Source organism: Astatotilapia calliptera, chromosome 10, assembly GCF_964374335.1.
Source record: "Astatotilapia calliptera chromosome 10, fAstCal68.1, whole genome shotgun sequence".
Classification (NCBI taxonomy): Eukaryota; Metazoa; Chordata; class Actinopteri; order Cichliformes; family Cichlidae; genus Astatotilapia; species Astatotilapia calliptera.
In genome coordinates this window covers 18,949,324-19,060,561 of record NC_137431.1, presented here as the reverse complement: position 1 = coordinate 19,060,561, position 111,238 = coordinate 18,949,324, and the positions used below count along the sequence as shown (strand labels likewise).

At 43.3% G+C, this 111,238-nt stretch overlaps 8 protein-coding genes, 1 long non-coding RNA gene and 1 pseudogene across 9 annotated transcripts; 2 read left to right on the top strand and 8 right to left on the bottom strand.

Moving 5' to 3' along the window:
• Positions 1–22,081: 22,081 nt before the first annotated feature.
• LOC113031094 (olfactory receptor 1500-like) lies at positions 22,082–23,053 on the bottom strand. Its single transcript, XM_080307621.1, has one exon. It carries the CDS (start codon positions 23,051–23,053, stop codon positions 22,082–22,084), a length of 972 nt encoding a protein of 323 aa, XP_080163747.1.
• A 4,520-nt stretch (positions 23,054–27,573) lies between these two features.
• On the bottom strand, positions 27,574–28,665 carry LOC113030950 (olfactory receptor 1500-like). The gene has a single exon (XM_026182761.2). The coding sequence runs from the start codon at positions 28,549–28,551 to the stop codon at positions 27,574–27,576; it is 978 nt and encodes a 325-aa protein (XP_026038546.2). The 5' UTR covers positions 28,552–28,665.
• A 5,895-nt stretch (positions 28,666–34,560) lies between these two features.
• LOC145431573 (uncharacterized) lies at positions 34,561–39,397 on the top strand. Its single transcript, XR_013911921.1, has 2 exons — positions 34,561–36,033; positions 37,806–39,397. It is a non-coding gene; the product is annotated as an uncharacterized LOC145431573 (long non-coding RNA).
• Positions 39,398–45,371: 5,974 nt separating this feature from the next.
• On the bottom strand, positions 45,372–46,463 carry LOC145431592 (olfactory receptor 1500-like). The gene has a single exon (XM_080307619.1). The coding sequence runs from the start codon at positions 46,347–46,349 to the stop codon at positions 45,372–45,374; it is 978 nt and encodes a 325-aa protein (XP_080163745.1). The 5' UTR covers positions 46,350–46,463.
• Positions 46,464–54,409: 7,946 nt separating this feature from the next.
• On the bottom strand, positions 54,410–55,501 carry LOC145431591 (olfactory receptor 1500-like). The gene has a single exon (XM_080307618.1). It carries the CDS (start codon positions 55,385–55,387, stop codon positions 54,410–54,412), a length of 978 nt encoding a protein of 325 aa, XP_080163744.1. The 5' UTR covers positions 55,388–55,501.
• Positions 55,502–63,443: 7,942 nt separating this feature from the next.
• LOC113030949 (olfactory receptor 1500-like) lies at positions 63,444–64,514 on the bottom strand. Its single transcript, XM_026182760.2, has one exon. The coding sequence runs from the start codon at positions 64,419–64,421 to the stop codon at positions 63,444–63,446; it is 978 nt and encodes a 325-aa protein (XP_026038545.1). The 5' UTR covers positions 64,422–64,514.
• Positions 64,515–69,726: 5,212 nt separating this feature from the next.
• On the bottom strand, positions 69,727–73,447 carry LOC113030945 (olfactory receptor 1500-like). Its single transcript, XM_026182748.2, has 3 exons — positions 72,511–73,447; positions 70,014–70,051; positions 69,727–69,855 (listed from the first exon to the last, which is right to left on the bottom strand). The coding sequence occupies exons 1-3, from the start codon at positions 73,445–73,447 to the stop codon at positions 69,727–69,729; spliced, it is 1,104 nt and encodes a 367-aa protein (XP_026038533.2).
• A 12,919-nt stretch (positions 73,448–86,366) lies between these two features.
• On the bottom strand, positions 86,367–88,039 carry LOC113030944 (olfactory receptor 1E16-like). The gene has a single exon (XM_026182747.2). The coding sequence runs from the start codon at positions 88,037–88,039 to the stop codon at positions 87,068–87,070; it is 972 nt and encodes a 323-aa protein (XP_026038532.1). The 3' UTR covers positions 86,367–87,067.
• Positions 88,040–89,969: 1,930 nt separating this feature from the next.
• On the bottom strand, positions 89,970–90,899 carry LOC113030942 (olfactory receptor 1468-like; annotated as a pseudogene).
• A 15,960-nt stretch (positions 90,900–106,859) lies between these two features.
• LOC113030941 (olfactory receptor 1500-like) lies at positions 106,860–107,849 on the top strand. The gene has a single exon (XM_026182746.2). It carries the CDS (start codon positions 106,869–106,871, stop codon positions 107,847–107,849), a length of 981 nt encoding a protein of 326 aa, XP_026038531.1. The 5' UTR covers positions 106,860–106,868.
• The last annotated feature ends 3,389 nt before the right edge of the window (positions 107,850–111,238 follow it).

Genomic DNA, 111,238 nt, shown 5'->3' with positions numbered 1-111,238 from the left:
AACATAATATATAAGTCACTTAGACAACCTAAAAATGTTATTGTTTGGCTTTTTTCAGTGTTTTATTTGTTCGTGAGTAAATCGGTTTGGCTGAGATTAAAGTTATTAGATTAGATTAGATAAAATAAAAGTTTATTAATCCCCCGGGTGGGTTCCTCCTTGGTTTTTACACAGCTGAATAAACATCAAACAGAAAACTGATTAAACAGAAGTATGAGACGGTCGAGAATTTACGCCAGTGTGCTGTTATATTTTAGATAGCAAGGAGCAGACGGCTGAGTTTATTAAACTCCACCGAGACAGCGGTGACGCTAATCAGAAGACTAGACCGTCCAATTTCACAGCCGTTTACTCCCGCCGTACCCGACCTTCTGAGGACCCGGCCCACGTAGACCATGAAGGCTGGGTCCTCAGGAGGATGCAGCCCATGAATTTGGACACGACCCGTGTGTCGGGTAATCTCGGGGGCGTTTTTGTGAAGCGCGTATCGAGGCTTGCTTTGATTACGTATGCAGTGACGTTCGAGGCCTCGCGGGCAGTCCGTACCACGTGACTGATTCAGGGACTGGTTCACCGATTCGCGCCAGATTCGAAATAAAATGGGCAGAAAAACACAGCTGATTTTCCCATCACACTGTGTTGTGGAATTGGATTACATACGTGTTACAGCAATATTTGAACACAATGAACACACCTGGCGTCATTCATTACACACAACGACTCAAAATTGAAGACACCTGTTGCTAATGCTGTGACCACATGTATAAAAGCAAGTTCAGAGTGCACAGTATGCTGAAGATTCCAGACAAACACAATGGATGTAGGTAGAGTCAGGGGAAGAGGAATTCGATGCAGAGGAGGGAGAAGAGCTGGTCCTGGAAGAAGAGGAGCAGGCCAACGAGGAAGAGGAGTTCAAATGAGAGTAGGAAGAGAAGCAGGCCAGTAGCACTCACTCCCATCATCACTAAGTGCTTAGAGCAGCTGGTCCTAGCACACTTCAAATCCTGTCTCACCCCCACCCTGGACCCCCACCAATTCGCATACCGCCAGAACAGGAGCACAGAGGATGCAGTCTCCATCGCACGGCACTCTGTCCTCTCACACCTGGACAACAACAATACCTACGCCAGAATGCTGTTTATAGACTTCAGTTCAGCGTTCAATACAATCCACCCCTCACAACTGATCAGGAAACTGACAGACCTGGGCATCAGTTCCCTCATCTGCAAATGGTTACTGGACTTCCTGACCAACCGCCCCCAACATGTCCGGCTGGATAACCACTGCTCATCTACCATCACAATGAACACCGGTGTACCACAAGGCTGTGTGATGAGCCCTTTCCTCTACTCCCTCTTCACCCACGACTGCAGACCTGCTGATGGTTCCAACACCATCATTAAGTTTGCAGATGACACCACGGTGATTGGCCTCATCAGTGACAACGATGAGGCCGCCTACAGGGAGGAGGTGGATCGTCTGGCTGAGTGGTGCGACACAAACAACCTGCTGCTTAACACCGAGAAGACCAATGAACTTATTGTGGACTACAGGAGGAATGCTGACCCACATCCACCCATCCACATTAAGGGGACGGCTGTGGAGCATGTGAGCAGCTTCAAGTTCCTGGGAGTCCACATCTCCGAGGATCTCACCTGGACGACCAACTGCTCCAAGCTGGTCAAGAAGGCTCACCAGCGCCTCTTCTTCTTGAGGACTCTGAGGAAGAATCACCTGTCCTCAGACATCCTGGTGAACTTCTATCGCTGCACCATCGAGAGCATCCTGACCAACTGTATAACAGTCTGGTACGGGAACTGCTCTGCCTCGGACCGGAAGGCGTTACAGAGGGTCGTGAAAACTGCCCAGCGCATCGCCGGAGCACCACTTCCTGCCACAAAAGACATCTACAGGAAGCGGTGTCTGAAAAGGGCTGGGAAAATCATCAGAGACCCCAGTCACCCATCACATGGACTCTTCACCCTCCTGCCCTCTGGGAGGCGCTACAGGAGCCACCGGACTAAGACCACCAGGTACTGGAACAGCTTCTTCCCCACAGCTGTCAGACTCCTGAACTCTGCCTCCTGACATCTGACCCACGTTAAACTCATGGACTGAACATACACACACCCACAATGGACAACTGTACCCTCAAACACACAATAATAACATGGACTGAACCACCACTCACAACCACTAGCACTTTATATAGCCTCTGTAGAAATTATCCACACCCTCACTTATCTTAACTGCACTACTGTATAGCTCTGTGTAAATAATCATTCTGTACATACGATAATTTTTAACCCTATGATAGGTTTGTAGCTTGTACCTATCCGCTGGAACGTTAAAGACAATATAATTACACTGCAAAGCAAGACACAAGTAGGCAAAGTTCTTCATGTTACTCGTGCACGGGAGAGAACCGGACAAACGCCGTTCCTTCGTCTGACCCCAGTTGCTCTCGTCCGTCCTCCCGTACCACTGTCCTTTTATTGAGGTTACATGAATATGCATAGGTTCATTAACATATGACATCTACATACAAACAAAGAGTACCTTGCCTGTGTGTGTGTGTGTGTGGGGTGGATGTGTTTGTGTGTGTGGGGTGTGTGTGTGTGTGTGTGTGTGTGTGTGTGTGTGTGTGTGTGTGTGGTGGGTGTGTGTGTGTGTGTGGTGTGTGTGTGTGTGTGTGTGTGTGTGTGTGTGTGTGTGTGTGTGTGTGTGTGTGTGTGTGTGTGTTGCTGATCAAAGGGTCAAACATCCTTGGTCAGGAAGAGGGTAGACTAGACCCCCCCCCCCCCCCCCCCCCCCGGTGAGGAAGTCCAGCAGTTCATCTAAACAGAAAAGCACTTAGACTAGAACAGACGTAGCTACGTTAATCCTACCATAAAACAATTAAGACAAGATGCAACCTCTTCCCATACTCCCAGGATGTAGGTGTGCATTCTATTTATGGAATACACACCAAGCCTCTGTAGCCTGTTAAAGATCACACAACTTATCACTACACAATTGATTATACACCTCTAAGCATCTATGGTTAAATATTTCTAAGCATAAATAACAATCAACAATACAAACTCTAACACCCTACAACTGTTTACAACTTGCATAGTTCCCATTTCTGTATAACTGTATATCTCAGATTTCTGTAAAGTTATTTATTTCATATTCTGTATAGTTTTTCATATTTATATCCTGTTCATAGCTTGTACTCACTACAGCCTGTACATACGTATAGTTATAGAATATTCACAACATACTTCATACCATGTACATTATAACATACCATAATAGACCCATTTCTGTAATATACTTACATATCTATATTATTGCTAATATATATTGTAATATATCTGTTACAGGAAAAATGATTCTATGTTTCTTTACCTTCTTTTAAATGTACAAAGATGCCCTTTGTCTATGGTTAGATTAGTTTAGAATTATCCTTTTAGACTTTCCCAGCAGACATATTGTTTTGGGACATATTGTTTTAGATTGTTTTATCTCTCACAGCTTTCTCCCAGCTCTCTGCTGACGAGAGCTGGGAGTTGTTTATTTTATCTGTTTATTATTTTCTTATCCTGTTCTCACTGTCTCTCCTATAAAAAGTGCCAAGCCTCTGTTCATGGTGTGAGTTGTTCTCAGCAGCTCACCCGTGTTCACGTTAAAGCATAAAAAGTAACCTTGTCTCATTGTGTCTTTATTTCTCCTGGGTTTTTTACAGAGTTTTCCCCCAACAATATCTATATCACTAAAGCACTTCTGGATGGATGCAAACTGCATTTCGTTGCCCTGTACCTGTGCTTGTGCAATGACAATAAAGTTGAATTCTATTCTATTCTATTCTATTCAATGAGGAAGAGGAGTTCAAATGAGAGGAGGAAGAGGAGCAGGCCAACGAGGAAGAGGAGGCCAACATGGGAGAGGAGAAGGTCCAGGAGGGAGAGCAAGACAACCTCGCACCATCATTACGGACGAGATGCGAGCAACAGTCATTGACCATGTCATTGTCCATGGCATGACAATGGCTGAAGCAGGACTAAGAGTCCGTCCAAACCTGAGTAGGTTCACCGTGGCCACCATTATCAGGGCATTCAGACAACACAACAGGTATTGTACTCGATTGCTTTCTTTGTCACAAAACAGTTTTACAAACCTGTGAAAGTAGTCTATTGGTTTCAAATCAGTTGTGACTGTATTGTAACACATGTCAATTGACAACACATGTTTCTTTCTTTAGAGTTGAAAGAATGCCACATAGAGGTGGGAGGGTTGCCATATTTACAGCAGCACAAGAAACCCTCATTGTGGATATGGTTTGTGGGAACAACCTCATCAGACTCCCTGACATCAGAGACAAAGTCATTGCCGATAATGTCAACTTTGAGAGCATTGACGATGTCAGCTTGGCCACAATAGACCGAGTTCTCCGGTGCAAAAAGACGCGGATGAAACAGGTCTATAGGGTTCCCTTTAAGCGCAACACTGCGCGACACAAAGACCTATGTTACGAGTATGTGCAAGTAAGTATACATCCATGGTCACAGTGCAGTTAGTGGACATACTGTGTTGCTCAGTGGCCTACATTACTTCTGGACAATACTGTGCTACCTGATTGACTGTTGTTCTGAACACCTGTGCACTTTCACATTTTCACAGAGGATATTACAGTTGGATGCGATGACCAGACCTCATGAGTACCTCTTCCTGGATGAGGCTGGCTTCAACCTGCAGAAACGAAGGCAAAGAGGCCATAACATCATTGGCCAAAGAGCCATCACTGAGGTCCCTGGCCAATGGGGGGGTAATATTACCCTTTGTGCGGCCATGGGTTCGGAGGGGCTTGTCCACCGGTATGCTGTCCTTGGGTCTTACAACATCAAACGTCTCCTTACCTTCCTAGAGGAGCTAAAAGGCATCCTCCTGGACTGCCAACAACACCATCCTGGGCCCGCACATCACATTTATGTGATCATTTGGGACAATGTCCGCTTCCACAGAACAAACCAAATCAGAGAGGTTCACCACCAACAGTGACCACTTTTTAAACGTCTGTCTGCCACCCTACTCCCCTTTCCTGAACCCTATAGAGGAGTTCTTCTCATCGTGGAGATGGAAGGTTTATGACAGACAACCATACACAAGAGAGAACCTCCTAAGGACAAGGGAGCTGGCCTGTGTTGACATCCCAGCGGAGGCCTTCCAAGGATGGATTCGCCATTCCAGGGCGTTTTTCCCGCGGTGCCTGGCAAGAGACAATATAGCCTGCGATGTGGCCCGATGCAGCTCAGCGACATGATGCCACACAGTGATTGTGGTGTGTGTGTGGTGTGAATAACGTAAATAAAAAAAACTTCACACCCTGATCATGTTTTCACGAGTGCTGTTGTGTGCAATAGATTCTGTTTTTGCATTGGGTACATACATGCAGGATTTTCTATAGATTTATACTCTTCATATGAAACTCACAAAAAGATCTACGACGATCCGTTACTGTATGGTTTCTAAAAATATGCATTCACAGTTATGAAACAAAGAACTTTCTCACAAATTGAGCATTGTGTTTTCAATTGTTTTGCTGTAGTGTTTAATGATGTGTATAGTGTTTACATTTTTGAAAGCTTCGAGCTGCTCTTTTGGTGTGAAAGTTTGAGTTTTGCAGTGGGAAGGTGTGGTTGTGTTTATGTAGCTTTATAAAAGGGTGTTGTGTTTAGACATAGGGGAACATGGTGGAAACGTTTGTGAAATGTGTTTTAGCATTTGAGAAAAACTGTAACTTCTAGTGCATTGTTTAGGTCCCACTCGCAAATGCACAGTTCAGATGGTCCAAACAGTCCTATATCAAAGAAAAAAAGAAACCAGAAACTGCACCATGTTTAGTCAAAGTGAGAACTGAACAAGAAATAACCTAATGATTTTTAACTCATTGTAAACTATAAAGCTTGACAACCCATTCACATGAAACATATACAAATACATCTTCATTTGGAGGCACATAGAAGCGTACATCATAGTATTCTACCTAAAATCACTGGCTTATTCCAAATGCCTTGTGTGGCCCCCTGCTTGGTCTGACTGAGCAGAACAAAAGAACTTCCTGTTTGCCGTCCAAAGCAAATAAAGCAAATATAGTTCCCTTACAGATCTTTCATGGTATCACAGTCCTGGGTCCGTGACCCAGTGTTTATGTATTCAGACAGTTTGAATCTGGTTTAAGTAATATTCTTTGTGGTTTTCTGTTTTATGATATATTTGCACTTTCTGGTCTTTAGGTTGTTTCCATGACTCCCCTGTGTTCCACGTTCCATGTTTGCCAGCCTTGTGTGTTTAAGTCTCGTCTTCTCATTCAGTGTTCCCTTTCTGTGGCCCAATCAGTTGTGTTCCCATGTCTGTTTCTCCCCCAGTCCCAGTGTCAAGCCTGCATGTCTTAATCTTTGTCTCCATGGTTATCGTACGTCCTGTTTTATTTTGACAGTCTCTCATCCACTGTTTAGTATGTTCAGCTTTGCTTCGACCCCGTCTTGTTATGTCTGATTAGTTCCAGCTGTGTTCCCTCCTGTTTCCCATACTCTCATTACCCTGTGCTTATTTTAGCCCTTTGTCTTGCTCTGCTTGTTGTCCGTGTTGCTGTGTGTTTCCCTGTGCTCCTCATGTTCCTGGCTGCTCCTAGTCCTCTGTTCTCATTTCTTAATTCCATGTTTCTAGTTTAGGTTTTGTTTTCTTGTTTGTAGCGTTCAAGTTTTTTGTACAGCAATAAAGCTGCCTCTTGTACTTTATCCCTTCGATTTTTGAGTCTTGCATTCGGCTCCTACTCCTGCCTGCCACACAGCTATCCATGACAGAACGACACGACCACAACATGAACTCAGCGGACTCAAATCACCCCGGGAGGGACAGAGATCTGGTCCACTTCTAGAGTCTTGTGAGGCACATTGCCCACACCTCGGGGCATTCATGGACTGTCAGTTGGCATCTTCTGGAAGAACCCTCATCTGCGGCAGGTTAAATTACTCTGGACCACCGAAGGTATCCTTTCCTGCATCTACTGGGAGCTCAGCCGAGCCGTCTCAGATTTCTGTGTCAGCTGGGAGCTCAGCTGAGCCGACCCAGCCTATTGCAGACTCCACACTGTCGCCTGAGCCTGCAGGTTTCCATCTGCCTGAGCCTGAGGAACACCCATCATCTGTTCACAAATTTAAACTCTAGGGTCCCTGTTTGCCCGAATCTGGGAAGCATCTGGAAGAGGCTGTGTGCCACGTGCAGCCCCCTGTGCCCCTGCACTGCCCCAGCCAGCTAAGTCTCCACAACAATTGGTACTGTTTCCACAAAAGGTCTCTACACCATACTGTCCTGCTCCACCAGAGCCAGAGGTCTGCACTCTGCCCGGTGCTCACTGCATTACCAGGTCCTGAGTAGGGATGGGTATCGTTTAGGTTTTATCCGATACCGGTGCCAAACCGGTACTTTTGAAACGGTGCCGGTGCTTAAACGGTGCTCGAACCGGTGCTTAAAGAATGGAAAACATAAACTTTGTCCTAAAACCTCTTATGTTTAGCTGGGGGGGGGGGGGGGGGGGGGGGGGGGGTTTGTAAAAAGATAAAGTTAGCCTTTTCTGCAGCTATAGGGCACATATGGTATCACTCTATCAAACAAGAAGACATCCGCATGTAACTATGACGATGTTTGCTAGTTCACCTTACATGCATTAATTTAATAACATGGTTAGCCTACTCAACATAAATTACACACGAACAACATTAAGCTACTCATCCAGAGAAGACCGTCTGCTGCTGCCTTTATCATCCGTCATCATTTCTGCTACACTGGCAGGGCTTGGGCCAGGACTCTCTTCTTCGGATTCTTGGGCGATGTTGCTAACTCCGGGTCCGATAACAGGCACCACTCCCGCAGTAGATGTGCCTGGTGCTCGGTCTTGCAGCAAGCTATCAAATGCAGTGCATTTCTCGGCTTTTAAAAAACGCTATGCATCGCCAGGTGTTTCATCAGATTCGAGGTGTTACCTCATTTGCACAGAATCACCTTAAAGCACTTGTTGCAGGCTGCTGAGTTTGCATCTTTTGCTGTGAGGTACAGCCAGACTTTTGACCGCTTCGCCTTGGGCATTTTTAATCTGTTTTGCTGCTCTAAAAGAACGTACATACCTGGGCCCGCCTACTATCCTTGGAAAGGTAAAATGATTGGCTAGAATCCAAACAATCCAAAGAATCGAAATGTGCGCTGCTTTTCGGTCTAGTTACTACCGTTTATGTCATAATGGCACCGGATACTGGTACCCATCCCTAGTCCTGACCCAGAGGTCTGGGCTCCACCCGAGTCGGTAGCCAATGCACTGCCAAGTCCTGCTTCGCCAAAACCCAGTCCTGCTCAATCAAGGGTCTCCATCCTCATCGATGTCAGCCTCCAGCAAAGCCACCTAAGGGTCTCTGTCAATGGCCATCTGCCAGGCCACAACAGTGCAGGCCATCTTCCAAGCCACCTTATAGTTTCCGTCTCTGTCTTCTCCATTGTCAGCCTCCGGTCCCGTGAGCTGAGGATCTTCGCCATCATTGTCAGCCTCCAGATCTGCTCCGTCTTCATCACTGGCCTCTCAGTCGGCCTCCCGGTGAGCCTCCTGATGTGCTCCATCTTTGTCACTGGCCTCCCGTTCAACCCCCTGAACTTTTTCATCTCTGCAGCTGGCCACACGGCCATGAATTGGTAGTGAATGTGTGGTGTGTTGGGTTCTGCGTACTAGTCATGACCAAAAGATTTTAGTCAGATTTCCTTCTGATTCTGCTTTAGTGCCACATATAGGACTCAATTATTGCGGACAAGTTGCTCTTTTAGTTGCAAGAAAATTCAGAGTCCTCGTTAATTGCAGTAGATAGTCAGACCCAATTTAGTCAGCAGGTCACAGCCCAGTAGGTTGAGTGGGCAATCTGGTGCATACAGAAACTGATGTTCAAATTTTGATCTCCACAAGTCACATCAAATGGTTTTGTGAAATACTGATATTGTGGTTCCCCTGAGTATCCAACTTTCAGTGAAGCTGTTGTGGGTCAGTCGTTTCATTGAGTTGATGGAGAAATGGCTGTCCCTGTGTCAGCTATCAACACAAGTGTCTCATTATCTATTGTGTAGTTCACCACTGGCTGGGGGTGGGTGGTATGGGCAGAAATCTGTGCCATCAGAAACTGAATTTGAATAAGTTAAATTTGAATTTGAATTGCTCAGATTGAATCTGAATTGTAACTTGAATAAATGCTTTTGAAAACTGAATTTGAATTAGTCTAATTTGAAATTGAATTTCTGGTTTGAAAATGATCATCACTAAATTGAAATTGCATTTTATATTTTGAAAATGAATTGATTTGCTTTGAAACGGCATTTTATCCTTTAAAAAGTCAGCTCTCGAATAATTTCAGTTTCACTTCTCACCATTCAGTTTCAGTTCTACAATTCAATTTCAGTTCCAAAATTCAGTTTTTTGGAACTTACATCCGGTTCCGGTTCAAGCGCAGATTAATAGAACTACGTTTTACTAGCGGACCGAAAGTGTTACTGACGGGAATCTACAGCGTCTTGAGCTGAATTAAGACTTCAGAAGTCATTCGTCATGTCGAATGACCAGCGGATAAATTCTCAGGTTGGTAATAAATGTATTACATGTATAAGAACAAGCGTCATGTTAACAAATGATAGCCGTAAGGTAACTTTTATGCTTATTGTAGCTGCTAGCTCAAAACGCTAATTTAGTGTAGTTTGCCCTGAATTCAGCTTTGACAAACAAATATGATCGACTGTTTCTAGAATTCCAAAGTTGTCATCTTGGACCCTCTCAGAGTACCCCCTCTGTATGCTTGCAGAGACCCCTACAGTAGGGAAACATGCAAAACGGTGCCCAAACCTTTGTATTTTAGCTTTATTTATGTCTTACACAGCATCCCAACTCTTTAGCTGACTTAATAACTTTAGCTAAAGTGAATAGTTAGTCTAATTCATTAGTGCAGCATTACTGGATCATCTCTGTTTGAATCAATCAGAATCAGAATACTTTATTGATCCCTGGGGGAAATTATTTTTTGTTACAGTGCTCCATTATAACCAACATTAAGACAAGACAGACAATACACTAACTAAGAATAGTACAATATATACATATATATACATACATACATAAGTCACTCATAAATAAATAGCTGGAAAAGAAACATGTGTAGTTGTAGCAGTAAACAGTGTGTTAAGTGGATGCGTTGTACAGGGAGATGGCCACAGGCAGGAAAGATTTCCTGTGTCGTTCAGTGGTTCTTTTGGGTAATCTCAGTCTCTCACTGAACGTGCTCCTGTGACTGACCAGCATGTCATGGAGTGGGTGGGAGGTGTTATCCAACATTGTCTTTATCTTGGACAGAATCCGCCTCTCCGACACCACCTTGAGGGAGTCCAGCTCCATCCCCACAACATTGCTGGCCTTACGGATCAGTTTATTGAGTCTGTTGGCATCTGCGACCCTCAGCCTGCTCCCCCAGCATGCAACAGCATAGAGGATCGCACTGGCCACAACAGACTCATAGAAAATCCTCAGCATTTTCTGGCATATGTTGAAGGACCTCAGTCGCCTCAAAAAATAGAGACGACTCTGGCCCTTCCTGTAAAGTGCTGTGGTGTTTTTAGCCCAGTCCAGTTTATTGTCAATGTGTACTCCAAAGTATTTATAGTCCTCCACAATGTCAACACTGACCCCCTGGATTGAAACAGGGGTCAAGTGTTTCCTGGTCTTCCTGAAGTCCACAATCAGTTCCTTGGTCTTTGCCACGTTGAGCTGCAGATGATTCTGCTCACACCACGTGACAAAGGAGTCGACCACAGCCCGGTACTCTGTCTCATCATCCCTGCTGATGCATCCAACCACCGCAGAGTCATCAGAAAACTTCTGAAGATGGCAGGTCTCTGTGCAGTGGCTGAAGTCTGTGGTGTAGAGGGTGAAGAGGAAGGGGGAGAGGACAGTCCCCTGTGGTGCCCCTGTGTTGCTGATCACCTTGTCAGACACACACTGTGGGAGACGTACATATTGTGGTCTTCCTGTCAGGTAATCAACAATCCAGGACACCAGAGAAGCATCCACCTGCATCACTGCTAACTTATCACCCAGGAGGGTCGGCCTGATGGTGTTGAAAGCACTGGAAAAGTCAAAAAACATGACCCTCACAGTGCTTGCCGGCTGGTCCAGATGGGTGTAGACACGATTGAGCAGGTAGATGATGGCGTCCTCAGTTCCGAGACGAGGCTGATAAGCGAACTGAAGGGGATCCAGATGTGGTCTTACTATGGGTCGCAGCTGGTCCAGGATGAGCCTTTCCAGGGTCTTCATGATGTGGGAGGTCAGTGCCACGGGCCTGTAATCCTGGGGGCCACTGGGACGTGGCGTCTTTGGTACAGGGACGAGGCATGATGTCTTCCACATCACCGGGACCCTCTGCAGACTCAGACTCAGCATAAACAGTTTATGAAAGACTCCACATAGCTGGGGGGCACAGGTCTTGGTTTGGGCACCGTTTTGCATGTTTCCCTACTGTAGGGGTCTCTGCAAGCATACAGAGGGGGTACTCTGAGAGGGTCCAAGATGACAACTTTGGAATTCTAGAAACAGTCGATCATATTTGTTTGTCAAAGCTGAATTCAGGGCAAACTACGCTAAATTAGCGTTTTGAGCTAGCAGCTACAATAAGCATAAAAGTTACCTTACGGCTATCATTTGTTAACATGACGCTTGTTCTTATACATGTAATACATTTATTACCAACCTGAGAATTTATCCGCTGGTCATTCGACATGACGAATGACTTCTGAAGTCTTAATTCAGCTCAAGACGCTGTAGATTCCCGTCAGTAACACTTTCGGTCCGCTAGTAAAACGTAGTTCTATTAATCTGCGCTTGAACCGGAACCGGATGTAAGTTCCAAAAAACTGAATTTTGGAACTGAAATTGAATTGTAGAACTGAAACTGAATGGTGAGAAGTGAAACTGAAATTATTCGAGAGCTGAATTTTTAAAGGATAAAATGCCGTTTCAAAGCAAATCAATTCATTTTCAAAATATAAAATGCAATTTCAATTTAGTGATGATCATTTTCAAACCAGAAATTCAATTTCAAATTAGACTAATTCAAATTCAGTTTTCAAAAGCATTTATTCAAGTTACAATTCAGATTCAATCTGAGCAATTCAAATTCAAATTTAACTTATTCAAATTCAGTTTCTGATGGCACAGATTTCTGCCCATATGGGTGGTGTCATTTGGCCTGCACTGAATTGGTTCTTGCACTCTCACAAGAACCGATAATACTGTTAACACAACTTCAACTCTTCATAGCTCTGCAAAGCTAGCATGCTAACGCTAAGCTAGCCAAGAACCCGGAGTGACGTTAAAGTGAAGTAAATGCTTACCCCAGCCCAACACAGTGCTAAAGTGGGCCGTCATTTGGGATAAAGTCAGCTGCTGATGAACTTCAACAGGTAAGAAAATGTTGAGAAGTCAGGCTGCAGTCCATTTCTACCCGTTCATGTTTCTACAGTAGAATCATTGTGGTGATCACTTTAAAGTCTGTTTGTGCTGGTGTACAACTTTGATTTTGGTGCTGTTGACTTTGTGTTCATAACTAAACACTGTAACGATTGTTAAAGGTTATTTTACTGTGACAGGTTAACTATCTCTGTGGACTGTTGTTGTTTCTTTAAGAGACATGTTTGGTTGTGCTGCAGAAAAAGTGAGTGACTGTGTGCAGGAAGGGGACGGGGTTCTTGCTGTTGTTATTGTTTGGAGCTGGAGAGTGAGGACGCTCCTCGGGGTTAATGGCTTGTTTTCCTTTACCTATACAATAAATCGTGGTGAGATCAAAACCTCTGGTGCTTGAGAGCATATGTGAATGGTAAATGGTAAATGGCCTGTATTTGTATAGCGCTTTACTAGTCCCTAAGGACCCCAAAGCGCTTTACACATCCAGTCATCCACCCATCCACACACACATTCACACACTAGTGATGGCAAGCTACATTGTAGCCTCAGCCACCCTGGGGCGCACTGACAGTGGCGAGGCTGCCGGACACTGGCGCCACCGGGCCCTCTGACCACCACCAGTACGCAACGGGTCAAGGGTCTTGCCCAAGGACACAACGACCGAGACTGTTGGTCTCGAACCGGCAACCTTCCGATTACAAGACAAACTGCCAACTGTTGAGCCACGATCACCCCTAATGTTAGAATACTAAGAGAAAGATCACGTCTGTCCTAATTAGGATAGATATTTTTTGCTGGTGTGTGGGGCTGTAGCCTGTAGGTTTATATTGTTAAATAGTAATTACGAGACAGTGTGTTTCAGATCATTTAACAGAGTAACATGAGAGCAATGTAACAAGAAATATAATGAATCTCTTTCTTCTGGGTGTAATTAAGTAGCGTACTTCATTGCTTTTAAGAAAAGTGTTCTGTGTAATATTTGCAATAATTACTTTTTTGAGTAATGACCCTTAGTAACACTGATCACAACAAAGAGGGGAAAGACCTCCAACATGCCCAAACATTTGGCTACGCAGCACATAATTAACTTGCATGTACTTGAATGTAATGTCTTTGATATGCTGATATGCCCTCAAAGTGCTTTACAATTCCACTATTCATTCACTCTCACATTCATACACTGATGGAGGCAAGCTACAGTTGTAGCCACAGCTGCCCTGGGGAAGACTGACAGAAGCGAGGCTGCCATATCGCGCCATCGGCCCCTCTGGCCATCACCAGTTGGCTGTAAGTGAAGTGTCTTGCCCAAGGACACAACGACCGAGACTGTTTATTGATAGCATACTGTGGTATGGAGACGACTGTTTATAATATTTGTAGTTATACTCAAAAGGTCTCACCAAGTCCTGATTTAATTCAATTTATGCTATGTTATCAGTGTTTGCAATGATAGAATGGCTCTGGTGTCATATCAATGTATTTTCTCAGTGTTTGCTGATATCAAACTGTGGTATGAGGACCACTGTTGGTAATCTTTGAAGTGATATTCAGAAGGTCTATCTTATAAAGAGACACACACAACAGCTCTGAGCCACCCACAAACCTCTAAAGAGCGTTCCTGCCTTTTTAAAAGTTTTCTTAATAAATGGAGCTTGCCTCCAAAATAAACTAACCTCTCTTTATTCTCTTAAATAATTGGTCTTCACTATGTTCCTATATAGTAGTATATTTTTTCATTAGTATAATATGAAATAAATTCTACATGTGTCAAGTTGTGTGCCAATATTTGCTGTGTAGTAGAACCGAGACATTAGTCATTAGAAAAATTTATTTGAAATAATATTAAAATTCTCAAACAGAAAAAGATTAAACATAAATATATAAAATATAACTATTTACAGAGAGACCGGAATAAAAAGGACCTAGATTAAAGTGGAAGAGCCTCAGGGAGAAGGATGAGAAAAATAAGAACATTGTTTCTGCCCTGGAGAGCCTGCTGCCTCATCAGAAAACTACTGATTGCTAGGGTCCAATGTTTCCAAATTTTAACACAGCTGTGCTGTTTTCAAAAACTAATTTATAAATTTGAAATTTCACTAATATAATGTGCGGAGGGCGGTGAAAGAGGCGAAGCAGCGCTACGGGAGGAAACTAGAGTCACAACTCCAACAGAGTGACTCTAGGAGCCTGTGGCGGGGACTAAGGACAATAACGGACTATAAAGCACCAACAACCGGTATGACGAACGCGGCCGTGACTCTGGCAGACGAGCTGAACACTTTCTATGCTCGCTGCGAGGCTGCAGCTAAGGTCTCCAACAATGCTAGTGTTAGCGGCGCTAACGGCTGCAGACAGGAAGATACTGCCAGCACCGGAAACGTGCTCGTCATCTCCGAGCATGAAGTAAGGAGAGCCTTCAAGAGAGTGAACACCAGGAAAGCAGCAGGACCAGACGGCATCCCAGGTCGTATCCTAAGAGACTGCGCATACCAGCTAGCTCCTGTGTTCACTGAGATATTCAACATCTCTTTATCTCAGTCGGTGATCCCCACATGCTTCAAAGAGTCCATCATTGTTCCTGTCCCGAAGAAACCCCACCCTGCTTCTCTCAATGACTATCGCCCTGTAGCCCTCACCTCAGTAGTGATGAAGTGCTTTGAACGCCTGGTCAGAGACTTCATCATTTCTTCACTACCAGACACACTGGACCCACTACAGTTCGCTTACCGTCCAAATCGTTCCACAGACGATGCCATCTCTCATCTCCTCCACACATCACTCACTCACTTGGACACTAGAAGGGGGAATTATGTTAAAATGCTCTTCATAGACTACAGCTCTGCATTTAACACCATAATTCCCTCCACACTCACCACCAAGCTGGAGCATCTGGGACTCAGCTCATCTATGTGTCAGTGGATCTCCAACTTCCTAACTGGCAGACCACAGGCAGTAAGGATGGGCGGACATGTCTCAGCCTCCACCACTCTCAGCACTGGAGCCCCCCAGGGGTGTGTTCTGAGCCCCCTGCTGTACTCTTTGTACACATATGACTGTGTGGCCACTACCAGCTCCACCACCATCATCAAGTTTGCTGACGACACCGTCGTGGTGGGCCTGATCTCTGATAACAACGAGACGGCCTACCTGAAGGAGATTAGGAATCTGGAGAACTGGTGCCAGAGGAACAACCTCCTTCTAAACGTCAGTAAGACAAAGGAGCTGATAGTGGACTTCAGCACTAAGCAGGAGAGGAACTACCAGACCCCTGTCATCAACGAGTGCCCAGTGGAGAGAGTGGACAGCTTCAAATACCTCGGAGTTCACATCACGCAGGACCTGTCATGGTCCTGTCACATCAACACCGTGGTGAAAAAGGCCCGACAGCGTCTCTACCACCTCAGACGCTTGAGAGACTTCCAACTGCCCTCCAAGGTGCTCAGGAACTTTTACTCGTGCACCATAGAGAGCATCCTGGCGGGAAACATCTTAACCTGGTTCGGGAACAGCACCATGCAGGACAGACGAGCTCTACAGAGGGTTGTGCGGTCAGCTGAGCGCACCATCCGCTCCGAGCTCCCTGACCTGCACTCAATCTACAGCAGGCGGTGCTGGACCAAGGCCAGGAAGATCGTGAAGGACCTCAGCCATCCCAACAACAGACTGTTCTCTCTGTTGAGGTCAGGAAAGCGATTCCGCTCCCTGAAGACCAACACAGAGAGACTGAGGAGGAGCTTCTTCCCGCAGGCGATACGGTCTCTCAATCACACCACCACACAGTACTGACCCACACATACAGTTCTTACACACACTGGACTTTCTGGACTTTGGTTTTGCACAACACTGGTCACTATATTCTTCATTTCCGGTTAATACTTGTACAGCTGCTGTTATTGTGTATATATTTATTTATATTTAGATTTCTTCATACATTCTTATATAGTTCTATATTGTGTATTGTGTATTTTGTTGTACAGTTATTTTATTTTCAACTTTAATTTATATATTTATCTTTATCTTATTCTTCCCAGTTAAATTTACCCTTCATTCTAATTTGTGTTGTACAGTTATTTCATTTTTAACCTTAATTTATATTCTATTCCTTCCTAGTTAAATTTACCCTTTTTAATTTTTCATATTTATTTCCTATCTTATTCATAGCCTTTTCCATTTTTGTTTTCTTTAGGTCACGAGCAGTTGTCCAAGCATTTCACTACATATCGTACTGTGTATGACTGTGTACGTGACAAATAAAATTTGAATTTGAATTTGAATTTAATACTCTCGTCTGAGGCGGCATTGCTCTCCAGAGCAGGAACAAGGTTGAGGAGGAAATACTCTGTTGGAGACTGGCGTGGCCTCTTCAGGGACTCCAGGATGGCCAGCTCCACCACTGATGGACCGTCCTGGGATCCGTCCCTTGTCCACCTCGGAGCTGTCCTCCTCTGTGGGCCTGTAAAACAAAGCACAAAACAACACAAAGAAATGAGAAGGCTGCTACTAGATTTTCATTTTCAACATTGAAAAAAAAACAGGATATAATCAGATTGGTTGTAGATATTTAGTAAAGGTAATCAAAAGGGAATCCAACTGAGTAAAAAGCTATCAGTGCTGTACATCTGTTGCTACAATTACATACCTGTGAGTGCAGCAGCAGGAGCAGAGGGACCAGGGACTGGGGAGCCAGGAGAAGCAACAGGGGATGGCTCTGTTGCAGAATCCGTTGGCTCTGTCAAGACAATATTAAATGTTAACAGGTTGAAAATAATAGATAGAGAAATAGAGAAAATATATACAGTGGTCCCTCATTTATTGCAGCAGGGGTTCTCAGAATAACTAGCCCCTCGCCACTCACTTTATATACTTTTTTTCACACACATGAACATTACTCACAGTTCTCACAAGTTGATTCTCAAAGTACAAACCTTTGTAGATTTCAAAATGTAAAAGTAAAATGGTAAATGGCCTGTATTTGTATAGCACTTTACTAGTCCCTAAGGACCCCAAAGCACTTTACACATCCAGTCATCCACCCATTCACACACTGGTGATGGCAAGCTACATTGTAGCCACAGCCACCCTGGGGCGCACTGACAGAGGCGAGGCTGTCAGACACTGGCGCCACCACCAGGGCTCGAACTGGCAACCTTCCGATTACGAGGCAAACTCCCAACTCTTGAGCCACGATCACCGCATTTTATCTTCGTCTGCGTGCCACTTTTGTGCGCCTTTTCCCCTCCCAGTGCAGGTGTCTATTTCCAAATCAGGGTTATGAGTTATGGGTGTTTTTGTGCTGTTTTTTCTATTGGACTTGATGGTTATCAAAACCAAACATGATAAATTTGGCAAGCACAGGAGAAACGACACGGAGGAGATTTGTCAATCAGGCTGGAGAATAGGGATGGGTATTGATAAGATTTTCACGATCCTGATTCCATTTTCGATTCTGTTTAACGATTCGATTCTTTATCGATTCTCTTATCGATTCTTTTTTTAAAAAGGAGAACACTAAGGTCGATTAGCTTAGAACTTTGTTTTATATGTTCTCCTTGAACAAGAGAGAAATTTAGGAGTAACATGGCCTTACAAACCCAGCAGTGAGATCTTAAGAGATCCAGCCTACGGCTCTTCAATGGGGTGTCAGAGGGTCCCCAGGAAAAATTTCCTAATTTTTCCAGCAATTTCCTAATGTTGTAAACCTGCTCAACATTTGGCAATAAAACCCTTTCTGATTCTGATTCTGAAAAAAAATTGTAAATGTAAAATAATAAAATGAATATTCTTCTGTAGCAATAACAAAGTATAACATAAATTATTCTGTAGCAATTACACAGGAATATCCAGTAATGTCCCTGCCTACAATTAAACACATTCACTTACCGAAAATTGGGGGCATCTGCTGTGGCAAATGGGTGCAAGCCTTTTACCACAAACTTAGTGACTGCTCGGTGACATTCGTCTATCCTGGCCTGAAAGGAGACGCTACCGGTAGACTGTAGAGCTGGGCGATATGAGATTTTTTCATATCACGATATGTTTTTTTCATTTCAGGCGATAACGATATCTATCACGATATAAGCCAAATAACTATATTTGTAAGATTTAAATGTGCCGTTGCTCACAAGTAAAATGTGAAATAATCAGCAGCTTGTTTTTATTTAAATATTTATTTCCCATAATAAGTTCAACAGGGTAGATGTACTTAAGGAACATGAGACTTTTTCAGATAAATAAAGGCAAATATTGCAAACTACACAAAAGGCAGCCGCTAAAGCGTTTAAGTTTCAAAATGGAACAAACGAAACAGACTAAATTGTCAATTCCACTTAGAAACAAAATATTAATTCTAAAAATAAATCTTAGTTTGTTTTACAGAAGAACAGACAAAACTGACTAACTTTTGTCAATATCAAATAAACTGAGAACTAAAAGGAAATTCTCAATCTCTCCTTGTTGTATAGCTGAGCTTTTCAAACAGTTTTAACAGTTACTTTAGTCTGACAAAAGCCGAATGACGAATTAGCGCTTCCAGTCAGAGACTGAGGCTACGTCCACACAGACACGGGTATTTTTGAAAACGGAGATTTTCCGTTTTCGTTTTAAAAAATAATCCCGTCCACACATAAAGGCAGAAATGAAGGAAAACGCTGCTATGAACATGCCAAAGCAGCAGGTGGAGCTAGATTCCTAACCGTGCAGAAATGTTGGCCAATCAGAAGTCTAGAAGCCTCGTGGGAAAAAGTAAACAAAGCTGGGGCATAGAAGCAGAACCGAGTCGTATGTGTGGAGGGACAGTAACTGTGTGTATATGTAAGCATTTAAACACTGCAGAGAGTAGAATTAACAGTAACAGTATTGTAGAAATTCATTTCACCGAAACAATAACGTGGCGCACAGTGTGACGCATGCACCAGTTTATTGTATTTCCAGACTTGCTTTCGGCACAATTTACAGTGCACGCTACTCTGTTTTTTGTCAGACTTGAAATAGCCGAAATACCTTCACACTACGGAACTTCTATGGCTCTTCCGTTCGACATTGGAACCATCATCTGTTTTCTCTTCGGTCACGCTCGGTTGATTTTTCTAGTCGGCACACTCATTTCCTCCATTACGCGCTGGCTCCATTACCCGCTGGCTGCTTCCCAAACAAACACACGTGCGGCTTGGCACTTGTGCTGTACGTAACAAGTCACGCGACGTGACGCTGCGGCTGTGATTGGTTCGGCTCTGCGCTACTGAATTTGGATTGGCTGACCTTTTTTTTTTTTTTTTTTTTTTTAAGAGGACAAGAGCGGCGAGGTCTATCGCGATAGCTTAATTTCTCTATCGAGTAAAAGTTATATCGCGATACATATCGTTATCGTTTTATCGCCCAGCTCTAGTAGACTGCAGCGAGAACTGGCAGCATCTGAGCCAGCCAGACTCTGTCTGTCTCTCTCATCATGGTCACCTAAATGCACAGTAATAGCAGGTTTTGTAATAAGGCAGATCGCGCTAACATAATATGCACTGTTAGTTGATTATTTACCTGCCGAATTAACGGGAGAAGACGTGCAAACGTTACCGCTGCTGCTGGGTTGAGATTCACGAGTCTGGAGCGGAATTAAAAACATGACATTCATTTAAGGTCATCGTGTGTTTTGTGAGCAAATGCTTTTGCATATTCGTAGTGTTTCCTCCCTTAAATGAAATATCTACTTTGCAAGTATTGCAAGTTGCCCTGTTGTCATCCGTTCTGGTAAAGTATAACCAAACTTTTGAGCGTTTGAGCCGCCATGTTTCCTGCCAGGTAAATGACGCTCCGCAACGTGGTGACGTCATTCGGGGAAACTGGAATCGATAAGGGAATTGTTTGCAAAAATGTCAAACAATTCCAAGGAACTGAAACAGTGGGAACTGGTTCTCAACAAGAACCAGTTTTCGATACCCATCCCTACTGCAGGATGCAATACGCATTGTTGAAAGTTGTACAGTACAATAACAAAATCTGCGAAAAAGCGAGGCAGTGAAGGATGAACAGTGGGACCACTGTATACTGTTTATTAATAAACAATAACATATATTTCTATATGACAACATGCATAAATTAACTGCCTACATTAATTCATTGTAAACATACCTTCTGACTGGGTCTCCCCTGCTGCCTCTTCGGGCTGTCCCTGATCCTCGGGGGGGGAAGTTCTCCGCGGTCCCCACCATATTGCTGCTAGTCTCCCGCGGGGTGAGGAAGGAGTCCAGAAACCCCATGACCGCAAAAAACTTCCATCTCCTCCCCGATCCTGCTGCAGACCCACTCCTCTTCTTTCTCCTGCGGGTTTCCTCTAATTAAACACATTATCTTGTTACCGGAAAGGTATTTGTACATCAGTGGGAAAATAGCAGGACAGTAGGTGGGCTTGCTAGCTTTTGTGCGGCTTCCCTGGGTCAGTCAAAAATTTCAAAAGAGAAATGAATGAACTTACCAGGTTGCCCGATCTCTTCACATATCTTCCACCAAGCTCGGTCCTTTTTATTCCTGTCTCGGTACAGAAAGCAGCTGGTGTCGTACAGCTCCGGGTGGTTTGCTATGGCGTTGATTAGCCTTTCCTCCATATTGAATGAAGAATGAAGGGCTTTGGCTGGATCTGCCCCTCTGAACTAGGTCAGAGCATCACGTCACCAGGCTCCTGATTGGTTGTTGCGGCGCGACTTGACGCTGGAGTTCAGATTTTTCCAACTCGAGCGGTTGACGCGATACGCGCGAATGCACAAAATGCACCACACAAACTGACGTGCATATTTTTATTCGCGCGTCACTCGCGCTACTTGGACGCGCAACTGATGCGTTTTCGTGACGCAAATCTGCTTCTGAATTTTCGCGGGACCCCCAGTCGCGCGGCATCGCGCTTCTCGATTGACTTTACATGTAAACCTGACACTCTGGTCGCGTCTACCGCGTTCGGTGTGAACACACCGCAAGAAATCAAATTGATAATTGACTTTGAAAATGGGATTCAAATCAGTAAATTTGTAGCAATTCCCATCCCTAGACATATTGGAAACTAATTTGATCTCTTAAATCTGTTTTCACATAGAATGTCAAATGAGAATGTAAAGAAATGATTAAAATTAATAATTATGCTTTGTAATGTTCATTGACCAGCATCAAATACACTATTACATTACAGTCTTTCACAAAAACACACACAATAGCCGTATACGTGATGTTTTAAGAGCAAAAAATTATAGCATAAATTGTGGCATTGTACCACTGAATATGACATAAACACTGGAAATTAGATTTTACATATTTTCTACTTGTAAATGTACTCCAGCACAATTGTGTTCACAATAACATGTTCACATATTGTTTTTAGGATTTTTATACATTACATTTTAAATAGTCTCACTTTTCAACACCAATTATAAAATGTTATATTATTATTATGAGACATGAAACATTGTTTTGTTTGCCATATTTTGGATTATTTTACATGAAATTTTCTATGTTTTCAGCTTTTTAAAACCCCCCACAAAGGATGATTGGGTACTGCTAAAGTTCAAATCTGAATGCTGTTTATTTCTTTGCAGAAATTTTAAATTGCATTTTAACTTTTAATAACTTCTTCAACGATTCTTTGATTTCCTGTGTCTGAAGACCATAGATTATTGGATTTAAAGTCAAAGGCATGACAGTGGCCAAAGATAGACTTACAGTCCTTGCATTTGGAAGTATTGTACTCCCAAAGGTAAAGATAAATAGTGCAGGGAGGAAATAAATTGCCACTAATGAAAGGTGACTTGTGCAGGTTTTTAAAGCCTTTAGTCTTTCCCTACATGTAACAGTTTTTGACAAAGAATAACCAATACAGCAGTAACTTCCCACGATAAATGCCAGTGGAACCCAAAGAACAAGAACTGATGCCAAATGAGCAATTACACGATTTGGAGTAAGATCATTGCAGCCAAGCCGATACACAGGTCCATGATCACAGAAAAAGCTCTGAATAACCACAGAGTCACAGAAAGAAAGTCTTGTGAGAAGACCAACTGCAGTGAGTATGATAGTAATTGCAAGAAGCCAGAAAAAAGCGATCAAAGATAAAATGAGCTTGTGGCTGATTCTCATTTGGTAGTGCAGCGGGTACATGATAGCCAGGACTCTGTCAAAGGACAACACAACCAGATTAAAAGCCTGTGCTGCAAAAAAAGTCAAGCAGAAAAACATGAATGCCAAGCAGTCATTGTAGGAGATATGGTGATGGTTAAACAGAAAAATGTCAACAAGCTTTGGCATCAAAGCAGAGCTACTTAACAGGTCTGTAAATGCAAAGTTCACAACTCCAATATGTTTTGGACCTCTCAATGTATGATCCAAAATTATGACAATCATCAGTAGTGTGTTTCCCACCACTGAAAAAATGTAGATAAAGCACAGAAAGACAAAGTAATACCTAATATTAGCTATGCCATTAAATGCACTTATTATGAAATATGCAGGTTTCACAAATGTGATGTTTTTCCCAACAGCTGAATTTAAAAATTCCATTTGAATAATTTTTTTTTAATGTTGAAGGTTAAAGTTAATGTCCTTTATTTTATGTTTCAGCAAACCTTCTTTAGTTAAGACTGGCTCCAAATGGAAGCAGAGCACGTTTGTGTTCTGTCCCTTATAGTCACTTGGCATTCCCCTATGACATCAAACCATATGGTTACAGCTTTGTGCAGACAATTTAACTAATAGGAATATTACATAATGGTTAATATTTTCTGACTGCCATCTTACTATCCCGAATTTTTGGTCAACCTCAGACTGACAATACAACTCAAAATCATGTTGTTTTGGATTAATTAAAAAGCTGGAAAGGGTACTTTGTGAAAATGTGTGCCCTTTTTCTACTCCTGACATTAATCTAAGATTATCAAATACCGGCTTTGCTGTCCTGCCAAGCTTGCTGTTGGGCACTGTTATTTTGTGTCAATAAGCTCGTAAGTAGCAAATTTAGTTAATAGAAGTCAGTCAATAATGGTAAACGCTAACATGTGTTAAAAGACTCATCAAAGGTAATGTATTTTTTCATGAAACTTTTTCACTTTTTTTTTTTTTATTGTCACATCACATGTGCAGGTACATTGGTACAGCACATGCGAGTGAAATTCTTGTGTGCGAGCTTCACAAGCAACAGAGTTGTGCAAAATACAATAATGTAAACAAGCAAAATACAAGAATGGCTACATCTGAAACTAATAAATATATGTACAATATATAATAGTATATGCAAAAAAAAAAAATTTCTGGATGGGTATACTAAATGTTTTTCTACGTGTGTGTGTGTGTGTGTGTGTGTGTGTATACACATATTTTACAAATTAAATAGAGTCAATAAATAAAATATATAAAAATATACAGAGTGAGACATGTGCAAAACAGTGGCATTACTGTACAGTATGTAGTGCATAATGTTGAAGTTCCAGTAGTGAAGGTGAGGTGTCTATGATGTGTTCAGCAGTCTGATGGCCTGATGGAAAAAGCTGTCTCTCAGTCTGCTGGTACAGGACCGGATGCTGCAGAACCTCCTTCCTGATGGAAGTAGTCTGAACAGTTTATGGCTGGGGTGACTGGAGTCCTTGATGATCCTCCCCGCTTTCCTCAGGCACCGCTTCCTGTAGATGTCTTGGAGGGAGGGAAGCTCACCTCCAATTATCCGTTCAGAGCACCGCACTACTCGCTGGAGAGCTTTGCGGTTGTAGGCGGTGCTGTTGCCATACCAGGTGGTGATGCATCCAGTGAGGATGCTCTCCATGGCACAGTGATAGAAGGTCCTGAGGATGCGGGGGCTCATGCCAAATCTTTTCAGTCTCCTGAGAAAGAAGAGGCGCTGCTGCGCCTTCTTCACTGTTTTGTTTATGTGTACTGACCACGTAAGATCCTCAGCCAGATGTACACCAAGGAACCGGAAGCTGCTCACTCTCTCCACAGCAGCGCCGTTGATGGTGATGGGGGTGTGTACTTCTCTGCACCTCCGGAAGTCCACTATCAACTCCTTTGTCTTTGCGACGTTGAGGGTGAGATGGTTGTCTTGACACCAGTGGGTCAGGGCGCTGACCTCCTCCCTGTAAGCCGTCTCATCACCGTTGGTGATCAGACCCACCACTGTAGTGTCGTCCGCAAACTTCACAACAGAAGAGGATGGATGGCTGGAATGGAATGGAAAGATAGATAGATGTTGTGCACTGCCTTGGAAGTTTGGAGTGGAGCAGATGTTGTGATGGGCCAACTCACAGTTTTTTTTCCTCCAGAAGTCAACCACCATCTCTTTTGTCTTGCAGAAATTCAGAAATAAGTGTTTCTTTCGGACCATTCTACAAACTTCCTCACCAGCTCCCTGTACTCAAACTCCTTTCCACCCCTAATGCGCCCAACCACTATTGTCATCAGAAGATTTCTGCAGGTGGCATATTCCACTGTTATACTGCAAGTCTCACTTAGTGTCACGGCTGAGGAGGCGAGCCGTGTGGTGTGGAGGAAGGAGGACCCAAGATGCAAGCAGTGGATGAAGATGCTAGTGAAGTTTATTTACAAGGTGGTGTAGTGGCAAACGAGCAGTGGGGCATGACAAAATAACTGAAGACACCTAAAGTGGGAGAACTAAAATAACAGAAATGGGAGCATACGACAAAGGGATGAGAGGCAGAGAGAGGCAGACGAAGAGCAGGACACCGAGGAACACAGAGTAACGCAGACTGACACGGAGTAACATAGACAAACCGGCAACAGGCAGGAGAACACACAGGGCTTAAATACACACACCAGTAATCGGGGAATGAGAGACAGGAGGGCAACACAGCTGGGAGAAATCAGAGCTGACGGGACAGGGGAAACGTAAACTGAACACACTCACATGAGACGGAGACCTTCACAATAAAACAGGAAACTCACAGACACAGAACCAGACAAGACAAAGAACTAAACAGGCAGATTCACAAGCAGACAGTGTGACACCATGGACAGACGGAGGGAACACAGAGAAATGGGAGCAGGCAGGCAAAGAACAGAAACCTAACAAATGGCAATTCACAACAGAATACATACAACAAAAGCATAAGGAAACACAAAACACTGAGTCGGCAGGCTCAGGACCATGAGACTTAGCAGAAATTGCTGGGTGGTATAGGGTACTGAAAATTATTATTATTTTTTTTTTAAAACATGTTTCTCGCTATGCCACCAGTATCATCCAGGTGAGAGTGACAGCAGCACAGAAAATGAATAATTGTACGCTTCCATTTACTTATTTATTTTTATTTATTTTTTAGTTAGGGCACCCTTGCATATGTGCACTTACAGGTATAGACACATTTATATTTAACCATGTTGTTTGTCATGGACAGTATGTTCATGTTCAGACTGGGTGTAGGACATTCCTCCCAATCACCCCACTGTTATTGACCAAGAAAAGTCCCCCAGTATGATAATGGAGCCCCGAAGTGGGGTGACTTTCACCAGCTTACCAAGAACTCCAAGAATACTGGATCCCCGCAATAGCGACCCTGAGCCTGCTCACTATCACTCACATCCAGCTTTAAGGACACTAGTACATATAACATGATTCAATTCAGCAGGTAGAGTGAGTACAATTAGTGAGTACAGCATGTGTTGTACTCAAGTGTTCTTAGTGCAAGTGTTTTGTATGAGTTACAACCTTCTGTCCATTGACCTGATATGTTTAGGCATTGTTCTGTAAGTAGTCTCCCAGGATTATTGTTTCCTTTGCATATGTTTCTTTGTCATTTGTTACTGGAAGACTGACTGTGATTCTATTACCAGCAAATTACATATTATAGTATGTGAGCTAACACACTTGGTTAGACCTCGCTCTTGTACAGACTGGCGAGATTTTCTTTTCCACCCCTTGAAGAGTACCCAGTATGTAGAGTCTACACTTTGAGTTTACACTTTGGGTGGTTTGTTACTGGGGATTTATGCTTTAGCGGGAAAACTAACATCATAGCTACTACTAACTGCAAATCACTCAGAAACCCTACAGTGTAATCTGATTACCGGATAGCAATTGGCCTGTTCAGTACTGCTGATTTCTCCTGTGCTTTTTAAACTTTTTTTCACCAATGTTTTTAATTTATTAGTGAGTGAATATGAATTTTCTCATAAATATAAAGAGTACGACTCATAGTCTCAACTTAACCACATGGTCTTTCACTTTTATTAGCCCTGTGTTCCCTCTGTAATCAAACCATGTGATTATATTGTTATAAGTAGAATTTACTCAATCGGGTCACTACACAATGATTCAGTTTATTTGCCACAAAAAATAACATTCCTGGGTTTCTACCAGTTTAGTCAGTCCTTTACATTATATTTACATTTTGGTTGGACATTCTTTGAAACACTAATCAAAGGCGGCCCATATCCACATAGAAGCTGGAAGAAAGAGAAGTTGGAAGGCTTCCTGACATATTCTCATAGCAGAAAATTATCTATTTAAACAGTCATTAAAATGTATTTCTGTAGTTATATAGTAGCTTTACTGAATCTCACTTTGAAAAAAAAAAAACAAGAACAAGCATATGTCATGCTGCAATGCATATTTCTCAGAAAGGCAACCCTTACATTTGGCTAAAGATAAATGTGATTAGTTATCACTATCACCTCACAGCATAAAGGTCCCTGCTTTGAATCTAATCTTTCACCTTTCCATGCTTTCCCTGTTTGTGCATGACTTGTCAACAGGGTTTATTTTATTTTATTTTATTTATGATAAACTACTAAGCTTTCACGTTCATAAACTGACCATAGTTGTGAATAAGTATCTGTATGTCTCTCTGTGTTGGTCCTAACAGTAACAATTACAGTTGCTTAAAAAATTACAAATCACAAATCTTTGCTACAGGATGTGTTTTCAAATCAATCACACACTGCCCCGTGAAGTGTGACATTTGTAATTTGAGTTCGATTTGGAAGTACTTAAACATACTTGAACATTTTTATTTTATTTTATATGCATTCCTTAAATAAACCAAGGGGTAGACATATTTATGCCAAATTTATTCTTACTTTTTAAATTTGACTTTTCTATTTTTGTAGTGTGTTGTGATTCTTCCCTTTAACTTTTTTAGAGATTCTTTGATTTCTTGTGTCTGAAGAACATATATGATAGGGTTCAGCATTGGAGGAAAGACTGATGTCAGAGACAGGTTTATGATTCTGGCATTTGGCTCTATGTTTAAACGTAGAGTGATTAATATTGGGAGGAAATAGATTGCCACTAATGAAAGATGAGCTGTGCAGGTTTTAAAGCCCTTCATTCTTTCTCGAACTGTGGCTACCTTAGCTAAAGCATAGCCTATACTCAGATAACTCAACAAAACAAACAAAAGAGGAAGCCAAAGAATAAGAGCTGGCAAAATCCAAGCAGTTATATCGCTGGGTGTATAATCATTGCATGCAAGCCGGTATATCTGACCATGGTCACAAAAAAAGCTTTTAATAACGACTGACTCACAGAGGGAAAGCCTTGTAAGAAGGCCAGTTGCAATAAGTATAACAATAATGACAAACACCCAGAAAGAGGCAATTAAACAGAACATGAACTTGTGAGTCACCTTCAGTTGATAATGCAGTGGGTAAACAATCGCCATAGCTCTGTCATATGACAGTGCAACCAGATTTAGAGCTTGCATTGAAAGGAATACATAGCAGAAAAACAGGAATGTCAAGCAGTCATTATAGGAAATGTGAGGGTGATTAAACAAAAAGATATCGAGAATCTTTGGCACCATGGCAGAGTTACCTAACAGATCAACCAATGCAAGATTGAAAACTGCAATATATTTCGGTGTTCTTAGATTGTGATCCAAATATATTGCGGCCATGACAGCTGTGTTTGCCAGGACAGAAATAATATAAACAAAAAACAGAAAGGCATAATAATATTTTATATTAGGAATGCCAATAAATCCACTTATAATGAAAAATGCAGGACGCAAAAAAGTGATATTTTTTCCAAGTGCAGAGTTGAAAAGATCCATTGGCAAAAAATCTTAGAGTCTTATATTGCCTAAGCTGTGATAATGCAGACAGCAGTACTGCACATCATGATTCTGTTATGCAAACTGGAGTACCCCAGATGATGAAGTTCTAGCTGGTCCCCTCAGTGTTTATATTTATCAAACCAATAGCTACTCTGGTTTGATAGCTGGTGTGTGTGTGTGTGTGTGTGTGTGTGTGTGTGTGTGTGTGTGTGTGTGTGTGTGTGTGTGTGTGTGTGTGTGTGTGTGTGTGTGTGTGTGTGTGTGTTATCAGTGGGGGTGAGCTGGGTGGGTGGTGGGAGGTAGTTTCACATGTTGCTTTTTTCCTTTGTTGTTTGATATAGGTTTTTAAATGTTCAGCATTTTTCAATAATTCAAAATTTATACTGTGCCAATATGTTACAAAGTGAGAGGTCTGAACTGCCAGAACAGTTTAAAACCTGGACTCTTGCTCTATGTAGCAATGCTGTTGCACTACTTGTCACAATGACTCTGTGTGGCAGGCAGTGTATGGGCCCTAATGCAGGACTTGGATGCAGAACTAAACTCAAAAGTCATCTTTATTGCTGGAACCTTTCAAAAAACAAAGTAAAGCTGGGTTAAAGTTGGGCCCAAGTCAATTTCACTCACATTTGTGGAGGAATGTGGAGAGACAGTATCAATTGCTGCAGTTGGGGAGCAGTCTCTGCAGGCGGTGAGATGTGCAGAGACAGAATATCCAGGGTGAGCCACACCCTGGATATTCTGGGACAGCAAATGCCTCCAACAAGCTCAAGCGTGAAACCTCTGATGAACAGGTAGGCATCTTCGAAGCAGTAGTTCTTTCACTAGGCTGAAGTGATACACCATTATTGGGAAGTGGGAAGGAAAAACTCCCTTTTAACAGGAAAAAATCCTCAGACAGAAGGGAAGGTCAGCCATCTGCTGCGACTGGCTGGAGGTGAGCAGAGGAACAGTAGACAAAACCAGACTGTAGAAGCAAGCCAAAGATTAATAATAACCAATGATTAAATGCAAAGTTGTGTATAAACAGTCAGTCAAAAAAGATGAGGAAAAAGAAATAGTGCATCTCAGGAACCCCCCCAGAAGCCCAGGACTTTTAAGGGTGGATATCAAGGTCACCCACTCCCATTCTATGATATGGTACCATGAGGCCTTTAAGATAAGATGGGTTCAGATTTGTCATGGTCTGGGTGGTTACCTGCAGGTCTCCAACAGCGGCTCCTCCTCCTTTAGGCAGAGATTGGTTGCTCCTCCCTGGCTGACCACCTGTGGGCAATTATTCCGGCAGCATATAAGACCTGCGCACTCAACCGTTCATCGTCTGAGTATCTGCTATCCCCATGTTAGTCAAGTGGAGTGTGATTGCTTTGTCCAGAACCCGTGTGACGACTTACCTGTTTTTCTTGTCCTCAGAGGTAGCTCCTGGAGTGGAGGTCTCGCCTCCACCTCATCCACCAGGATTGCCGATTGTCTGCTGGATCCCGTTGACTGTGCCCTCTCCTCTCATTACAGTGCCCCGGCCACTTCATAGCCCAGTTTCCACCTCTCCACTGCCTCAGCTGTTCAGCTGCACCCTAGAGTTGTCTAGGTCACCCTTAGTTAACTTAGTTTTTCTGCGCGCCTCTAGTGTGGTGGCGTCGTGTTGTTTTGCTGGTGTTTAACTGTGGGGGGAAATAAACCTTCTGTTCACTTACCGTCTCGCTTCCGGTTTGGTTTCTGCACTTGTGTCCATCTCTGTTACCTCGCGCCGTTCGGCCGTGACAGTATACTCAGGACAGTTTTATGGACACAGCAGACCCAACCCGTGTAGCGATAAGTAAGCAGGGGGCTATCATCGGTAGTCACGAACAGACGCTGCAGTATCTCCTAGCCCAAGTACACACGCTTACAGACGAGCAGGTTAAAATGCAATCCGACATCCAGTCCCTTCAACCCTCGGCGGAGTCAGAACCCGCCGCCAGTAGTTCACCTCAGCCCGTGGCAGATCCCGAGCCCCAGCGAGCTTACCTGTTCCGCGACGCAGCTTCCCCGGAGCCGGAGCCGTGCGCAGGTGACCCGGGGGCCTGTAGCGGTTTTCTTTTACAGTGTGAGCTGGCGTTCGGGCGTTCGCCCCGCTCTTTCGTTTTAGACACAGTTCGAGTTTCCTATTGTGATATTATTCTGTTATTATATGTTACCTTATATATGTAATCAAAGTAGTTGAATTAGAATACTGCTGTAGATCATATTATACCCTTTAAAATAGAGTGTGTGATCTGTATGTAGTTTAGTTCTCATTATACTTTTGAGTTAACAGAACATATTCACATATTAGTTCATTAGATAAATGTGCATCACTCTGTATCCTTGATCTGCTGGGAATGTGTTACACTGTTTTCTTGACATGCTTAATTGTTGAATCATGAAGAGAAGGTTGTAAGCAGGAGACTCTGTGTCTAAAGACAGGGGAGATAGACAGACCACATTCCACACCCCCACCTTACAGAAAGCAGAGAAACAACTGCCGAGGTCATAACTTAGGCGCTGTAACAGAGAAAAAATGTGATGTTTTGGCTTTTACGACTAGCTGGGGGCCACTAGAGACTATAAAAAGCTGAGCAACCCGTCACCATTTTGAGACATGTGCCTGACCCTCTGGTAGCATCTCTCCCGTCCGGACGTTCTAATGCTCTTATTGTTGAATTGTATGCAAATAAATGATTGTTGATTGAGCATTTATACACCGAGTATTGTCCTTCCTTCAGCCCAAAGATTCAAAGAACTGCGTGTTTTCAACAACTTGGTGCCGTGTGACCCGGATCTTTGGTGTGCTGAGGAGGTGCAGATTTGACCTTTGGTGAGATCGTGAGGCGAGGTGAACAGAGGACCGGTCCAAAAATAAAAAGGTAAGCACAGCCTGTTGTATTATAAATACCAAATGTGCATATTGGGCTTTCCAAATTAATCTGTTCACTGAGTCACATGTATTTTCACAGTAAATTTGTCGGTGTCTGGTTTTTGGCGCAAGATACTAACAACATAAGTTGAGGCTGAATTCCAGTGTGTTAAATAAACTGCTTCTACCGAGAAACTAATAACATACTACGTTGGTCTAGATTGCAGTAATCTGCTTCTACCGAGATACTAATAACATACTACGTTGGTCTAGATTGCAGTAATCTGCCTCTACCGAGATACTAATAACATACTACGTTGGACTAGAGTGCAGCCACTTTACCTTCCACATTTAATTTTGTCTAATACTGGCTTCTGTAGCAATAATACGTTAGAATTTATTCTGAAGACGCGGCCATTAGTTCAGTACATTGAAGTCGAGGTTTGTTTATTTTGTTTATGGTGTCAGTGATGTCCTGGCTTTTGCCGGCTATGAAATAGAAGTTGATTTAAGGACAAGCAGATGCTGGCTTCACGGTGCAGTTGGACGCTGGCAACGCGAGAGCGAAACACGTCCGTAGGTTTGGTTTATGATACGGCGTGTTCCGGTGGTGCGGCCGTGAAGTGCAGTAGTGGTTGGTGCTAGTTTTAGTACATTTGATAGAGGTTTTGACGGTGGTTTGTGGCGTCAGTCGAGTATAAAGGGCTGCGGCCATAATACAAAGTAAAAATTTAAGTAAATAGCAACACCTGGTTTATGATGTCAGGTATAACTTCGGGGATGCAAGCATCACTTTTATGATGCGACTTTGCCCCGTGGTGGCGGTCATAATCGCAGAGAAAGGGGTATTTTGGTCTATGGTGCAGTGTGCTTTAAGAAGATCTAATAGTTGAGCTCAGAGGTTTCTGTGTAAAATTCCCGCTGAGGAAAAGTGTTGTGTGTGAGTGTCAAAGCGCGCTCTGGGTGAGAGAGTGTGTGTGAAGCTGCGAGGCGCGCTCTGGGTGCTGTCTTGTGGGTAAAGCGCGCACTGAGTGAGAGTGTGAGTGAGGCGCGCTCTGAGTGTGTTTTTTGTGTGGAGTGTGAAGCGTGAACACAGTGACAGTGACGGTTAATGTGTTTGATTAGGAGGACATTAGAGCAAATACACATTTTAGGATCAAAGGTTGATGCCTAGTGTACCTGTGGAACTTTGCCCTAGGAGTGGCGACCCTCCTGTCCGGGGACGCTTGGCCAGGACCGGCGGCGTCCGGGTGCCGAGGTGGTGACTTGGGGAGGTGAGGGCCCCCGCATAGCCACGGAAATAACACTGGAACGGCCGTGTAATCACGGGTTCACATTTATTCCGGACTAGAACAAGACACATTTTGCGAACAAACGTTGAGTCTAGATTAGTAAAGAAATATAAAAAGGTTGAATTCCTCGTTTCAGTGGTTGAAATTGTTGTGTGCCTGTCCCCTGACGAGTGTGAAATTAAAATAAAGAGGGAATTTGGAGCCACATAGAGATAGACGGGCATAATTGGGTGTATTACTCTGTGGTGTAATAAAAATAAAAAGGAGAGATAGTAAGAGGTGTGCAGTGGAGAATTATAGAGGAGTAGAGAGAGGAATGTGTTGGGAGACTGGCGTACAGTTTACGCTGTCAAGGTAGGCGTGTTGCCTGCTTATCGGTTTAAAAGTGATGAAAATGAAATTAAAATAAATCTCTTAGTGTGTTAATACAGGAAGCTGCGGACCTGGACCAACTGCCCCCACAAGCACAGCGGCCGAAGCAAAATTATAGGTAATGGGAACCACACCCAGCACGAATCAGCAGCTGTGAAACAGACAGCAGTGAGGAGAGAATTAGAGGAGAAATTAAGAGAAGTTTTAACACATAAAATTGGGGCCAACGGACTTGTGGAGGTTGGGAAGGCGTCCGGAGCATCACAACAAAAGGTGAAACAAAAACACACACAAGCAGAGAAATCTGAGAGAAAGGCTCCTTTTAAGGTAACGCCTAGTTTGAGAAAAGATAAAATTAACCTGCTTTTATACAAATGCACATACACGCAATGAAGAAACAGCTTACACTCATGAACACGTGAAGATTTTCCAGCAAGGTTAAAGAAAAATTAACATACTTAAATGATGAAGTCTATACATTACTGACAAAGAAACCCTCTGGGTTGCAGGACAACAATTTAACTAAAAAAAAAAAAGGAACACTGGTCTAACCAACCAGGCAAGACACAACAAATTTAGTGGTTAAAAGATTCAAATTGTGACATGTTTTCTGTTGATTGATTAATAAAAGTGATTACTGAATGAAAGAAAGTTCCATTTTTGGGCTTTTAAACATGATCTTAAGAATTTTAACATATACCGGTGTTGTCCTGTCAACTTGGTGGGTTAGGAGTTGATTATATCGGGAGACAAAAAACAAAAAAAAGGGGGAGAGAAGGCTGACACAGGGCCTGGCCCCATTGCCTCCCCTCTGAATAACACAGCCAACACAACAACATTTTCCTGTTCGTTTGTTTTTGTTTTTTGTTTGTTTTTGTTTTGTTTTTGTTTTTCTATACATATTTAATTACAGGCTGCTTTGCCGGCCCTGAAAGCCGAGGCTGACTGGACTCCTGCTCTCCCCCATACGTGACACTGACCAAATGCTGCAACAGCTGGACCCACAACAACGACCTGAGAATGTCAACAGACCTGCAGGAATGTGATCTCATGCAGCCGAGACGGAGAGCACTAAACCTAAGGCCCGTTTCACTACACGGGGGAAAATTCCCAGACTGCGTCAGCTGACAGAGCTGTGACGAGATGCCCGCCAAGCCCGAATGAAAAGTAAGGCCGAGCGAAAGAATGCTGACCTTGATAACTTTGCATTCACACTGTGCAGGACAGTGATGGACCAACACGGATGATCGGGTGGCGAAAAAGGGCGTGACCGAGACAAGAGGAGTAACTGAGGACAGAAGGCACCTCAGAATGGACAAAAACACAGAAGAAGAGGCAGGTTTCACCTGCGGTGAACATCGACCCTGGAGAAAGGACTGCCCCAATTGGGGTCAGAACCAGGACGGACTGAATTTTGAGCAGAAGCAGCAGCAATGGTCGCAAACAAACTGAAAAGGAGGGGGGGGGGGGGGCAGGACCCCAGGGCATGCTTCAGGCCGTGGTTTACCCAGAACACCAGAACAGGAAAGTGATGAACACAAACACCCACACAAACACACACATCTACATGCACTGACTCAGAATGAAGAGAAACACACACACACACACACACACACACACACACACACACACACACACACGGGAATGTTGATTCACTGAGAAGTGATGCACACACATACACATGCACACGCTTGTGCAATAAAGAGTGATCCACACGCACACACACATACACGCTGATGCAATGAAGAATGCTTTGCTTATGCTGATATGCAAAATGCTGCACACAAACATCCCAATGCATAATTATTATGAGGAGCCATTGATTACTTAGAATGTGTTATATGTCACCCAGAGGGCATTTATGTAGATTTTAGGAATAAGGTCTAAAAAGTTTGGATATGAAAACAATGTCTGTGCGTGATGTCTGTTTATGGCTCAAGGCCTTGACTGAATTCTTTGCTGTGCTTCACACAGCCCTGATGAGGAACAGTGGCACAGAGTGAAAATGATGAATTAATAGTGTAAGTTTAGGTTGGAGTACGGCATTTTCTGTGATTGAGTTTTAATTAAAGGAGGAACAAAAGGTGTTACGGCACCTGAGCTTCTCATTCCCACACAATATTGTCCCGGCAGGAAGCAAAATGTTCCTGTGAATTTCTGGTTGATTGTTTGGTTTTGCTTAGCGCTAGCTTGATTTTATCAGTGAGCTTTGGCTTGTGTTCTTTCTCGTAAGCGAGAGAGGGATAGTTTTATGCTTGGACATGTCTGCAACGGGCCCTAGTTTGTGTTATTTTAGTAGTATTTTGTTGGTTATGTCTGTTTTCGTTTTTGTTACAGTGCACTGGAGAAAAAACATCTGAGAGGTGTGATCCACCGGTGGTGATATGTTGATATTTTGTGAGTTCATGATTTAACAATCAGCTCTTTAAACAAGGCCTGAAAGATTGAAATTTAAAGCGCTAAATATTATTACTGTAAACAGTTGCAAAGTGTGCTTCTCCATGATTGTAATTGGCTTGGGAGAAATTCACTTATAGGGAACACTGAGAAGTTCTGAGTCTAAAAGGATTGCACCGAGTCAATCCGGCCCAAAAAACAAGAAGGAATTGTTTTCCTTTTAAAATGATGACGTCATCTTGCTGGTGATGGATGCTCGAATAGGTTGCGCGTGAGACTCCATTATCAGCGACATCTGGTATGAATGTGTGTGGAGGTATGCATGTGAATGGACTGTGATGGACTGACGACTAAAAGTTTTGACTAACTTGATACTGAGACAATGACTGCACCCACTTTAGGATTAGTAAATGCCAATAAACAATTCATAAACAATTCACCCAGCCGACAAGAGAAGGGTGGATGCTTCGCTTTGTTTTGTTTTGTTTTTTCAGGAGCAGGAGGATAAGAGAGACTGGAGGAGGAGACTCTAGCTTCACATAAGTATGAACTGCAGACTTAACACTGTGGTTGCTGATTTTGAGTTACTGATGTTTGCATTAAGAAAACTGTGGTATATTAGCTGTGTTTTGAGTAAGGTATCATGTTATATAATGGGAATGCCAAATGCTACAGTGGAGAAGACTTTTGATACCACTCATGACTGGAATATGTTATTATTAACCATAGCAGGCCACTGTAAAAAGTCAATTAAATTTTATAGAGGAAAATCGCCAAAATTGAACAATACCTATGAATGACTGGCCACATTCAGAATAGAGATATGCAATAATAAACATTGGTCCACGTGATTTAGGTTCTCACTTGAAATAGTAAGTTATTAAATGTAGAATATAATCGACAGGGACATTTGATAGGATGTGGTACTGCAAAAGAACAAGAGCAAAGTAAATAAAGACAATATTGTGTCTAGTTTGGATAAATTCAAATTAAAATGTACCATTACACTCAGAGGATCAATATGGAATAAAACATATGCAAAATTTGTAGGAAGTACATGACTGATAACTGTTCTGTCCTGAGCGTTTGTTTCTAGAGCACCCACTTGACCACACCAACAGTTTCTCGCCACCGAGGAGGGGTACTTGCAAAAAGAATAAAATAAAAATCTGAGTTTAACAAAACATTTTAAATGTAAATATCAAGCTTACCTTTCTTTTTCCATGAAATGTGCTTGTGGGCACGCCAGCCATTTTGAAAAGGTGGGCAAAACAATTGGCAAGGCCACACCCCCACACGTGTGATATAATTTTAAAGGTACTGTTGCCCTCTCTAAGAAACATCAGGACTTAGAGGAGTGGCAAGTAGAGTATGCGAGCTACAAGCAAAAACTAAAATGTGTACTACAGTGTGCAAAAATGAAATACTGGGTCATCAGGGGGACATGAGGGACATTTATAAAACTAAAAGTCCCACTAACCTTAAAGTGCACTTGAGAAGCCCACACAAGAAGGTTAACCTAGCTTACCTAGAAGACCTCATCAGGGGGAGCACACTCCCCCTCCTTGAAGAGCTCACCCACTCAACCCGCATCCCCAGGAAACAGCTCACCCCAGATAAGGCAGCGTGATGTATCCCGAGACAACAGGACGGGGACATCTAAATAAAGGTGTGAAACAATCGCCTTCAAAGGGTTATCAATTAAATTTAACCAAAATTAGGACCACTCGGTGCGGCAAGAGTTAATAGTTATTAGTCTCAACACCCAAGGATAACCAGAAGAGCATGACTGATATGGTGGGACTGGGATTTTGTTACACTTAATTTTTGCAAAACACAAATAAAACTAAATTGAAACTAAGGATTTTCAGAAAATAAAAACTACACTAAACTAGCAAAGAATTGGTAAAAACTAATATAAACTGATGAAAATTGCAAAACTATTACAACCCTGGTGCAGAGATTGGCAAATCTGACCAGGAAACGTTATAAAATGGATTGTCAGGATAGTCAGCGTTGAAGCCACTTTTGACAGTCCATACTAGGATGGCATTGGACATCTTCGGGGCAGAAAAGGGTTGGTGTGACCAAGGTGTGGTTTGGCTTGTTGTATGTACATTTCAAAATGTTACAGCTCTGGATGGACCAGTTACCAGGGCATGGAAGGATGACAGACTTTATTACATGAGGAGAAGGGACATTTTCGGGATCGAAGATCCTCAGGGATGACAAGGCTGGAGCAACGGTACTCGAGAGAAGAATTTCTGATACTTTCTGAGATATGATGTCACTAACCTTCTCTTTTAATTGTCTAGCTCCAATGAATTGACACATGGGAGTGTGTCAAAAAGGGGGAGTTGAGTCCGAACATCAAACAATGGTTTTATGAACATCTTATGACGTTATTTCTGTGTTTAATAATTTAGCTATGGTAAAACTTAAGCTTATAATGTGTTAGACTTAGAAAGGGTTCACTAATTTTTGATTTCTTTTACACACACATAGATTATGATTAGAATAGGTCCTGAACATAATATTTTAAACCAAATTTGAATCATTAGAACAACAATGGATAACAATATTAGATTATCAAGGCTAGGGAGAGAGGTGTTTTGGTTTTCTGTCTCTTGCAGAGAAAGGAACAGACACCAGACGGGGACACGGAGATGTGAGGACCCTTCACAGCAGAGACAGATGTAGGGACAGCCGAGACAGCAACTGGGGTCAAGTGTCATGACGTTTGGGCTCCTGGAGAAGATGGATCCCACAAACACAGCAATAACCATGAAGGGGTTGGCGAAAACCAGGAACACCAGACCAACGAGGTTCGAGAGGCTCTTGGCAAAAAGGGGGACACGCCGGTGAACCCAAAACACACAGATCCTTGTTTGAAATCGGGGCGGAATAATCCCCAGAACTGTGCAATGACTAAAGGGTGGTCTAACCCCGGAGGTCGAAGAAAGAAGCTGAGAATCACCCAACTGGACGACACTGGTAGCTGCAGCAATAAAAATAAAGGTTAAAAGCTCCTTAGACAGAGGTTCTAGTCTAAGTACATTTGAAAGGTATAAGGGGGCATTAAAATGGGAGTGGAAAACTGGAGCACCAAAATAAAGCTGTGGGAAAATGGGGAGTGATGGGAGTGTCATCTGTAACTGCTGTTATGGTTGTAAATCTAACTTTGCTTGCATCTGAACTGCGTGAACACAGAGGTCATCCCCCATATGGTCCACCCGTTAAAAGGGGACAGAGGGCCTCAGGATCAAGAAAACCTGGACCTTGCAACGCTGAAGTTCTTGTTATTAGTGATCTCTTTAATGAGAGATCAAAAGAGGGTATTGTGATATTATTCTGTTATTATATGTTACCTTATATATGTAATCAAAGTAGTTGAATTAGAATACTGCTGTAGATCATATTATACCCTTTAAAATAGAGTGTGTGATCTGTATGTAGTTTAGTTCTCATTATACTTTTGAGTTAACAGAACATATTCACATATTAGTTCATTAGATAAATGTGCATCACTCTGTATCCTTGATCTGCTGGGAATGTGTTACACTGTTTTCTTGACATGCTTAATTGTTGAATCATGAAGAGAAGGTTGTAAGCAGGAGACTCTGTGTCTAAAGACAGGGGAGATAGACAGACCACATTCCACACCCCCACCTTACAGAAAGCAGAGAAACAACTGCCGAGGTCATAACTTAGGCGCTGTAACAGAGAAAAAATGTGATGTTTTGGCTTTTACGACTAGCTGGGGGCCACTAGAGACTATAAAAAGCTGAGCAACCCGTCACCATTTTGAGACATGTGCCTGACCCTCTGGTAGCATCTCTCCCGTCCGGACGTTCTAATGCTCTTATTGTTGAATTGTATGCAAATAAATGATTGTTGATTGAGCATTTATACACCGAGTATTGTCCTTCCTTCAGCCCAAAGATTCAAAGAACTGCGTGTTTTCAACACTATATACCGTATTTTCACAACCATAAGACGCACCGTACTAAAAGGTGCAGTCTCAGTTATGTGTGCCATTACTGTATTTAACACACACATAAGGCGCACCTGATTATAGGGCGCATACAAGTATCAGTGTTTAAAAATAAAGCGGGAGCAAAACTGAGTTTGGTACTCACATTTTTATTACCGGTAATCGTCATCATCATCAGCATACAAGTGTGCGTATTTAAAAATGAAGCGGGAGCAAAACTGAGTTAGGTACTCACATTTTTATGCAGACATGTTAGCCCAAGCATCTACAATCCATTCGCAAATTGTGGCGTAACTCGCCCGGCGCTGCCTTCCACTCTTAGTGAAACTGTGGTCTCCATCGGTCATCCATCGCTCCCACGCCGCTCGCAGCCTTACTTTGAACGGCCGGTTCACATCGATGTCCAGCGGTTGGAGTTCCTTTGTCAGGCCTCCCGGAATGACAGCAAGCTCACAGTTCATTTGTTTCACTTGTTTTTTCACATCGGCTGTGAGATGGGCACGCATAGAGTCACAGATCAACAGCGATGGTGATGCGTGGAAAAAAACCACCTGGTCTCCTTACATACACCTCCCTCAGCCAGTCTTTCATCATTTTGTCATCCATCCAGCCCTTTTCATTTGCCTTGATGATTCCTGCTGGAAACTTCTCTTTAGGCAAAGTCTTTCTCTTAAAAATCACCATAGGCGGCAGTTTCTGTCCATTAGCATGGCAGCCAAGCACAACAGTAAAAGAAGACTTTTCGTGCCCCGTTGTGCGTATCGCTACCGTGCTGGTCCCCTTCTTCTCCACAGTGTGACTCACCGGGATGTCGAAAGTGAGCGGCACCTCGTCCATGTTAGTGATGTGGCTGGGCTGGATGTGTTTGTCGGCGATGTGTTTGCTGCAGTAGGAGCGGAAGATGGCCAGCTTTTCATTATAATCCGCTGGAAGTTGCTGCGCTACCGTAGTCCTGGTCCGGATGGAAAAATGGCACCGTTTCATGAAACGAAAGCACCAAGACGGACCTCCTCGGAAATGTTCAATTTTCATTTCTTCTGCTAGCGAAACTGCTTTTAGTTGAATGGTGACCGTCGAAACGCTTCTCCCACTCATTCTTTGCTCGATGATCCACTGCTCGAGTCTTTCCTCCAACTCGGGCCACCTCGCCTTATGTCCGCGGAAACTCAGCTGCGTCTTCTTGACCTGTCGGAGCTTGTTTTCCAGCTTCCTCCACTTGCAAACCATTGATTCATTAATCTTGAATTCTCTCGCGGCTGCTCGATTTCCATGTTCCTCCGCGTAGCTGATGGCCTTCAGTTTAAACTGTGCTTCATAAGCGTGTCTCTTTGCCATTTTCAGGGTTGTTAAAACAACGATGTTCCGCATAATGCACATACCTGTCCTTCTAGACAGGTATGTGCGATTGTCCCGGTATATACGATCAACGCCCACACTTCACCCTTTAGCGTTCTCATGGTGTTCTCTACTACGTCCTCCTTACAACACACAGGGCGCACTGCACTACAGGGCGCGCCGCACTTTTTAAAGAAAATCTAAGGCTTTTATGTGCGCCTTATAGTTGTGGAAATACGGTAATAGGTAAACTACGCGACCAAGCCCTAAATTGGGCCGAGGCATACCTGAGCGTACACCCGTTGCCGTCTTGTAGCTATGATGCCTTTCTTGGCGAGTTCAAGAAGACTTTTGCTCACCCTATCTCGGTGGGCAGTGCGGTTCGGCGGCTGTTAAATCTCCGTCAGGGCTGCCGTAGCATCGCGGATTATTTGATTGACTTCCGCACTGCCGCGGCGGCAGTCGGCTGGCCCGATAAGGCCCTTCAGGGAGTCTATTTGCAGTCGCTGAACGAGCACATGAAGGATCAGCTAGCGTCCCGAGTCGAACCTGTCACTTTCGAGGAGTTAGCCTCGCTCACGCTTCGCATTGACAACAGACTGCGGGAGCGAGAGAGGAACTCCAGTACCCGTCAGCCAGTGCGGCGTGTGTCCCCGGTTTTCATTTCCCCATCGCCGCTTCCGGTTCAGCCTTCGGCCACAGTCGCCGTGGAGAGGACTGAATCGGAACCAGAACCCATGCAGATCGGGTGATCCCGGTTGTCCCCGCAAGAGAGGGAGAGGCGTTGTCGCTCTCGCTCGTGTTTTTATTGTGGCTCCGCTGAGCATTTTATTTCCACCTGTCCCAAGAAAGGAAAAGGGGGCGCCCACCGGTAGGTCCGGGGATACGGGTGGGTGGTACCAATATTGATTCTAAGCCCCGTTTTTGTTGCCGGTTACGCTCTTGCTCGGTTCTGCGACCCACACGTCCCAGGCATTAGTCGATTCGGGCGCCGAGCAAAGCCTCATTGATAAAGAATTAGCCAAGCAGCTGAATATTCCCCTTTTTGAGTTGGACTCTAGCATCCCAGTTAAAGCACTAGTAAACCAAGTTTTCTCTCACATCACTCACTGCACCGCACCTATTACTATAGTCACCTCAGGCAACCATAGGGACAGACTCCCCTTCTTGACATTCCACTCCCCCAGCACTCCCGTTATCCTTGGTTTCACCTGGCTAAAACTACATAACCCTCATCTGCACTGGGCAGGGCAGAAAGTTATAATTTGCAGCCCATTTTGCCATGCCAATTGTCTCGTCTCAGCCCCGCCGTCTGCCATTGTCGAGCTCGCACATGATGAAAGCGCCAACATAGACCTTTCTGTTATACCTTTGGTATACCATGACTTAAGGGAGGTTTTTAACAAAGACAAAGCTCAATCACTACCCCCGCACAGACCTTACAACTGTGCCATAGACCTGTTACCGGGTTCCACCCTACCTTCAAGCCGCCTCTACAACCTGACACGCCCCGAGAAGACAGCCATGGAAAAGTACATTCTCTGGCCGTGGGCATCATCAGACCCTCCTCTTCACCCATGGGGGCCGGATTTTTCTTTGCCGGTAAGAAGGACGGCCCTGTATCGATTTTAGGAGGCTTAATGACATAACGATAAAAAACAAATACCCCTTACCGCTGATCAGTTCCGCCTTCGAGACGGTCCATGGTGCCTCCATTTTCACAAAATTAGACCTCAGAAATGCGTACCACCTCGTCAGAATCAGGGAGGGCAATGAGTGGAAAACCACCTTTAACACTCACTTGGGGCACTTTGAATATCTAGTGATGCCTTTCGGTCTCACAAATGCCCCAGCGGTTTTCCAAAATCTGGTGAATGATGTACTGCGAGATTTCCTCGACCGTTTTGTCTTCGTTTATCTCGACGACATCCTGATTTTTTCCAAAAACCTGGAGGAGCACCAAACGCATGTCCGAGCCGTGTGACAACGGTTGCTGGAGAATAAACTGTACGTTAAGGCGGAGAAATGTGAATTCCACTCCCTTTCCGTCTCGTTCCTGGGCTACATCCTTGGGGGGGCAGGTGAAGACAGACCCGGCTAAAATACAGGCAGTCGTGCAATGGCCCATTCCAACGTCCCGGAGTCTTCTGTAGCGTTTCTTGGGCTTCGCAAACTTTTACCGCCGCTTCATCAGAAACTACAGCCAAGTAGCAGCACTGCTGACCCAGCTAACATCTTCAAAGCTCCCTTTCATTTAGGGTCCGGAAGCAGGAGCTGCTTTCTCCAAGTTAAAGGAACTGTTTACCTCAGCGCCGATTTTAATTCACCCCGACCCCAAGAAGCCATTTATAGTTGAGGTGGATGCGTCTGACGTCGGGGTAGGAGCGGTATTGTCACAGTGCTCTGGCACGGCGTCCAAACTTCACCCGTGCGCCTTTTTTTCCCTGTCGCTTATCACCGCTGAGCAGAATTACGACGTGGGTGAAAGGGAACTGTTGGCCATGAAACTGGCCTTAGAGGAGTGGCGGCACTATCTCAAGGGAGCGGAACACCCATTCATAGTGTGGACTGATCACAAAAACTTGACTTACCTTCGTACAGCCAAGAGACTGAATTCACGTCAAGCTCGCTGGTCCATGTTTTTCAGTAGGTTTAACTTCTCGATCTCTTACCGCCCAGGGTCCCGCAACGTGAAACCGCAAATCTAACACGCAACGCCCGGCTTGGTTGTTGCAGCCTCTCTCCATTCCACGGCATCCCTGGTTGCATATTTCTTTGGATTTTGTTACTGTTCTACCGGTTTCTTCTGGCAAGACCGCAATCCTCACTGTGATTGACAGATTTTCCAAGGCAGCTCACTTCATTGCCCTCGACAAACACATCCACTGAAACTGCTAATCTGCTAGTTGACCATGTTTTTAGGCTGCACGGGATACCCACTGAGATCGTCTCTGACAGAGGACCGCAATTCACGTCGCAGGTCTGGAGGGCGTTTTGTACATCCTTAGGAACAAAACCCTGTTTGAGCTCAGGACACCATCCTCAGACTAACGGTCAGACAGAACGCCTCAACCAGGAATTGGAGGCCACCCTCCGCTGAGTCACTGCCTCCAACCCTGCTTCCTGGTCATCGTTATAAACACTGGAAATTAGATTTAAAATATTTTCTACTTGTAAGTGTATTACTCCAGCACAATTGTGTTCACAATAAAATGTTCACACATTATTTTTAGGATTTTTATACATTACATTTTAAATAGTCTCACTTTTCACCACCAATTATAAAATGTTATATTGTTATTATGAGACATGAAACATTGTTGTCCTTTGTTACTGAAAGACTGACTGTGATTCTATTACCAGCAAATTACATATTACAGTATGTGAGCTAACACACTTGGTTAGACCTCGCTCTTGTACAGACTGGTGAGATTTTCTTTTATACCCCTTGAAGAGTACCCAGTGTGTAGAGTCTACACTTTGAGTTTACACTTTGGGTGGTTTGTTACTACTAACGGCAAATCACTCAGAAACCCTACATTGTAATCTGATTACCGGATAGCAATTGGCCTGTTCAGTACTGCTGATTCCTCCTGTGCTTTTTAAACTTTTTTTCACCAATGTTTTTTAATTTATTAGTGAGTGAATATGAATTTTCTCATAAATATAAAGAATACGACTCATAGTCTCAACTTAACCACATGGTCTTTCACTTTTATTAGCCCTGTGTTCCCTCTATAATCAAACCATGTGATTATATTGTTATAAGTAGAATTTACTCAATCGGGTCACTACACAATGATTCAGCCACAAAAAATAACATTTCTGGGTTTCTACCAGTTTAGTCAGTCCTTTACATTATATTTACATTTTGGTTGGACATTCTTTGAAACTCTAATCAAAGGCGGCCCATATCCACATAGAATCTGGAAGAAAGAGAAGTTGGAAGGCTTCCTGACATATTCTCATAGCAGAAAATTATCTATTTAAACAGTCATTAAAATGTATTTCTGTAGTTATATAGTAGCTTTACTGAATCTCACTTTGAAAAAAAACAAAAACAAGCATATGTCATGCTGCAATGCATATTTCTCAGAAAGGCAACCCTTACATTTGGCTAAAGATAAATGTGATTAGTTATCACTATCACCTCACAGCATAAAGGTCCCTACTTTGAATCTAATCTTTCACCTTTCCATGCTTTCCCTGTTTGTGCATGACTTGTCAACAGGCTTTATTTTATTTTATTTTATTTATGATAAACTCCTAAGCTTTCACGTTCATAAACTGACCCATAGTTGTGAATAAGTATCTGTATGTCTCTCTGTGTTGGTCTTAACAGTAACAATTACAGTTGCTTAAAAAATTACAAATCACAAATCTTTGCTACAGGATGTGTTTTCAAATCAATCACACACTGCCCCGTGAAGTGTGACATTTGTAATTTGGGTTCTATTTGGAAGTACTTAAACATACTTGAACATTTTTATTTTATTTTATATGCATTCCTTAAATTAACAAAGGGGTAAAAATATTTATGCCAAATTTATTCTTACTTTTTAAATTTGACTTTTCTATTTTTGTAGTGTGTTGTGATTCTTCCCTTTAACTTTTTTAGAGATTCTTTGATTTCTTGTGTCTGAAGAACATATATGATAGGGTTCAGCATTGGAGGAAAGACTGATGTCAGAGACAGGTTTATGATTCTGGCATTTGGCTCTATGTTTAAACGTAGAGTGATTAATATTGGGAGGAAATAGATTGCCACTAATGAAAGATGAGCTGTGCAGGTTTTAAAGCCCTTCATTCTTTCTCGAACTGTGGCTACCTTAGCTAAAGCATAGCTTATACTCAGATAACTCAACAAAACAAACAAAAGAGGAATCCAAAGAATAAGAGCTGGCAAAATCCAAGCAGTTATATCGCTGGGTGTATAATCATTGCATGCAAGCCGGTATATCTGACCATGGTCACAAAAAAAGCTTTTAATAACGACTGACTCACAGAGGGAAAGCCTTGTAAGAAGGCCAGTTGCAATAAGTACAACAATAATGACAAACACCCAGAAAGAGGCAATTAAACAGAACATGAACTTTTGAGTCACCTTCAGTTGATAATGCAGTGGGTAAACGATCGCCATAACTCTGTCATATGACAGTGCAACCAGATTTAGAGCTTGCATCGAAAGGAATACATAGCAGAAAAACAGGAATGTCAAGCAGTCATTATAGGAAATGTGAGGGTGATTAAACAAAAAGATATCGAGAACCTTTGGCACCATGGCAGAGTTACCTAACAGATCAACCAATGCAAGATTGAAAACTGCAATATATTTCGGTGTTCTTAGATTGTGATCCAAATATATTGCGGCCATGACAGCTGTGTTTGCCAGGACAGAAATAATATAAACAAAAAACAGAAAGGCATAATAATATTTTATATTAGGAATGCCAATAAATCCACTTATAATGAAAAATGCAGGACGCAAAAAAGTGATATTTTTTCCAAGTGCAGAGTTGAAAAGATCCATTGGCAAAAAATCTTAGAGTCTTATATTGCCTAAGCTGTGATAATGCAGACAGCAGTACTGCACATCATGATTCTGTTATGCAAACTGGAGTACCCCAGATGATGAAGTTCTAGCTGGTCCCCTCAGTGTTTATATTTATCAAACCAATAGCTACTCTGGTTTGATAGCTGGTGTGTGTGTGTGTGTGTGTGTGTGTGTGTGTGTGTGTGTGTGTGTGTGTGTGTGTGTGTGTGTGTGTGTGTGTGTGTGTGTGTGTGTGTGTGTGTGTTATCAGTGGGGGTGAGGTGGGTGGGTGGTGGGAGGTAGTTTCACATGTTGCTTTTTTCCTTTGTTGTTTGATATTGGTTTTTAAATGTTCAGCATTTTTCAATAATTCAAAATTTATACTGTGCCAATATGTTACAAAGTGAGAGGTCTGAACTGCCAGAACAGTTTAAAACCTGGACTCTTGCTCTATGTAGCAATGCTGTTGCACTACTTGTCACAATGACTCTGTGTGGCAGGCAGTGTATGGGCCCTAATGCAGGACTTGGATGCAGAACTAAACTCAAAAGTCATCTTTATTGCTGGAACCTTTCAAAAAACAAAGTAAAGCTGGGTTAAAGTTGGGCCCAAGTCAATTTCACTCACATTTGTGGAGGAATGTGGAGAGACAGTATCAATTGCTGCAGTTGGGGAGCAGTCTCTGCAGGCGGTGAGATGTGCAGAGACAGAATATCCAGGGTGAGCCACACCCTGGATATTCTGGGACAGCAAATGCCTCCAACAAGCTCAAGCGTGAAACCTCTGATGAACAGGTAGGCATCTTCGAAGCAGTAGTTCTTTCACTAGGCTGAAGTGATACACCATTATTGGGAAGTGGGAAGGAAAAACTCCCTTTTAACAGGAAAAAATCCTCAGACAGAAGGGAAGGTCAGCCATCTGCTGCGACTGGCTGGAGGTGAGCAGAGGAACAGTAGACAAAACCAGATTGTAGAAGCAAGCCAGAGATTAATAATAACTAATGATTAAATGCAAAGTTGTGTATAAACAGTCAGTCAAAAAAGATGAGGAAAAAGAAATAGTGCATCTCAGGAACCCCCCCAGAAGCCCAGGACTTTTAAGGGTGGATATCAAGGTCACCCACTCCCATTCTATGATATGGTACCATGAGGCCTTTAAGATAAGATGGGTTCAGATTTGTCATGGTCTGGGTGGTTACCTGCAGGTCTCCAACAGCGGCTCCTCCTCCTTTAGGCAGAGATTGGTTGCTCCTCCCTGGCTGACCACCTGTGGGCAATTATTCCGGCAGCATATAAGACCTGCGCACTCAACCGTTCATCGTCTGAGTATCTGCTATCCCCATGTTAGTCAAGTGGAGTGTGATTGCTGTGTCCAGAACCCGTGTGACGACTTACCTGTTTTTCTTGTCCTCAGAGGTAGCTCCTGGAGTGGAGGTCTCGCCTCCACCTCATCCACCAGGATTGCCGATTGTCTGCTGGATCCCGTTGACTGTGCCCTCTCCTCTCATTACAGTGCCCCGGCCACTTCATAGCCCAGTTTCCACCTCTCCACTGCCTCAGCTGTTCAGCTGCACCCTAGAGTTGTCTAGGTCACCCTTAGTTAACTTAGTTTTTCTGCGCGCCTCTAGTGTGGTGGCGTCGTGTTGTTTTGCTGGTGTTTAACTGTGGGGGGAAATAAACCTTCTGTTCACTTACCGTCTCGCTTCCGGTTTGGTTTCTGCACTTGTGTCCATCTCTGTTACCTCGCGCCGTTCGGCCGTGACAGTATACTCAGGACAGTTTTATGGACACAGCAGACCCAACCCGTGTAGCGATAAGTAAGCAGGGGGCTATCATCGGTAGTCACGAACAGACGCTGCAGTATCTCCTAGCCCAAGTACACACGCTTACAGACGAGCAGGTTAAAATGCAATCCGACATCCAGTCCCTTCAACCCTCGGCGGAGTCAGAACCCGCCGCCAGTAGTTCACCTCAGCCCGTGGCAGATCCCGAGCCCCAGCGAGCTTACCTGTTCCGCGACGCAGCTTCCCCGGAGCCGGAGCCGTGCGCAGGTGACCCGGGGGCCTGTAGCGGTTTTCTTTTACAGTGTGAGCTGGCGTTCGGGCGTTCGCCCCGCTCTTTCGTTTTAGACACAGTTCGAGTTTCCTATATACCGTATTTTCACAACCATAAGACGCACCGTACTAAAAGGTGCAGTCTCAGTTATGTGTGCCATTACTGTATTTAACACACACATAAGGCGCACCTGATTATAGGGCGCATACAAGTATCAGTGTTTAAAAATAAAGCGGGAGCAAAACTGAGTTTGGTACTCACATTTTTATTACCGGTAATCGTCATCATCATCAGCATACAAGTGTGCGTATTTAAAAATGAAGCGGGAGCAAAACTGAGTTAGGTACTCACATTTTTATGCAGACATGTTAGCCCAAGCATCTACAATCCATTCGCAAATTGTGGCGTAACTCGCCCGGCGCTGCCTTCCACTCTTAGTGAAACTGTGGTCTCCATCGGTCATCCATCGCTCCCACGCCGCTCGCAGCCTTACTTTGAACGGCCGGTTCACATCGATGTCCAGCGGTTGGAGTTCCTTTGTCAGGCCTCCCGGAATGACAGCAAGCTCACAGTTCATTTGTTTCACTTGTTTTTTCACATCGGCTGTGAGATGGGCACGCATAGAGTCACAGATCAACAGCGATGGTGATGCGTGGAAAAAAACCACCTGGTCTCCTTACATACACCGCCCTCAGCCAGTCTTTCATCATTTTGTCATCCATCCAGCCCTTTTCATTTGCCTTGATGATTCCTGCTGGAAACTTCTCTTTAGGCAAAGTCTTTCTCTTAAAAATCACCATAGGCGGCAGTTTCTGTCCATTAGCATGGCAGCCAAGCACAACAGTAAAAGAAGACTTTTCGTGCCCCGTTGTGCGTATCGCTACCGTGCTGGTCCCCTTCTTCTCCACAGTGTGACTCACCGGGATGTCGAAAGTGAGCGGCACCTCGTCCATGTTAGTGATGTGGCTGGGCTGGATGTGTTTGTCGGCGATGTGTTTGCTGCAGTAGGAGCGGAAGATGGCCAGCTTTTCATTATAATCCGCTGGAAGTTGCTGCGCTACCGTAGTCCTGGTCCGGATGGAAAAATGGCACCGTTTCATGAAACGAAAGCACCAAGACGGACCTCCTCGGAAATGTTCAATTTTCATTTCTTCTGCTAGCGAAACTGCTTTTAGTTGAATGGTGACCGTCGAAACGCTTCTCCCACTCATTCTTTGCTCGATGATCCACTGCTCGAGTCTTTCCTCCAACTCGGGCCACCTCGCCTTATGTCCGCGGAAACTCAGCTGCGTCTTCTTGACCTGTCGGAGCTTGTTTTCCAGCTTCCTCCACTTGCAAACCATTGATTCATTAATCTTGAATTCTCTCACGGCTGCTCGATTTCCATGTTCCTCCGCGTAGCTGATGGCCTTCAGTTTAAACTGTGCTTCATAAGCGTGTCTCTTTGCCATTTTCAGGGTTGTTAAAACAACGATGTTCCGCATAATGCACATACCTGTCCTTCTAGACAGGTATGTGCGATTGTCCCGGTATATACGATCAACGCCCACACTTCACCCTTTAGCGTTCTCATGGTGTTCTCTACTACGTCCTCCTTACAACACACAGGGCGCACTGCACTACAGGGCGCGCCGCACTTTTTAAAGAAAATCTAAGGCTTTTATGTGCGCCTTATAGTTGTGGAAATACGGTAATAGGTAAACTACGCGACCAAGCCCTAAATTGGGCCGAGGCATACCTGAGCGTACACCCGTTGCCGTCTTGTAGCTATGATGCCTTTCTTGGCGAGTTCAAGAAGACTTTTGCTCACCCTATCTCGGTGGGCAGTGCGGTTCGGCGGCTGTTAAATCTCCGTCAGGGCTGCCGTAGCATCGCGGATTATTTGATTGACTTCCGCACTGCCGCGGCGGCAGTCGGCTGGCCCGATAAGGCCCTTCAGGGAGTCTATTTGCAGTCGCTGAACGAGCACATGAAGGATCAGCTAGCGTCCCGAGACGAACCTGTCACTTTCGAGGAGTTAGCCTCGCTCACGCTTCGCATTGACAACAGACTGCGGGAGCGAGAGAGGAACTCCAGTACCCATCAGCCAGTGCGGCGTGTGTCCCCGGTTTTCATTTCCCCATCGCCGCTTCCGGTTCAGCCTTCGGCCACAGTCGCCGTGGAGAGGACTGAATCGGAACCAGAACCCATGCAGATCGGGTGATCCCGGTTGTCCCCGCAAGAGAGGGAGAGGCGTTGTCGCTCTCGCTCGTGTTTTTATTGTGGCTCCGCTGAGCATTTTATTTCCACCTGTCCCAAGAAAGGAAAAGGGGGCGCCCACCGGTAGGTCCGGGGATACGGGTGGGTGGTACCAATATTGATTCTAAGCCCCGTTTTTGTTGCCGGTTACGCTCTTGCTCGGTTCTGCGACCCACACGTCCCAGGCATTAGTCGATTCGGGCGCCGAGCAAAGCCTCATTGATAAAGAATTAGCCAAGCAGCTGAATATTCCCCTTTTTGAGTTGGACTCTAGCATCCCAGTTAAAGCACTAGTAAACCAAGTTTTCTCTCACATCACTCACTGCACCGCACCTATTACTATAGTCACCTCAGGCAACCATAGGGACAGACTCCCCTTCTTGACATTCCACTCCCCCAGCACTCCCGTTATCCTTGGTTTCACCTGGCTAAAACTACATAACCCTCATCTGCACTGGGCAGGGCAGAAAGTTATAATTTGCAGCCCATTTTGCCATGCCAATTGTCTCGTCTCAGCCCCGCCGTCTGCCATTGTCGAGCTCGCACATGATGAAAGCGCCAACATAGACCTTTCTGTTATACCTTTGGTATACCATGACTTAAGGGAGGTTTTTAACAAAGACAAAGCTCAATCACTACCCCCGCACAGACCTTACAACTGTGCCATAGACCTGTTACCGGGTTCCACCCTACCTTCAAGCCGCCTCTACAACCTGACACGCCCCGAGAAGACAGCCATGGAAAAGTACATTCTCTGGCCGTGGGCATCATCAGACCCTCCTCTTCACCCATGGGGGCCGGATTTTTCTTTGCCGGTAAGAAGGACGGCCCTGTATCGATTTTAGGAGGCTTAATGACATAACGATAAAAAACAAATACCCCTTACCGCTGATCAGTTCCGCCTTCGAGACGGTCCATGGTGCCTCCATTTTCACAAAATTAGACCTCAGAAATGCGTACCACCTCGTCAGAATCAGGGAGGGCAATGAGTGGAAAACCACCTTTAACACTCACTTGGGGCACTTTGAATATCTAGTGATGCCTTTCGGTCTCACAAATGCCCCAGCGGTTTTCCAAAATCTGGTGAATGATGTACTGCGAGATTTCCTCGACCGTTTTGTCTTCGTTTATCTCGACGACATCCTGATTTTTTCCAAAAACCTGGAGGAGCACCAAACGCATGTCCGAGCCGTGTGACAACGGTTGCTGGAGAATAAACTGTACGTTAAGGCGGAGAAATGTGAATTCCACTCCCTTTCCGTCTCGTTCCTGGGCTACATCCTTGGGGGGGCAGGTGAAGACAGACCCGGCTAAAATACAGGCAGTCGTGCAATGGCCCATTCCAACGTCCCGGAGTCTTCTGTAGCGTTTCTTGGGCTTCGCAAACTTTTACCGCCGCTTCATCAGAAACTACAGCCAAGTAGCAGCACTGCTGACCCAGCTAACATCTTCAAAGCTCCCTTTCATTTAGGGTCCGGAAGCAGGAGCTGCTTTCTCCAAGTTAAAGGAACTGTTTACCTCAGCGCCGATTTTAATTCACCCCGACCCCAAGAAGCCATTTATAGTTGAGGTGGATGCGTCTGACGTCGGGGTAGGAGCGGTATTGTCACAGTGCTCTGGCACGGCGTCCAAACTTCACCCGTGCGCCTTTTTTTCCCTGTCGCTTATCACCGCTGAGCAGAATTACGACGTGGGTGAAAGGGAACTGTTGGCCATGAAACTGGCCTTAGAGGAGTGGCGGCACTATCTCAAGGGAGCGGAACACCCATTCATAGTGTGGACTGATCACAAAAACTTGACTTACCTTCGTACAGCCAAGAGACTGAATTCACGTCAAGCTCGCTGGTCCATGTTTTTCAGTAGGTTTAACTTCTCGATCTCTTACCGCCCAGGGTCCCGCAACGTGAAACCGCAAATCTAACACGCAACGCCCGGCTTGGTTGTTGCAGCCTCTCTCCATTCCACGGCATCCCTGGTTGCATATTTCTTTGGATTTTGTTACTGTTCTACCGGTTTCTTCTGGCAAGACCGCAATCCTCACTGTGATTGACAGATTTTCCAAGGCAGCTCACTTCATTGCCCTCGACAAACACATCCACTGAAACTGCTAATCTGCTAGTTGACCATGTTTTTAGGCTGCACGGGATACCCACTGAGATCGTCTCTGACAGAGGACCGCAATTCACGTCGCAGGTCTGGAGGGCGTTTTGTACATCCTTAGGAACAAAACCCTGTTTGAGCTCAGGACACCATCCTCAGACTAACGGTCAGACAGAACGCCTCAACCAGGAATTGGAGGCCACCCTCCGCTGAGTCACTGCCTCCAACCCTGCTTCCTGGTCATCGTTATAAACACTGGAAATTAGATTTAAAATATTTTCTACTTGTAAGTGTATTACTCCAGCACAATTGTGTTCACAATAAAATGTTCACACATTATTTTTAGGATTTTTATACATTACATTTTAAATAGTCTCACTTTTCACCACCAATTATAAAATGTTATATTGTTATTATGAGACATGAAACATTGTTGTCCTTTGTTACTGAAAGACTGACTGTGATTCTATTACCAGCAAATTACATATTACAGTATGTGAGCTAACACACTTGGTTAGACCTCGCTCTTGTACAGACTGGTGAGATTTTCTTTTATACCCCTTGAAGAGTACCCAGTGTGTAGAGTCTACACTTTGAGTTTACACTTTGGGTGGTTTGTTACTACTAACGGCAAATCACTCAGAAACCCTACATTGTAATCTGATTACCGGATAGCAATTGGCCTGTTCAGTACTGCTGATTCCTCCTGTGCTTTTTAAACTTTTTTTCACCAATGTTTTTTAATTTATTAGTGAGTGAATATGAATTTTCTCATAAATATAAAGAATACGACTCATAGTCTCAACTTAACCACATGGTCTTTCACTTTTATTAGCCCTGTGTTCCCTCTATAATCAAACCATGTGATTATATTGTTATAAGTAGAATTTACTCAATCGGGTCACTACACAATGATTCAGCCACAAAAAATAACATTTCTGGGTTTCTACCAGTTTAGTCAGTCCTTTACATTATATTTACATTTTGGTTGGACATTCTTTGAAACTCTAATCAAAGGCGGCCCATATCCACATAGAATCTGGAAGAAAGAGAAGTTGGAAGGCTTCCTGACATATTCTCATAGCAGAAAATTATCTATTTAAACAGTCATTAAAATGTATTTCTGTAGTTATATAGTAGCTTTACTGAATCTCACTTTGAAAAAAAACAAAAACAAGCATATGTCATGCTGCAATGCATATTTCTCAGAAAGGCAACCCTTACATTTGGCTAAAGATAAATGTGATTAGTTATCACTATCACCTCACAGCATAAAGGTCCCTACTTTGAATCTAATCTTTCACCTTTCCATGCTTTCCCTGTTTGTGCATGACTTGTCAACAGGCTTTATTTTATTTTATTTTATTTATGATAAACTCCTAAGCTTTCACGTTCATAAACTGACCCATAGTTGTGAATAAGTATCTGTATGTCTCTCTGTGTTGGTCTTAACAGTAACAATTACAGTTGCTTAAAAAATTACAAATCACAAATCTTTGCTACAGGATGTGTTTTCAAATCAATCACACACTGCCCCGTGAAGTGTGACATTTGTAATTTGGGTTCTATTTGGAAGTACTTAAACATACTTGAACATTTTTATTTTATTTTATATGCATTCCTTAAATTAACAAAGGGGTAAAAATATTTATGCCAAATTTATTCTTACTTTTTAAATTTGACTTTTCTATTTTTGTAGTGTGTTGTGATTCTTCCCTTTAACTTTTTTAGAGATTCTTTGATTTCTTGTGTCTGAAGAACATATATGATAGGGTTCAGCATTGGAGGAAAGACTGATGTCAGAGACAGGTTTATGATTCTGGCATTTGGCTCTATGTTTAAACGTAGAGTGATTAATATTGGGAGGAAATAGATTGCCACTAATGAAAGATGAGCTGTGCAGGTTTTAAAGCCCTTCATTCTTTCTCGAACTGTGGCTACCTTAGCTAAAGCATAGCTTATACTCAGATAACTCAACAAAACAAACAAAAGAGGAATCCAAAGAATAAGAGCTGGCAAAATCCAAGCAGTTATATCGCTGGGTGTATAATCATTGCATGCAAGCCGGTATATCTGACCATGGTCACAAAAAAAGCTTTTAATAACGACTGACTCACAGAGGGAAAGCCTTGTAAGAAGGCCAGTTGCAATAAGTACAACAATAATGACAAACACCCAGAAAGAGGCAATTAAACAGAACATGAACTTTTGAGTCACCTTCAGTTGATAATGCAGTGGGTAAACGATCGCCATAACTCTGTCATATGACAGTGCAACCAGATTTAGAGCTTGCATCGAAAGGAATACATAGCAGAAAAACAGGAATGTCAAGCAGTCATTATAGGAAATGTGAGGGTGATTAAACAAAAAGATATCGAGAACCTTTGGCACCATGGCAGAGTTACCTAACAGATCAACCAATGCAAGATTGAAAACTGCAATATATTTCGGTGTTCTTAGATTGTGATCCAAATATATTGCGGCCATGACAGCTGTGTTTGCCAGGACAGAAATAATATAAACAAAAAACAGAAAGGCATAATAATATTTTATATTAGGAATGCCAATAAATCCACTTATAATGAAAAATGCAGGACGCAAAAAAGTGATATTTTTTCCAAGTGCAGAGTTGAAAAGATCCATTGGCAAAAAATCTTAGAGTCTTATATTGCCTAAGCTGTGATAATGCAGACAGCAGTACTGCACATCATGATTCTGTTATGCAAACTGGAGTACCCCAGATGATGAAGTTCTAGCTGGTCCCCTCAGTGTTTATATTTATCAAACCAATAGCTACTCTGGTTTGATAGCTGGTGTGTGTGTGTGTGTGTGTGTGTGTGTGTGTGTGTGTGTGTGTGTGTGTGTGTGTGTGTGTGTGTGTGTGTGTGTGTGTGTGTGTGTGTGTGTTATCAGTGGGGGTGAGGTGGGTGGGTGGTGGGAGGTAGTTTCACATGTTGCTTTTTTCCTTTGTTGTTTGATATTGGTTTTTAAATGTTCAGCATTTTTCAATAATTCAAAATTTATACTGTGCCAATATGTTACAAAGTGAGAGGTCTGAACTGCCAGAACAGTTTAAAACCTGGACTCTTGCTCTATGTAGCAATGCTGTTGCACTACTTGTCACAATGACTCTGTGTGGCAGGCAGTGTATGGGCCCTAATGCAGGACTTGGATGCAGAACTAAACTCAAAAGTCATCTTTATTGCTGGAACCTTTCAAAAAACAAAGTAAAGCTGGGTTAAAGTTGGGCCCAAGTCAATTTCACTCACATTTGTGGAGGAATGTGGAGAGACAGTATCAATTGCTGCAGTTGGGGAGCAGTCTCTGCAGGCGGTGAGATGTGCAGAGACAGAATATCCAGGGTGAGCCACACCCTGGATATTCTGGGACAGCAAATGCCTCCAACAAGCTCAAGCGTGAAACCTCTGATGAACAGGTAGGCATCTTCGAAGCAGTAGTTCTTTCACTAGGCTGAAGTGATACACCATTATTGGGAAGTGGGAAGGAAAAACTCCCTTTTAACAGGAAAAAATCCTCAGACAGAAGGGAAGGTCAGCCATCTGCTGCGACTGGCTGGAGGTGAGCAGAGGAACAGTAGACAAAACCAGACTGTAGAAGCAAGCCAGAGATTAATAATAACTAATGATTAAATGCAAAGTTGTGTATAAACAGTCAGTCAAAAAAGATGAGGAAAAAGAAATAGTGCATCTCAGGAACCCCCCCAGGAGCCCAGGACTTTTAAGGGTGGATATCAAGGTCACCCACTCCCATTCTATGATATGGTACCATGAGGCCTTTAAGATAAGATGGGTTCAGATTTGTCATGGTCTGGGTGGTTACCTGCAGGTCTCCAACAGCGGCTCCTCCTCCTTTAGGCAGAGATTGGTTGCTCCTCCCTGGCTGACCACCTGTGGGCAATTATTCCGGCAGCATATAAGACCTGCGCACTCAACCGTTCATCGTCTGAGTATCTGCTATCCCCATGTTAGTCAAGTGGAGTGTGATTGCTTTGTCCAGAACCCGTGTGACGACTTACCTGTTTTTCTTGTCCTCAGAGGTAGCTCCTGGAGTGGAGGTCTCGCCTCCACCTCATCCACCAGGATTGCCGATTGTCTGCTGGATCCCGTTGACTGTGCCCTCTCCTCTCATTACAGTGCCCCGGCCACTTCATAGCCCAGTTTCCACCTCTCCACTGCCTCAGCTGTTCAGCTGCACCCTAGAGTTGTCTAGGTCACCCTTAGTTAACTTAGTTTTTCTGCGCGCCTCTAGTGTGGTGGCGTCGTGTTGTTTTGCTGGTGTTTAACTGTGGGGGGAAATAAACCTTCTGTTCACTTACCGTCTCGCTTCCGGTTTGGTTTCTGCACTTGTGTCCATCTCTGTTACCTCGCGCCGTTCGGCCGTGACAGTATACTCAGGACAGTTTTATGGACACAGCAGACCCAACCCGTGTAGCGATAAGTAAGCAGGGGGCTATCATCGGTAGTCACGAACAGACGCTGCAGTATCTCCTAGCCCAAGTACACACGCTTACAGACGAGCAGGTTAAAATGCAATCCGACATCCAGTCCCTTCAACCCTCGGCGGAGTCAGAACCCGCCGCCAGTAGTTCACCTCAGCCCGTGGCAGATCCCGAGCCCCAGCGAGCTTACCTGTTCCGCGACGCAGCTTCCCCGGAGCCGGAGCCGTGCGCAGGTGACCCGGGGGCCTGTAGCGGTTTTCTTTTACAGTGTGAGCTGGCGTTCGGGCGTTTGCCCCGCTCTTTCGTTTTAGACACAGTTCGAGTTTCCTATATACCGTATTTTCACAACCATAAGACGCACCGTACTAAAAGGTGCAGTCTCAGTTATGTGTGCCATTACTGTATTTAACACACACATAAGGCGCACCTGATTATAGGGCGCATACAAGTATCAGTGTTTAAAAATAAAGCGGGAGCAAAACTGAGTTTGGTACTCACATTTTTATTACCGGTAATCGTCATCATCATCAGCATACAAGTGTGCGTATTTAAAAATGAAGCGGGAGCAAAACTGAGTTAGGTACTCACATTTTTATGCAGACATGTTAGCCCAAGCATCTACAATCCATTCGCAAATTGTGGCGTAACTCGCCCGGCGCTGCCTTCCACTCTTAGTGAAACTGTGGTCTCCATCGGTCATCCATCGCTCCCACGCCGCTCGCAGCCTTACTTTGAACGGCCGGTTCACATCGATGTCCAGCGGTTGGAGTTCCTTTGTCAGGCCTCCCGGAATGACAGCAAGCTCACAGTTCATTTGTTTCACTTGTTTTTTCACATCGGCTGTGAGATGGGCACGCATAGAGTCACAGATCAACAGCGATGGTGATGCGTGGAAAAAAACCACCTGGTCTCCTTACATACACCTCCCTCAGCCAGTCTTTCATCATTTTGTCATCCATCCAGCCCTTTTCATTTGCCTTGATGATTCCTGCTGGAAACTTCTCTTTAGGCAAAGTCTTTCTCTTAAAAATCACCATAGGCGGCAGTTTCTGTCCATTAGCATGGCAGCCAAGCACAACAGTAAAAGAAGACTTTTCGTGCCCCGTTGTGCGTATCGCTACCGTGCTGGTCCCCTTCTTCTCCACAGTGTGACTCACCGGGATGTCGAAAGTGAGCGGCACCTCGTCCATGTTAGTGATGTGGCTGGGCTGGATGTGTTTGTCGGCGATGTGTTTGCTGCAGTAGGAGCGGAAGATGGCCAGCTTTTCATTATAATCCGCTGGAAGTTGCTGCGCTACCGTAGTCCTGGTCCGGATGGAAAAATGGCACCGTTTCATGAAACGAAAGCACCAAGACGGACCTCCTCGGAAATGTTCAATTTTCATTTCTTCTGCTAGCGAAACTGCTTTTAGTTGAATGGTGACCGTCGAAACGCTTCTCCCACTCATTCTTTGCTCGATGATCCACTGCTCGAGTCTTTCCTCCAACTCGGGCCACCTCGCCTTATGTCCGCGGAAACTCAGCTGCGTCTTCTTGACCTGTCGGAGCTTGTTTTCCAGCTTCCTCCACTTGCAAACCATTGATTCATTAATCTTGAATTCTCTCACGGCTGCTCGATTTCCATGTTCCTCCGCGTAGCTGATGGCCTTCAGTTTAAACTGTGCTTCATAAGCGTGTCTCTTTGCCATTTTCAGGGTTGTTAAAACAACGATGTTCCGCATAATGCACATACCTGTCCTTCTAGACAGGTATGTGCGATTGTCCCGGTATATACGATCAACGCCCACACTTCACCCTTTAGCGTTCTCATGGTGTTCTCTACTACGTCCTCCTTACAACACACAGGGCGCACTGCACTACAGGGCGCGCCGCACTTTTTAAAGAAAATCTAAGGCTTTTATGTGCGCCTTATAGTTGTGGAAATACGGTAATAGGTAAACTACGCGACCAAGCCCTAAATTGGGCCGAGGCATACCTGAGCGTACACCCGTTGCCGTCTTGTAGCTATGATGCCTTTCTTGGCGAGTTCAAGAAGACTTTTGCTCACCCTATCTCGGTGGGCAGTGCGGTTCGGCGGCTGTTAAATCTCCGTCAGGGCTGCCGTAGCATCGCGGATTATTTGATTGACTTCCGCACTGCCGCGGCGGCAGTCGGCTGGCCCGATAAGGCCCTTCAGGGAGTCTATTTGCAGTCGCTGAACGAGCACATGAAGGATCAGCTAGCGTCCCGAGACGAACCTGTCACTTTCGAGGAGTTAGCCTCGCTCACGCTTCGCATTGACAACAGACTGCGGGAGCGAGAGAGGAACTCCAGTACCCATCAGCCAGTGCGGCGTGTGTCCCCGGTTTTCATTTCCCCATCGCCGCTTCCGGTTCAGCCTTCGGCCACAGTCGCCGTGGAGAGGACTGAATCGGAACCAGAACCCATGCAGATCGGGTGATCCCGGTTGTCCCCGCAAGAGAGGGAGAGGCGTTGTCGCTCTCGCTCGTGTTTTTATTGTGGCTCCGCTGAGCATTTTATTTCCACCTGTCCCAAGAAAGGAAAAGGGGGCGCCCACCGGTAGGTCCGGGGATACGGGTGGGTGGTACCAATATTGATTCTAAGCCCCGTTTTTGTTGCCGGTTACGCTCTTGCTCGGTTCTGCGACCCACACGTCCCAGGCATTAGTCGATTCGGGCGCCGAGCAAAGCCTCATTGATAAAGAATTAGCCAAGCAGCTGAATATTCCCCTTTTTGAGTTGGACTCTAGCATCCCAGTTAAAGCACTAGTAAACCAAGTTTTCTCTCACATCACTCACTGCACCGCACCTATTACTATAGTCACCTCAGGCAACCATAGGGACAGACTCCCCTTCTTGACATTCCACTCCCCCAGCACTCCCGTTATCCTTGGTTTCACCTGGCTAAAACTACATAACCCTCATCTGCACTGGGCAGGGCAGAAAGTTATAATTTGCAGCCCATTTTGCCATGCCAATTGTCTCGTCTCAGCCCCGCCGTCTGCCATTGTCGAGCTCGCACATGATGAAAGCGCCAACATAGACCTTTCTGTTATACCTTTGGTATACCATGACTTAAGGGAGGTTTTTAACAAAGACAAAGCTCAATCACTACCCCCGCACAGACCTTACAACTGTGCCATAGACCTGTTACCGGGTTCCACCCTACCTTCAAGCCGCCTCTACAACCTGACACGCCCCGAGAAGACAGCCATGGAAAAGTACATTCTCTGGCCGTGGGCATCATCAGACCCTCCTCTTCACCCATGGGGGCCGGATTTTTCTTTGCCGGTAAGAAGGACGGCCCTGTATCGATTTTAGGAGGCTTAATGACATAACGATAAAAAACAAATACCCCTTACCGCTGATCAGTTCCGCCTTCGAGACGGTCCATGGTGCCTCCATTTTCACAAAATTAGACCTCAGAAATGTGTACCACCTCGTCAGAATCAGGGAGGGCAATGAGTGGAAAACCACCTTTAACACTCACTTGGGGCACTTTGAATATCTAGTGATGCCTTTCGGTCTCACAAATGCCCCAGCGGTTTTCCAAAATCTGGTGAATGATGTACTGCGAGATTTCCTCGACCGTTTTGTCTTCGTTTATCTCGACGACATCCTGATTTTTTCCAAAAACCTGGAGGAGCACCAAACGCATGTCCGAGCCGTGTGACAACGGTTGCTGGAGAATAAACTGTACGTTAAGGCGGAGAAATGTGAATTCCACTCCCTTTCCGTCTCGTTCCTGGGCTACATCCTTGGGGGGGCAGGTGAAGACAGACCCGGCTAAAATACAGGCAGTCGTGCAATGGCCCATTCCAACGTCCCGGAGTCTTCTGTAGCGTTTCTTGGGCTTCGCAAACTTTTACCGCCGCTTCATCAGAAACTACAGCCAAGTAGCAGCACTGCTGACCCAGCTAACATCTTCAAAGCTCCCTTTCATTTAGGGTCCGGAAGCAGGAGCTGCTTTCTCCAAGTTAAAGGAACTGTTTACCTCAGCGCCGATTTTAATTCACCCCGACCCCAAGAAGCCATTTATAGTTGAGGTGGATGCGTCTGACGTCGGGGTAGGAGCGGTATTGTCACAGTGCTCTGGCACGGCGTCCAAACTTCACCCGTGCGCCTTTTTTTCCCTGTCGCTTATCACCGCTGAGCAGAATTACGACGTGGGTGAAAGGGAACTGTTGGCCATGAAACTGGCCTTAGAGGAGTGGCGGCACTATCTCAAGGGAGCGGAACACCCATTCATAGTGTGGACTGATCACAAAAACTTGACTTACCTTCGTACAGCCAAGAGACTGAATTCACGTCAAGCTCGCTGGTCCATGTTTTTCAGTAGGTTTAACTTCTCGATCTCTTACCGCCCAGGGTCCCGCAACGTGAAACCGCAAATCTAACACGCAACGCCCGGCTTGGTTGTTGCAGCCTCTCTCCATTCCACGGCATCCCTGGTTGCATATTTCTTTGGATTTTGTTACTGTTCTACCGGTTTCTTCTGGCAAGACCGCAATCCTCACTGTGATTGACAGATTTTCCAAGGCAGCTCACTTCATTGCCCTCGACAAACACATCCACTGAAACTGCTAATCTGCTAGTTGACCATGTTTTTAGGCTGCACGGGATACCCACTGAGATCGTCTCTGACAGAGGACCGCAATTCACGTCGCAGGTCTGGAGGGCGTTTTGTACATCCTTAGGAACAAAACCCTGTTTGAGCTCAGGACACCATCCTCAGACTAAGGGTCAGACAGAACACCTCAACCAGGAATTGGAGGCCACCCTCCGCTGAGTCACTGCCTCCAACCCTGCTTCCTGGTCATCGTTATAAACACTGGAAATTAGATTTAAAATATTTTCTACTTGTAAGTGTATTACTCCAGCACAATTGTGTTCACAATAAAATGTTCACACATTATTTTTAGGATTTTTATACATTACATTTTAAATAGTCTCACTTTTCACCACCAATTATAAAATGTTATATTGTTATTATGAGACATGAAACATTGTTGTCCTTTGTTACTGAAAGACTGACTGTGATTCTATTACCAGCAAATTACATATTACAGTATGTGAGCTAACACACTTGGTTAGACCTCGCTCTTGTACAGACTGGTGAGATTTTCTTTTATACCCCTTGAAGAGTACCCAGTGTGTAGAGTCTACACTTTGAGTTTACACTTTGGGTGGTTTGTTACTACTAACGGCAAATCACTCAGAAACCCTACATTGTAATCTGATTACCGGATAGCAATTGGCCTGTTCAGTACTGCTGATTCCTCCTGTGCTTTTTAAACTTTTTTTCACCAATGTTTTTTAATTTATTAGTGAGTGAATATGAATTTTCTCATAAATATAAAGAATACGACTCATAGTCTCAACTTAACCACATGGTCTTTCACTTTTATTAGCCCTGTGTTCCCTCTGTAATCAAACCATGTGATTATATTGTTATAAGTAGAATTTACTCAATCGGGTCACTACACAATGATTCAGCCACAAAAAATAACATTTCTGGGTTTCTACCAGTTTAGTCAGTCCTTTACATTATATTTACATTTTGGTTGGACATTCTTTGAAACTCTAATCAAAGGCGGCCCATATCCACATAGAATCTGGAAGAAAGAGAAGTTGGAAGGCTTCCTGACATATTCTCATAGCAGAAAATTATCTATTTAAACAGTCATTAAAATGTATTTCTGTAGTTATATAGTAGCTTTACTGAATCTCACTTTGAAAAAAAACAAAAACAAGCATATGTCATGCTGCAATGCATATTTCTCAGAAAGGCAACCCTTACATTTGGCTAAAGATAAATGTGATTAGTTATCACTATCACCTCACAGCATAAAGGTCCCTACTTTGAATCTAATCTTTCACCTTTCCATGCTTTCCCTGTTTGTGCATGACTTGTCAACAGGCTTTATTTTATTTTATTTTATTTATGATAAACTCCTAAGCTTTCACGTTCATAAACTGACCCATAGTTGTGAATAAGTATCTGTATGTCTCTCTGTGTTGGTCTTAACAGTAACAATTACAGTTGCTTAAAAAATTACAAATCACAAATCTTTGCTACAGGATGTGTTTTCAAATCAATCACACACTGCCCCGTGAAGTGTGACATTTGTAATTTGGGTTCTATTTGGAAGTACTTAAACATACTTGAACATTTTTATTTTATTTTATATGCATTCCTTAAATTAACAAAGGGGTAAAAATATTTATGCCAAATTTATTCTTACTTTTTAAATTTGACTTTTCTATTTTTGTAGTGTGTTGTGATTCTTCCCTTTAACTTTTTTAGAGATTCTTTGATTTCTTGTGTCTGAAGAACATATATGATAGGGTTCAGCATTGGAGGAAAGACTGATGTCAGAGACAGGTTTATGATTCTGGCATTTGGCTCTATGTTTAAACGTAGAGTGATTAATATTGGGAGGAAATAGATTGCCACTAATGAAAGATGAGCTGTGCAGGTTTTAAAGCCCTTCATTCTTTCTCGAACTGTGGCTACCTTAGCTAAAGCATAGCTTATACTCAGATAACTCAACAAAACAAACAAAAGAGGAATCCAAAGAATAAGAGCTGGCAAAATCCAAGCAGTTATATCGCTGGGTGTATAATCATTGCATGCAAGCCGGTATATCTGACCATGGTCACAAAAAAAGCTTTTAATAACGACTGACTCACAGAGGGAAAGCCTTGTAAGAAGGCCAGTTGCAATAAGTACAACAATAATGACAAACACCCAGAAAGAGGCAATTAAACAGAACATGAACTTTTGAGTCACCTTCAGTTGATAATGCAGTGGGTAAACGATCGCCATAACTCTGTCATATGACAGTGCAACCAGATTTAGAGCTTGCATCGAAAGGAATACATAGCAGAAAAACAGGAATGTCAAGCAGTCATTATAGGAAATGTGAGGGTGATTAAACAAAAAGATATCGAGAACCTTTGGCACCATGGCAGAGTTACCTAACAGATCAACCAATGCAAGATTGAAAACTGCAATATATTTCGGTGTTCTTAGATTGTGATCCAAATATATTGCGGCCATGACAGCTGTGTTTGCCAGGACAGAAATAATATAAACAAAAAACAGAAAGGCATAATAATATTTTATATTAGGAATGCCAATAAATCCACTTATAATGAAAAATGCAGGACGCAAAAAAGTGATATTTTTTCCAAGTGCAGAGTTGAAAAGATCCATTGGCAAAAAATCTTAGAGTCTTATATTGCCTAAGCTGTGATAATGCAGACAGCAGTACTGCACATCATGATTCTGTTATGCAAACTGGAGTACCCCAGATGATGAAGTTCTAGCTGGTCCCCTCAGTGTTTATATTTATCAAACCAATAGCTACTCTGGTTTGATAGCTGGTGTGTGTGTGTGTGTGTGTGTGTGTGTGTGTGTGTGTGTGTGTGTGTGTGTGTGTGTGTGTGTGTGTGTGTGTGTTATCAGTGGGGGTGAGGTGGGTGGGTGGTGGGAGGTAGTTTCACATGTTGCTTTTTTCCTTTGTTGTTTGATATTGGTTTTTAAATGTTCAGCATTTTTCAATAATTCAAAATTTATACTGTGCCAATATGTTACAAAGTGAGAGGTCTGAACTGCCAGAACAGTTTAAAACCTGGACTCTTGCTCTATGTAGCAATGCTGTTGCACTACTTGTCACAATGACTCTGTGTGGCAGGCAGTGTATGGGCCCTAATGCAGGACTTGGATGCAGAACTAAACTCAAAAGTCATCTTTATTGCTGGAACCTTTCAAAAAACAAAGTAAAGCTGGGTTAAAGTTGGGCCCAAGTCAATTTCACTCACATTTGTGGAGGAATGTGGAGAGACAGTATCAATTGCTGCAGTTGGGGAGCAGTCTCTGCAGGCGGTGAGATGTGCAGAGACAGAATATCCAGGGTGAGCCACACCCTGGATATTCTGGGACAGCAAATGCCTCCAACAAGCTCAAGCGTGAAACCTCTGATGAACAGGTAGGCATCTTCGAAGCAGTAGTTCTTTCACTAGGCTGAAGTGATACACCATTATTGGGAAGTGGGAAGGAAAAACTCCCTTTTAACAGGAAAAAATCCTCAGACAGAAGGGAAGGTCAGCCATCTGCTGCGACTGGCTGGAGGTGAGCAGAGGAACAGTAGACAAAACCAGACTGTAGAAGCAAGCCAGAGATTAATAATAACTAATGATTAAATGCAAAGTTGTGTATAAACAGTCAGTCAAAAAAGATGAGGAAAAAGAAATAGTGCATCTCAGGAACCCCCCCAGGAGCCCAGGACTTTTAAGGGTGGATATCAAGGTCACCCACTCCCATTCTATGATATGGTACCATGAGGCCTTTAAGATAAGATGGGTTCAGATTTGTCATGGTCTGGGTGGTTACCTGCAGGTCTCCAACAGCGGCTCCTCCTCCTTTAGGCAGAGATTGGTTGCTCCTCCCTGGCTGACCACCTGTGGGCAATTATTCCGGCAGCATATAAGACCTGCGCACTCAACCGTTCATCGTCTGAGTATCTGCTATCCCCATGTTAGTCAAGTGGAGTGTGATTGCTTTGTCCAGAACCCGTGTGACGACTTACCTGTTTTTCTTGTCCTCAGAGGTAGCTCCTGGAGTGGAGGTCTCGCCTCCACCTCATCCACCAGGATCGCCGATTGTCTGCTGGATCCCGTTGACTGTGCCCTCTCCTCTCATTACAGTGCCCCGGCCACTTCATAGCCCAGTTTCCACCTCTCCACTGCCTCAGCTGTTCAGCTGCACCCTAGAGTTGTCTAGGTCACCCTTAGTTAACTTAGTTTTTCTGCGCGCCTCTAGTGTGGTGGCGTCGTGTTGTTTTGCTGGTGTTTAACTGTGGGGGGAAATAAACCTTCTGTTCACTTACCGTCTCGCTTCCGGTTTGGTTTCTGCACTTGTGTCCATCTCTGTTACCTCGCGCCGTTCGGCCGTGACAGTATACTCAGGACAGTTTTATGGACACAGCAGACCCAACCCGTGTAGCGATAAGTAAGCAGGGGGCAATCATCGGTAGTCACGAACAGACGCTGCAGTATCTCCTAGCCCAAGTACACACGCTTACAGACGAGCAGGTTAAAATGCAATCCGACATCCAGTCCCTTCAACCCTCGGCGGAGTCAGAACCCGCCGCCAGTAGTTCACCTCAGCCCGTGGCAGATCCCGAGCCCCAGCGAGCTTACCTGTTCCGCGACGCAGCTTCCCCAGAGCCGGAGCCGTGCGCAGGTGACCCGGGGGCCTGTAGCGGTTTTCTTTTACAGTGTGAGCTGGCGTTCGGGCGTTCGCCCCGCTCTTTCGTTTTAGACACAGTTCGAGTTTCCTATATACCGTATTTTCACAACCATAAGACGCACCGTACTAAAAGGCGCAGTCTCAGTTATGTGTGCCATTACTGTATTTAACACACACATAAGGCGCACCTGATTATAGGGCGCATACAAGTATCAGTGTTTAAAAATAAAGCGGGAGCAAAACTGAGTTTGGTACTCACATTTTTATTACCGGTAATCGTCATCATCATCAGCATACAAGTGTGCGTATTTAAAAATGAAGCGGGAGCAAAACTGAGTTAGGTACTCACATTTTTATGCAGACATGTTAGCCCAAGCATCTACAATCCATTCGCAAATTGTGGCGTAACTCGCCCGGCGCTGCCTTCCACTCTTAGTGAAACTGTGGTCTCCATCGGTCATCCATCGCTCCCACGCCGCTCGCAGCCTTACTTTGAACGGCCGGTTCACATCGATGTCCAGCGGTTGGAGTTCCTTTGTCAGGCCTCCCGGAATGACAGCAAGCTCACAGTTCATTTGTTTCACTTGTTTTTTCACATCGGCTGTGAGATGGGCACGCATAGAGTCACAGATCAACAGCGATGGTGATGCGTGGAAAAAAACCACCTGGTCTCCTTACATACACCGCCCTCAGCCAGTCTTTCATCATTTTGTCATCCATCCAGCCCTTTTCATTTGCCTTGATGATTCCTGCTGGAAACTTCTCTTTAGGCAAAGTCTTTCTCTTAAAAATCACCATAGGCGGCAGTTTCTGTCCATTAGCATGGCAGCCAAGCACAACAGTAAAAGAAGACTTTTTGTGCCCCGTTGTGCGTATCGCTACCGTGCTGGTCCCCTTCTTCTCCACAGTGTGACTCACCGGGATGTCGAAAGTGAGCGGCACCTCGTCCATGTTAGTGATGTGGCTGGGCTGGATGTGTTTGTCGGCGATGTGTTTGCTGCAGTAGGAGCGGAAGATGGCCAGCTTTTCATTATAATCCGCTGGAAGTTGCTGCGCTACCGTAGTCCTGGTCCGGATGGAAAAATGGCACCGTTTCATGAAACGAAAGCACCAAGACGGACCTCCTCGGAAATGTTCAATTTTCATTTCTTCTGCTAGCGAAACTGCTTTTAGTCGAATGGTGACCGTCGAAACGCTTCTCCCACTCATTCCTTGCTCGATGATCCACCGCTCGAGTCTTTCCTCCAACTCGGGCCACCTCGCCTTATGTCCGCGGAAACTCAGCTGCGTCTTCTTGACCTGTCGGAGCTTGTTTTCCAGCTTCCTCCACTTGCAAACCATTGATTCATTAATCTTGAATTCTCTCGCGGCTGCTCGATTTCCATGTTCCTCTGCGTAGCTGATGGCCTTCAGTTTAAACTGTGCTTCATAAGCGTGTCTCTTTGCCATTTTCAGGGTTGTTAAAACAACGATGTTCCGCATAATGCACATACCTGTCCTTCTAGACAGGTATGTGCGATTGTCCCGGTATATACGATCAACGCCCACACTTCACCCTTTAGCGTTCTCATGGTGTTCTCTACTACGTCCTCCTTACAACACACAGGGCGCACTGCACTACAGGGCGCGCCGCACTTTTTAAAGAAAATCTAAGGCTTTTATGTGCGCCTTATAGTTGTGGAAATACGGTAATAGGTAAACTACGCGACCAAGCCCTAAATTGGGCCGAGGCATACCTGAGCGTACACCCGTTGCCGTCTTGTAGCTATGATGCCTTTCTTGGCGAGTTCAAGAAGACTTTTGCTCACCCTATCTCGGTGGGCAGTGCGGTTCGGCGGCTGTTAAATCTCCGTCAGGGCTGCCGTAGCATCGCGGATTATTTGATTGACTTCCGCACTGCCGCGGCGGCAGTCGGCTGGCCCGATAAGGCCCTTCAGGGAGTCTATTTGCAGTCGCTGAACGAGCACATGAAGGATCAGCTAGCGTCCCGAGACGAACCTGTCACTTTCGAGGAGTTAGCCTCGCTCACGCTTCGCATTGACAACAGACTGCGGGAGCGAGAGAGGAACTCCAGTACCCGTCAGCCAGTGCGGCGTGTGTCCCCGGTTTTCATTTCCCCATCGCCGCTTCCGGTTCAGCCTTCGGCCACAGTCGCCGTGGAGAGGACTGAATCGGAACCAGAACCCATGCAGATCGGGTGATCCCGGTTGTCCCCGCAAGAGAGGGAGAGGCGTTGTCGCTCTCGCTCGTGTTTTTATTGTGGCTCCGCTGAGCATTTTATTTCCACCTGTCCCAAGAAAGGAAAAGGGGGCGCCCACCGGTAGGTCCGGGGATACGGGTGGGTGGTACCAATATTGATTCTAAGCCCCGTTTTTGTTGCCGGTTACGCTCTTGCTCGGTTCTGCGACCCACACGTCCCAGGCATTAGTCGATTCGGGCGCCGAGCAAAGCCTCATTGATAAAGAATTAGCCAAGCAGCTGAATATTCCCCTTTTTGAGTTGGACTCTAGCATCCCAGTTAAAGCACTAGTAAACCAAGTTTTCTCTCACATCACTCACTGCACCGCACCTATTACTATAGTCACCTCAGGCAACCATAGGGACAGACTCCCCTTCTTGACATTCCACTCCCCCAGCACTCCCGTTATCCTTGGTTTCACCTGGCTAAAACTACATAACCCTCATCTGCACTGGGCAGGGCAGAAAGTTATAATTTGCAGCCCATTTTGCCATGCCAATTGTCTCGTCTCAGCCCCGCCGTCTGCCATTGTCGAGCTCGCACATGACGAAAGCGCCAACATAGACCTTTCTGTTATACCTTTGGTATACCATGACTTAAGGGAGGTTTTTAACAAAGACAAAGCTCAATCACTACCCCCGCACAGACCTTACAACTGTGCCATAGACCTGTTACCGGGTTCCACCCTACCTTCAAGCCGCCTCTACAACCTGACACGCCCCGAGAAGACAGCCATGGAAAAGTACATTCTCTGGCCGTGGGCATCATCAGACCCTCCTCTTCACCCATGGGGGCCGGATTTTTCTTTGTCGGTAAGAAGGACGGCCCTGTATCGATTTTAGGAGGCTTAATGACATAACGATAAAAAACAAATACCCCTTACCGCTGATCAGTTCCGCCTTCGAGACGGTCCATGGTGCCTCCATTTTCACAAAATTAGACCTCAGAAATGCGTACCACCTCGTCAGAATCAGGGAGGGCAATGAGTGGAAAACCACCTTTAACACTCACTTGGGGCACTTTGAATATCTAGTGATGCCTTTCGGTCTCACAAATGCCCCAGCGGTTTTCCAAAATCTGGTGAATGATGTACTGCGAGATTTCCTCGACCGTTTTGTCTTCGTTTATCTCGACGACATCCTGATTTTTTCCAAAAACCTGGAGGAGCACCAAACGCATGTCCGAGCCGTGTGACAACGGTTGCTGGAGAATAAACTGTACGTTAAGGCGGAGAAATGTGAATTCCACTCCCTTTCCGTCTCGTTCCTGGGCTACATCCTTGGGGGGGCAGGTGAAGACAGACCCGGCTAAAATACAGGCAGTCGTGCAATGGCCCATTCCAACGTCCCGGAGTCTTCTGTAGCGTTTCTTGGGCTTCGCAAACTTTTACCGCCGCTTCATCAGAAACTACAGCCAAGTAGCAGCACTGCTGACCCAGCTAACATCTTCAAAGCTCCCTTTCATTTAGGGTCCGGAAGCAGGAGCTGCTTTCTCCAAGTTAAAGGAACTATTTACCTCAGCGCCGATTTTAATTCACCCCGACCCCAAGAAGCCATTTATAGTTGAGGTGGATGCGTCTGACGTCGGGGTAGGAGCGGTATTGTCACAGTGCTCTGGCACGGCGTCCAAACTTCACCCGTGCGCCTTTTTTTCCCTGTCGCTTATCACCGCTGAGCGGAATTACGATGTGGGTGAAAGGGAACTGTTGGCCATGAAACTGGCCTTAGAGGAGTGGCGGCACTATCTCGAGGGAGCGGAACACCCATTCATAGTGTGGACTGATCACAAAAACTTGACTTACCTTCGTACAGCCAAGAGACTGAATTCACGTCAAGCTCGCTGGTCCATGTTTTTCAGTAGGTTTAACTTCTCGATCTCTTACCGCCCAGGGTCCCGCAACGTGAAACCGCAAATCTAACACGCAATGCCCGGCTTGGTTGTTGCAGCCTCTCTCCATTCCACGGCATCCCTGGTTGCATATTTCTTTGGATTTTGTTACTGTTCTACCGGTTTCTTCTGGCAAGACCGCAATCCTCACTGTGATTGACAGATTTTCCAAGGCAGCTCACTTCATTGCCCTCGACAAACACATCCACTGAAACTGCTAATCTGCTAGTTGACCATGTTTTTAGGCTGCACGGGATACCCACTGAGATCGTCTCTGACAGAGGACCGCAATTCACGTCGCAGGTCTGGAGGGCGTTTTGTACATCCTTAGGAACAAAACCCTGTTTGAGCTCAGGACACCATCCTCAGACTAACGGTCAGACAGAACGCCTCAACCAGGAATTGGAGGCCACCCTCCGCTGAGTCACTGCCTCCAACCCTGCTTCCTGGTCATCGTTATAAACACTGGAAATTAGATTTAAAATATTTTCTACTTGTAAGTGTATTACTCCAGCACAATTGTGCTCACAATAAAATGTTCACACATTATTTTTAGGATTTTTATACATTACATTTTAAATAGTCTCACTTTTCACCACCAATTATAAAATGTTATATTGTTATTATGAGACATGAAACATTGTTGTCCTTTGTTACTGAAAGACTGACTGTGATTCTATTACCAGCAAATTACATATTACAGTATGTGAGCTAACACACTTGGTTAGACCTCGCTCTTGTACAGACTGGTGAGATTTTCTTTTATACCCCTTGAAGAGTACCCAGTGTGTAGAGTCTACACTTTGAGTTTACACTTTGGGTGGTTTGTTACTACTAACGGCAAATCACTCAGAAACCCTACATTGTAATCTGATTACCGGATAGCAATTGGCCTGTTCAGTACTGCTGATTCCTCCTGTGCTTTTTAAACTTTTTTTCACCAATGTTTTTTAATTTATTAGTGAGTGAATATGAATTTTCTCATAAATATAAAGAATACGACTCATAGTCTCAACTTAACCACATGGTCTTTCACTTTTATTAGCCCTGTGTTCCCTCTGTAATCAAACCATGTGATTATATTGTTATAAGTAGAATTTACTCAATCGGGTCACTACACAATGATTCAGCCACAAAAAATAACATTTCTGGGTTTCTACCAGTTTAGTCAGTCCTTTACATTATATTTACATTTTGGTTGGACATTCTTTGAAACACTAATCAAAGGCGGCCCATATCCACATAGAATCTGGAAGAAAGAGAAGTTGGAAGGCTTCCTGACATATTCTCATAGCAGAAAATTATCTATTTAAACAGTCATTAAAATGTATTTCTGTAGTTATATAGTAGCTTTACTGAATCTCACTTTGAAAAAAAAAACAAAAACAAGCATATGTCATGCTGCAATGCATATTTCTCAGAAAGGCAACCCTTACATTTGGCTAAAGATAAATGTGATTAGTTATCACTATCACCTCACAGCATAAAGGTCCCTACTTTGAATCTAATCTTTCACCTTTCCATGCTTTCCCTGTTTGTGCATGACTTGTCAACAGGCTTTATTTTATTTTATTTTATTTTATTTATGATAAACTCCTAAGCTTTCACGTTCATAAACTGACCCATAGTTGTGAATAAGTATCTGTATGTCTCTCTGTGTTGGTCCTAACAGTAACAATTACAGTTGATTAAAAAATTACAAATCACAAATCTTTGCTACAGGATGTGTTTTCAAATCAATCACACACTGCCCCGTGAAGTGTGACATTTGTAATTTGGGTTCTATTTGGAAGTACTTAAACATACTTGAACATTTTTATTTTATTTTATATGCATTCCTTAAATAAACAAAGGGGTAAAAATATTTATGCCAAATTTATTCTTACTTTTTAAATTTGACTTTTCTATTTTTGTAGTGTGTTGTGATTTTTAAGAACTTCTTCAGAGATTCTTTGATTTCTCGTGTCTGAAGAACATATATGATAGGGTTCAGCATTGGAGGAAAGACTGATGTCAGAGACAGGTTTATGATTCTGGCATGTGGCTCTATGTTTGCACGTAGAATAAATGTGATTAATATTGGGAGGAAATAGATTGCCACTAATGAAAGATGAGCTGTGCAGGTTTTAAAGCCCTTCATTCTTTCTCGAACTGTGGCTACCTTAGCTAAAGCATAGCCTATACTCAGATAACTCAACAAAACAAACAAAAGAGGAAGCCAAAGAATAAGAGCTGGCAAAATCCAAGCAGTTATATCGCTGGGTGTATAATCATTGCATGCAAGCCGGTATATCTGACCATGGTCACAAAAAAAGCTTTTAATAACGACTGACTCACAGAGGGAAAGCCTTGTAAGAAGGCCAGTTGCAATAAGTACAACAATAATGACAAACACCCAGAAAGAGGCAATTAAACAGAGCATGAACTTTTGAGTCACCTTCAGTTGATAATGCAGTGGGTAAACGATCGCCATAACTCTGTCATATGACAGTGCAACCAGATTTAGAGCTTGCATCGAAAGGAATACATAGCAGAAAAACAGGAATGTCAAGCAGTCATTATAGGAAATGTGAGGGTGATTAAACAAAAAGATATCGAGAACCTTTGGCACCATGGCAGAGTTACCTAACAGATCAACCAATGCAAGATTGAAAACTGCAATATATTTCGGTGTTCTTAGATTGTGATCCAAATATATTGTGGCCATGACAGCTGTGTTTGCCAGGACAGAAATAATATAAACAAAAAACAGAAAGGCATAATAATATTTTATATTAGGAATGCCAATAAATCCACTTATAATGAAAAATGCAGGACGCAAAAAAGTGATATTTTTTCCAAGTGCAGAGTTGAAAAGATCCATTGGCAAAAAATCTTAGAGTCTTATATTGCCTAAGCTGTGATAATGCAGACAGCAGTACTGCACATCATGATTCTGTTATGCAAACTGGAGTACCCCAGATGATGAAGTTCTAGCTGACTCCCTCAGCGTTTATATTTATCAAACCAATAGCTACTCTGGTTTGATAGCTGGTGTGTGTGTGTGTGTGTGTGTGTGTGTGTGTGTGTGTGTGTGTGTGTGTGTGTGTGTGTGTGTGTGTGTGTGTGTGTGTGTGTGTGTTATCAGTGGGGGTGAGCTGGGTGGGTGGTGGGAGGTAGTTTCACATGTTGCTTTTTTCCTTTGTTGTTTGATATAGGTTTTTAAATGTTCAGCATTTTTCAATAATTCAAAATTTATACTGTGCCAATATGTTACAAAGTGAGAGGTCTGAACTGCCAGAACAGTTTAAAACCTGGACTCTTGCTCTATGTAGCAATGCTGTTGCACTACTTGTCACAATGACTCTGTGTGGCAGGCAGTGTATGGGCCCTAATGCAGGACTTGGATGCAGAACTAAACTCAAAAGTCATCTTTATTGCTGGAACCTTTCAATAAACAAAGTAAAGCTGGGTTAAAGTTGAAGTTGGGCCCAAGTTCAATTCAATTCAATTCAATTCAATTGTATTTATATAGCGCCAAATCACAACAAAAGTCGCCTCAAGGCGCTTCATAGATACAGAGAAAAACCCAACAATCATATGACCCTCTATGAGCAAGCACTTTGGCGACAGTGGGAAGGAAAAACTCCCTTTTAACAGGAAGAAACCTCCGGCAGAACCAGGCTCAGGGAGGGGCGGCCATCTGCTGCGACCGGTTGGGGTGAGAGAAGGAAGACAGGATAAAAGACATGCTGTGGAAGAGAGACAGAGGTTAATAACAGATATGATTCAATGCAGAGAGGTCTGTTAATACATAGTGAGTGAGAAAGGTGACTGGAAAGGAAAAACTCAATGCATCATGGGAATCCCCCGGCAGCCTACGTCTATTGCAGCATAACTAAGGGAGGATTCAGGGTCACCTGGTCCAGCCCTAACTATATGCTTTAGCAAAAAGGAAAGTTTTAAGTCTAATCTTAAAAGTAGAGATAGTGTCTGTCTCCCGAATCCAAACTGGAAGCTGGTTCCACAGAAGAGGGGCCTGAAAACTGAAGGCTCTCCCTCCCATTCTACTTTTAAATACTCTAGGAACAACAAGCAGGCCTGCAGTGCGAGAGCGAAGTGCTCTAATAGGGTGATATAGTACTACAAGGTCATTAAGATAAGATGGGGCCTGATTATTTAAGACCTTGTATGTGAGGAGCAGGATTTTGAATTCAATTCTGGACTTAACAGGAAGCCAATGAAGGGAAGCCAAAACAGGAGAAATATGCTCTCTCTTTCTAGTCCCTGTCAGTACTCTTGCTGCAGCATTTTGGATTAGCTGAAGGCTTTTCAGTGAGTTTTTTGGACATCCTGATAAGAATGAATTACAGTAGTCCAGCCTGGAAGTAATAAATGCATGAACTAGTTTTTCAGCGTCACTCTGAGACAGGATATTTCTAATTTTAGAGATGTTGCGCAAATGGAAGAAAGCAGTCTTACATATTTGTTTAATATGTGCGTTGAAGGACATGTCCTGGTCAAAAATGACTCCAAGGTTCCTCACAGCGTTACTGGAGGCCAAGGTAATGCCATCCAGGGTAAGAATCTGGTTAGATACCATATTTCTAAGATTTTCAGGGCCGAGTACAATAACCTCAGTTTTATCTGAATTAAGAAGCAGAAAGTTAGCGGCCATCCAGGTCTTTATGTCTTTAAGACATTCATGCAGTTTAACTAATTGGTGTGTGTTATCTGGCTACATGGACAGATAGAGCTGGGTGTCATCAGCATAGCAGTGAAAATGTATGCTATGTCTTCTAATGATGCTGCCTAAGGGAAGCATGTATAATGTAAACAGAATTGGTCCTAGCACTGAACCCTGTGGAACTCCATAATTAACCTCAGTGTGTGAAGAGGACTCTCCATTTACATGCACAAATTGGAGTCTATTAGATAGATATGATACAAACTACTGCAGTGCAGTACCTGTAATACCTACAGCATGTTCTAATCGCTCTAATAACGTCAGACACATAAAAACCAAAATTTCCAGAAGCCTCGCAGTTTTGAACAAAGTGAAACAATTCCTTGATAAAGATGCACTTTGTACTCTGTACTGTACCCTGGTTCTTCCATATCTTACATATTGTGTGGAAGTGTGGGGAAATACATATAAAAATACAACTAATCCATTAGTCACAGTACAGAAACGAGCACTGCGTATTATTCACAAGGCTGGTTATCTAGATCATACTCACAAATTCTTTCTTCAGGCAAAGTTACTTAAATTCCAGGATCTGGTTAATTACAATACATCCATAATTTTGTATAAAGCTTTTACTAAACTTTTACCGGCAAATTTACAAACTAGATTTGAAATTCGAGAAAAGGTTTATAATGTGAGAGGCTTTGGAGAATTCAAATTACCCAGAACTCGAACAACCCGTAAAGGTTTTTGTGTGTCTGTATGTGGTGTGAAAATCTGGAACAGTCTGAGTTTACAATTGACACAATGCAAAAATATTCATAGATTTAAATTCCTCTACAAACAGTTGGTCTGGTCACAGTATACTCAATGATGGTTTTTAGTGTGCTCTGTAATGTCTGTTCTCTTACCATTGCTGGTATGGATTCAAAAAAAAAAAAAAAGTGTGCGTATGTATGTACATATATGTACATGTGTGTGTAGATATATATGTATGTATATGTATGTGTGCTTGTTACTTGTAGTTACCTGTGGTAATGCAATTTATAATTTACATATTCTGTATTCAGTTATGAAGGCTCTAATTGTTGTTTGCGAGCTGCCGTTTAGATGCTTGTATGTGCCCGGGGCTGTTGATGGGTCTGTATGCAATGATGGGCGTAGCTGCGGGAAGTTTATTGTTTTTTTTGTTGATGAGTGAATATAGGGGTGGGATTTAATAAGTTTTCTTCGTCCCACTTCTTTTTCAGGCAATTTTTGTTTTTTGTTTTGTGCATTTTATGTTCAATATAGGTATTTGTTGTGCCTGAAAATGAACAAATAAATGAAATGAATGAAAAATGAAATGAATAGGATATTATGGTCAACAGTATCGAATGCTGCAGTAAGGTCTAGCAGGACAAGCACAGAGATGAGACCACTGTCAGAGGCCATAAGAAGATCATTTGTAACCTTCACTAAAGCTGTTTCTGTGCTGTGATGAGCTCTGAAACCTGACTGAAACTCTTCAAATAAACCATTGCTCTGCAGATGATCTGTTAGCTGTTTGACAACTACTCTTTCAAGGATTTTTGATACGAAAGGAAGGTTGGAGATTGGCCTATAATTAGCTAAGACTGCTGGGTCTAGAGATGGCTTTTTGAGTAAAGGTTTAACTACAGCCAGCTTGAAGGCCTGTGGTACATAGCCGATTATTAGAGATAAATGATGATCAAATGATCAACCTAAGATCGAAGAATTAATTAATGGCAGGACTTCTTTGAGCAGTTTTGTAGGAATGGGGTCTAAAAGACACGTTGATGGTTTGGAGGAAGTAATTATTGAAGTTAACTCAGAAAGATAAATTGGAGAAAAAGAGTCTAACTTAACATCAATGGTACTAAGAGTAGCTGTAGATAATATTACATCTGTGGGATGATTACTGGTAATTTTTTCTCTAATGATAAAAATTTTATTTGTGAAGAAGTTCATGAAGTCATTACTAGTTAACGTTAAAGGGATGGTTGGCTCAAAAGAGCTCTGACTTTTTGTCAGCCTGGCTACAGTGCTGAAGAGAAACCTGGGGTTGTTCTTATTTTCTTCAATCAGTGATGAATAGTAAGATGTTCTGGCTTTGCGGAGGGCTTTCTTATAAAGCAGCAAACTATTTCTCCAGGCTAAATGATGATCCTCTAAATTTGTAACACGCCATTTCCTCTCCAGATTACGAGTCATCTGCTTTAGGGTACGTGTTTGAGAATTATACCACGGAGTCAGGTACTTCTGATTAGAGACCTTAGTTTTCACTGGAGCTACAGTATCCAGAGTCGTACGTAGTGAGGAGGTGAAATTATTAACAAGATAATCGACCTCTGTTGGGGTAGCGTTCAGATAGCTGTTCTGCTCTGTGTTGGTACAGGGCATTGAAGATGATAACAGTGGGTGGATTATATTCTTAAACTTAGTTACAGCGCTTTCAGAAAGACATCTACTTTGATAAAGTCTACTCTCCACCGCTGTGTAATCAATTATTGTAAATGTAAATGTTATCAGGAAATGATCAGACAGGAGAGGATTTTCAGGAAACACTGTTAAATGTTCAGTTTCTATGCCATATGTTAAAACAAGATCTAGAGTGTGATTAAAGTGGTGGGTGGGTTCTTTTATATTCTGAGAGAAACCAATTGAGTCTAATAACAGACTAAATGCCATGTTGAGGCTGTCATTTTTAGCATCTACATGGATGTTAAAATCACCCACAATAATTATTTTATCTGAGCTCAGAACTAAATTAGATATAAAGTCTGAGAAATCAGACAGAAACTCTGTGTAAGGCCCAGGTGGACGATAGATGATAACAAGTAATACTGGTTTCTGAGTTTCACAGCTGGGGTGGACAATGTTAAGCATCAGGCTTTCAAATGAATTAAAAGTCTGTCTTGGTCTTTCATTAATTAATAGGCTGGTGTGAAAAATTGCTGCCACACCGCCCCCTCGGCCTGTGCTTCGAGATTTCTGGTAGTTAGAATGACTCGGGGGTGTTGATTCATTTAAACTAACATAATCATCCTGCTGCAACCAGGTTTCTGTAAGGCAGAGTAAATCAATTTGTTGATCAATTATTAAGTCATGTACCAACAGAGACTTGGAGGAGAGAGACCTAATATTTAATAATCCACAATTTCACTGTTTTACTCTTTGGTTCAGGTGTGGATACTTTATTGTTCTTTCTTTGTAATTGTTTATGTTTAAGTTGTTTGTTGCTGGTTTTTAGTTTGTTTTTTGTCTTTTTGGAAGCTGACAGTCTCTATGGAGATGGGTTTTTGGGGGGGTAGCAGGAGGAGAGAAGCTGCAGAGAGGCGTGTAAGACTGCAACTCTGCTTCCTGGTCCCAACTCTGGATAGTCATATTTTGGGGGGTTTAATAAATTTGTCCATATTTCTAGAAATGAGAGCTGCTCCATCCAAAGTGGGATGGATGCCGTCTCTCCTAACAAGACCAGGTTTCCTCCAGAAGGTTTGCCAATTATCTATGAAGCCCACATCGTTTCTGGGACACCACTCAGACAGCCAGCAATTTAAGGAGAACATGCGGCTAAACATGTCACTCCTGGTCTGATTGGGGAGGGGACCAGAGAAAACTACAGAGTCCGACATTGTTTTAGCAAAGTTGTACACCGATTCAATATTGATTTTAGTGACCTCCGATTGGCGTAACCGGGTGTCATTACTGCCGACGTGAATTATAATTTTACTGAATTTACGTTTACCCTTAGCCAGCAGTTTTAAATTTCCTTCAATGTCGCCTGCTCTGGCCCCTGGAAGACAATTGACTATGGTTGCCGGTGTCTCTAGCTTCACATGTCTGAGAACAGAATCACCAATTACCAGAGTTTGACCCTCGCCGAGTGGGGAAAAACGGTTAGACACATGAACGGGTTGGTGGTGTACCTGGGGCTTCTGTTTAGGACTACGCTTCCTCCTCACCGTCACCCAGCCGCCCTCTTTCCCCAGCTGCTTGGGGTCTGCCGGGGAATAGCTAGCGGGGCCTACGCTATCTTCGGCTGCACCAGCTACAGGGGCCTGGCTAGCTACGGGTGAATGAAGGGTGCGAAGCCGAGTCTCCAATTGAGTAATCCTGGCCTCTAGAGCTGCAAATATGCTACTTTTGTTACAGATATCATTACTGCTAAAGGAGGCCGAGGAGTAACTAAACATCTGACACAATGAGCAAGAAAGTGCAGGAGGGACAGGTGAAGTAGCCATGGTGCTAATGAGTCGGCTACGAGCTAAGCTAAGCTAGCGAAACAGTACAGAGACAGTGAGTGAATACTTTGGCTATAAATTAGGTAGTGAGTACACAGAAAGTGTGCTTCGGATAAAGCACGTGAAGATTATACTATGAAAGAAGAATGTATTTAAAAGTTGTTAATTAAATTGCTAAGCAAATAAGCTACTCAGAAACACCACTGTGTTTGAGCAGGAACAGGAAGTGATACTCTACCGCAGAGCGAGCGAACACCAATTTCATTCACATTTGTGGAGGAATGTGGAGAGACAGTATCGATTGCTGCAGTTGGGGAGCAGTCTCTGCAGGCGGTGAGATGTGCAGAGACAGCAAATGCCTCCAACAAGCTCAAGCGTGAAACCTCTGATGAACAGGTAGGCATCTTCGAAGCAGTAGTTCTTTCACTAGGCTGAAGTGATACACCATTAGTGGGAAGTGGGAAGGAAAAACTCCCTTTTAACAGGAAAAAATCCTCAGACAGAAGGGAAGGTCAGCCATCTGCTGCGACTGGCTGGAGGTGAGCAGAGGAACAATAGACAAAACCAGACTGTAGAAGCAAGCCAGAGATTAATAATAACCAATGATTAAATGCAAAGTTGTGTATAAACAGTCAGTCAAAAAAAGATGAGGAAAAGAAATAGTGCATCTCAGGAACCCCCCAGCAGCACAGGCCTTTTAAGGGTGGATGTCAAGGTCACCCACTCCCATTCTATGATATGGTACCATGAGGCCTTTAAGATAAGATGGGTTCAGATTTGTCATGGTCTGGGTAGGTACCTGCAGGTCTCCAACAGCGGCTCCTCCTCCTTTAGGCAGAGATTGGTTGCTCCTCCCTGGCTGACCACCTGTGGGCAATTATTCCGGCAGCATATAAGACCTGCGCACTCAACCGTTCATCGTCTGAGTATCTGCTATCCCCATGTTAGTCAAGTGGAGTGTGATTGCTTTGTCCAGAACCCGTGTGACGACTTACCTGTTTTTCTTGTCCTCAGAGGTAGCTCCTGGAGTGGAGGTCTCGCCTCCCTCATCCCCGCCTTCCTGGACCTGGGCCACCTGCTGCTGGTACGACGTTGCCAACTGGCCCGCCACTCACTTGAATGCCTCCCCACGCCTCGACCGCATCCGGGCCTTCCGCCCCACCTGTCCCCTTCACCTGAAACCAAGTAAGGCAACTCAGTTTGACTGTGGAGGATCGCCGATTGTCTGCTGGATCCCGTTGACTGTGCTCTCCTCTCATTACAGTGCCCCGGCCACTTCATAGCCCAGTTTCCACCTCTCCACTGCCTCAGTTGTTCAGCTGCACCCTAGAGTTGTCTAGGTCACCCTTAGTTAACTTAGTTTTTCTGCGCGCCTCTAGTGTGGTGGCGTCGTGTTGTTTTGCTGGTGTTTAACTGTGGGGGGGGGAATAAGCCTTCTGTTCACTTACAGTCTCGCTTCCGGTTTGGTTTCTGCACTTGTGTCCATCTCTGTTATCTCGTGCCGCTGGGCCGTGACAAGATTATTAAAGATCTTATATGTGATCAGAAAGATTTTGAATTTTAGTTCTTGATGTAATGTGAGCCAATGAAGAGAAACCAGTATGGGAGAAATATGATTAAGTATGTGCATTGATAATATTCATCAACAACTAAACGGTATTGTAGAAGACAAAACTAGAGGCTAACTCCAAGGCTACTGCACAAGTCACCATCAAATGTGGAATATGCCAACATGCGCAATATGTCCCTATGCTATTCTGATTAGGCATCAACCCCAAAGCCCGCTCATTGCTAAGGGTGTTTATGGATATACTCAACAAAAATATAAACGCAACACCTTTGTTACTGCTCCCATTCCCCATGGGATGGACGTAGAGACCTAAAATTCATTCCAGATACACAATATAACCATCCCTCCCAAACAGTGGTCACAAAATCAGTCCAAATGTGTGGTAGTGGGCACATCTGCTATATTGAGATAATCCATCCCACCTCACAGGTGTGCCACATCAGGATGCTGATCTGACATCATGAGTAGTGCACAGGTGTACCTCAGACTGCCCACAACAAAAGGCCACCCTGGAATGTGCAGTTTTGTCTCACAGCAAAATGCCACAGATGCCACAAGCAATGAGGGACCGTGCAATTGGCATGCTGACAGCAGGAATGTCAACCAGATCTGTCGCCCGTGCATTGAATGTTCATTTCTCAACCATAAGCCGTCTCCACAGGCGTTTCAGAGAATATGGCAGCACATCCAACCGGCCTCACAACCGCAGACCTCGTGTAACCACACCAGCCCAGGACCTCCACATCCAGCAGGTTCACCTCCAAGATCGTCTGAGACCAGCCACCCAGACAGCTGCTGGAACAATTGGTTTGCACAACCAAACAATTTCTGCACAAACTGTCAGAAACCGTCTCAGGGACGCTCAACTGCATGCCCGTCGTCCTCATCGGGGTCTTGACCTGACTCCAGCTCGTCGCCGTAACAGACTTGTGTGGGCAAATGCTCACATTCGATGGCGTCTGGCACGTTGGAGAGGTGTGCGCTTCACGGATGAATCATGGTTCACATTATTCAGGGCAGATGGCAGCTGAGAATGTCCCAGTTCTTGCATGGCCAGCATACTCACCGGACATGTCACCCATTGAGCATGTTCGGGATGTGCTTGACCGGCGTATACGACAGCGTGTACCAGTTCCCACGAATATCCAACAACCTCGCACAGCCATTGAAGTGGAGTGGACCAACATTCCACAGGCCACAATTGACAATCTGATAGACTCCATGCGACAATGTGTTGCACTGCATGAGGCAAATGGTGGTCACACCAGATACTGACCGGTTCTGGGTCCCCAGACCCCCAATAGTGCAAAAAACTGCACATTCCAGGGTGGCCTTTTGTTGTGGGCAGTCTGAGGTACACCTGTGCACTACTCATGATGTCAGATCAGCATCCTGATGTGGCACACCTGTGAGGTGGGATGGATTATCTCAATATGGCAGATGTGCCCACTACCACACATTTGGACTGATTTGTGACCACTGTTTGGGAGGGATGGTTATATTGTGTATCTGGAATGAATTTTAGGTCTCTACGTCCATCCCATGGGGAATGGGAGCAGTAACAAAGGTGTTGCGTTTATATTTTTGTTGAGTGTAGATTCAGTGACTATCAACCACTTCCTGGACATGGATGAGATTGAGTTGTATGCCAGGAGTGAGCAAGATATCATCCATCTCACCAGGATCTACAGAGAAAATGTTGGGATGTCATTTGGACAAGAAAAGAGTGGCTAAATGGTTGCAAAGAGAGGGAAGGTGATGCACACTAAAAGGGTGGAGTTGCCAGAAGGCAAATATACAGGGAAGCTACAAGTCCCTGGGTATCCCACAAGCCAAAGGGAACCATGATAAAAATGGATGAACATCTGTGTTTGCTGCGGGCAAACACAGTTGTAAGATGTTTCTTGCAGTTGTTCACCAGGTAAATGGCCTGCATTTGTATAGCGCTTTTCTAGTCCATAGGACCCCAAAGCGCTTTACACTACATTCAGTCATCCACCCATTCACACACACATTCACACACTGGCGATGGCAAGCTACATTGTAGCCACTGACAGAGGGGAGGCTGCCGGACACAGGCACCACCGGGCCCTCCGACCACCACCAGTAGGCAAACATGGGGTTAGTATCTTGCCCAAGGATATTTGGCATGCAGCCAGGGTGCAGCCTGGGATCGAACCACCGACCTTCTGATTAGTGGCTGACCTGCTCTGCCACCTGAGCTACAGCCACCCTACAGGTGTTCTGTCTTAAGTTTAATGCCCCCGACTGGACCTTGTAAATTGCTGTTTACGTCATATGCACATTGACAGCGTTGTTAGTTCTCCCCTGGAAGGAGGGAGTATTTAATTGGTTCCGTTTATTTGTTTTTCTGTCTGTTTGTTAGTAGTCTAGCATGGAGCAAGATTTCATTTTGTGTAATGGTAGATACCAATAAAAGCTTGAGCTGATTTCATTGTGATGAAAACTGGGTCACAGTCAACGTCATACCAAATGTGAATATCAGTGAACACTATATTATCCAGGAATTTTTATGGATTTTCTTCACTTCATAACAATATACCAGGCATTGGGGGACATGAATACCTAGGTTGGCTAACCATTTGACCTTGACTTTCATTGTTAGCACCCAAGCACCTGCTTCGTTGGCACTGGTATCTACCTCTAATTTGAAAGGATGTGCAAAATCAGGGCCAACAGAGATGTCGGCAATACGTGTTGTTAGAGGAGCTTGCCAATAGCCCTTCAACAAGTTCAGTTTAGTAACAAACTTTGCCGAACCAACCCTATCGACACAATCTTCCATACTTCCATTTCACACCACCTTCTCCCACTACAACCCTTCATATTCATGAAGCAGATGTGAGGAAGCAGTTTAAGAGTCTGAATGCTCGAAAAGCTCCTGGCCTAGACGGTGTGTCTCCTGCCACCCTCAGACACTGTGCAAACGAGCTGGCCCCAGTGTTTTCTGGCATTTTCAACTCCTCACTGCAGGCATGTCATGTGCCTGCCTGCTTCAAGTCCTCTACCATAATCCCTGTCCCCAAGAAACCAAGGATCACTGGACTAAATGACTATAGACCTGTGGCTCTGACATCTGTGGTCATGAAGTCATTTGAGCGCCTGGTTCTCTCCTACCTCAAGACCCTCACAGCCCCCCTCCTGGACCTCCTGCAGTTTGCATACAGAGCCAACAGGTCTGTAGACGACGCCATCAACATGGCTCTACACTTCATCCTGCAGCATCTGGACTCCCCAGGAACCTACGCCAGGATCCTGTTTGTGGACTTCAGCTCTGCCTTCAACACCATCCTTCCAGACCATCTCCAAGGCAAGCTTTCCCAGATGAATGTGCCTGATCCCATCTGCCGGTGGATCACTGACTTCCTGACGGACAGGAAGCAGCATGTGAGGCTGGGAAAGAAGGTCTCGGACTCCCAGACCATCAGCACCGGCTCCCCTCAGGGCTGTGTTCTTTCTCCTCTGCTCTTCTCCCTGTATACTAACTGCTGCACCTCCACCCACCAGTCTGTCAAGCTAATCAAGTTTGCAGATGACACCACCGTTATTGGACTCATCTCGGACGGGGATGAGTATGCCTACAGGAGGGAGGTTGAACGTCTGGTGTCCTGGTGCAGCCACAACAACCTGGTGCTGAATGCCCAGAAGACAGTGGAGATTATTGTGGACTTCAGGAAGCACACAGCCCCACTCCCTCCCATCATCCTAACTGACACCCTCATCACCTCTGTGGATTCATTCCGCTTCCTGGGTACCACCATCATCCAGGACCTGAAGTGGGAGCCCACCATCACCTCTGTCATAAAGAAAGGCCAGCAGAGGATGTACTTCCTGAGGCAGCTGAAGAAATTCAACCTGCCAACACGGACGATGATGCAATTCTACACTGCAATCATCGAGTCCATCCTCACCTCCTCCATCACCGTGTGGTACGCTGGAGCAACTATCAGGGACAAACAGAGACTGCAGCGTGTTGTGCGCTCTTCTGAGAAGGTGATTGGCTGCAGACTCCCATCTCTGCAGGACCTATACACCTCCAGGACACTGGGGCGTGCAGCTCGGATCACAGCTGACCCTTCTCACCCTGGACACAGTCTGTTTGACCTGCTCCCTTCAGGCAGGAGGCTCCGATCCATTCACACTAGAACCTCTCGCCATAAGAACAGTTTCTTCCCCTCTGCTGTTGGACCCATGAACAATAACCATATGACTGTTCCCACCACTAACACATGACCCTACACTGTGTTTACTGCATCATTCCGTGTTTGGCACTGATCACCACCTGCACTCATGTATATATCTATCTACTTAGCACTTTTAATTTTTATTTTTAATGTTTATTTAAGCGTTATCTGACAGTATGTTTTGCACTAAGTACTGCAGCAATTTCCTAATGTTGTAAACCTGCTCAACATTTGGCAATAAACCCTTTCTGATTCTGATTCTGATAGTGGAATTGTAAAGTGCTTTGAGAGTCTCGAGAAGTGCTATATAAATGCAATCCATTATTATTATTATTATTATTATTATTAATACTGTATACTATACATTAAGACAGAGAAGCCCCAAGAATCAGACGAGCCCCTGTGAACAAGCACTCAGCACCAGTGGTAAGGAAAAACTCCTTTTTAACGGGCAGAAACCTCCAGGCTCAGGGAGGGGCAGCCATTTGTGCGACCAGTTAGTGTTGAGGGGAGAGAGAGACTACAAAATACATACTGTGTAGAGGAGCCAGAAATTAATCATAATAAATGATATGGGTGGTGTACAGAGTAGGAGAGGTGAGTGAAGAATAACATTCAGTGCATCATGAGAAGGCCCCCAGTTGCTAAGGCCTTTTGCAGCACAACGAAGGAACGGCCTAGGGTCACCTGATCAATCCTGGCTATAAAATTGATCAAAAATCTTCTAATCACTATTAACTTTTTGATGAACATACATAATTATTTACAAGCTGGAAGACAAAGAAACAAAAATGTACTGACATTCTCAGAGCAGACAATAAAACAGGCAGTGTATTTTTACAGTTACAATTTTAAGGACAGCTGACAGAACAAAGTACAACAACAAAGTGTAACACAGAAAAAAGTGCTTTTATGCATACCTGTTTGAACAACAATAAATATATTTCAAACAATAAATATATACTGCAGTTACATTTTTAAAAAGCAACTCCTACATTTGACCAAAGTCGTCACTGACACTGTCACCAGGTGATGGTTTGAGCCTCAGATGGGACCTTTCAATGTGGGGTTTCTATGTGCATGAGTTCTTTCCAGGGTTTTTTTTTTTTTTCGTACATTTAAAAGTAACTAGCACTGTATAAACTGTGTGTATGTGTATAAACTGTCTGTATAAACTGGCCATAGTTGTGAATGAGTGATGTGTAGCTGCCTGTTTCTCTATGCTGGCCCTAATAAAGTATTAGAGGTATACAGCTGGCTCAAGGCCCACGCTAATATTGCGTTCACACAATATTAAGCAAAGTCCGAAATTCAAAAACTATATAGGCTCAAAAAGATAATGTCAAGTACACAAAAAATTGCTCATCATTAAATTCAGAAGAGTTCAAGTTGTCCTTGACAGGAGACATTAACATAACTTGATGCACAGGAACTGAATTTGAAAACACTCCTTTTAAAATGGAAATATGATGTATCCCTGATTATTTGCAACATATGTATTGTCATTTTCTTCTATTATAGGGCAAAACACAAATACAACATTTTTGAAGACAGAGATATGTGATGCACAGAAACATACCTTCCAAATCCTCAAAAAAAAAAAAAAAATCTACCTCTTTGCTAGGTGATGTGTTTTAAAATCAACCACAATTTGCACTGTGAATATTGAATGTACCACTTCTGTTCTGTTTCAAAGTACTGCAACATATGAGCCTTTTTTAATTTCATAGTCATTCCTTAAATAATAAAAACACTAACTCAAAAGACTAAAATGAAAAAAAGGAAGTTTACACTTTTTTCATTTGACCTTTCTAATTTTGTAATGTTTTATGATTCTTAACAACTTTCTCAGAGATTCTTTGATTTCTCGTGTCTGAAGAACATATATGATAGGGTTCAGCATTGGAGGAAAGACTGAGGTCAGAGACAGGTTTATGATTCTGGCATTTGGCTCTATGTTTGCACCTTGAGTAAATGTGATTAATATTGGAAGGAAATAGATTGCCACTAATGAAAGATGAGCTGTACAGGTTTTAAAGCCCTTCGTTCTTTCTCGAACTGTGGCTACTTTAGCTAAAGCATAGCAGATACACAAATAACTCAACAAAACAATTGTAAGAGGAAGCCAAAGAATAAGAGCTGGCAAAATCTTAGCAATTACATAGCTGGGTGTATAATCATTGCATGCAAGTCGGTACATCTGACCATGGTCACAGAAATAGCTTTTAATAACAACTGATTCACAGAAGGAAAGCCTTGTAAGAAGGCCAATTGCAATTAGTATAAAGGTAATGGCCGATACCCAGAAAGAGGCAATTAAACAGAACATGAGCTTGTGAGTCACCTTCAGTTGATAATGCAGTGGGTAAACAATCGCCATAACTCTGTCATATGACAGTGCAACCAGATTTAGAGCTTGCAATGAAAGGAATATATAGCAGAAAAACAGAAATGTCAAGCAGTCATTATAGGAAATGTGGGGGTGATTAAACAAAAAGATATCGAGAACCTTTGGCACCATGGCAGAGTTACCTAATAGATCAACCAATGCAAGATTGAAAACTGCAATATATTTCGGTGTTCTTAGATTGTGATCCAAATATATTGTGGCCATGACAGCTGTGTTTGCCAGGACAGAAATAATATAAACAAAAAACAGAAAGGCATAATAATATTTTATATTAGGAATGCCAATAAATCCACTTATAATGAAAAATGCAGGACGAAAAAAAGTGATATTTTTCCCAAGTGCAGAGTTAAAAAAGTCCATTGTAAGATTTCTGCCAAGCTTATATTGCCCAAGTGCTGATGAGACAGGTGGCAGCACTGGCTGACTGGGTTTTGTTATGCACATGCAGTACACCAGATGATGAAGCTCTTGCATGCTTTAACTGTTTGCAGATCCCCTCAATGTTTATCTTCAGGCATGATCCCATGAGTGTATTCTGCAGCCTGTTTTTCCCACAATATTTGCATGGTGTGTAAAATGTACATTAAATTCAGTTCAGTGACCTGATTATTCAAACCAATAACTACTAATAATAAGAAGACAACAGAAATTCCCATATATATATATATATGTATATATATATATATATATATATATATATATATATATATATATATATATATATATATATATATATATATATATATATATTATTTATTTATTTATTTATTTATTTATTTATTTATTTATTTATTTTTTCAGAAATTTCAAAAATGGATTTGAGTTCAGGGCTTCTTTTGTCATATCTTACATTTTATACTGTACCAAATGTTTTAATTAGTTAAGGAGCATTTAATAACTGGACTTGTAGTTCTCTGTAGCGATGCTGTTACAATACTGGTAGAATGTGATTTGGCATCATCTTGCTAAATGCTCAATTTGGCAAGGCCTCTCTTGAAAAAGATTCTTTCTTTATGGCTACATATTTTGCTCCAAAACCGGTATATATTATTCACTGTTAATTTGATATTTACAATATGCGATTAAGCCATAGCATCCTTTTTCTTAAAATTGCAAGTATATATATATATGCACACGTATGCACACGTAAGCCAGTTTGAAAATGTACAATTTTAAGGAGTAAATAAGATGACATATCCTCAAGTATGTTTTTTATAATTATTTTAGTATGATGAAAATAATTCTCAAATCCTCTCACACAGACTTACTTGCTTAATCATGTTTGTTTCCATAACAAATACCCAATATCCATAAAGTCAGAAAGAAAACAAATCATTTCACAAACATTTTGAGAGGCAGCCAGCAAGAATTGTGTCGTGCCGATACCAACATTAAACTTCATACTTCTTGAATGTCAGAAGTATGATGTATGAGGGTGTGTGTGAGTGTTTGAATGTTTTATTTAAAAAATAAATAAATAAATATAGGGAATTGAATGCTATGACTTTGAAAACTGAATTTGAAGCATTTATATGATATAGAACACCCACAAAAATATAGCCAAAGAACATTAAACTTTTTGGATTTTCATTTGTATTTACACTCAGGGGAAGTTTCCCATTTTATATCATCAGTTTTATACAGTCCCAAATTTTTTATTTTATTTATTTATTTAGTTAGTTACATTTTAGATTTTTGTGCTTAACTGATGGGTAAAAACAAATGTTATACAATGTTCTAACTAGCGTGAGCTACATTATAGTCAAGGATAAACTCAGTACATTCGGTGCCTGGAAGTACACCCAAGTTGCAAAAAAATGTCTACTCGTGATCTCATTATACTACTCAATTATCTACTCAATATCTACTCACTACAGTACACACACTTATAACTGTACCTGTGAGAAGCCCGTAGAAAGAAATTTTTATTTTGTGAGAGTTTTAAGGCAAAGGAGGGTGGAATTGACAAAATCTAATATGAAACCTTGTATTTGGTGCTTTTGCTTCCTTGCAAGAATAAATGTCCATTATTACAGTTTTTGGCTGTTGTTGTCTTTTGTCAATTTTTATTCTCACACTAACGTTTTAGATCATTTTGCTTTTCGGTGAATAAAGTAGTTATATTGTTTATTGTTCCAAATGAAATCTTGATGCATAAAAGACTGCAATACTGTGTATGAAATACTTCGCCTACATATTTAACTTAAAAAGAAAAAAAAAATAGAATGAAAGAATAGAAATCGGGAACTACAAAGGTTTAAGTCTAAACACTTCCAATTTAGCCTGCGCTCTAGCTTTCAACAATCTTCTCAATGATTCTTTGATCTCCTGTGTCTGAAGAACATAGATTATTGGGTTTAACATGGGAGGCATGATACTGGTCATAGAAAGGTTTATGATCCTTGCATTTGGATGTATTACAGGCCAAAAAACATACACAAATATAATAGGAAGGAAATAAATTGCCACTAATGAAAGGTGACCTGTGCAGGCTTTAAAAGCTTTCACTCTTTCCCTAAATGTAGAAATATTTGACAAAGAATAACCGATACAGCAGTAACTTCCCACGATAAATGCCAGTGGAAACCCAAGAACAAGAACTATTGCCAAAAACGCAATTATATAATTAGGGGTAGCATCATTGCAGCCAAGACGATACATAGGACCATGATCACAATAGTAGCTCTGAATAATCACAGACTGACAGAAGGAAAGTCTGGTGAGAAGGCCAACTGTAACGAGTGTAAGAGTGATGGCCAAAAGCAATCAAAGACAAAATGAGCTTTTGGGTCACTCTCATTTGATAGTGCAGCGGGTACATGATAGCCATGACTCTGTCAAAGGACAATACAACCAGATTAAAAGCCTGCATTGAAATTAAAGTAAAGCAGAAAAACATGAAAGTCAAGCAGATGTTGTAAGAGATATAATAATGGTTAAACAGAGAAATGTCAAGAACCTTTGGCACCAAAGCAGAGCTACTTAACAGGTCTGTAAATGCAAGATTAAAAACTGTGATATATTTAGGACTTCTCAACATACGATCCAAAATTATTACAATCATCACTAAAGTGTTCCCCACCACTGAAAAAATGTAAATAAAACATAGAAAGACGAAATAATATCTAATATTAGGTATGCCAATGAAACCACTTATTATAAAATATGCAGATTGCACAAAGGTGGTGTTTTTCTCAACAGCTGAGTTCAAAAATTCCATTAGATAACCCTCTGTTAATCTTCTATAATTCTCTGTGCTCTATCTTCTTAGGTAGCCTTTGTTCTCTGATATTTCAGTAAAATTCAGTTTATCAGTATATCTTAATATCACCTGTGAAGGTTCAAAGTGCTCCTTCTATCCTGTTTTAATATCTTAATTAATATATTCAAGTTTTAGTTTTCTGTTTAGTTTTTCTGTTCTAATGTTTGAAATTTTGGATTCCTGTTTTAATTTTTTTCATTGTTCTATGGTTTGACTGATTTGATTGCATTGTAGCATTGCTGAATCTGGTTTCTGTTTTTGGCTATTTTAGTGAAGAGTTTTTGATTGGCATTAGAGTTGCAGTCAACATCCCTGTGTGTCTGTTTGCGGATCCTTCACTCTTGTTTTGTGTTTACCAGTGTTGGGTAAGTTACTTTAAATTAGTAACTTAGTTACATTACTAGTTACTTCTATCAAAAGTAACTCAGTTACTTCAAGTTACTCGTTACTTTCAGAGTAACTAGTTACTAGGGAAAGTAACTTTGGTTTTACTCAGAATCCTCTTGTTAATGTGTTGCTTTCGTAACTGGATATCCAGCAAGATTGCCAGTCTTCTAGCTTGCTTACTTGCCACAAGTGCACTGTGCCACCTACCAATAGAAAGGAAAAAATAATGTGCACACTTCCACGAGAGAAATCCCACGTCTGATTCTATCCTAGCCTGCTTTTTACATCCAACACAAAAACTGCAGTCGTGGTGCTTTCGATTGTACTCAGAACTCGGAAATTCTGCCTTCCGAATAGGAAGATGTAGGTAACACCAGACTGCAGATGAGCTGCATACAGGGCTGGACTGGGACAGAAAATTGGCCCGGAGAATTTGATTAGAGACCGGCCCACCATTATAGGAAAAATCATAAAGCCTTTGAATGAAAATAAACACTGTTGTGACAGTGATGTTCACTGTTCTGATGGTATATATGTATCAGTCTATCAATCATTTGTTGTAAGATTCAGATAATTATTTATTAAAAGCTAGACATTTTAAATGAGAATAAGAAAGTATTTCCTTGTGCCCCCCTTTCCCTTTTAATGCCCTACCTGCCCCCTGGCAACACTTTGCTAGACCCGCCCCTGCACAGTTACCAGCTGTCAGCTACTTAGAAAAGGATCCTGGTGTTATTTATCTCTCAGAAACAGTTTATAACTTCCCTTCAACTCATTCATGTCACCTAAAAGGTAAACCTGTTTCTCCATCACAGCTCTGATGATTCAGTAAGGACATCTCCTGGTTTCATCTTCATGTTTCCCTCTCACCACATATCCAAACCGTATCATGACCAGCAGCTTTACAGCTGTGGCTCCAGCAAACATCAGCTGATACTAGAAATTAATATTAAATAAATTCTAACAACAGCTGATCAAGCTTAAACGTGCTGCTGTTGTTTAGCGCGACATCCGCTGGTTTCCTCTTTCTGGCGCAAAGTGGGTGATAAATAAACAAGAGAGAAAAGCCGATCAGCTGATCATTGATCAGTTTCATGATTGAAGTAGCAACAGGAGAGGGAGGGGGAGAGAATGAAAGAAGAAGAGGCAGCTGTGCAGCGTAAACACAGAATAACTTCAGCTTTGTGTCTTTTTCATTGTAGCTGAAGTCCGGGACAAACTGTTCCTTTTCACCTCAATATGAAACGCGTAATATTTTCTCTGAATACGAGACGATTATGGGACGGTTGGCAACTCTAATATTTAACCTTATGAACAAAATAAAGTTCAACATCAGTAACATAGCACCCACCCAGCTGTATAGAAACCCCGTCATGCTAGCTAGCACGCAGTACGAAAAAGTCAGCATAACGAAAATAAACTCCACCTAAACTTGGTTTATATCTGACCCAGATGGACTGCAGGTCATAACTTCTTACCTGAAGTTCAGTTCACCTGACACTCGCGGACCAGCGGCCGCTTCGGGTCTCTTCTCTTGCCTCCCTTTTCCTTCATCCACCTGCTGGCTTCCACCACTTGCTAATGTTATTGAATCTGTGGAAGCTCCGCGATAGCCACCACACAAAGTAACGAATAACGAACCTATCTAAATCCCAGTAACGAGTAACGCGTTCCTGGTTTTGGCATAATAACTAGCCACCGTGCTCGTTACCACAATAATAACGTAGTTACTGTAACGCGTTACTTAATAACGCGTTAGTCCCAACACTGGTGTTTACACCTCGGTCCATTTGCATTTCCTTATCTTTAAATCCTAAGTGTTAGCATTCATATTAGTCTATTAGTCTATTTTGATTACTCCCTGTTTTACATTAAAGGTTTTTTTTTTCTTTCATGTCCTCTCCCCCTGATTGTCCTGACTGTTTTCACATGTCTTGGCTCCCTTCTTTTTCTAATTCCCAATCAGCTATTCATATATACAAGTGGCAGTTACATCAGGACAAGCAAGGCAAACACTTCATGCCTTGCCATAAATTAAAAGGTTTCAAATTAAAATGATCTTACTCTTTTAATCTCACACTGCTCTGTCATAAAGCTCCTCACCTGTGAATCAATATGTGCATCAAACATTTTTATTATTGCTGCCTTGTGGCCACTGTCAGATATTGCCACTGAAAGCTGCACTTACTTCAGTCTCATAACAAAGTGTCATTTCTGCCCCTGACAGCGTGTCGTACCCCATTAAAAGTGACTGGAGCTGTAGGTTCTAAGGGCAGCAGCTTGTTTCTGGCACATGCACATTGTATATAAACCAATGGTCCATAAAACAGGCAAGTTGAACAGGTACAGGCTCAGCAACACTTTGAGATCTATGGAAATATCTCAATTTATTACATGTAACTCAGCTGTTTTGCCAAACTCTCCCTTTACTTTCATTAATATTTTAATCTCCCCTGTAGATATTGACAGGTAACTACATCATACATTGCCTTTGAATTCAGCGGATAAGTTTGACTTATCTGACTGCTTTGTTTCACTGAATGCGCCTTATAAACAGACCCATTCATCAACAGTGCGCCTTATAATCCAGTGCGCCTTATGGTCCAAAAAATATGGTAGGTAAATAGTGGAGGAGTGGCTTTATAATAAAGCCTACTTTTTGTTTGTGTTCAGGGCATTGAACACAGTGCAGATGTCACACAGTGGAAATTTGTGTTCGTTTTAGGGTTTTTGTTGTTTTGATTGTAATATATTCGTGCATACAGTACTGATTTTATTTGCATGGTTTTACCCTGATATTTATGTTGCATGTTTTAGTGTTGTTGCATGATATTATTTTAATCCACTGTTGACTGGGCGGACAATAGCAGGCAATTGTTGAAGTGTGGGCGTGCCCTGAGGCAGCCGTGTTTGCAGTAATCAAGAGCCCAAGTGTGGAGTGCAGCTGGGCTGTGTGGCGACGCGCCCATTAGGAAGAAACAGGGCTGAGACAGGAGGTTCCTCCTTGGTTTTCTGGCTGGCGTGGTCTGTCCCTCAGAAGAGGAATTTCTATCCTGGTTTTAAAGATAAGAAACATTTGCCCGAGCGTGGCCAGACAGTGGTATTTTTTTTTTTTTTTGCATAGTGTATATTTATTCCTGTCGGCAGGGATTTTAGCATACTGAAAATGTTTTTATTGCATAAAGGTCCTTTTAAAATTGTGTTTGTAATTCTGAATTTCTTCCTTCTTGGGAATAAATGGTGTATTTAAGACCTGCTCAGTCTCTGCACCCTGAGAACTGATTTACTTGCTCCCCTCGTCCTTGTACGTGAAAGAACTTTCAGGTGGGATATTTAGACCTACCAGCCTTAGTAGCTACACAAACAACAACTTCAACACAAGTAACACAAAACTACTTATCCTATTTATCCCAGGGTTTATCAGTCTATCTAGGAGTGCATTTTAAGGCACACCTAGATAACTCTACCACTGCATCGACTTAACACCAGAATTCCTCTTTGTCTTCTGGCATGTGAGGCATACACATTCACATTTCAACATTATCCCTTTGATTTCCAGCTGCAAACTCACAGTTCCATATAAGACTCCTTTGTGCTCTTCAACAATATTCATATACTTTTGGTACAACAATTTCAAATGGGTGGCTTTGGCTCAGGAGGTAGAGCAGGTCTGCTAATAATTGGAAGGTTGGTGTTTTGATCCCCATCTGCTACAGTCTGCATGCCAAATGTCCTTGAGGCACTAACCCCAAGTTGCTCTCTGATACAGTGGTATGCAGAAGTTTGGGCACCCCTGAAAATTTTCACGATTTTTCTTCATAAATCATTGGTTGTTTGGATCAGCAATTTAGAACACAATGATATTTGAGAAGTCAAATGAAGTTTATAGGATTTACAGAAAGTGTGCAATGGTTACCTAAATGAAATTAGGCAGGTGCATAAATTTGGGCACCCCAACAGAAAAATTACATCAATATTTAGTAGATCCTCCTTTTGCAGAAATAACAGCCTCTAAATGTTTCCTATAGCTTCCAATGAGACTTTGGATTCTGGTTGAAGGTATTTTGGACCACTCTTCCTTACAAAACATCTCCAGTTCAGTCAGGTTTGGTGGTTTCCGAGCATGGATGGCCTGCTTTAAGTGACACCATAGATTTTCAATAATATTCAGGTCTGGGGACTGAGATGGCCACTCCAGAACGTTGTACTTGTTTCTCTGCATGAATGCCTTAGTAGATTTTGAGCAGTGTTTAGGGCCATTGTCTTGTTGAAATATCCAGCCCTGGCGCAACTTCAACTTTGTGACTGATTCTTGAACATTGTTCTCAAGAATCTGCTGATATTTACTGGAATCCATGCGACCCTCAACTTTAACAAGATTCCCAGTACCTGCACTGGCCACACAGCCCCATAGCATGATAGAACCCCCACCAAATTTTACTGTGGGTAGCAGGTGTTTTTCTTGGGATGCTGTGTTCTGTTTCTGCCATGCATACCGCCTCTTGTTATGTCCAAATAACTCAATTTTTGTTTCATCAGTCCACGGCACCTTATTCCAAAATGAAGCTGGCTTGTCCAAATGTGCTTTAGCATATCTCAAGAGACACTGTTTGTGGCATGTGCGCAGAAAGGGCTTCTTCTGCATCACTCACCCATACAGCATCTCCTTGTGCAAAGTGCGCTGAATATTTGAACAATGCAAAGTGACACCATCTGCAGCAAAATGATGTTGTAGGTCTTTGGACCTTTGGGTTGACTCTGACTGTTCTCACCATCCTTTGCCTTTGCTTGTCTGAGATTTTCCCTGGCATGCCACTTTGGGCCTTAAACAGAACTGTGCCTGTGGTCTTCCATTTCCTCACTACATTCCTCACAGTGGAAACTGACAGCTGAAATCTCTGAGATAGCTTTTGGTATCCTTCCCCTATGATGGAACAATCTTTGTTTTCAGGTCATTTGAGAGTTGTTTTGAGGCTCCCATGTTGCCACTCTTCAGAGAAGATGCAAAGAGGAGAAAAACTTGCAACTGGCCACCTTAAATACCCTTTCTCATTATTGGATTGACCTGTGTATGTAGGTCAAGGGTTAGTGAGCTTACCAAACAAATTTTGTGTTCCAATAATTAGTGCTAAAGCTATTTAAATCAATAAAATGATAAGGGCGCCCAAATTTAGTTTAAGTAACTATTGCACATATTCTGTAAATCCTAGAAACTTCATTTCACTTCTAAAATATTATTGTGTTTGTCTACTATATGATATATTTAAATGAAATTGCTGATCCAAACAACCAATGATTTATGAAGAAAAATCATGAAAATTATCAGAGGTGCTCAAACTTTTGCATACCACTGTATATCCATCAGAGTATTAATGCATGTGGATGCTAGAAGCAGCAGTAGCAAACTTTCCACCAGCACCATGTTGACGAGCAGCGCTGGACCTGAACTTCAAACCATTCTGACGTCATTCTATACGTTTTATTAAGCAAAGATTTTACACTAGGATCCCCTACATGATGAAACTCTCATTTGTCTAGGCTAGGAATTAGCACTAGGATTACACTGATTTATGACACCTCCCTTCATAGCTGGGTTCTGAAAAAAAAATGGCATACAGCCACTTACAGTATAACATCAAAGTACTGGAGAATAGTGTTACTTTTCACTGGTTTTCCATGTAGTTAAAGCTTGAAACCTTGGGGTTGCTTTATGTTGTGTTTCTTGGTTATTTAACACTTGATCTGAATCAACTTCAGATTTAATTGAATCCTGAAGTGCATAAACTTTTCACCACACATTTATGGCACACGTAGATGTAAGGTGTTGATCTCAGAAACAATATGTTTGTTTTGACAAATGCTAACCGAGCTCAGATACGAGGGACACATTTCAGTTAAATACATCCATCTTTATCTGTGGCATAAATTGCAGAGATACTTAAATTGAAAAAAACATGGCAATGTATTATCCAGCATATTTTTCATTATAAATTTGGTATAAAACATTAAGGGGTGTGTATGGAATCCAAATATAATAAATCTGATATGTGTTTCTACAAACAATAGCTTGATTGAGTATACAGATTGTATACATATATAATCACACAGCTTACCTCAGAAATACTGTAATAAAGTAAAGTCTGAATGAACTTGACTTCACAACAATCTTAACTCCCTAGGTTGGAAAATCTCTGTTTAATGAGACTGTTAATGAGCTGTTTGTTGCCACTGCTCTCGCGGGATGATGTAATGTCCTGAAAGGTTAGGTAAACACTTTAACAGCCAAGGGAGAAGGATTAGGGAAGTTGGTAGGTATGCAGAAAGAAAACAAGAATTACATTGCCTCATAAAATTAAATACATTTCATGACATGGGTGTTAAAGAAAAAAGGGTGTCATATTCCACTGAAATCTTTAAGCCTAACAAGGCAAATTTACATGTGATTTTTAATAATAGGCTACTTCAATGTAATTGCCTTTTGACTTGAAACGGGACCAGTGCAGAATTTAAAGGCAAGTCGAATTTATTCATTAGCACAGCGGTCCCCAACCCCCGGGTCTCGGATCGGTACCGGTCCCTGAGTCGTTTGGTACCAGGCCACGAGAGTTGAGGCTCAGGTGTGAAATGTATAGTTTTCAGGGTTTTTATCGGTTTTCAGCGTTATTTTGTTATCGTTTTTATCGTTTACTCGGTTTTCCTTGATCTTTTCACGTGTTTTATGAATAAATTTTCTTTTTTTCGGTACCGTTACTAGATTAATTTTGTTGTATTTATCCGCGACACCTTAAAGGCCGGTCCATGAAAATATTGTCGGGCATAAACCGGTCCATGGCGCAAAAAAGGTTGGGGACCGCTGCATTAGCACATTTTAAAACAACACTTTTGTTACTGTATATGTACATATATATATGTATATACATATATACAGTATATGTATATACGTATATATACATATATACATACATACATACACATACACATACATGGAACGCCATAACCAAGTGACCGGCATAGTGTACTGTGCCGGTCACTTGGTTATGGCGTTCCATGTATGCCTTGCCTGCTAGCATCTTGCACCCTGCTGTTATTTGCTGGATTGTCTCTGGGGCATCTTTACACAGCCTGCACCTGGGGTCTTGCCTGGTGTGATAGACCCCAGCCTCTATGGATCTTGTGCTCAGAGCTTGTTCTTGTGCTTCCATGATTAGTGCCTCTGTGCTGTCTTTCAGTCCAGCTTTGTCCAGCCACTGGTAGGATTTCTGGATATCAGCCACCTCCTCTATCTGCCTGTGGTACATACCGTGCAGGGGCCTGTCCTTCCATGATGGTTCCTCGTCTCCCTCCTCTTTCTTGGGTTTCTGCTGCCTGAGGTATTCACTGAGCACTCGGTCAGTTGGGGCCATCTTCCCAATGTATTCTTGGATGTTCATTGTCTCATCCTGGACTGTGGTGCTGACACTCACCAGTCCCCGGCCCCCTTCCTTCCGCTTAGCGTACAGCCTCAGGGTGCTGGACTTGGGGTGAAATCCTCCATGCATGGTAAGGAGCTTTCTTGTCTTTATGTCAGTGGCTTCTATCTCCTCCTTTGGCCAGCCTATTACCCCAGCAGGGTACCTGATCACGGGCAGGGCGTACGTGTTGATGGCCCGGATCTTGTTCTTACCATTCAGCTGACTCCTCAGGAATTGCCTGACCCTCTGCAGGTACTTGGTGGTTGCAGCTTTTCTAGCGGCCTCTTCATGGTTCCCATTTGCCTGCGGGATCCCCAGGTACTTGTAACTGTCCTCTATGTCTGCAATGTTGCCTTCTGGTAGTTCAATGCCCTCAGTTCTGACTACCTTCCCTCTCTTTGTTACCATCCGACTACACTTCTCCAGTCCGAACGACATTCCAATGTCATTGCTGTATAGCCTGGTAGTGTGGATCAGTGAATCGATGTCTCGTTCACTCTTGGCATACAGCTTGATGTCATCCATGTACAGGAGGTGGCTGACAACTGCGCCGTTCCGTAGTCGGTATCCGTAGCCAGTCTTGTTAATGATCTCACTGAGGGGGTTCAGGCCTATGCAGAACAGCAGTGGGGACAGAGCATCTCCTTGGTAGATCCTGCACTTGATGGTGACTTGTGCTATGGGCTTGGAGTTGGCCTCTAGTGTTGTACACCACATCCCCATTGAGTTCCTGATGAAGGCTCATAGGGTCCCATTGATCTTGTACAATTCTAGGCATTCCAGTATCCAGCTGTGGGGCATTGAGTCATAGGCCTTCTTGTAATCAATCCAGGCAGTGCACAGGTTGGTCAGTCTGGTCTTGCAGTCTCGGCTGACTGTTCTGTCTACCAGTAGCTGGTGTTTTGAGCCTCTGGTATTCTTGCCAATTCCTTTCTGTGTCCCGCTCATGTATTGACCCATGTGCCTGTTCATCTTAGCCGATATGATGCCTGACAGGAGCTTCCATGTAGTACTGAGGCAGGTTATTGGTCGGTAGTTGGAGGGGACCGGTCCCTTCTTGGGGTCCTTGGGGATCAGGACCGTCCGACCTTCGGTTAGCCATTCCGGGTGTATCTCGTTAACTAGCAGCTGGTTCATTTGTGCTGCCAGACGCTCGTGGAGTGCAGTCAGCTTCTTCAGCCAGTAGGCGTGAACCATGTCGGGCCCTGGTGCTGTCCAACTCTTCATACTGGAGACCCTTTCTTGGATATCTGCCACTGTGATGGTTACTGGACCCTGTTCAGGGAGGTCGCTGTGGTCTGCCCTCAGATCCACTAGCCACTGAGCATTGCCGCTATGGGTTGCATCCTTCTCCCATATGCTCTTCCAGTATTGCTCCGTCTCCAGCCTTGGTGGTGCTGTTCTCTTATTGTTCCCTTGCCACTGAGAGTACACCTTTGCTGGTTCTGTGGAGAACAGCTGGTTTATTCTCCTGCCTTCTATCTCTCTGGTGTACCTCCTCAAGCGGCTGGCCAAGGCTGTGAGTCTTTGCTTGGCAGTTTCCAAGGCCTCAGGTATGGACAGCTTGCTGTATTTCTTAGGCACCTTATTTGTCGCACCTTTCTGCAACTCTGTTAGTTGGCTAACCTCCCTCCGTGCTACTTTGATCTTGTCCTCTAGCCTCCTTCTCCATGGAGGGTACTGCCCCTTGTCGCTGTTCAACTTGTAGCCAAGCATCTCACTGATCACTGCTGCCGTATTGTAGATCAGCTTGTTAGTGTCAGTAATCGTGGTTGTATATATATATACACATATACATACATATATACACATATACATATATATATATATACACACATATATATATACACATATACATATATATATATATATATATATATATATATATATATATATATATATATATATATATACACATATACATATATACACATACATATATATACACATACATATATATACATATACATATACACATATATACACATACATATATATACATATACATATATATATATATACACATACATATATATACATATACATATATATATATATATACATATACATATATATACATATACATATATATACATATACATATACACATATATACACATACATATATATACAAAACACCCAGCACGCCCCTGCGGGCGGTTTATCCTTCAAGCTCGGGTCCTCTACCAGAGGCCTGGGAGCTTGAGGGTCCTGCGCAGTATCTTAGCTGTTCCCAGGACTGCGCTCTTCTGGACAGAGATCTCCGATGTTATTCCCGGGATCTGCTGGAGCCACTCGCCTAGCTTGGGAGTCACCGCACCTAGTGCTCCGATTACCACGGGGACCACCGTTACCTTCACCCTCCACATCCTCTCGAGCTCTTCTCTGAGCCCTTGGTATTTCTCCAGCTTCTCGTGTTCCTTCTTCCTGATATTGCTGTCATTCGGAACCGCTACATCGATCACTACGGCCGTCTTCTTCTGTCTGTCTACCACCACTATGTCCGGTTGGTTAGCCACCACCATTTTGTCCGTCTGTATCTGGAAGTCCCACAGGATCTTAGCTCGGTCATTCTCCACCACCCTTGGGGGCATCTCCCATTTTGACCTCGGGACTTCTAGGTTATACTCGGCACAGATGTTCCTGTACACTATGCCGGCCACTTGGTTATGGCGTTCCATGTATGCCTTGCCTGCTAGCATCTTGCACCCTGCTGTTATGTGCTGGATTGTCTCTGGGGCATCTTTACACAGCCTGCACCTGGGGTCTTGCCTGGTGTGATAGACCCCAGCCTCTATGGATCTTGTACTCAGAGCTTGTTCTTGTGCTGCCATGATTAGTGCCTCTGTGCTGTCTTTCAGTCCAGCTTTGTCCAGCCACTGGTAGGATTTCTGGATATCAGCCACCTCCTCTATCTGCCGGTGGTACATACCGTGCAGGGGCCTGTCCTTCCATGATGGTTCCTCGTCTCCCTCCTCTTTCTTGGGTTTCTGCTGCCTGAGGTATTCACTGAGCACTCGGTCAGTTGGGGCCATCTTCCCAATGTATTCTTGGATGTTCCTTGTCTCATCCTGGACTGTGGTGCTGACACTCACCAGTCCCCGGCCCCCTTCCTTCCGCTTAGCGTACAGCCTCAGGGTGCTGGACTTGGGGTGAAACCCTCCATGCATGGTAAGGAGCTTTCTTGTCTTTATGTCAGTGGCTTCTATCTCCTCCTTTGGCCAGCCTATTACCCCAGCAGGGTACCTGATCACGGGCAGGGCGTATGTGTTGATGGCCCGGATCTTGTTCTTACCATTCAGCTGACTCCTCAGGACTTGCCTGACCCTCTGCAGGTACTTGGTGGTTGCAGCCTTTCTAGCGGCCTCTTCATGGTTCCCATTCGCCTGCGGGATCCCCAGGTACTTGTAACTGTCCTCTATGTCTGCAATGTTGCCTTCTGGTAGTTCAATCCCCTCAGTTCTGACTACCTTCCCTCTCTTTGTTACCATCCGACTACACTTCTCCAGTCCGAACGACATTCCAATGTCATTGCTGTATAGCCTGGTAGTGTGGATCAGTGAATCGATGTCTCGTTCACTCTTGGCATACAGCTTGATGTCATCCATGTACAGGAGGTGGCTGACAACTGCTCCGTTCCGTAGTCGGTATCCGTAGCCAGTCTTGTTAATGATCTCACTGAGGGGGTTCAGGCCTATGCAGAACAGCAGTGGGGACAGAGCATCTCCTTGGTAGATCCCGCACTTGATGGTAACTTGTGCTATGGGCTTGGAGTTGGCCTCTAGTGTTGTACGCCACATCCCCATTGAGTTCCTGATGAAGGCTCTTAGGGTCCCATTGATCTTGTACAATTCTAGGCATTCCAGTATCCAGCTGTGGGGCATTGAGTCATAGGCCTTCTTGTAATCAATCCAGGCAGTGCACAGGTTGGTCAGTCTGGTCTTGCAGTCTCGGCTGATTGTTCTGTCTACCAGTAGCTGGTGTTTTGCACCTCTGGTATTCTTGCCAATTCCTTTCTGTGCCCCACTCATGTATTGACCCATGTGCCTGTTCATCTTAGCCGATATGATGCCTGACAGGAGCTTCCATGTAGTACTGAGGCAGGTTATTGGTCGGTAGTTGGAGGGGACCGGTCCCTTCTTGGGGTCCTTGGGGATCAGGACCGTCCGGCCTTCAGTTAGCCATTCCGGGTGTCTCTCGTTAACTAGCAGCTGGTTCATTTGTGCTGCCAGACGCTCGTGGAGTGCAGTCAGCTTCTTCAGCCAGTAGGCGTGAACCATGTCGGGCCCTGGTGCTGTCCAACTCTTCATACTGGAGACCCTTTCTTGGATATCTGCCACTGTGATGGTTACTGGACCCTGTTCAGGGAGGTCGCTGTGGTCTGCCCTCAGATCCACTAGCCACTGAGCATTGCCGTTATGGGTTGCATCCTTCTCCCATATGCTCTTCCAGTATTGCTCCGTCTCCAGCCTTGGTGGTGCTGTTCTCTTATTGTTCCCTTGCCACTGAGAGTACACCTTTGCTGGTTCTGTGGAGAACAGCTGGTTTATTCTCCTGCCTTCTATCTCTCTGGTGTACCTCCTCAAGCGGCTGGCCAAGGCTGTGAGTCTTTGCTTGGCAGTTTCCAAGGCCTCAGGTATGGACAGCTTGCTGTATTTCTTAGGCACCTTATTTGTCGCACCTTTCTGCAACTCCGTTAGTTGGCTAACCTCCCTCCGTGCTACTTTGATCTTGCCCTCTAGCCTCCTTCTCCATGGAGGGTACTGCCCCTTGTGGCTGTTCAACTTGTAGCCAAGCATCTCACTGATCACTGCTGCCGTATTGTAGATCAGCTTGTTAGTGTCGGTAATCGTGGTTGTAGGTATTGCCCGTAGTGCTGCATTAACATCATCTAGCAGACCTTCTGAGGGTACTTCACGTAATCTTGGTAACCGGCTACGGGGGATCCAGGTTTCAAGCTTGGCCATGATCCTATTTTTCAGGTCAGCTCCTCTCGCACTCAACGATCCTTCTCCTATCGCACTTGGGGCTATGTACCCAATCTCGGGTGGGGGTGATGATATCTCCCCCCTGACCTGGCGTCCTGACTCCTCCTTGCCGTAGCATTTGTGTTGTACCTCGTCAATCTCTAGCTGTGAGAGCAGTCCCTTCTTTCGAATGTTGGAACACTGAGCTACTAGTTGTTTCGCCGTCATTGTGGATGTTGGGTATCGCAGAATCCATAGGTCCCTCATCCTATTCATGTAGCCCCTTCCGCCGGGGTTACTTGCGTAGTAGCATTCCAACAACGCCCTGTTTTCGTCCCTTGCCCACCGATGCCTTCTTGTTCCAGTAGCCCACTTTTCGTCAGGGTGCCCTGGTTCCTCAACACCTGACGCGGACCTTGTTGATCCGGGCGACGTCCGAGCCGGCATGCCTTCATATTTATCTGTCTCGCTCATGTCTGCGGTAGGCTTGCTTAGCATAGGGGGTCTAGCCTTAGGACCCTTACTGGATACAGACGCCCCAGGCAGGAATCGAACTTGCGATCCTCTGTTCCAAAGGCGTGTAGTTTAACCACTACGCTATCCAGCTGCTCACATATACATTTATATATACATATATATATATATATACATATACATATATACATATATACACATATACATATACATACATATACATATATATATATATATATACATACATATACATATATATATACATATATATATAAATATACACATATACATATATATATATATATATATACACATATACATATATACATATATATTAGGGGTGCAACGATACTCGTATCGATATTGAACCGTTCGATACAGTGCTTTCAGTTCGGTACGCATATGTATCAAACAATACAAACTTTTTAGTTTATTTTATCAACATTCCTTCTGACGATGCTGTCTGTGTTGAGCGCTCAGTGGATCTGCGCTCGACAGTGCAGCCTAGGCGGAGTAGTCGAATGCAGATTCACTGAGCGCAGGGCAAGCTAGCTAGACAGAAGTTAAGCTCTCCTTGCAACATGGCAAATTGAACCTCCCCCACCCTCATTCAGATCTGGCGTTTGGAACTATTTTGGTTTTCATGTGACGTATGACCCTGAAGGTAAGCGCATCATGGACTAAAGTAAAACAGTATGTTGGATGTGCCATGCAATGCTCAATTACATGGGTGGGAACTAGTGTGTTAGCGCAGTTTGCTCGTTAACATGTTGGCCGTCCAGCCCCATGCACGGGGCGATCCGCGGTAGCTCATTAACGGAGATTTGCCGTATTGTGGCGTTAACGCCGTTTCAACGAGATTAACGCTGACAGCACTAGTGGGAACACAACGAATATGACTGCACATTTACTCCGACAGCATCCTAGTGCAAAGACAAGTGGAAGCAGACAAAAACAAGCACGCATGCTACAAACTTTACCCGAGTCATTTAGACAGCCGTTAGCACATGATTCTCCTTATGGGGACCTGATATGTTTAATATGCTTCTGAGAATACCCCAGAAGAAGCGTATAGTATAGCTTTTGTTTTGGAAAGAGCCATTTCTCTGTAATAAACTCTCCATCAGAATTTTTTTATTTTATTATTTTGATGTTTCAGCAACATTTAATTTAAAAACTGTAATTTTGAGTTAAAAGAAATATTTATAATTTTAATAAATTACAAATGAAAAAAGGCATGAACATTTTTTTGTATTGAAAAAATATATAACCATATAACCAAAGTATCGAACTGACCCGAACTGTGAAATACACACACACACACACACACACACACACACACACACACACACACACACACAATTAGATAACTCCTCCTTAATATGCTTCAAGCTCGGGTCCTCTACCAGAGGCGTGGGAGCTTGAGGGTCCTAGTCTACCAGTCGTTGGTGTTTTGCACATCTGGTATTCTTGCCAATCCCTTTCTGTGTCCCAGTCATGTATTGACCCATGTGCCTGTTCATCTTAGCTGCTATGATGCCTGACCTGTACCCAATCTCGGATGTCTTCCTGGCTCACCCTTGCTGTAGCATGTGTGTTGTGCCTTGTCAATCTCTAGCTGTGAGTACAATCCCTTCTTCTGAATGTTGAAACTCCGACTGTGAAACAACTAGTAGCTCAATGTGGATGTTGTATATTGAAGATTCCATCCTATTCATGTAGCGCCTTTCGCCGGGGTTACTTGCATAGTAGCATTCCAACAACGCCCCATTTTCGTCTCTTGCCTACCAATGCCTTCTTGTTCCAGTAGCCCACTTCTCATCAGGGTGCCCTGGTTCCTCAACACCTGACACGGACCTTGTTGATCCGGGCAACAAGCCGGCATGACTTCACATTTATCTCTAGAAAGAGAGAACACATTTATCCTTTTTAGTATTTTTTTTTCTTTTTTTGATAGGGACAGTAGAGACTGACAAGAAATCGGAGGGAGAGCTGGGAAGACATGAAGCAAAGGGCCAAAGGTCCTATTCGAACCCAGGCCAGCCACTCTTAGCCATACGGCATATGGTCACCTGCTCAGCCCACTAAAGCTAAACCGGCACCCAAGAGCATATTTATTCTATATGGGTTTCTCTTCACCGGCTCCCCGTTAAATCTAAAATCAAATTTAAAATTCTGCTCCTTACATATAGTCTTGAATAATCAGACTCCATCTTATCTTATTGACCTTATAGTGCCGTATCACCCCATTAGAGATCTTTGCTCTCAGTCTGTGGCTTACTTGTGGTTCCTAGAGTATTTAAAAGTAGAACTGAGAAACAGAGCCTACAGCTTGAAAAGTTAAAATCCTATATCAAACAAAGAAAAGAAAATAAAACATTTACATTTGGAAACTATAGTGTGTGAAAATACACACACACACACACACACACACACAAACACCTATGTGTGTTAGTAGTTATGGGTTTAAAAGCATAGGCCTTTTTGGAATAGGTGTACAATACACTTAATGGAGACACTGAGGGGATCTGCAGATAGTTAGAACTTCATCTGGGGTACTCCAGTTTGCATAAGAGAATCATAATGTGCAGTACTGCTGTCTGCATTATCAGAGCTTAGGCAATATACGATTATAAGATTTTTTGCCAATGGATCTTTTCAACTCTGCACTTGGAAAAAATATTACTTTTTTGCGCCCTGCATTTTTCATTATAAGTGGATTTATTGGCATTCCTAATATAAAATATTATTATGCCTTTCTGTTTTTTGTTTATATTATTTCTGTCCTGGCAAACACAGCTGTCATGGCCGCAATATATTTGGATCACAATCTAAGAACACCGAAATATATTGCAGTTTTCAATCTTGCATTGGTTGATCTGTTAGGTAACTCTGCCATGGTGCCAAAGGTTCTCGATATCTTTTTGTTTAATCACCCCCACATTTCCTATAATGACTGCTTGACATTCCTGTTTTTCTGCTATGTATTCCTTTCAATGCAAGCTCTAAATCTGGTTGCACTTTCATATGACAGAGTTATGGCGATCGTCTACCCACTGCATTATCAACTGAAGGTGACTCACAAGTTCATGTTCTGTTTAATTGCCTCTTTCTGGGTGTTTGTCATTATTGTTGTACTCATTGCAACTGGCCTTCTTACAAGGCTTTCTTTCTGTGAATCAGTTGTTATTAAAAGCTTTTTTTGTGACCATGGTCAGATATACCGGCTTGCATGCAATGATTATACACCCAGCGATATAACTGCTTGGATTTTGCCAGCTCTTATTCTTTGGCTTCCTCTTACAATTGTTTTGTTGAGTTATTTGTGTATCTGCTATGCTTTAGCTAAGGTAGCCACAGTTCGAGAAAGAATGAAAGGTTTTAAAACCTGTACAGCTCATCTTTCATTAGTGGCAATCTATTTCCTCCCAATATTAATCACATTTACTCTAGGCGCAAACATAGAGCCAAATGCCAGAATCATAAACCTGTCTCTGACATCAGTCTTTCCTCCAATGCTGAACCCTATCATATATGTTCTTCAGACACAAGAAATCAAAGAATCTCTGAAGAGGTTCTTAAGAATCACAACACACTACAAAATTAGTAAAGTCAAATTTAAAAAGTAAGAATAAATTTGGCATAAGTATTTTTACCCCTTTGTTTATTTAAGGAATGCTTATAAAATAAAAACTGTGTTGAATTATGGTTAAGTACTTCCAAACAGAACCCAAATTACAAATGTCACACTTCATGGGGGAATGTGCGTTTGAGTTTAAAGCACATGTAGCAAGATTTGTGATTTGTAATTTTTTAAGCAATTGTAATAGTTACTGTTAGGACCAACACAGAGAGACATATAGATACTTATTCACAACTATGGCCAGTTTATGAACCATTTATCATTACATATACAAAATAAATAAAATAAAAAGGAGTTGACAAGTCATGTATGGAAAGGTGAAAGATTAGGTTCAAAGCAGGGACCTCGATGCTGTGAGGTGATAGTGATAAGTAATCACATTTATCTTTAGCCAAATGTAAGGGTTGCCTTTCTGAGATGTATGCATTGCAACATGACATATGCTTGTTTATTTGTTTGTTTTTTGTTTAAAGGGAATTTATTAAAGCCCCTATATAACTAAATAAATACACTTTAATGACTGTTTAAACATATTTAAACATTGTCTGCTCTGAGAATATGTCAGGAAGTATTCCAACTTCTCTTTCTTCCACCTTCTATGTGGATATCAGGAACCTTTGATTACTGTTTCAAAGAATGTCCAACCAAAATATAAATATTATGTAAAGGACTGACTAAACTGGTAGAAACCTAGAAACTTTATTTTTTGTGGCAAATAAACTGAATCATTGTGTAGTGACCCGATTGAGTAAATTCTACTCATAACTCTATGATCACATGGTTTAATGAAGAGGAACAGACAGCTACTAAATGTGACAGGCTGTGTGGTTATGTTGTAAGATTGGTTCTCTGAGCGAAACAAATTAAATATAGGGAGTTGTTTTCCCTTCTGTGTCCCTGCTGTTTGTTGTTATCAGTTTTTATTTGCAGGCAAGGTTTTCTACTTCTTTGTACATTACATACATACTTTCAACAACTTCCCACCTGGAATTTTTGAGTCCTTAAGTTGATGCTTTGATTAGTATTCATTATATGAATATGATAAGATAAGAAAATTATTATTCTCTCACTAATAAAATCAAAAACATTGGTGAAAAAGAAGTTAGAAATGCACAGGAGGAATCAGTAATACTGAACAGTCCAATTGCTATCAGGCAATCAATTTACGCTGTACAGTTTCCAAGGGATTTGCAGTTACAATGTAGTTATGATGTAGTTTTCCTGCTAAAATATAAGTCAGGTGCCCTAGCCACCCTCATTTGGGGAACTGGATTCAGTACAGGGGGAGGCTAGACTGCACCCACCCTAGGAGTAGAAACAGGGCGTGGCTGAGCCCTAGCCACCCTCATCTGGGAAATTTTGATGGGTGCGGGGAAGGCAGGACTGCGGCTGCCCCGGGGAAAGAAACATGAGAAGGGTGCACTCAGGGATAACCACTGGTATTTACAGTCTTTTGGGAAATGTGTTTTCCACAAATCCAAAACACAATCCATCTCTCATCTTTCACAGTTTCTTCAGTCATTAAACGGAGCCTGAGCAGAGTCTCAGTATCTGGGAGACCTGATTCGGCGACACAAAAAACATAATCAACATACATGTCCATGAACACTAGGGTTGGGCAACTGGACGAATATATTGACTGTCATAGATAGACTGAGCACAACGGTGATCGTTTTTACAAGGGTGATTTATTGATTTATTTATTTGCCCATGAGTAAGTTTGCTAATAATGATGAAGCTAATAGAAACCGTCAACAGAAAAAAAAATAATAATAATAGCGCTGTTTTAATAGTACCCTCTTTCATCTGCGAGTAAATGCACCCTCCTCAGAGTGCACCCAAATGCTTGTTGATGGAGCTGCAGAAGCAGAAACCGAGCATACTCAGCTGTGGGGCACGTACATGCTCATGCAAGTTAGTTGTATTTGAATACTTTGCTCACACGATACGTCTGCACAATAGGCTCCCCATCTTCAGACCACATGCCTGCCGAGGAGTTTGTCCGTTGCTGTGGTGACATGGACTTGGAAGGACTTTAGAGGCTTTGCCGCAGCAGCGCCAACATGGATGTTGAAGGGCTTAATGGCAGTGATAGAGCTGGTGAGTATGCCGCTGGTGAGAGACGCAGGTTGCTGACTCTAATCAGTTCAGAACAACGATGTTGTGGGTGATGCTGGCAAGCCGAGACGGTAGGCAATCCATAAAACCTGGGTTGGCCATAGCAATCTGGGCCAACTGAGGCCCTTCTCTTCTCTAGTGGAGAATATCCATATGATGCGGAGCGGAGTAACACAGACACCAAACTCAAAATTGTTGCTAAACTAAAGGTCTGCTGGTTCCAACATATTCAGGTGGAAACAAAACTTGACTAAATCGGAAAACTGGAGAGTGATACAAATGGAAGACAGGAGTAAACTAAAGCAAAACGTACTAAGACTAAACTGGGAAAACTGGACTAAACTAAACACTAGGGACATGTAACATTAACTTGGAATACTTAAAGATGGAACACCTGAGCATGAAGCATGACAACCAGAAACATGGTGCAAGGTGAGCAGATGACCTGTCAATGAACAGAGGGGAAAATGAAACAAAATATACACACAAGGGTAATTAGGGAGAGTGGAAACATATAGATCTATTCATCCCAGCCATATTCCTAACAACACAGAGAAAGAAAAATGATGTGTTGGAGTTTAATTACGACGAGGAAGAATATGAAATCTTCGTACCTCCCTCTTAGGCTGCCAAGCCTAATGTTACGACCACTCTTCAGGATGAGAATTAGAGCACACCAGCCTCTCCCACTGCAAAACATGTATAAACGTTTTACAGTGGGAAACGCTAGGACAAATGTATTAACTGAGACCACCAGATCATATTAAGAAGGGAAGAAATTGCGCAGGCCATAAGGGTAGCAAAGCAGTTACTCTCAGTCTTCTTGGAGCTACTGGAAGAGGTAACTGTCTCTTGGAAGGAGTACCCATTCAGCAGCAGAAGCCCTATACAGGGGGATTCTTCACTTAATTTTGAGGGCATGGGCAAGCACGCCTTACTCTGCATGCCCCCTATGGAACAGTTAGTCACAGCCCACCTCCATTTGGGGCTGGCTATGGCCTCCTCCAGGACCCCCAGAATCCCATCAAAATAAGACTGTTTTCAGTCCACCATGACTGAAAGGAGCAGAGCCAGATTGCTCAACCTGAGAAACCTCTCAGAGAGGAAGGAGGACATCTTGGACATGTTGATCATGACTGACAACATTTTTGGGACTCCTCTGGCTTCCATGCAGCAGAAATGTGAGGTGAGGAAGAGGGATGATGAGGCCATCCCCGGAAAACTGAGCCAACAACATCTCTGGCCCTGTGATGAATG

Bases quoted from the DNA above. Each gene is read 5' to 3' on its own strand.
- LOC145431591 (XM_080307618.1), bottom strand. From the start codon at position 55,387: ATGGATCTTTTCAACTCTGCACTTGGAAAAAATATCACTTTTTTGCGT.
- LOC113031094 (XM_080307621.1), bottom strand. From the start codon at position 23,053: ATGGAATTTTTAAATTCAGCTGTTGGGAAAAACATCACATTTGTGAAA.
- LOC145431592 (XM_080307619.1), bottom strand. From the start codon at position 46,349: ATGGATCTTTTCAACTCTGCACTTGGAAAAAATATCACTTTTTTGCGT.
- LOC113030944 (XM_026182747.2), bottom strand. From the start codon at position 88,039: ATGGACTTTTTTAACTCTGCACTTGGGAAAAATATCACTTTTTTTCGT.
- LOC113030941 (XM_026182746.2), top strand. From the start codon at position 106,869: ATGGATCTTTTCAACTCTGCACTTGGAAAAAATATTACTTTTTTGCGC.
- LOC113030945 (XM_026182748.2), bottom strand. From the start codon at position 73,447: ATGGATCTTTTCAACTCTGCACTTGGAAAAAATATCACTTTTTTGCGT. The intron at 70,052-72,510 runs TCACAACACACT...ACGCTACAGAAG, and splicing joins TCTGAAGAAGTTCTTAAAAA to ACTCCGGGACGTTGGAATGG. The intron at 69,856-70,013 runs GTATTTTAGCCG...GTGCTCCTCCAG, and splicing joins GGGCCATTGCACGACTGCCT to GTTTTTGGAAAAAATCAGGA.
- LOC113030950 (XM_026182761.2), bottom strand. From the start codon at position 28,551: ATGGATCTTTTCAACTCTGCACTTGGAAAAAATATCACTTTTTTGCGT.
- LOC113030949 (XM_026182760.2), bottom strand. From the start codon at position 64,421: ATGGATCTTTTCAACTCTGCACTTGGAAAAAATATCACTTTTTTGCGT.